Source organism: Gigantopelta aegis, chromosome 3 (genome assembly GCF_016097555.1).
Source record: "Gigantopelta aegis isolate Gae_Host chromosome 3, Gae_host_genome, whole genome shotgun sequence".
Lineage (NCBI taxonomy): Eukaryota > Metazoa > Mollusca > Gastropoda > Neomphalida > Peltospiridae > Gigantopelta > Gigantopelta aegis.
In genome coordinates this window covers 58,483,988-58,619,678 of record NC_054701.1, presented here as the reverse complement: position 1 = coordinate 58,619,678, position 135,691 = coordinate 58,483,988, and the positions used below count along the sequence as shown (strand labels likewise).

General features: G+C 36.2%; 3 protein-coding genes across 5 annotated transcripts; 2 read left to right on the top strand and 1 right to left on the bottom strand.

The window, feature by feature from the left end:
• Window positions 1-14,162: 14,162 nt before the first annotated feature.
• LOC121368321 lies at window positions 14,163-71,608 on the bottom strand. 3 transcript variants are annotated; one of them, XR_005957503.1, is made up of 22 exons: window positions 71,409-71,608; window positions 63,538-63,676; window positions 62,344-62,410; window positions 60,740-60,815; window positions 54,932-55,027; window positions 52,038-52,113; window positions 49,084-49,267; window positions 47,077-47,143; window positions 44,181-44,247; window positions 41,528-41,608; window positions 36,700-36,807; window positions 35,933-36,035; window positions 32,040-32,093; window positions 29,677-29,744; window positions 26,552-26,736; window positions 25,591-25,647; window positions 24,713-24,773; window positions 23,305-23,433; window positions 20,510-20,605; window positions 19,387-19,463; window positions 18,919-18,996; window positions 14,848-14,911 (listed from the first exon to the last, which is right to left on the bottom strand). XR_005957503.1 is itself a non-coding variant. In XM_041493002.1 (21 exons), exons 1-21 carry the CDS (start codon window positions 71,466-71,468, stop codon window positions 14,808-14,810), a joined length of 1,956 nt encoding a protein of 651 aa, XP_041348936.1. In that variant the 5' UTR covers window positions 71,469-71,608; the 3' UTR covers window positions 14,163-14,807. The 3 variants fall into 3 exon arrangements, 2 of the variants coding, with proteins under 2 accessions (XP_041348936.1, XP_041348937.1); XM_041493002.1 differs by lacking the exon at window positions 19,387-19,463 and having other exon boundaries at window positions 14,163-14,911; XM_041493003.1 differs by lacking the exons at window positions 14,848-14,911; window positions 18,919-18,996 and having other exon boundaries at window positions 19,041-19,463.
• Window positions 71,609-71,803: 195 nt separating this feature from the next.
• LOC121368322 (solute carrier family 35 member E3-like) lies at window positions 71,804-87,870 on the top strand. The gene is made up of 6 exons (XM_041493004.1): window positions 71,804-72,259; window positions 73,574-73,684; window positions 81,965-82,123; window positions 83,471-83,553; window positions 85,983-86,095; window positions 87,275-87,870. The coding sequence occupies exons 1-6, from the start codon at window positions 71,873-71,875 to the stop codon at window positions 87,340-87,342; spliced, it is 921 nt and encodes a 306-aa protein (XP_041348938.1). The 5' UTR covers window positions 71,804-71,872; the 3' UTR covers window positions 87,343-87,870.
• A 17,047-nt stretch (window positions 87,871-104,917) lies between these two features.
• Window positions 104,918-121,403, top strand: LOC121368320 (ubiquitin-conjugating enzyme E2 N). The gene is made up of 5 exons (XM_041493001.1): window positions 104,918-105,048; window positions 110,185-110,286; window positions 114,187-114,331; window positions 115,989-116,129; window positions 118,899-121,403. Exons 1-5 carry the CDS (start codon window positions 105,019-105,021, stop codon window positions 118,931-118,933), a joined length of 453 nt encoding a protein of 150 aa, XP_041348935.1. The 5' UTR covers window positions 104,918-105,018; the 3' UTR covers window positions 118,934-121,403.
• The last annotated feature ends 14,288 nt before the right edge of the window (window positions 121,404-135,691 follow it).

Here is a 135,691-nt window from a genome sequence, read left to right as displayed (position 1 = left end):
TGAATGTATTTCAAATTCAAGCAGCGATACTTACATAGGATTTTATTACTTTCATCAACTTTTTTCCGGAACAGGGTCAACACCGTAACAGATGGTGTGTCATAGAAAATTCTTAAATAATTTTTGAATAATCAAAGACATTGAACTAAAATTCTACAAAACATTTTCTGTGAGTTATAAAATGCAGCTGATATGTAATATGTAAAAGTGAAGTTTTGTTGAGGTTTTATACAGTTATTATTCACATAGTGTCTCGTGTGTGTTGACTGCTGTTGTTTTAGGGAATATTTTGTGTTATATTGTCTCCTTGAAATTTTTAATGGCCTAAGCTCTGTGAATTCATGAGATTTCTGAAGTGCATATTGTCACTAATATGAATTTTCTGAATACTGCGCTTCAGTGGGATAGTAATTATTTATATAAAAAAGGATTTCTCGGTGTTGACAAACAGTCACGGTGTTGACATTTCTAATTACGATAAATAAATATTAAAATGGTTTATATATGATGACGATTTATTGATTCATATTTCTGAATGGCTATCAACCAGTGAACTAGCATGACAATATTTGAGCTGTATCTTCTGGTAGCACAAAAAAAGAGCTTCCAGTTCCTTTAAAAATCAGAAGTTGGATATAAGTACACGTTCATCTAATTAAAACGGCAAAGACATCGAAATACGAAATGAATGAATGTTTGTTTAACGATACCGTTGCACATTTTAAAATTGGCTCATATGTACTTAAAGCTACTTCAAATCAAACATGGTTATTTAGCTATTATTTTATCAACTCCTCAGTGGCTGCCATGGTACGGTGTTGACATACTTTGTTTTCTTTTAATAAAAGTCGAAATGAGTAGCCCATCAAAGAACAAAATATCATGAACATATTTCTTTTGTTTTAACAAGGAATACTGAGAACGCTTCCAGTTGCCACGAATGCAGAATGTTGGATGCACACAATTAAATGGCCAAAAACAATAGGAGTGCAAAGGAATATTGGTTTAGCAACACCTCAGTACATTTAAAAGATATTTCATATATTGAACCTGTGGTTATTTAGACACTGGATCAAAATCGTTACGTCATAATGTTACGGTGTTGACAAAAGTTAACAAAAACACACATTGTCATCTCATTATTGTTGATTAGCTATGTTGAATTGCCAAGCTATCTTCGAAGCATCCATTTATGATGATCTCTGAATTAATAATTCATAAATCAATATATTAATTATGCCCGTTACGGTGTTGACAGCGAATAAACATACGCAGTGGTTCATCCTCTTTTTTTGCCTGATGATTTGACAAAAACTGAAACTGATGGCACTTTAAAGATTGTGGTTTCCTCTACTTGGAAGGAATCGTGAAACATGTTTTTGGTTTATCAGTGTACACCATAGGCTGTGTTTGCTGACCGGCGTTACGGTATTGACGAGTCATTTGCAAAATGAGTAACAGAGAAGAATAATCTTGTGAAATAAACCATAAATGTAATTTCAGCCTTGCGAATACACGTTTTTCATCTTCAAGTCTTAATTAATTGACCGATTGCTATAAAATATTGAATTAAATCAGTTTTGGGGTATTTTGAGTTAGGATCATGGCCTTGATTTATAACATGGCAATTGCTGGTTCATCACCCTATTAAATCAAACATATGTTTATACATTCAGGTGTCTTTGTGCTATAAAAATTTCTCTGTGAGTTTTTAATAATATTTAATGATCTAAGTGATGTTTAACTCAATTTTCTTACTTGTATACATTTTAAGCGTAGGTAATGTAATATACATATATACATACATACATATGTTCATAGAGATTTTAAATGATAATATCTGTATGCACAACAATTACATAACTATAAAGGGACTATTATTTTAAACGTATTCTCTGAACTTGAATCAGATTTAATTTACATTTTATTATAATAATGGTTTGCTGTAATAAGATTTTAAAAGTAAGTTGTCATTATGCATTAAGATTAGTTTTAATTGTATTTGATACCGTAGTATTTCACTATGCATACACACACACACACACACACACACACACAAACACACAATCACACACACACACACACACACACGCGCGCGCGCGCGCGCGCACGCAATCACTATATATAAGGAAATGTTTTATTTAACGACGCACTCAACACATTTTATTTACGGTTATATGGCATCAGACATATGGTTAAGGACCACACAAATATTGAGAGGGGAAACCCGCTGTCGCCACTTCATGAGCTACTCTTTTCGATTAGCAGCAAGGGACCTTTTATATGCACCATCCCACAGACAGAATAGTACATACCACGGCATTTTTAACACCAGTTGTAGAGCACTGGCTGGAACGAGAAATAGCGCAATGAGTCCACCGACGGGGATCGATCCTAGACCGACCGCGCATCAAGCGAACGCTTTACCACTGCAATCACTATATATAGTGACAAGATATAACTAGATAAAATTCTATATTTTCATTCATTGACCAAAAATATGGCTTTATAGGATAAATTACTTTGTCATTAGTATGATCAGCAAATGAATGGTGTATTGTTAAATGATACTTATTATTTTATTTCCAGTTGATGGTTTTGATTTTGTTTTAAACGTTTTGAAAACAATTTATGTTTTAAAAATAAGAAATAATTTCTTGTTATTTAAGAACTATTTTGTTTTGGTGTATCGACATTGTAGACAAAAAGGCATTCAACACGTGTGAGCCTACTTCTCTGAACGGTGACGTCGTTTAACAAAATGGTTAGTTTCATTATTTGTTTTAATTATATAAGATTTCAGAATAAATAAAATAACCGGTTACTGTCTTAAGATATCGAAGTATAATACACAATTTCAGCATAGCAACACATGGATTTTTAATCGAAGTATAGTTCGCGATAGAAACACATGGACACCTGCTCATTTCGATTGGCGAATGTCGGTCATAAGCGTGGCCACGCTGCATTCACCATTTTAACTTTCGCAGGATAATATATATTTATCATATAATATCTTACATTTTCAGTGCAATCAAAGTATATGATATTTTTCAGATCACATACTTAAGAATTTGATAACTTTGCAAATTAGATGCAAATTAATCGAAGTCATGGCACTAGGTTTATTGGCATTTAAGCAACGTACTAGGGTGACACATAATTGACGTATGCATTCATAGTCATCAATAGCAATTTTACACTGAAAGCTGTCCAGCGTTTAGAAAACAAAAAACGTTTATGAACTAGTTTATTTTGAGTTTCCATTCAAAAAGACACCGCGCCACATATTTTTACGTCATTTAAATATCTAGTAATGGCGGACTGGAATTAAAGTTACGTGTACAGTTTACAGAAACACGTTGTATTAAGCTTGAAATTATATGATAAAGAGATTATTACAGTCGTGTGTTTCGGTATCGTCAGTATCATATATTAGGAATAAAAATAATGTATTTTGCTCACCAGAGACTCGCAAAATACAATTTTTATTCCTAATATATGATACTGACGATACCGAAACACACGAGGGTAATAATCTCTTTATCATATAATTTCAAGCTTAATACGTGTTTTTGTAAACTGTACACGCAACTTTAATTCCAGTATAATTATATATATATATATATATATATATATATATATGTGATAATGTGTGTGTTTATGCATGCATGCATGTACGTACGTATGTGTGTATGAAATAGAAGAGACAAAAGTGAGAGAGAGAGAGAGAGAGAGAGAGAGAGAGAGAGAGAGAGAGAGAGAGAGAGAGAGAGAGAATGGGGCGGCTATGTACGTGTGCCTGAGCACTATTGTGTCTGAGACCTAACCATTGCCAAAGTTATGCCTCTCCTCTAGAGATGACCTTTCGTTTAAAGATGAAAGACGCCGCTGGCATCAAACCGACATTGGCTTTATGCATGCGGAATAACTTTTCACGAACTCCACGAAATGGCATTGGTTCACGTCAGTCTACGAACTGGAACCTCCAAGGCAGAATAGGCAACAAGATCGAATTTCAATCTGACAGAGCTTGTCTTACACTTTCAGACAAGACAATGAATGAATATATATATATATATATATATATATATATATATATATATATATATATATATAATTTGTGGATAGAGTTCAAACAACAACTGCATAACTAAACTTAATAATATTACTACCTAGTTGTTGGGGTGTATCATGGAGCTGGATAAAATCTTAGAACACCACTGCCAGCCAAGTTGCAACTAATGATTGCTAAAACAAAAAAGAGTTCTGGTTTTGAATATAGCGTTGACAATTGCCTATATTTATAGCGATATAGATTAATGCGTGGTAATGGTTATTAATTTGTTTAGCTGTCACAGTAAAGTTTGTTTTATTTAACGACACCACTAGAGCACATTGATTTTTAATCTTATCATCGGCTATTGGACGTCAAACATATGGTCATTCTGACACTGTTTTTAGAGGAAACCCGCTGTCGCCACATAGGCTACTCTTCTTTACGACAGGCAGCAAGGGATCTTTTATTTGCGCTTCCCACAGGCAGGATAGCACAAACCATGGCCTTTGTTGAACCAGTTATGGATCACTGGTCGGTGCAAGTGGTTTACACCTACCCATTGAGCCTTGCGGAGCACTCACTCAGGGTTTGGAGTCGGTATCTGGATTAAAAATCCCATGCCTCGACTGGGATCCGAACCCAGTACCTACCAGCCTGTAGACCGATGGCCTGCCACGACGCCACCGAGGCCGGTAGCTGTCACAGTGTGCTTTGCCAATGCCAAAACAATATAATGCTAAATATACAATGTATTCCATTTTTAATTGAAATTTACTTGAAATGAATATTATATTTAATATGTTTTTATTATACTGAAATAAATGACATATTTTCTGTTATTTGGATTTATTTTGTTGTGGGTTTATTTTTGTTGTTTTGGGCTGGGGTTTTGGGTTTTGTTTCGTTTTTATTGTTTGTTTTTATAGAAAGGAGTAGCTTTTTATTAAAATATTTATTTAGAAAGTAAAACTTCTTACAATAATAGTTATAGTTGTATTGTATATCGAGAATAGTCTTGTAGCTAAACTTTGTTGAAACAATCCACTTAAACACAAAACTAATTTCATTTTAAAAAAAAGTTGGAAATCCCTTGACATGCGATCAAACGACTGTATCCCGTTTTACAAAGCGATCTTAGCGACGTCATTCACTAAGGTGATCTTAGCGCCAAGATCGCTTCATAAAACGGAACCATGGTCTTTTACCGGCATATACATTAAAAAAGAAAGAAAAAAATTGTTTATTCTTACCCAATAGATATATAAGCCAGATATTTGTTGAAAAAACCACTTTAACCAGTAGCTGCATTTTGAAAGTCAAAGTAGAAGTAAATCCCAATCCAAGTCCGATTCTGAGCAAAGCAGAAAACAACCGAGTGATTCAAACTATGATACACTGTTTATGTCATGGCATAAACCCACTTCGAGTAAACGCTTCGTACCCGGCAACTACGGAGTGTAAAGAAAGTATGTCATTGATCACAAAGAGGAAATGTATTTTCAGCTTACAGGAACAAAACTACACGTCTATCCCATTATAATCGGCACACGGTCAGGTTCACAGGGACTAAGCGATTTCAACCCGTCATTTAGTCAGTGTGTTTGATTTACAGGTTTTCACTTCATTTCACGGCTTCATTGAAAATACACTTGTTTACAGGGCCGTGCCTAGCCCAAACTAATAAGGGATAATAAAAAAAGAAAGATTTAAAAGCCGTGCAATATCGAAGCCAAGTCACTGTTTTCAAACGAACAAGTTTAACGTTTAAAGCAAATCTGAAAAACAATTTTATTTATTTATTCCAATTATGTACCTTTATAGCTATCACATACCTGTATATCCTACCGTAATATCGAAGCCAAATCGCTGTTTTGAAACGAACAAGTTTTAACGTTTAAAGCAAATCTGAAAAACAATTTTATTTATTTATTCCAATTATGTACCTTTATAGCTATCACATACCTGTATATCCTACCGTAATATCGAAGCAAAATCGCTGTTTTGAAACGAACAAGTTTTAACGTTTAAAGCAAATCTGAAAAACAATTTTATTTATTTATTCCAATTATGTACCTTTATAGCTATCACATACCTGTATATCCTACTGTAATATCGAAGCAAAATCGCTGTTTTGAAACGAACAAGTTTTAACGTTTAAAGCAAATCTGAAAAACAATTTTATTTATTTATTCCAATTATGTACCTTTATAGCTATCACATACCTGTATATCCTACTGTAATATCGAAGCCAAATCGCTGTTTTGAAACGAATACGTTTTAACGTTTAAAGCAAATTTGAAAAACAATTTTATTTATTTATTCCAATTATGTACCTTTATAGCTATCACATTACCTGTATATCCTACTGTAATATCGAAGCCAAATCGCTGTTTTGAAACGAACAAGTTTTAACGTTTAAAGCAAATTTGAAAAACAATTTTATTTATTTATTCCAATTATGTACCTTTATAGCTATCACATTACCTGTATATCCTACTGTAATATCGAAGCCAAATCGCTGTTTTGAAACGAACAAGTTTTAACGTTTAAAGCAAATTTGAAAAACAATTTTATTTATTTATTCCAATTATGTACCTTTATAGCTATCACATTACCTGTATATCCTACTGTAATATCGAAGCCAAATCGCTGTTTTGAAACGAACAAGTTTCAACGTTTAAAGCAAATCTGAAAAACAATTTTATTTATTTATTCCAATTATGTACCTTTATAGCTATCACATTACCTGTATATCCTACTGTAATATCGAAGCCAAATCGCTGTTTTGAAACGAACAAGTTTTAACGTTTAAAGCAAATCTGAAAAACAATTTTATTTATTTATTCCAATTGTATATCTTTATAGCTATCACATTACCTGTATATCCTACTGTAATATCGAAGCCAAATCGCTGTTTTGAAACGAACAAGTTTTAACGTTTAAAGCAAATCTGAAAAACTATTTTATTTATTTATTCCAATTGTATATCTTTATAGGTATCATATTTACCTTATATCCCCCAAAATGAACTACATTTATAAAGTAAAAAGAAACAGAAAATGTTGAAATATTGGGCTGCTGTCATTTTCCTAGCGAGTCGACAACCAGTTTTGGTTGTCAGTTCTCGATACAGAGCTTTAAAGATAAACAAAGGAAACTTTCAAAACAAAAGGACACTATTGTTTATTTATTTATAGTTTGGGTGTTGGGGGTGGGAGTAGGGTGGGAGTAGGGTGGGAGTAGTGCACCTGGTGATGTTTTCACCGTGGTGAAGATGTGACCATCATGGATTCATAAGACTTCTAATTTAAACTATTTCATATCACATAGTAGGTTTTAGGTTTTTCTTTTCTTTTTCTTTATTTTTGTGTAAAATTACTAAAATGTATTGTTATTATAATACATGTATTATTCATATTATTATTATTTTGTTTTTGTTTAAACATTTTCACCGACCATCTGCAAAGTAATTTTGGTTTCTTGTTACATTTCTGTTGGTATCGTAAATTATCGTGCGTCGGACTCGTCCGTGAGTGATATATTTAAAGCTGTATGTTTTAGGTTTTACAGTATAACATGGGTTAAAGATTTTTTTAATGACAAAGACAGGCTATAAGAACCTAACATTATTTGCCATTCGTTCCAACGTTACGTGATTGCAGTCTTTTCATTTAACACTATAACAAGCAGCCAGAGCACAAGCGGGAATGTTTGATTACGAGAGAGAAAAGAGAGTTTTTTCTTTCTCTGATGATAACGAAGAACTTAGTCGAGTATCCGAAAAGAAACACATGTAACAAAACTAAATAAATATTTTGGATGAAAATAACATCTGTCTTACAGACATTTGAACCATATAACTTTTTTTATGTAACGCTTCAACCGAGTTATCCATTTTAAGACGGACAAATCAAATGTATCTTTTGATCATAATGTCCATTACCGACTCAATATTAAATATTATTCCTTGCAAACACCACCAAGGCAGGCTAAAATTATACACTTATTTTTATTATTATACATTTAGATAGTTGGTTTACTAAATATTAAATGAATCTAAATGTTTTTGGGTTGTTATTCTCATGGGTGAACAAGGCATATGTCCGACTTCATACCACTGGCCGACTTACAAGCGCAAGTGTCCGAGTCACAGTAGAATTTTAAAGTTGTCATATTCAGCACCATATTTCTGCTTATAAAGGGCTTATTAAAAACAAAACACACCTAACGAAATCTGAAAAATACCAGCTCTTGCATAGTAATCGTTTAATGGACCGCAGTATACAGGTGGGGCAGGACGTAGTCCAGTGGTACAGGGCTCGCTCGATGCGCGGTCGGTGTGGGATCGATCCCCGTCGGTGGACCCAATGCGCTATTTCTCGTTCCAGCCAGTGCACCACGACCGGTATATCAAAGACCGTGGTATGTGCTACCCTGTCTGTGGGATGGTGCATATAAAATATCCCTTGCTGCTTATCAAAAAAAAGCGTAGCCCATGAAGTGGCGACAACGGGTTTCCTCTCTCAATGTCTGTGTAGTCTTTAACCATGTAACCGTAAATAAAATGTGTTGAGTGCGTCGTTAAATAAAACATTTCCTTTCTTCCTTCAGTATAAAGGTACCAAATGGACATTAGCTGTGATCTAAACACTCAGGCTTACCCACTCACGACCAGCTTAACCTAATTACTCACATCAAACTCACCTGCAGTCCCCACCCCCATCGAAATTCGCGCTAGTTTAACCGGGTTAAATGGGTGTTTATTCATCGCCGTGTTACGAGGACTCGGAGCGACTAAACACACTGCATAAAGGCTGTTCACTACTGGTAGTGTGTGCCGTTTGATATGGTTATTTACGACAACTCTGGGCGACAGTATATGAATAAATGTTCCCATCACTGCCCCTTCACCTTCAAATACCAACATACGTAGAAAAGAAGTTTTACATCTTTGATCCATTATTACTGTGTTTTATAGCGGGCTAACATAACAGTACACTCATCGAAGTGTAAAATTGCACCCGCTATACAAAGGTCTTTGATTTATCTAATAATTTAATAGTCTGCACATCTACTATGTCAAGTGCGTATTATATAGACCAGGCAATTCATATGCGGGTATTGCTATTTAAACTTAACAAACACGTAAGAGACATTTGGATGTATAGAAATTGGTCGAAGCCTATTTAACCAAAAATACATTCGATTTCAAAACGGGTAGAATCAAACAACAAAAATTAAGTATTGATTACAGCAGTGGCACGCAAGGTAAGGAGGGGAGGGGAGGGGGTGGGGGCTGTCCAAACCTATATACAACAATTTACATTTAGGCCATTAGGGATTCAAAATTATCTTTCCCATAGTCCTATAAATTGATATAAATTGAAAAAAATAAATCTATACAGTCCCCTTCCCCCAATAATAAAAATGGATAAATATGTACAGAGTTAGAAGTTTTCCACTGAAAATGGGAGGTTTTGAATATGTATTTCTGGGGCGTAGCCAGAGAGGAAAAAAACGCCGAGGTAAACCTAGACCTGTGAAATAAATATGTCATGGGAAAAATAAAATAAATCTGGGGAAATTCCTCGTCTGCCGCATGCTGGCTATGTCATTGTAGGCCCTATTTAGTTTAGCTATATATGGTGAATATCGATCATTAATTTTATCACACTAAAAAGTAAGTTCATATTACGTTGTAATTCTGTTTATTGACATTGACAGTGACAGTGACAGTGACAGTGACAGTGACAGTGTCACACACACACACACACACACACACACACACACACACACACACAAATATAACAGATACTAGTAAATAAAAAGAAATTATATTTTATTATGCAATGCAACAGGTTTACAAATGACGTCATGGTCAGCTGTAAGCAATAAATAATTGTACACAATCACCAACTGCTTTAGAACATGCAAGCATATGTAAAATAACCTCACCCCCCCCCCCCCCCCCCCCATGTAGGCTATAGCTTTGCTAATGGATGTCTGATGTTTCAGTATTAATAATAATTTAAAACCGGTTACTGATGCAAAATGTAAAATATAACTACAGCATTATCAAACTGTCAATGTTGTGTTATGTTCTAATAAAGAGTTGTTAACAAATCTCAATGTAAAAAGTAAAAAGAACACCGACTGGCAAATGTTACTTGTGTACTATAGTCGGTTTGCGTCAAAAGGTAACCAATTAATTGGTATAGATCTTTATATATCTTGGTATAAAACTTATATTAAACATATTGTTGAGTTTTAAACCCATACCAACTCAAATAACGTTTTTCTAATTAAACATTTCTATGTAAATAAAAAAGTTTCTTAACAAATTAGCATCAAATTAAATTTCATTTTAATACAAGGGTGAAGCCATAATGTTAGAACAGACAGGTAACGTTCTTTACATTGGCCGTTCCATCAGTTGTTTTAATTCCTGTATCCAAAAAATAAAAAATAAATAAACCTATGCAATTTAATGACAAATTGTAAATATATATTTTTAATTACACTGAAGTTTGTTTTAAAATGTTTGTTCTTTTTTTATTAGAGCCAGTATGAGTTTAAAACTTAATATGTTTTTATATGAATTTTAACTTTATTTATTATAATTATCAATTCCGTTTTGACACAAAATGACTATATCAAGAATAGATTATCTCAGTAGCTGGTCTGGATGAATTAACCAGCTTTCCATAACAATTTTATTTATTTATTTTGTTTATTTTATTTTTTTTGTTTTTAAATTTTTTTTGTTGCCTGTAGAAATTTAGTAATGTCAGGGTCGGGGCACTAAAATCATTACTTAATTTTGTTTACAAAGTTTGTAATACCCATTTACAACACTTTACACCCATTTTTATTCACGACATATATAAGTTTATGAATGAAAACGTAAATATAGTATATATATATACATACATACATGTAAAAGTAGGTATTCATTCTCTCTTCATCTCTCCAACACAAACACACACGCACACGCACACACACACGCACGCGCACGCGCACGCACACGCACACACACACTCACACACACACACACGCACGCGCACGCGCACACACACACACACACACACACGAGCATATGTAATCTGATTTTTTGTTCATAAAACAATACATACATAAAAACTACTACCGACAAATACACGTTCTCTCCCTCCCCCCCCCCCCCGTCTCTCACACACACACACGTGGGCTAATAAAACTAAATAAAAATATTTAATAAAATTAATAAATAAATAACATAATAAAAATAAAATAAATTAAAATTATTTGAAACCCCCCCCCCCCCCCCCCCCCAAAAAAAAACAAAAAAAAAACAAACCCCAAAACAAAAGACCAAGAGGAGATTTAAGAGTAAGAAATGAGAAAGAAAATATTTTCTTACTAGAACCATTAATTATATGCTTTGGAAAAGGCTTGCTTCATAAATTATATATATATATATATATATATATATATATATACACACATATATATATATATATACATGTATGTATGTATATATGTATATGTATATGTATATATATGTATATATATGTCTATGTATGTATGTATGTATGTATGTATGTATGTATGTATGTATGTGTATATATATATATATATATATATATATATATATATATATATATATATATGTATGTAATTATATAAATATTTTTCAATCTGCAATTTGTCTTTTAATACATTTTGAAGAGCTAGGTTTTTGGATTTTCATTCTATATAATGAAGTATTTTACATTAATAATTAGCCAATTAACCTTCTTTTTTATCTGCAATTCCAAACAACACTGTAGTTTTGTCTAATGAAATATTGATACCCATGGCCTGTATCCACTTTTCCACAGTTTCTGGCTGAATATTACAACAATTACAAATGTCTGAATTAATACATTTGAATTGGTAGCAAAATGTTTTCAAAAGATGTATTTCATTATGTAAAATGGAATCAAGTACATAATGGGGTAAAGAAAACTTCGATCTATTAGGAGTACAATTTTCTGCAGGGGGTGGGGGGTGGGTGGGGCAGTTGTCCCCCGGATAATCTCTTTTTTTTTTTTACTCAAGAAAATAGCATACACATCTCAGGGTTTAATTTGTATAGTGTTTCATTTGTTTATAAAAAAGTAGTGCCCTCCCCCTAAGATTTTGATCAGGGTACGGCCTTGGTGTTATAATTTAGATGAAGAATTCAAATTATATACATGCTGAATGCTAATGCATCTCCTTTTCTTATTTATCAGGTAGTCCATTTCACTTCATGTTATATATGTTAAACGATTTACAATGATGAAACACAAACACAAAAACCCCACAAAAAACTAACAAGCAAAAACAGCACACCACATAAATTGTTATTTAACTGTTTACGTTTGAGGACTGACATTACAAACCAACAGTAAAATTTAATAAAGAATATAAAATATAAAAGTTGTAAAGAATTTTTCAAAGCAATAAATGGTTGATAATGATCTTAGCAATGAATATATTATATGTCATGACTGTTAGTGTACTTTGCAATAAAGAAGTTCTCCATAACAAAAAATGCCTGCAACCACTCCTGCCATTCAAGTGACTAGTAATTTAGGAGATTATCATATGGAGTTTTTAGATTTGCAAGTGTTATATATATTGTCTATTTGATCCAGCAAATGTAATTTTTCATCGAAGGTGTTAGACTAATAGACAATACCACCTGCAAATCTGAAAACTCTATATGGTTATGTCCATTGTAAACTGAATCGTTTTTCTATGGAACTAACTGTATATTTGGTATTTCTTGAAAAAAATAATACCTGTCTACAATCTAACTGTAGACCCTTGAACCATCAACTTGGCCTGTTCCAATTGCTAATGACGTCACTTTCTAATGACGTCATTAGCTTTCCGGGTGTATTTTCATTTGATCCCGGAAAAGAATGTAATTAACCAATCACAATACAGAACACACTGGCCATCAGTTTACAATTGTCTTTAAATGAAATTACAGTGGAGTACCTCTGTGAAAGATATAAATCATGATTAACCCACCATGTTCAGCTTCTGAGAAGCACAGTTAAACACAAGAACAAGGACATAAATCATAAATGTAATTTTAATTTAAAGCAACTTTAATCCCAGCAAAATTCAGTTTATACTGGTCAACAAAACACAACAAATTAAAGATCCACTAAGCATGCAAATTCCAAAAAAAAAAAAATTATGAATATGTTACGGGAATAAACACATTTAACTTTTGATTTCACAACCAACAATGCTTTCTTATCTGTAGGCTAGTCTTTTAAGTTTTCCATGGATTAATGCCTTTCAAATCATACAAAGATTGAGGTAATAATGATCCTGGCAATATATCATCATACAAAGCATGGCCTCAATTACACCATTTGTCATTTCTTTGCACACATCCAATGGCTGGGTATCCTCTCACATACTGATACTGGGCATTAAATTACAAAACTCTTTTCAATACTAATTGGATGGTTGATTATTTGTCGATTCAAACCTGTAAACATTATATTAGGACAGTTAATCCCCACCCCTTCCTCTCCTACCAATTTTGATGACATCAATATTCTGAAGACTAGTTCAGCAATCACATTTGAAAATACCACAGGAAAAACAACTGAAGTCACAATTTGGAGAAATGGTTTTTTTTCACTGTTCTATCGACAGCACAGTTTCATTGTATATTTGTAAAGCGGGTTAAATTGTTATGCTGTTCTACAGGGATAAAATTCATTCTGCTAGTGTTCATTATTGAAAAAACATATTCACTTTTAAAGGCATATTGTCACAGACCACTGACCTATTTAATGGTCTAACAAAGTATTACTTGAACAAAAATAATTTGATTAGTCCCTAAATGTACTTTATTCAACCGTCTTCATAACCACCATACTCCATTTATTAATGACATTTTGTAAAAATAATTGAATTATGGCAATGGTCCATAATTCAAAAACTAAAATTGCCGAGAGGGTTGACATGGATTTCACTCCATCATGGTTCAGTTAAGGTGATGCAATAGCTAGATTTGGTTTCCAACACTTAATGTAATTTTTAGTTATTATCCATTATTAGAGAAATAAGGTCCTTAAATCCGTGACAGTATGCCTTTAAGGAATAATGATCAATGTCATCAAAAAATAATTTTAATATGTTCCCATAATATTATTTAAAAAAAATTAAAACCAACAAAAACATTATTTGATGTATAACGTCAATAATATCCAACAGCAATAAACTATACAGTATCCTTTATGTGCAATGAATGTGGACACATTTGGTCAGGAGTCAACCTTTAAAAATCAATATTTTTCAAAACTAAAATTGACTTATAGTCTGTCCCATCATTCTATAAAAAAAAAAATTCTTAAAAATAATTTCTGTTTGGTTTGACTAAGAAGATGGTAAAAGTGCTTTGGAAATAAAAATAATAATAAAAAATACAATTTTTGTGTGCAGTTTACAAATCAATTGGCTCAGAAATAAATAACTTGTAGTAAATTCCATAGTATGAAAAAGGCGTTCCATGTGGGACGGACTATAGATAATGTTTCCCATGGACTCCTCATTTATCATTCAGTGAAGAAATGAATCATTATTGATCGTGGACCATCTTTAGGTGGGGTGCGGGGCAGAGTTCAAGAGTCAACACAACACTCAACAGCAAATGGAACAGATTGTTTCAAAGCGTTGCTGACAAGTACACACGAGGAGAAACCCTCAGATCAGGTCACTTGTGAGGCTTTGTGTCGAGGGAGGACTTCATGTCACTCAGCATGCCCTGGATCTCGTCAAACGCTGCGTCCAAGTCAGCACTTCCTATTTTTGCAGGACCTAAAATTAAACACAAAACATCATCACTTCGGTACATAAGAAAATCATTTCTTACAATAAAAGATATTGCAAACGTTCACCTGCACTCAGATACCAAGGAACATTCAATTACGGTAATTAATGAAAATCTGTACGGTATTCTACTTGTAACATTTATAACATGGGAAGTGGATAAAAGCTGACCGCCATCATTTTACACATGAACCAGAACAGCAATGAAAGAAAGAAATGTTTTATTTAACGATGCACTCAACACATTTTATTTATGGTTATATGGCGTCAGACATATGGTTAAGGACCACACAGATTTTGAGAGGAAACCCGCTGTTGCCACTACATGGGCTACTCTTTCCGATTAGCAGCAAGGGATCTTTTATTTGCGCTTCCCACAGGAAGGATAGCACAAACCATGGCCTTTGTTGAACCAGTTATGGATCAATGGTCAGTGCAAGTGGTTTACACCTACCCATTGGGTGACCGGTCAAAACCCCCTCCGGTCAAAACCCCCTCGGTCAAAACCCCCTCAGTCAAAACCCCCTCCAGTCAAAACCCCCTTATTTAGGAAATAATTATAAGAAATGACAAAATAATTAATACCCAAAATATTTATTCACACTTGCATATTATAACATTTGATTGCATTGCAGAGCATTCCCATCGCACTGTAGACTTAGACTTGTTCTTTTTGGTATACATATATCCTTCATGCAGAAGCTTTTGACCACCCTTGTGATTTTGTATCACTTAATACATTTATTCAGCCATACAAACGGTACATACATAAATACTGAAACACACATACACAAAATATAAACAGGTAGTCGCTGTAATATAAATAATGTCATAAATTCATTTGATAAATCTGTTTGTACAATCTAGCTTTAATGCCACAAATTAATCTGGAAAAGGTGTAATAATGCCACAAATAGCTTTACAAAACTAATCTGTCTTTTGTAAAGTTGTCTTAATGTCATAAATGCATTGAAAAACTTTATAACTTCATTTCTTGTCAACTGTTACTTGCATTTTTCTATCATTCTTTAAGTCTGAGTAACTTTCCAGAAGTTGTCTGAATGTTCTCCACCAGATCTGCTCCTATCACATCGTGTATATGGTACATGACTCCCAACTTGGCCATCTTCGGCCAGCGTCTTTGTTCCAGATTCTTCTGTAGCACCTCTCTGTATTTACTCTTTTTAATCATCATCAGCATTGCCTTACGTCCCCGCACAAAGTTTTTAATGAAGATTCCCGCGTTAGGGATGGCGAGCCACCAACTGCCCACATCTCGAACTGTCAGCACCGATGCTCTCACCAACTGTGTAACTTCCTCATCCTTAAAGCGATAGTCCTTCATCAAAGTTTCCCTGTCAAGACATACATCACGACAATTTTTGACTACTCTTGATAAAAACTTTTCTATAATGTGTTTATGGACGCCTACGTCTCTCATTACACTGTCCACGTGCACCTCGTAGTCGCGGGAAAACACAATACTCAGTTCATTGGGCTCAGCTCCCAGCTTTATCACCTTGATCTCACCACTCTCTTTCAGATCATTAATTTGTTTGTCGACAATTGTTCTGTTTTTCACAATGCTATAAAGCTGGTGCTTCAGCACAATGGGAGGAATTCGGTCATCAAACTTCTCCATAGGAAACAGTTTCTTCATGTACAGCAGAGCAGCCAGGGTGTCATTGGGCATACTGTTCATGTCCACAGACGACAGATCCCCATCTTGTGTGTCAGCTTCATCCTGAGCTGGACGTACACACTTCTTCTTGGGCTTGAAAATCTCGGGGAGCGGACCTCGTTTACGACTCATTTTTTTTAAGACAAAATTATTTTGTCCACAAAATTACTTCTAGGCCTAGACAGCACACCATAGTAGACTAATCCTCTGAAAATGTATCACTTCCATGGTTGTTCACAGAATGAATGATTAATAGACCAGACTCTAACCATTTTCTTGTAGCATCCCATGTGACATTTGCTGCATGTACTCGACTTTCATGTTCAAAAATAACTGCTCAATCATTAATCCCATCAATAGCTAAGATCCCTTCAATAGCTAAGATCACATAAGTAACAGAGATTGCTAATTACTATCAAATTCTTTCATTATATTATTTAAAGGATTTCTCAAGGCTTCCCAATTACATTAATCCCTGCAGCAGCTAGCCAAGATCAAGCTGTTGTTGTTGTTGTTGTTGCTAATTACTATCATGTTCTTTCCTTATATTGCAAATTACTATCAAGTTCTTTCATTATACTATTATATTATATAAGTAGTTTTCCTAGGCTTCCCAATTACATCTATCTCTAAGATCAAACATTTTGTAAAAACTACAATTCTAAGTCTATGAGTAGCTTCACTGAAAGCCTAAAGTCTATGTAGTGTAACATACACTAAATAACAACATAAATAAATATATTTCAGATAATTATTCAAAAGAGATTAAAACAATTATTCATCTATGTAAATATTATACCAACTTTACCACTATAAATACCAAACAATAATAATAAGAGGGGGTTTTGACCGTCTGACTATTTATTGCAGGGGTTTTTGACTGGAGGGGGTTTTGACCGAGGGTTTTTTGACCGAGGGGGTTTTGACCGAAGGGGGTTTTCACCTGGATTGAGCCTTGTGGAGCACTCACTCAGGGTTTGGAGTCGGTATCTGGATTAAAAATCCCATGCCTTGACTGGGATCCGAACCCAGTACCTACCAGCCTGTAGACCGATGGCCTAACCACGACGCCACCGAGGCCGAGAAAAGCAAAGAGAAAGAAGCTGAAGTCACAGTCACATGATAGGAAGCTACATAAGCATACAAGACGGGGCAGGGTGAGGGTTATGGGCAACTGCCCCATATTGCTGGAGCAAAACCTCAAATTTGGAAAAAATTATACAGATATTCGAGAAAAATGTGCTAACCTGAGACCTTTTTACCATCATTTTACTCTCAAAATTAGTTGTAATCCATGTGAAAATGTGTAGTGATATATTTGCAACCCTATATAGCTGTTTGGTAGTAATGCTAATATGAATAAATGTTTTTATGCAGATTTGGGCATTTTCATTTAATTTGGGCAAAAGCCAGCCTGCCACCCTACACAATTGGGAGCCCATATGCCTATGGGAAGCTGGTGTCACTGTCACATGACAGGAAGCTGAAGTCACTGTCACATGACAGGAAGCTGATGTCACTGTCACATGACAGGAAGCTGAATTCACTGTTACATGACAGTATGCTGATGCCACTGTCACATGACAGTATGCTGATGCCACTGTCACATGACAGGAAGCTGATGCCACTGTCACATGACAGGAAGCTGATGCCACTGTCACATGACAGGAAGCTGATGCCACTGTCACATGACAGGAAGCTGATGCCACTGTCACATGACAGGAAGCTGATGTCACTGTCACATGACAGGAAGCTGAATTCACTGTCACATGACAGGAAGCTGATGTCACTGTCACATGACAGGAAGCTGATGTCACTGTCACATGACAGGAAGCTGAAACCACCGACCTACTGGCAGATCAGCCATCTGAGTTGTGTGTGGAAAGACCTATTTCAGGAAGGAAGGAAGGAAGGATGGAAGGAATGTTTTAATTTAATGATACACTCAACAGTTTATTTATGGTTATATGGCGTCAGACATATGGTTAAGGACCACACCGATAATGGGAGAGGAATCCTCCACACAATGAGATCTATTTTAGGAGGAGGATGGCTGTGTACGAGTGCGAGGTCAGGCTATGTTATAAAACAAACACAAGTGCACTACCAGCTTGTGTTGTACTATTATGTAATAGCATAATGACTGTATGATAACATTTTTATAAAGTGGCATTCTACAGTAACAAACTTTCACTGATTATGTGAATGTCTACAATGTACATCAGGAGGAAAAGCCCACCAACCAACAAAATAATTCCCTTGTGTAATTAATGATTTCGGAATATCTGATAAACAACTGTCAATGATTACTTACGAATTTCTATCATCTGAGGAGATTCAATACTGATTTTTGGCTGCGATGTGTTTCTCAGTCGAATACAAAACTGGCCAACTAGAAAAATAAAAAGATTATTTAAATTTAAATAGTTACTAAAATGTCAAAGCAGGTAAAAAAAAATAGGTTAGTGAATTTAAAAAAGAAGCTATATGTTGACAAGAGTTTAAGAATATAATAAAAATGCATAATATGGAAAACACAAAACTTGCATTGGAAGACAACTAGTAAAGGCAAAATGTGAAGAAAAACAAAAAGCCACATCAATTATATACAACTTGATGTGCCCTAAACTCTGTGCAGAATCAATGGCTATCACGGGCGTAGGAAGGTGCCAAAAAGTGGGGTGCACACACACACACACAGATATATATATATATATAGATATATATAAATAAATACATGTATAAATATACAAAAAACATCGCTGCTCCCCCACTTGCTTACCAAGTCAGTGGCTATTAATAACAACTGTCACACAGGTTTCGTGTTTGAAAGATCAAGTCAGGGCTTGAAATACCAGCCTGCAAAAAGCGAAAAGTGAAAAGCAGTCCATTTTTAGACCTAGCAGATGAAATAAAAATTCCCTGGCTAAAACCACCCAAAAATCGCAGGTCATTTTCCAAAGAGATAGACATATATAGGATTATCTAATTTGCTATTTATTTAGCTCAATGATTCTGTTATATTTTAATTCCATAATGCTCAATAATACATCTCAGAGGTCCTAATTTTTCTCAAACCCTCCCCTCAACCCCATCTAGCTTACTTCCAGCAACCCAATAGTAAAGCCTGATGCGTGGTCAGTATAGGATCAGTCTGGGCAATTTTTCGTTCCAGCCAATGCACCAGAGCAGGCTATTTAAAAAAAATTAACAGCTGGTCTTATTTTACTTGCTATTTCAAGCCCTGTACACTGGTCAGCTCCGCATAAGACTAAAATATTCTAGAAAACACTTTCTCACAGGAAAGAAGGAAATGTTTTATTTAAATATGCACTCATCACATTATTTATGGTTATATGGCCTCGGACATATGGTTAAGGACCACACCGATATTGAGAGAGGAAACCTGCTGTCACCACTTCATGGGCTACTCTTTTCGATTAGCAGCAAGGGATCTTTTATATGCACCATCCCACAAACAGGATAACACATACCACAGCCTTTGATATACCAGTCGTGGTGCACTGGCTGGAGCGAGAAATAGCCCAATGGGCTCACCGACGGGGATCGATCCCAGACCGACCGCACATCAAACGAATGCTTTACCACTGGGCTACGTCCATTTCTCACAGAGAGGACAATACAGAATAATTTGTTTAAATAAATACAATGGCTGCAATGGGCAATAACTGACTGTGCCATTAAGAGGGATTGATCCTTCAACCCATCGCATGACAGGCAGGTGCTTCACCACTGAGCTACTCATGTCAGCAGGAATGATTATTCTCCTTTTCATGCTTTTTTTTAGAGTAAATCAAGAAATTAAAAATACTAAGAATATAATTTTTTTTTACCTAGTATGTCATATATTTTAACCAAACTAAAGAAGTTTATCTAACGATTACCTGTTTTTATTCGAATATCGGAAAATATGGCCACCGATCCTTCCTCTTCAAACAGTGGAGCTAGTCTGACTATTGGGGTGCCACTAAATTCAGCTCCTGTAGATCAGAATGAATACAGTCCAAACAGTGACAACCATTCAATGAAATCTCTTGATCATTTTCACTCATTTATCATTTCAAAGTGAACATAACATAGTTATTCAACTTAGTTTGTTTACATGCCAGTTATCTCCCCTTGATTTTAGGACCGAATGTGATGATAAAATAGTACTGGCCTTGGTGGTGTCATGGTTAAGCCATAGGACATAAGCCCGGTACCGGTTCACACCCAGAGCGAGTTTTAATGGCTCAATGGGAAGGTGTAAGACCAATACACCCTCTTCTCTCTCACTAATCACTAACAACTAACTCACTGTCCTGGGCACACACTTCAGCTATCTGGGCTGTGGGCCCAGGACAGTGAGTTAGTTGTTAGTGATTAGTGAGAGAGAAGAGGGTGTATTGGTCTTACACCTTCCCATTGAGCCATTAAAACTCGCTCTGGGTGTGAACCGGTACCGGGCTTATGTCCTATGGATATAAGCACGAAAATAAGTTGAAGAAAGAAGAAAGATGATAAGATGCCCCTGTAAAGAATAATTTATTTCATTGATAGGTAAATCATTTGTTAAATAGGCTTTGATTTAAATATTTTATGTTCTTAAGGATTAGATCTGTGATAAATATATACTACTCAAAAGAATTTAAGGGTCAAAAATTTATAACCAAATAAGTTTCAGAGTGTATTAGATTGATGATGTAAACTACACCAAAAATTTAATTTATTGTTCCATATTTACAAAACCCCACAAATAAACGTCACTGTATACAAGAAAGTCACATGACATGCTGTCAAAGTTGAAGGTTGTCAAACATGGATTTTACACATTAGAACATTCGTTTAATAGTGTGTGAATCCAACCCTGGCGCGAATACACTCGACACATCGTTGCCTCATGCTGTTGATCAGACGTCTGAAGAACTCTTGGGGAATGGACTTCCACTCTGCCATAAGAAGTTGACCCAAATCATGAAGGTTGGCCGGAGGGGCATGGTTATCCCGAACTCTCCTGCCTAATTCATCCCAGGCGTACTCTATTGGGGCCAAGTCAGGCGAATATGCTGGCCAATCCATCCTGGCGATACCTTGTTGTCTGAGAAAGTCCGTTACCACCCTGGCGCGGTGGGTCTGGCATTGTCATCCTGCAGAACTGCCCCGCCGCCAATCTGCTGAAGGCCTGGGAGAACCAACGGCCGGATAATCTCATTCAGATAGCTGATTCCATTCAGATTGCCATCCACCACATAGAGGGGTGTCCTGTGGTGGATAAAGATGCCGCCCCACACCATGACGCTGCCACCACCGAACCGGTGACGTTGTCTAACGTTAACGTCAGCTCCCCAGGACGTCTGTAGACACGAACCCGACCGTCGTTGAACTGGAGACTAAACCTGGACTTATCAGTGAACATCACTCGACCCCACTGAACACGTTGCCACCGCAGATGAAGTGTGCACCAGTGACGTCTGGCCGTTCTGTGACGTGGTAGGAGTGGTGGTCAAACAGCCTGGCGACGGCAGCGTAGATTATTGGCTCTCAGACGATTGCGTATGGTTTGATCAGACACTCGAGTTCCAGTCGCAGTCCGCAGATTATCACGTAATCAGCGTGCAGTGGTTGTGCGTTGACATAGAGCCATATTGGTGATGTAGCGGTCCTCTCTATTTGTAGTGCTTCGGGGTCTTCCCGAACGTGGACGATTTCGAACAGAATTCGTTGCTTGGTACCGTTGCCACAGTCGGCCAACTACACTCTGACTGACACCAAGTCTCAGAGCAACATTTCTTTGCGTATTGCCATCCTGAAGCCAAGCAATAGCCCTTCCTCGATCTTCGATAGTCAGTTGACGTCGTACCATTGTCGAATTTGGAGTGTGCACCGTACACGAACGCAAGCTCCAATTATACGGAAATTCAGCATTGGGAACATGGAATACACATGCAAAGCGTGCAAATGAAGCGCTTTGTGAAAAAGCAAGTTATGGGCACTTAGCAGACCTTTCGCTTTCGCCCTAATTTATGTGCAAATGTAAGCATGTTTTCGCCATTAGAACTAGTCGACAGTGTCAATGACAGTGGATTTTAATTCATTTATGGGTTGCTTAGACCCACTTTCGTCAAAATGGAACAATACCATGCATGACATTATGGTCTAGCTAATATAATTGACATTCAGAAAATAATGTCGAAAATATCGTCTGACCCTTAAATTCTTTTGAGTAGTATATAATACGTCTAGACAGTTATTTTCATCCATTTAAATTATTCATGTTAAATTATTTATCCCATTGCTGACTGGGTCATTAAGATTATCTTGTGATAATTTTTGTCACTGTACAATAATGACAATGGCAACAGCTACTACTGCTGCTGCTGCTGCTACTGCTACTACTACTGCTGCTGCTGCTACTTACTACTACTACTACTACATGTACAACAACATCTACCACTACTATGATATAACAACTACATCTACTAGTGCTACAAGTATTATTACAACTATTGCTACTGTGATCAACACAATTATGACATTTGATAAAAAAAAACCCAGCAGCTATTATTACTGCTACAACTACTATTACAACTATAGCAACTACATATGCTATTTCTACAACTAATACAACTACACTTCCTACTATAACTACTGCTACTACAAGTACTGCTGCTACTATGATTAATACAACTACTACGACAACCTTCAATAAAAAGCTCGACATCATCACACGCTCCTGCATTAGACTGTACACTGAAGTCTGGGAGAAGGTCACCAGCAAATGACCGTGACACAGGTTCTCTTAGCCACTCCAGAGATGTTAGTGGGAATTCTTAAAATACGAAGAAAAAAAAAAATAATAATAAAAAAGCCATCAAAGAAAAGTTCAATAAAAATAAACAAAATGTGACAACAATAAATGATGCATTCATTTGACAATATCAAGAGATACAGTCTACTTATGGCTTTCAGTTTAAAATATACTGATGTGTCCTTAAATATTCCTTTCACTGATGTGTCCTTAAATATTCCTTTCACTGATGTGTCCTTAAATATTCCTTTCACTGATGTGTCCTTAAATATTCCTTTCACTGATGTGTCCTTAAATATTCCTTTCATATTTCCTTTAAATAAACTATGCCCCATACAGAACAGGACAGCCTACCATGCAGTCCCAGAATAATGGTTGGAATGGGAAATCAAGCTAACACATCCACTATTGGGGACGGATCATGTGACCTCCAACAGAAACTCTACCACAGCTAAAATATGGGCTACAGATATTCAAAGCTGTCTTAGCACTACGATATCGTAAAACCGTACTAGGCTATGACATCACGACACTAACTGTCATAGACTATGATATTGTTTGTTTGTTTTGTTTAACAACACCACTAGAGCACATTGATTTATTAATCATCGGCTAATGGATGTCAAACATTTGGTAATTTTGACAATCTTAGAGAAAACCTGCTACAATGTTTTCATTAGTAAGCAAGGAATGTTTTATCTGCACCATTTCACAGACAGGATAGCACATACCACGGCCTTGATATACTAGTTGTGGTGCACTGGCTGTAACGAGAACTATCCCAATGGGGATCGATCCCAGACTGAATGCGCATCAAACGAATACTTTACCACTGGGCTAAGTCTCGCCCCTCATAGAGTACGATACCGCTGTGATAAGATAGCTTTGAAACTACGGGCCCAGGTTAATAGTTCAGCTTTTCATCATAGAGTACGATACCGCTGTGCTAAGATAGCTTTGAAACTACGGGCCCAGGTTAATAGTTCAGCTTTTCATCAATTTTATCAAAATACTCCACATTTTTATCAAACATTTTTCATATATCAGTGACAGAAATAAGCAGAATTTTTAACTAGTCCACTGGACAAAAAAATCTAGAAATCTACTTGTCCGCCAATATGTTCACTTGTCCAAATAAATGGTTCATTTTATTCAAGTATCAGGATGATTTTTGTGATTGCTAAAAATAAAATTGCACTTGTCAACTGGACAATCACCAAGGCACATTTTTCGCTTGCCCAAATAGATTTTCACTTGTCGAGACAAACGAACAAGTGCTTATTTCGAACACTGTACATACCTTCCCGTCGCATTTGTAGAATTCTCTGAGATAAAATAGCTGAATCCACTGGATCAAAAATCTGAAATTGAAAAGAAAAGAAAAGGGAAAGAATAGTTATTTATTTGAATTAAAATAATAAAACTGCTGATTTTTATTTTGTGAGAACAATCATTATCTTTAATTAAATTTGCAACAAAAAGAAGAAATACATTAAAATACTGTAAAGCAATAATAATTATGTTAACGAAAAGGCATAAATTAAAAATATGCTGATTTATACTCCACATACATGTAAATATATGAGCCTGGATATTTTGACAATCACAAGTAAGGCAGCATGAGAAACTGACATATCAGTCTTGTTGAAATCTGAGAACAAGGAAGGAAATGTTTTATTTAACGACGCACTCAACACATTATATTTACGGTTATATGGCATCAGACTATGGTTAAGGACCCCACAGATATTGAGGGAGGAAACCCGCTGTCGCCACTCTTTTCGATTAACAACAAGGGATCTTTTATATGCACCACCTCACAGATCGATCCAAAACTAACCGTGCATCGAGCGAGCGTTTTTACTACTGGGCTACATCTCGACCTAAATCAGAACAACTTCTCGAAGTTTACACAGCGGTGTGGACCGGCCTTGGTGGTGTCGTGATTAAGCCATCGGACATAAGGCTGGTAAGTACTGTTTCGCTGTCTGGTATCGACTCAAAAGCAAGTTTTAACAACTCAGTGGGTAGGTGTAAGACCACTACACCATCTTCTCTCTCACTAACCACTAATAAGTAAGACACTGTCCTGGACAGACAGCCCAGATAGCTGAGGTGTGTGCACATATACCTGTAAGCACAAACATAAGTTGAAATAAAATGGTGGTATGGACCTACCATGTCTCCAATATCTTCATCTTTTAGATTTAGCAGAGACTGTATGGTATTAAAGCCCTGCAAACATAACATATAAAATACAAACATAACATATAAAAATACAAACATAACATATAAAAATACAAACATAACATATAAAATACAAACATAACATATAAAAATACAAACATAACATATAAAAATACAAACATAACATATAAAATACAAAAATACAAACATAAAATATAAAAATACAAACATAACATATAAAAATACAAACATAATATATAAAAATACAAACATAAAATATTTTTTTAAAACCCCATAAAATACAAAAATACAAATATAAAATATAAAAATGTTATATAAAAAAGGGAAAATCATGCAGTTTCTTTTTAAGACAGTCTTTTGACACTGAAGGTGAAAAAGATGTAAGGTTCGCATACCATCTATTCAGAAATATTTAATATGTCATGGATTCGTTAGTGTATCATGGCTTTATTGGTGTCAAAGTTTTGTTAGTGTGATGTTTAGAGGCACTAGATAGAGATTCATGGAATCAACCACTATTTTGTCCAATGTCCATTCGACTCTGCATTGCCTTGACTGCAGGTAACAAATTCGCATATGAACATTATTTTTATGTATTAAAAACATTTTAAGTGAAAATATGTGAGAAAAAGTTACAAATTTGTTCCCCCTCAAACTTGTTTTCATCTAAAAATTAATCCAGTAGTCAGACGGTTAACCGATTCACAATGGAGATTTGTAATGACTGGATCCTAGTAACATTACTGCGTGGGCTTAACACAGGTATTTCAACAATTTGGGGATCCAATATAATTGGTCTCTAACCAAATTAGGTGGATTCTTAATACGGGTCAGTAATTAATACTGGAAATGAATCAGGAGAGAAAAGGTGGCCATGTAACATAGGTGCAGCCTCTTAGGTAGGTTCGACTGTATGTATTTGAATTTGTACCTTTTTAGCCAACATCCGTGAGTACTGAGACAGTCCACACTTCTCCAACAGTGTGAACAGTGCACACTGCGCTCCGTGCAGCTGTATCCCCTGGAAACAGATACAGCTGCCGCCATGGTTGTCCTGGATGTAAAGACGCAAAAACTGGGCTTGCATTTCAAAACCACAGAACGTCTGGGGAACACCTGCAAAACAAGATAAAATGATATCTTTGACAAAGAAAGAAAGAAATGTTTTATTTAACGATGCACTCAACACATTGTATTTACGGTTATATGGCGTCAGACATATGGTTAAGGACCACACAAATATTGAGAGAGGAAACCCGCTGTCGTCACTTCACGGACTACTCTTTTCGATTAGCAGCAAGGGATCTTTTATATGCTTCATCCCACAGACAGGGTAGTACATACCATGGCCTTTGATATACCAGTCGTGGTGCACTGGCTGGAACGAGAAATAGCCCAATGGGCCCACCGACGGGGATCGATCCCACACCGACCTCGCATCGATCGAGCGCTGTACCATTGGGCTATGTCTCGCCCCCTTTGACAAAGATGATGGTGCTGGTGATATAGTTAATAGGTATGCTCAGGGATGTCATTAATAGGTGGCAGGTGGTGATATAGTTAATAGGCATGCTCAGGGATGTCATTAATAGGTGGCAGGTGGTGATATAGTTAATAGGCATGCTCAGGGATGTCATTAATAGGTGGCAGGTGGTGATATAGTTAATAGGCATGCTCAGGGATGTCATTAATAGGTGGCAGGTGGTGATATAGTTAATAGGCATGCTCAGGGATGTCATTAATAGGTGGCAGGTGGTGATATAGTTAATAGGCATGCTCAGGGATGTCATTAATAGGTGGCAGGTGGTGATATAGTTAATAGGCATGCTCAGGGATGTCATTAATAGGTGGCAGGTGGTGATATAGTTAATAGGCATGCTCAGGGATGTCATTAATAGGTGGCAGGTGGTGATATAGTTAATAGGCATGCTCAGGGATGTCATTAATAGGTGGCAGGTGGTGATATAGTTAATAGGCATGCTCAGGGATGTCATTAATAGGTGGCAGGTGGTGATATAGTTAATAGGCATGCTCAGGGATGTCATTAATAGGTGGCAGGTGGTGATATAGTTAATAGGCATGCTCAGGGATGTCATTAATAGGTGGCAGGTGGTGATATAGTTAATAGGCATGCTCAGGGATGTCATTAATAGGTGGCAGGTGGTGATATAGTTAATAGGTATGCTCAGGGATGTCATTAATAGGTGGCAGGTGGTGATTTTTTGCCGCCTATCAAATCAATTGTTACCGGGTATCGAACTTCCAATAAACGGTGCTTCCTGACCTTTTGTTGAGGGCAGGCAACCATTTGTCGCAAAACCATGTTTAAAAAATCCTCTCCTGTACATCCAGAAATGCTATTTATAATTGAATAGTCTTCTTATATATATATATATATATATATATATATATATATATATATATATATATATATATATATATATATCTATATATATATCTATATATATATATGTAAAAGTCAGCAGATGCTTTGATCATTTATTGAAGTTGTGTATTTTATTAATGTTGTCAGTGTTCTTGCTGCTCCATTTAAGTGGCAAAGGCTGCTCTTGCTTATTGCCGCTCTGCTTTCGTAATTTGCCGCCCCCTTTATTTATCTGTGCCCCTCTTTATTTTTCCGCATCTTACGATATTTTACGGCACCCAGCTCCGCTATTTCAAAATGCAAATTTTTTGTACACACTGAAAACAATTGACGAGTCTGCACATTGGACATCAAAGAAAACAAGTTGTGGTGTAGGCTCTCCACGAGTACTCAGGCACCGGCTGAGTCTAGCAAGACTCGAGTCTGTTCACAAGACTCGAGTACCCGTGCAAGGAAGAGCACTCTCATTTAATTCCGTTTTTATATCATTTTCCCACATGCTTGCCGCCGATTACATTACAGGGCTATGAGACGTGAAGGGAAACAAAAGTGGAATGTGTGGAATACAATACAATGATATGATTTGGAATCCATGTTCAGCGCCAGAATTAAGATGCATAATACTATTTAACTTTATTCCTTAGTCTCATTATCATCTAGTGTAAATATCGGGTACTCAGGTCCGGGTCGAGTTTGACCCTCGAGTACTCAAGTCCAATATTTTGGACTCGTGGAGGTCTTACTGTGGTGTGTACGAAAAAGCAACTGACAAAAACCTTATGACAGTTACCATTAGGTAATTTAACATTTGTAATTTGTATGTTTAATAGACACAATACAGTTTATATTTTATTTGAGCAATGAAAACATTTTGTTAAATATAGTTTCGGCAATCTCCGATTGAACAAATATGTATATGGTACCAAATGTATTACGTGACCAGAACAGTCTTTCTGTCTTTTGTGTCCACAGCTGACTTTCGTCAGATATTTTGACCTCAATTACAGATCTAATTGGTTGTAACTGATGATTTTTACTTACTGTCATTTGTTTATTCAGAAATTCCTAATAAAATATTAGAAACTTTTTATCTTGTTAGGGATATCACCGGTTACACTACTAATGGAAGTGGTAATGTTCACATTAAAAGAATTTATTTTGGGTTCTAAATAATATATACACCGACTTTACAAAAATGAAACTACTTTTATCGGCTAGCGATATCAATGTGATCAATTCATTTTGAAAAAGATAGAAATTTAAAAAAATGAAAAATGTCATCCCACATGAGGGGATCACTTAAAAAATATTGAAATCTTTATTGAAATAATATTAAAACTTTGATTGGTTCACTAAAGTGAATGCTGGTGAATGTTAGACTGACAATATCTCTGCTTCAATAAAATAAAAGATGCTTCAGGCTGTACATCGTACCACCTTTTTTGTACCAGATACCTAGTGACAAAATAAGGGGTAGGTCTTCCACAAACTTTAAAAAAAAATATTTGGCTTTTCTGTTGGTTTTTTCGTGGGTTTGTTTTTCCTTGTTTTTCTTCAAGGGGAGAGGGGTTGAGCAGCTGTCCCCTTTTAATTTGCACCCAGTGAGAACAATAGAAAAAGTGTTTGCAGGATAAAATGGGTTCATGTAATAGTGAAATACGAAACCAAACCTGGATCTTGTGGATCTGAGCTGCCTTCTTGGTCACAGGTGATTGTCGTGAATGTGCTCCAGGGGCCCCTGTTCAAAACAAATTAAATTAATCAAAACAAGTCAAAGAAAATCAATTTCGAGTAAGTACCATTCAATATACCATAACAAGAATAACAAGCTAGAACCATGTCAAACCATTTCAAACGTAACTAGAAAGAGATGAGGCAATGATTTGAAGGTTTGAGATTTTTTATTCTAACTTTCATCAAAGAGGACTATAAAGTAGCCTTTATGTCCTGTAATAACAAGAAGTTTAAATGTTCTGCAATTTCATAACAGCTAGATACACAGTTTTCTGCTCCCCACATTGGAGTTTGTCTGCAATGTTGCTATTTGGAAATATCATTTTTTTCCCTGTTATTTCATTTGATTTGTAAAAGTTGTGTGTAACAATTGTTTGGATTGTCCATAAAATTTCTGATTTCAAAACATAATTTTTTCGTACATAATCTTGAACGCTTTTACTAGTTGATGGGATAGAAGAGCCAACAGGAAGTATTGTATGGGGAGGTGTTGGTATGGTAAAGTTAACAAAAGACTGTTGCACAACATTTGGGTGATAATTAGTTTTATGTTTTTTCACTTCTTTCATGCAACTTTAATGTACCCTCGCCCATCTTTCCACGATCTATAAGTTTCTTACAACATTTACAATACACACTGTGTTTGTGTTCCGACTTTATTACCCACATGTAATATGTCTGCCATCTGTTGTTAAACACACATTCACCCATTTTGATGAGTCGACAAGTGTTAGGAAATTCAAAACGGTCAAAGACTAAAACTTTGCTGTCCACCATTTGCAATGACCTTCGAACTCAACAAAATAATGGGAGTGTTTGAGTGGGCCGTAGGAATTGACAGAGAACTGTCCTACACATTTCCATAAACATAAATACGTAGAATCCACATAGACATAAATGTCTGATTCAGTTCAGATAATTTTAGAATATTCTATTTTATTTAGTTTGCACTGAGATTAAGACTCTTGATTAGTATTTTAGAAACATGTTTCATTTTTAGAATGACCAATCAAGCGCTCCACTAAAGTTATGAATGAATCCTTCTATGAACAATATCGAACATTGATGATGTTTTACGAATGAATTGTTGATATCATTTCGGCATTGTTTACACACCAACGTTCAAGCGAGCACAGAGATCAACAAATGAAAGTAGATACTGATGTATTTTTGGCAATTTATTTAATGTTTCCGAAAGAAGAAAAATGTCTATCAATTTCAGGCTTATATGGCCCAATTTAGGGTATTTTGTGACCTTGCCCGTAAAATATAGGGCTTTTTAGGGCTAGATCATCAAAATAGGGACTTTTTAGGGCAACCCTTCAAATTTAGGGCCTTTTCAAGCATGTTCGAACCTTGATTTAGACTGAATACAATGAAGATTGTCAAATGCTAAATGAGAAATCCCATAATCACATATTAAATGTTTAGCACGTGTATCATGCTGAGAATTTACTGGCCGAATTATTCAGGTGAGGTCTAAAAGAATCCTGTTATTTTCTGTTATTAGTTTTTATAAATATTCCCTGCCATTTAAAAAAAAATCATTAAAAAATATATAATTGTAGTAATTAATTTGGCAGTCATAATAAAAATTCAATAAACGGATTAAGAGGGAGAATGCATTCAAATGCGTGAAATCATGAAAAAGAGGATTTGTGAGATTACTGCTAAACGAATACATATCTCCTGCTGCACCTACTAAGTTTCCGTATATCCTAAGTTTAAGGGCAATAACTCTATCAAAAAGGGGCAAATCCTAATTCAAGTCGAACTTGATCTGTATAACCAGCCTTGGTGGCATCGTGATTAAGCCATTGGACATAAGGCTGGTAGGTACAGGGTTCGCAGCCCAGTACCTGCTCCCACCCAGAGGGAGTTTGAATGACTCAATGCCTAGGTGTAAGGCCACTACACTTTCTTCTCTCTCCCTAACCACTAACAATTAACAACTAACCCACTGTCCTGGACAGACAGCCTAGATAGCTGAGGTGTGTGTCCAGGATAGCATGCTTGAACCTTAAGTGGATATAAGCACGAAAATAAGTTGAAATGAAATGAAAATGCATGATCTGTATAATTCTACAAAATTTCAACTCAATATCTTGAGGCACTACGAAAAAAAATGTGCTGAAAACTAGATGTGGGACTGATGGATGAACAGATGAACAAACAGATGGCATCAAAATCTATCAGCCTTGTAAATTGTTTTTCATGACACCACACCTCGTCATACATCCTCCACTGTGTAACATATTACACACAATAAAATGGAATAAAACCAGGTTTGTCTCATTACTTTACATTATCTGCCCACTGGAGTTCGACAGTTTTCACCATCTGTGGACTGTTCCTGTAGAAAGAAAACACAATATTGTTAAAATGTTTCAAAACAGAAAAATGAACAATGTCAAAATAAAGGTTTGTTTTTTTAATTCAAACAACTATGATGTTAAAATGAATAATATGTCATAACCAATAAATTGCTTTATATATATTTAATTATATTAGTCCTGCAGTGAAATGCTGTTTTGGGGGTCAACCTTGCACTTGCGTTCCTATAAAGTTTTTTTTGCAGTTTTTATATCTTTGAAGGGTGCTGAACAAGAATCCAAGTGATAACATCCTGTCAGGTTTGGGCAATTTGCATAATATGCAAATGAAGTCGGCCATTACCGAAATTCAGTTTTTTGGCTATATCTATGGCTATATATGGGATAGGATGGAAATAATGGTGTCTAAACCTAGGTTTTCATGGTCAAGGAATATAATAATACCAGTTACAAGTGTCCGAGATGGTGGCCATCTTGGATTCCAAGATGGCCACCACAGTGTTTGGCTATATTTATGGGACTATGGCTATATGGGATAGGACGGAAATAATGATTCTAAACCTAGGATTTAAGGGTCTAGCAGTAATGGGTAAGGATAATGAATGCCTGAAATAAGTAGATTAAATGGGTCTTATGATGATCTTTGTGTGAGCTGAACGTGAGGCCGACTGGCCACTACATCTATATGCAGTCAAAGAAATGATGCCGTATTTCTTTGCTGCGGGACATCACCACTATGCCCGTTACAGCCTTTATTACCTGAGGTCGATGGAACGTCTCCCCGGTGACATCTTGCATCATTTCCTGAAAGGGGACCATGTGATGAGGCATAAACCCGGTCTCTGGAACGGTATCTGGTCAGACATGTTTATAGAGAGCACCTTTATGAGATACGGCCACGGTGCTAGAGGCATCATAGGGATCACTCTCAAGCCGTCTGCACTCAAACTTGGGCTCTGAGTATGCATACATGAACCAAGATTGTCAAAGGTGTTGCAGACATATCTAGAGGATACAAGGAGGTTGATGTCACGAGTCATAAAGAAGAGAAACCATCTAGGATCCATGGAGACAACCAAGACAGGTCAAAGATTCGAAAGAAGCTGCAATTATGCATACAGCCACTGGATAATGACGACCATCCAAAAGGCCTGGTGAACATCCAAACCGGACAGATACAACCAGAGTCTGTAAATGTAGAGCACGTTGTTGACATAGGCAAGGCACAGATGATCGCTTTTGAAAGTAGTCTGCCATCTGGCTTCAATGTCCCTCTATCCAACAAGGTTGTCACGATGGCCATCACAAAGAAATCCATCAAGGTTGGGGGCAAAGATGTATACGATGTCAATCTGATATACTCACGTGTTGGGGCTTCAACAAACACGAGACATTGACTTACCAACAGTTCTCAAACATGAACTTGCCCCCATGCCGACCTCCATGTTCACGGAAAATGGCACCATGCGCATAGCGTCAGCAAAGTCTACACTGAAGAAAAAGCTCCAAGTGTTAGTTTCCTCACGTGTTGTTCAGAAGGTAGAAGCTGTTATAATTGACGGTTGCGCTATCCTCTGGTGTGTCCACTGGCCATGTAAGGGTACAGTCAAAGACTTTGTGGACAATGTGTGCAGCTTCATCATCCGTCGAATGTCGCAGGGGGATGTCTATCTTGTATTTGATCGATACTTCGAGTTCAGCATCAAAGGCACAACACGGACAAAACGGTGTGGTTAGCAAGCCAGTAGACACCATCGCCTAACCCTCCAAAGTCCTCTCCCACCACAAAAGGTCGTCCTAACTATAGCGGACAACAAAGTTCAACTCATCAAGTTGATATGCACAGAACTGCTCAACAGAGGGGAAAAGATGAAGAACAAGCTCGTCCTAACTGGCCAAGACCCTGTACCAATGGAAGTCAGCTGCGATGTCCTGAGACAGAGGGAAGATCTAGAACTTTCATGAAGACGCAGATGTAATCATCAAATGTCGAAGCTGGCAGAAGAAAGTGCAACGGCGATGATACAGACGTCTTTGTACTGCTCCTACATTTTTACCACAAACTTGATCTCACGTGCGGCCTAACAGTGGAATCTACTCATTCTGAAAGAGCCTTGGTTGACATAGCAGCATCTGCCAAAGAGCATGCTAAAATAGCTCCACAGCTTCCAGCGATGCACTGCCTTTCTGGGTGCGATACTGTTGCGCAACTGTTTGGTGTTGGCAAATCAACTGCCATCAAGATGCTTCAGGCCAGTCAAACACTAGGATGCTTGGGTGAGTTTGATGCTCCAATGTCAACTATTATAGACGAAGCTACCAAATTTATCGCGAAGTGTTATGGGTGCACGACTACTGCAGACATGTCCGACACTAGGGTACAAGTATGGTCCCGGAAAATGGGGTGAAAGAACATGACAGCAGTGCCAAAACTAAAGACACTGCTGCCAACAAGCCAAGCATTTGTAGAAAATGTTTGACGTGCTCATTTCCAGACGGCAATTTGGAAGGCGGCCCTTCAATCAAAGCCTCCCATCATGAATCCAGAAGAATACGGATGGGCGCGAGAGGAAACTTCCAAGTCTCTTCTTCCTGTTCCAATACCCACAGACGTTGGACTTGCTCCACCACAAATTCTGGAGTTAATAAGGTGTGGTTGTACTTCAGGCACCCCATGTAGAACAGCGCAGTGTGGTTATTGTACCGCTCATTTACCATGCACTTTCTTCTGTGCATGTCATAGAGATTCAAATATTAATTGCCATAATGAACATACAAAACAGGTAGAACATGACATTGACAATGACGAGACCGACGAGGAGACTGCTGATGACGCCGACGATGACTGACCTCTGTTACGTACTTCGTGCTTCTAGTCCTTATAATGGTACCAGCTATTATCCAAAATGTTGGTTAGAAATAGAATCCACTCCTATCTTCATAGATTTCATGTTGATACAAACTGTCCTATCCCATATAGCCATAGTCCCATAAATATAGCCAAACACTGTGGTGGCCATCTTGGAATCCAAGATGGCCACCATCTCAGACACTTGTAACTGGTATTATTATATTCCTTGACCATGAAAACCTAGGTTTAGACACCATTATTTCCATCCTATCCCATATACATGTATAGCCATAGATATAGCCAAAAAACTGAATTTCAGTGATGGCCGACTTCATTTGCATATTATGCAAATTGCCCAAACCTGACAGGATGTTATTACTTGGATTCTTGTTCAGCACCCTTGAAAGATATAAAAACCACAAAAAAACTTTATAGGAATGCAAGTGCAAGGTTATCTGGAATTCTGCAGGACTATATACAACTGAACTTAAAAACAAACAAACAAAACTTTTTTTTAAATGGCAAATACACATCAAAGAAATAGTCACTTTCAAAATATTTTCTTTAATATTTTTTTATTTTTTCTCTTCTTTACATTTTGAAAGTTGTTTCCCTAATGTACTGTGAAGGAAAGTTACATTACAGTTAACTACAGACGAGTTTCTCAAGACATCATGTTGAGTCCCACAGCCTAGTTTAGTCTCACAGCCTAGTTTAGTCCCTCAGCCTAGTTTGATCCCACATTCATGCACATACTTCTCGTTCCAGCCAGTGCACCAAGACTGGTATATCAAAAGTCATGGTATGTACTACCCTGTCTGTGGGATGGTGCATATATAAGATCCCTTGCTGCTAATCGAAAAGAGTAGCCCATGAAGTGGTGACATCAGGTTTCCTCTCTCAATCTGTGTGGTCCTTAACCATATGTCTGATGCCATATAACCGTAAATAAAATGCGTTGAGTGTGTCGTTAAATAAAACATGTCTTTCTTTCTTTCATGCACATACCATCCAAAAACAGTGATTCCAGAAATGATATATTCTTCTTGAAGGTTAAGGACAGTCCACGCATGATGTAGAACAGGAATCACCCAGTACGTATGCGGATTATCTTAAAAGAAAACAAATCCTTTGAAATAATTATAGCACATCCATAACTGAATATCCAAAACATACATATATACGTATGAGGATCATCTTTAAAACAAAACATCTCCATGTAATCAGATATCCAAAAGATATTTTAATTTTTTTTTTTTTTTTTAAACAAATCATTTCCAAAATCTAAGGAACAAATGAAATTAATTGAAGAATGGATGAATGATTGAATGAATTAACAAACAAATATCAGGCAGCCCTGCATAAATATACATGTAACTATTGGATACGGTGTCACTGATTAAAAATATAATGTGTCAAATAATTAATCGCTGATAAATTAGTAATTTGGAATAATTTCATGATTTACATTATAGGATATCCTACACTATTATAATTATAGTAATTTAAGAAAAAAGCACCTTTAACGTTTGTGGTGTGTGTGTGTGTGTGTGTGTGTGTGTGTTTGTCTGTGTGTGTGTGCGTGCGCATGTGTGTGTGTGTGCATGCATGCATGTGTGCATGTGTTTGTGCGTGTGTGCGTATGTGTACATGTGTACGTGTGTCTGTGTGTGAAGCGCATCTAGAATGTGGGAGGGTATGCAATATAAGTCTATTGTTAAATGAAAAAGATTCACTACAAAATGTATGCACTTAATAGACTCAGTACAACTTACTGTCCAGTATACGGAGGTTTGTGTTTTTCTCAGTGCATGTACTGCAATATGTTGGAGTGTTTTCTGTCCAGCGACTTTTATTGGGTATTAGTGGAAACTCTGGCACACCTGAAAAATATTAACAACATAACCATGAATATTTACGGTATGTCATTTAAGTACAAATCAGTCAGTCATAAATGTAAGCCGTGCATCCACTCCTGCATGTGGCATGTTTTCATATATTTAAAAAAACCCACATGAACATATTTTTTAATAACATATAATACCTGTATCATGTATGTGATATTTTTAAATGCTGAAAGAAAGTCTAAGATCAAATTATTTATAATAAGTACTATTCAAATTTAAAACTTTACACAACAGAAAACTAATTTTGCCAGCTGCCAGTTTTTATTTTCATCACAATTTGTATTGTACCCATGAATTCTATACATGCATAGTCACATCAATGTTATCTTCTGCCTGTTAACCATGCATGGTCATGTCAGATGTTACCTATACACTTACGGAAATGACTTATAATTTTTTATTTATAAATGAAGTATAAGTCGTTAATACTTTTAAAGTAAAAGTGACTTATAAGTAAAAGATAAGGATTTTGTAAGTACATGTACATGTATGGTGTTGTAGTATTGATGGTGTATACAACTATACATGTAACTAATAAATAAAATAATCTAATAAATTAATTTATAGTATAAATAAGCAAACTATTGAAATAGGGGAACTACCTCTGGTGTGAGGTCATGTAAAGTTCAAAAGAAATATATATCCTAAGAAATAGTCTTGCTATATGCAGCGTCTACATACATGTATATGCTATTGTATATATGTTTATATTATCCATCTGATATGCACATGCATGTGTAATGAAATAATGGTGGACTAAAGGTAGGTGACTAAAGGTAGGTGGCTAAAGGAAAGGGTCCTCAACCATAACACTTATGGAGACAAAATGACCTTACCTCGGACTGGGATATTACTTTTCTTATCCATAGCACTGTGAATTGAAACAAAAGGACCAAGGCTTGGCACATAACTTTAACTGAACTCTAATAATGAGTTGAGTAGACGCGGGAGGTGCAGCATGTTGCCTGGGGCTGTGCGCTGATACACCCACCCTACTGCAGGCCTCATCAATCACACTGATTCCTCTCACTGGCCGACACATGCATGGACGTTAACATACCAGTATAGATAGGTGGCAGAATGGGTCAATGAATCAATTACACAGCAAACTGTGTGAATCGAGGAATCTATAAGTTTGCAGATGATTTTTTTTTTTTTCATACCCAGATGAACATAAAATAAATAAATGACAATACTTATAATTAAATGTGAAACATACTTGCTAATAATAACATTAAAACTTCATACTTTATTTTGAATTACTTTTGGTCCATAAAGAATAACACTCAATGAGACAACTTGCCAATATAAATGACATCATCAGATATGATGTTCCCTAACAACGTAATTTTTTCGTTCATCGAGAATTAAACAAACTCCGGTTGCTACGTCTGGACCAGTGGGATGATGTTATGTGGTAATGAATGTAACAGAAATTTAATTATTAATAAATGAACAAATCACTAATACTAGTATCTCTTCAGTGTTAATTAATTGTAATAAGTATTAATTCTCTCTGTCTGTCTGTCTGTCTGTCTGTCTGTTCGTCCGTCTGCCTCTCTTATCTCTGTATTCTATTTATCCATCCATCCATCTCTGTCTATCTAGTTTCTCTCTCTGTTATCTATCTATTTACATGTATCTATCTATCTATCTATTATCTATCTATCTATATATCTATCTTACTTTTTTCCTCTCTCCCATACCTATACCCTCATACTGTGCTCCCTTCAAATATCACATTATTCATGTGTCGTGACAAAATCTGCCTCTCTTATCTGTTATCCATCCATCCATCCATCCATCCATCCATCCATCCATCCATCCATCCATCCTTCCATCCATCCATCCATCCTTCCATCCATCCTTCCATCCATCCATCCTTCCATCCATCTATCTCTGTCTATCTCTCTCTCTCTCTCTCGCTCTCGCTCTCGCTCTTCTCTCCCACACCTATCCCCTCATACTGTGTTCCCTTCAAATACATGTATCACATTCATCATGTGTCGTGACAAAATCTGATTAATTTTTCTGCATGCATTAACAAGAGGTTATAAATGATGACTGTAAGAATGATTATGTTTAGTTTGCCTAAGTGTTGAAATGACCTGAGCCTCAATACACCTAAGTGTTTCTGTCGGTGTAATGTATCGACACCATCAATCAGCTTCTCACAAACCCTCAGGCCAAATCAGTTTCAACAAACCACAAAATACCATCAATAGGCTTAGCTCGTGCATATAATTATATTGTTTTAACTTCCTTGTTTCTCTCTAATTAAAAATAAATCAAGCACCTGCTTGCTGAAATTTGTACATGTGTATGTTACATGTAGGAAATAAAATATGGCCAGGTGTTATTTCTTTTATAAATCAGACCAAAAGAAATAATTATTTATATGTCCTGTTGAAAATATGGACTGATGGTAGGGTTGGGAATGGTATGTGAAAAATTAGATTCTCTATGATATATTTTAGAACTTTATGGAATTAAAATATAATAGAATCATATTAAGTAAAATAGCAGATGAAATAATCATATGTACATCTGTTTCATAACAATGATCTGCAGTTGTTGTTGTTTTTTTGGGTTTTGGGGGGTTTTTTAAATTTCTATTTCACCTGCTTGGTTTAAAAATGGATTTCTTTTCCCAATTAAGCCACCATTTTAAAATAGCTAACAGTGTTAAAAATAGATAGAGGTTCATGACACTCATAGTATAAACAGACTCAGCTAGTGATCTTAATTCTGTTGTTAAAATAATATGGTCATGTGAATTCATGCATCAATGATATGGAGCATGCGTGGGGTTTTAATTGGTGTTGGGTTCAAATCCCTATGCTAATTCCGTCAGCCACACTTAATTATAGCAGGGATGGGAGGTTTGCACCATCAGCAGATTATGAAAAAAAACACCCTTTTAATTTAGAAAATTCCTTTTTTGTTGACCCCGAGAGAGAAGTGTGTCCATAATGTATGCCCCGATTCTTTGTGCAGTGGCACCACTGGTATTTTCAGCTAGGTTCAATCCTGAATCCAGAGTGACTGCATGCAACACTCAGTGAGGTAGAGGTGTCACAATACACCGATGCATCATGATACTACTGCTGGCGATACAACACGTCTAGGTTCAGCCTGAATACAGAGTGACTGCATGCAACACTCAGTGAGGTAGAGGTGTCACAATACACTGATGCATCATGATACTACTGCTGGCGATACAACACATCTAGGATCAGCCCTGAATCCAGAGTGACTGCATGCAACACTCAGTGAGGTAGAGGTGTCACAATACACCGATGCATCATGATACTACTGCTGGCGATACAACACGTCTAGGTTCAGCCTGAATCCAGAGTGATTGCATGCAACACTCAGTGAGGTAGAGGTGTCACAATACACCGATGCATCATGATACTACTGCTGGCGATACAACACGTCTAGGATCAGCCCTGAATCCAGAGTGACTGCATGCAACACTCAGTGAGGTAGAGGTGTCACAATACACCGGAGGAATTAAGGAAAGGTTTTATTTAATGACACACTCAACACATTTTATTTATGATTATATGGCATCAGACATGTGGCTAAGGACCACATAGATATTGAGAGAGCAAACCCACTGTCGCCATTTTATGGGCTACTCTTTTTGATTAGCAGCAAGAGATCTTTTATATGCACCATCCCACAGACAGGGCAGTACATACCACAGCTTTTGATATACCAGTCGTGATGCACTGGCTGGAACGAAAAATAGCCAAATGGACCCACCGACAGGGATCGATCCCAGACCGACATGATACACCGATGCATCACGATACTACTGCTGGCGATACAACACACGATACCTTTGCTTGTGTATCGATTCATATCTTAATTTCTTATCGATCTACCAACACCAATATGTACTGAGATGTACTTATTGACAAGTTAAATCTGTCGAGGAAAGACAGGGCAGTGGACAGAGAACATGTTCTACTTATGTCAATGCGTCTGTGATGTGGTATTTCTATATTAAAACTGTGTTTAATCAGTACTTCACTTTTGTCATATTTATTTTCTTATTTTTAAATCACTTCACTGAAGCTTCAACACCATGAATGAGGCTTGGGTGTAGCCAGAGAGAAAAAAACACTGAGGCAAACCCAGACCTGTAAAATAAATATCTGTGTCATGGGAAAGATAAAATAAATCTGGGGGAATTCCAGATGAGGCAAGCGCCTCGTCTGCCTCGTGCTGGCTATGCCATTGTGAGGTATCGTGATATGAATCATATCGTGGCTTATGTATCGTGATATGTATCGTATTGTGAGGTGCATGTACATGTCTCATGACACCCCAGCCTACAGTGAGGTGTATGCATATTTATTGGCAAATAACTACAACTGAACCAAACCCTCCCTTCTTAAGTATTTCAACAAGCATTAAAAGAGAAATACAGTAGCCGATCCAGGGGTCTGGACACCCCCCCCCCCTTTTGAAAACCGATCATAACCTTTAAGGAGAAACGTTATTATGTTAACTGTTCTAAATGCTTAATATGGACCCACCCCCACCTTTCTAAAATCCTGCATCCGCGCTTGAGGTATATTAGTGAAAATATACATACATGTGTATGGCTTTAGAGAGGCATATTTAATTTACATGCAAATGCCCCAGTTAAAAACAAAATAAATGTATCACAGAATAAGTTTACCTTTGCAACAAACTTGTTTATCCAAAGTAAGCCCCTTATTTGTCACAAATCGAGGAATTCGTGGAGCGACGTTTTTATAAGCTGAAAAAGAACATGTCTGATTTTAACACTAATAACATTCTTAGTGTGTGGACAGTATACCAGTAATGCTAGCACTGAAAACTTTAAACTGTGAAGAATATTAAACAAACATAAAAATAAACATTATACATAAAACTTTTTTTAACAAAGTGATGATTATAAAAAATGTTACAAACTTATTAATAATGTCCAATAATACACCAAAAATATTCAAACAAAAATTATATAATAAACTGACATGTAGATATGAGTGTTAAGTACATATGTACATTATAAGTGAATGTGATTGTTAATTACAATGCAACTCCTTGTGATTGTTAATTACAATGCAACTCCTTGTGATTGTTAATTACAATGCAACTCCTTGTGATTGTTAAATATGTTGTGACTGACTGTAGCTGTTAAATAAACTGCAACTGATTTTGACTGTTAAATACATTTATCATTAATTCATTTCAACTTATTTTCGTGCCTATATCCAATTAAGATTCAAGCACATTGTACTGGGCACACATCTCAGCTATCTAGGCTGTCTGTTCAGGACAGTGGGTTAGTTGTTAGTTGGTTAGTGGTTAATCTGAAAGAAGAGGGTGTAGTGGCCTTACACCTACCCATTGAGCCCTTAATTAAGAACTCCCTCTGGGTTGGAACTGGTACCAGGCTGCGAACCCTGTACCTACCAGCCTGTAGTCTGATGGCTTAACCACTGAGCCACCGAGGCTGGTTTAAATACATTGCAACTGACTGTGATTGTTAAATACATTGAAATTGATTGTGACTGATAAATACATTGCAACTGATTGTGACTGATAAATGCATTGCAACTTATCGTGATTGTTAAATACATATTGCAACTGATTGTGTTTGTTAAATACATTGCAACTGATTGTGACTGATACATACATTGCAACTGATTGTGATTGTTAAAGACATTGCAACTGACTGTGACTGTTAAATACATTGCAACTGATTGTGACTGTTAAATACATTGCAACTGATTGTGTTTGTTAAATACATTGTAACTGATTGTGACTGATACATACATTGCAACTGATTGTGATTGTTAAATACATTGCAACTGACTGTGACTGTTAAATACATTGCAACTGATTGTGATTGTTAAATACATTGCAACTGATTGTGATTGTTAAATACATTGCAACTGATTGTGATTGTTAAATACATTGCAACTGATTGTGACTGATACATACATTGCAACTGATTGTGATTGTTAAATACATTGCAACTGACTGTGACTGTTAAATACATTGCAATTTATCGTGATTGTTAAATACATTGCAACTTATTGTGATTGTTAAATACATTGCAACTGATTGTCACCAGTAAATGCAACTGTGAAATACATTAATGCAAATAACTGTCACTGTTATCTGTATTGTGACAAATATGAAACACATTTTAATTGATATGAATTGCTTAAACACGATACTGAACATAGTGAAGTGATCTAAATGTATTTGCAGTACATTTTTAACTGTTATACTTTGATAAATTCACAACATGACAAACAATTTGTACAATATTACGAAATATAGCATATTTAGTTCAAAATACACTTAAGTTAACCCAGTTGTTTGTATCCTTTCTATGATCTTTTTCACATAACAACATATCCCATTTCCACAATGATGTCACTTCTGCATTTTATCAAGGATAAAATTCACTTTTTTCTTTTAGTAACAACACATGGCAGAATAAACTTTGTAATTACATTCTGTTACTATTTAAAAAGTACACACTACAAGACTGGATACGGTAACATACTTGTGTCTAAAACTGCGAGTCAATTCAGCATTGACAAAATTATACTATTTTATAGTGTCTTAACATACACATTGTTATTTCCACATTACAAATATTATAGAGTCATGTAACTGATGCCAAGGATGCAACCATTGGGAGGGAATCAGAAAAACTGCAGCAAATTGAATATGGACATACAGTAAGTAAACCAAAATATCAATTAACAAGAAGAATCTTCCCCACAGCACAAACATGGGAATAACTATTATTATCAGAATATTAACTAACATATTCTTAAATTCTTCTAAATGTACCTTTTATTCATTTTTAGAAACTGTCTCTGTGTAAAATGAATGTCATATAAAAATCTGATTTTTCATAAACTATCTGTATGTACAATGAATTGTCAGATTAATTTTTTTTTTTTTTAAACTGTCTGTATGTACAATGAAAGTCATATAAACAAATCTGATGTTTTTCTTTTAAAAACTGTCTGTACCACAGAGTCACAGACTGTATATGTACAATGAATGTCATGTAAAAATTCAGATTAAAAACAAAATTGTATGTGTGTACAGTGTCATGTAAACATTTGTTATTTTAAAGCTGTCTGTATGTACAATGAAATTAAAGTCATATAAAAATCTTATTTTAAAAAATCTGTATGTACAATATAAAATATCAGTTTTTAAAAGCTGTCTATATGTACAATGAATGTCATGAAAACTCAGATTTTTAAAAAGCTGTCTGTATGTACAATGAATGTCATATAAAAAATCAGATTTCTTAAACCTGAAACACGTCATACCTTCAAACAGTTTGAAAAACTCAACACTCACAGCCGCCAGTTGATCCTTTGCCAGTGACTCAGGTGTCTGTGATCAAACAAAGCATGCAACAACAGTGAACACCACAAAACATGCAAATAAACACATGGCCAGCAAACGACAGTGCACGTACTATCAATTAAAAACCAAACGTATATTAATTAGATGGTTTATTACCACGTACATTAAAATGATAACACAAACAGGCAGCAGGACAAATGAAACATTCTCACATTTGAGGAGTACTAAATAACTCAAACACTAAAATACTGAACAACAACAAACAATATTAAACAGTGTTTGCATATCAAAAGTAAGTGAATGAATGAAAAAATTAAATCAATTGCTAAAAATCTAAATCCGTGAAAGCTGACTATTTCCAAACATCCATCTCTCTATCACGATCATGGGCTGACAGAACAGTATAAATGGAAGCAAAAACATTCATTGAATATACAGTGGAACCCCTCTAAACTGGACACCCTTGGAACCAAAACAAATGCCCGCTTTTAAGAGGGATCCAGTTTAGATAGGTTAAGTTTAGCCCAAGTACTCTGACTGTAAAGAGAGCTAGACGGACATTTGGACATAAATATGCTCTCATTAGAGCGTGTTTATGTCCAAATGTCCGTCTAGCTCTCTTACAGTCAGAGTACTCGGGCTAGGTTAAGTTCTGTTCTGGTTTTTGGAAAAGGGACTAGGAAAAATGTACGGTTTTGAGGGAATTTCGGTTTATTGAGGGTCCGGTTATGAGAGATTTCACTGTACATGTATACAAATAAAAAAGATTTAACAGTAAACAGCATCTTATTTTTAGAATGTTCAGAAAGTTAACAAAATATTAACTGACTATTAAAGTGACAGACCCTAGATTTTTAAAGAAATAGTAACCTACAATAAATATTTATGAGATTAATATCAATAACACTAAAAAAATTATCTTCAGAATGGACAAAATATTTTCCATTATTCAAAAATAATCTAAGAAATGTTTGGCTTATAATTAACAAAAACTAAAACAATAATTCAAAACTCATAAGAAATATGAGAAAAATGTAAAGATTTAATAAACATTTTAAAAATTAAGCCATGATCCGATTAAATAAAATTCTAAATATATAGAATCCTTTAAAAAATGTAAAATAACCACCAATATAATATGCCTAAAAACTTCCACAATTAGTTAACACATTCACTATGACAAAAACTCAAAACCTTTTTTTTTTTTTTTTCCACTAATAATGAAAATACAAAACACCATTAACATCATGCAAATAAATTAAAAAGATTTGTTTCTGATATTTCTAAAACACCAATAACACCATGCACTTCCAGATAAATCACTCTTTGGCTCCTACGGGTACTTACAGAATTCACATTTCTTCAACAGTACTGTGGTGTAAAATACTGGTGTATAATGAGATAATAAGTATTTATAATGAGATATGTATTTATCAAAATCTAACAAAGCAACAGAATAATGTGTGAAACTACTCTAACACCTAAATATACAATGTGCATGTACCAAAGAAAGACATGTTTTATTTAACGACGCACTCAACACATTTTATTTTGGGTTATATGGCGCAAGACATATGGTTAAGGACCACACAGATATTGAGAGAGGAAACCTGCCGTCGCCACTTCATGGGCTACTCTTTCCGATTAACAGCAAGGGATATTTTATATGCACCATCCCACAGACAGGGTAGTACATACCATGTCCTTCGACATACCAGTCGTGGTGCACTGGCTGGAACGAGAAATAGTCCAATGGGCCCACCGACGGGGATCGATCCCACACTGACTGTGCATTGAGAGAACGCTGTACCACTGGGCTACGTCCTGCCCCTTGCATGTACCAACGCTAACAAAATATACAGTTTGTTTTGTTTAACGACACCACTAGAGCACACTGATTTATTAATCATTAATCATATATCAAACATATGGTTATTTTGACACAGTCATAAGAGAGGAAACCCGCAACATTTTTCCATTAGTAGCCAGGGATCTTTTATAGTATCTTTTATATGCACTATCCCACAGACAGGGATAGCACACATACCACACCCTGGCTGGAACGGGAAATAACCCAATGGGCTAACAAAACATTATTCCACCCTTGCTAAGTGGCATGGATCCCTGCCTCGGTTTAGAACATTAAATTCCATGTCTGAGTAAAAATTAATTACTCTGAGATTATCACAAGAGTGACACTCACATTAGTTAGATGTCCAAGTGAACTGGAATAGTTTCACAAGCAGTATTGTGGGAATCGGGGTATGGGGTGGAGCAGAAGTGAGACAAAACAGAGTAGAGAGAGATAAAGAGAGAAAGGATGGTGGACATCAATAGGTAGAGAAACTCTAAGGTCTGAAATGTGCTGGTATACAGAGTGCCAGATGTCTCTCTGTCTACTCTCACTTCCAAGGATCCGGTCATTGTGTCAGTTTTCCCAGAAATCCAGATTGCACATCAAATACCAGTTTGTACAATCCACAGAAAAAAAGTCTCAACTGAACAGGTGTATTGTGTCTTTATCAAGTAGGTCTACATGGTCACAGTAAGATCAATGTAAACTGTATTTACACCAAGTTGGTGTTACGGGTGACGTATGGGATATTGAGATAAATATCACAACTTTATAAAGTATAGTAAATGGCCATACCATAACTGCAATAAAACTAACAAAAACAAGCCTTTAACAGTGTATAAATAACAAGACTCGCAGGCGTAGGAAGGTGCCAAAAACTGGGGAGGAGGGCACACACACATATATATAAATACATGCCCCACCCCCCGACTTCCTACGCCAGTGCTTGAAGTGTGTGCGACAGTGTACAACAGTGTTTAATGATGTATGACAACATGTACCTCATTCTTGTTGTTTTTCATGTCCGAAGATGCACCAAATGCCAGCAGGACTTCAGCAACTTTATACCTGAAACACACAACTACATGATTATAGTCTGTCCCATCCTCCTAAAAATATGTTGGTTTTTTTGTAAATAATTTCAGTTTCATTTGACGTAAGAAGAAAAGAAAAAGCTTTTAGGAATAACAAACAAAAATACAATTTTTGTGTCCAAGTTAGGAAACAACTGGCTCAGAAATAAATAACTTGTAGTAAATTCCATAGCATGAAAAAAGCGTTCCCTGTGTGACAGACTATAGAAGGTCTCTTTCCAAACCGGGACATGATGTAGCATAGTGGTAAAGCATTCACTTGATGCATCGTCGGTTTGGGTTCGATCCCCATTCAGCTATTTCTCGTTTCAGCCAGTGCACCACAACTGGTATATCAAAGGCTGTGGTATGTACTATCTTGCCTTTGGGAGTTAGCGTATAAAAGATCCCTCGCTGCATTAGAAAAAATGTAGCGAGTTTCCTTTGATTACTATGTGTCAGAATTACCAAATGTTTGACATCCAATAGCCGATGATTAATAAATCAATGTGCTCTAGTGGTGTCGTTAAACAAAACAAACTTTTTAACTTTTCAAACATAGTATTGTGTAGTTTAATTTTACTGAGTAACTAAATTTGTCAAAAGAAATTTTCTGAAAGAAATGTAAAAGAATATTTGTTTAATTACACTTCAGCACATTTAAAACTACGCTGTCTGACCTATCTCATGGTCCATTCCTTGATGTGGTGAGGTAGCTTGCATGTCTCAATGACTCGGAGAGCTATACCAGCTGAAGCATCAGCTCCTGGTAGGGTCACCCAAGCTGGACTGGTCAAAGGGTAGACTAGACTAATATGGACCGAACACACAGAGGATGTGAGTCAAGAAAGACAACTCTCCTAGGAGAAGGAAAACTCCAAACTCAAACCATGTCCACTGAAGTCAGAGTACAGAAGCTATGCATCAGCATTAGCGTGGAAACCGACAGGAAATGTCTGTACATGCACCAAGCTCTATGATCATGATCATCATGATGTCTAACAAATGGTTAGGCCTATTGTTTGGTCAATAGAAAGAAAGTTAAAAGTGAAAAGTTTATTTTGATTAATAACACCACATAAAGCACATTCATATTTAATATCTGGCTCTTGGATGTCTAACATTGGATATCTCTGACATGAGGTCTTAAAAGGAAATCTGCTAAATTTTCCCATTATCATCAAGGGATCTTTTATATACAGTTTCCCACAGACCAACTGAGCTAGATCCTGCCTCGTCAAGGGAAAGAGGAAACCTGCTGCTGCCACCACATAGGCTACTCCTACAGATAAAACAGCAAAACATCTTTTATATTCACTTTCCCAAAGGCAGGATAGTACATACCATGGTGTTTGATGTACCAGTTGTGGTGCACTGGCTGGGGTAGGAAAAACCTGAGTCTGTCAAGCCGGGCTTCTAGAATTTTCATAAAATCCACTAGCCATGGGATCAGTGATTTAAAAAATTTACTAGCCACAATTAAAAATTCACTAGCCCTACTTTACTTAAAGTTAATACAATTTTACTAAATACTAGTAATAATCAAATATGTTAACAAAAGAGGGAGATAAGAGTTTAAAACACTAACATTGAGGGTTTGGGTGTGGGCAGGATATTTGTATTTACAAAACAGACTTAACTGCAACATTTAACCCAAAATATCCACCAGCCGTCAGGCATGGCTATAGTAGTTATTTACTAGCCCAACATTGAATATCACTAGCCATGGGAGAGGGGCTACCATAATCTAGAAGCTCTGTTGTCACGGGTGATCAACCCTGTTACCAAACACAACTCAGGGAAGTACTCGATCTGCAGTTGAGCAACATCCCATCCCAAAACGTTTTTCACAATACAATAATTATTACGTTAATCCTACAACACATACTTACCAACTGATACAATTAACAGCTACTAAACTGACCGAACATTTACCTATTAAAGCGAACTGCTTCGTGGAGTGGTGCAGTTTGTTTTTCAGCATAAACACAGTTCGGATCAATCCCATAATCCAGGAGGAGTTCAGCAACTTCGTGGTTTCCTCGTATAGCTGCCTCCGTCAAGGAATGCGTGTTTGAGCGCAGAGACGGATTGTAATCCAACAATACTGACAAAGCCTCTGTTAGGAAGAAAAAGTTAAAGTTAAAGTCTGTTCTGTTTAACGACACCACTAGCGAACACTGATTTATTAATCATCGGCTATTGGATGTCAAATATTTGGTTATTTTAACATATTTATTGTCTTAGAGAAGAAACCTAAAAAAAAATCCTTTAGTAGCAAGGATATTTTATATGCACCATCCCACACAGGATAACACATACCACGGCCTTTGATATACCAGTCATGGTACACTGGTTGGAACAAGAAATAGCCCAATAGGCCCAGTAATGGGGATCGATCCTAAACTGACTGCGCATCAGGAGGATGCTTTACCACTAGGCTACGACCCAGCCCCTATTACGAATGAAAACAAAACAAAGTAATTTTCATGTTTAGAAGTCATACAAAATATGTGAACATAGCAATCAGGAAGACAATAAGTTGATATTTTTAACTGTACCAATACAAAACATTTATTATTGACCTACATGAAAATCTAATGATCAAGGTCAGCATATCAAACATTACAACAAAATACCATGAACGACATTATCCTTTTAAAAACGGTGGTAAAAAATCACAGAGAATTAACAATGCCACCTCTTTATGTTTTAATGTACTGTAGGCAAAATCAACTCAAATTTATAATAAAAATAATTATAATTCCATCTTAAAATTTCCAAGTTCTGCAACATATTCAATATATATACATGTATATATATATATATATATATATATATATATATATATATATCGTTAAAAAGTATATGTTTATCTCTACATGACAGGCTTGTTTCGTGAGAGAGTTGAATTGCTCTCACTCATCAGATGTAGATTTAATTACACCGTCAACGGAAAGCTGATGACGTAATGGACTCTGTGACGTCGAGGTTATGTCACTATGCAGGTCTATAGGTGATGTGTGGTGTGGTATGCGCACAGAAGGTATTTGCGTCTGTGTCGACATGCTGATATGAGTTCATTCTAGTTTAGTGTGCTGGTTTCAGGTTTATACATTATGAACAGTTTTTTCTTCAGGCAGAGGTTATATCTTTTGCTCGCTGGAGAGTATGATTTTGCTTTGGATAAAATTTTCCACTTAATGGTGTATGGGGTGAATCTATCCTTCAGTGTCCAAATGTACTGACTTAGCGCTGTTGCGTTCTTCTGTGTTGCGTTTTGAAAACTGCTCGTGTGCGCGGTATATCTCGTCTTAAATGTGTTCTCGGTCAAACCAATGTATGTTTTTTGCTTGTTGTCATTGAGTGTATTAACGGTAGCTTGATATATTACTCCTTTCTGCAAGCATATACTGTATATATATATATATATATATTTATCATATAATATCTTACATTTTCAGTGCAATCAAAGTATGTGATATTTTTCAGATCACATACTTTAAGAATTTGATAACTTTGCAAATTAGATGTAAATTAGTCTAGGTCTCGGCACTAGGTTTATTGACATTTAAGCAAACATACTTGGGTGACACTCCATGATTGACGTATGCATTCATAGTCATCAAATTAAAACATTTCAATGGCAATTTGGCATTGAAAGCTGTCCAGTGTTCAGAAAACCAAAAACGTTAGGCATAACTTTATTTTGATGTAAGGACATCCAAAATGACATCATTCGAGTTTGACGTCATTTCCATTCAAAAATACACCGCGCCACATATTCTTACGTCATTTGAGTATCTAGTAATGGCGGACTGGAATTAAAGTTACGTGTACAGTTTACAAAAATATGTTGTATTAAGCTTGAGCTTATATGATAAAGAGATTATTACCCTTGTGTATTTCGGTATCGTCAATATCATATATTAGGAATAAAAATAATGTATTATGCTCGCCAGAGGCTCGCATAATACAATTTTTATTCCTAATATATGATATTGACGATACCGAAAAACACTCTGGTAATAACAGATATATATATATATATATATATATATATATATATATATATATATATATATATATATATATACACATACATACATACATACATACATACACACACACACACACACACACACATATATTTTATATATATATATATATATATATATATATATATATATATATATTTATATATATATACACATGTATATATACATAATTATATGTTTGATCAGAAATACAAATTTGTACAGACATTGTACATGTATTTTAAAGGGACATACCCTAGTTTTTAAACACTAAGGCATATTTTTGACTATTGTTTAGATTATCCATTTCTGTACATTCAAAGTGTTTTTGGTCATCCTGGTGTTTTTAATATCACAAAATGCATTTCTCATATTTTTAAAAATGCACGTGCGTCTCAGAAGTAACAGCTATGGAGTCGAGTTTTAGTCTATTCAAAGAGGGTATTTCACCATGTCAAAGTCAGACTAATGTTTCACTCAGTTGTAATTTTATCCAAATGTGTTATAGGTTTGTAGATTACCGGTAACTCAACTTAACGAGGTAGTGTTAATTTTCACGGGTTGAAACTAAGGTGTGTCCCTTTAATAGGTTAAATAATACAAGTACCACGTATTAAGTGATACTACAGGTACAGTTTTAAAACACTTTCGTTCTGCAATGCACATGTTTATTAATAACCCAGTAACTAAGTTGTTTTATGTAATTTACTTAAATTAATAGAATATTATGAGTGACATTATTTTGAAAAGCTTTTATTTCATACAGCCCTTAACATTAAATTATAACAATTCAAATTTTATTGACTGCAGAAACTGTAAAATACAATACCGTGTACACATGGAGTGACTTACTTTTTCTGTTGTATATGGCCAACATATCCATGGGACTCTGCCCTGCTCGATTAACACACTCTGTGTCAGCCCCAGCCTACAATGTAACGTACACAGCTTCAACTTGACCTTAAGTAGTATTAACATATTAAATAACATGCAATTTAATAACACAAACCTCATGACCTTAAAGTCTTCAAGAATCAACCATTTTTACTGTACCTTGAAAAATATACATACATGTATGCCTACATGTACTCAAAACACTTTTGAGGCATTAATTTTCACCATTTTCATGGCATTTTGTTGTTTCATTAAAGGGATGCTCGAGCAAGGCTTTTTGGACTGGTATACATATTCAATGATATATAATGCATGTGATTACTTAATATCAACAAGTATAATCTTATAGTTAATTAATAAAACGGTTAAATGTGACGGCGATTATATATAACGTGCGCAACCATTTTGTACCATCCCAGTGAATACGCCCTCAGGCGGTTACGTAATACTTAACATCAGGAATGAGTGTTAGAACTAGAGAAACAAATGCGGGATGATAAAATAGGTATGCATTGCAATGTTCTGTAACAATATCCATGCTAGTAAGCCAGCAATAAGCAGGGCATAAATCTGAATTTTTCAGACAACAAATATGTCGTTAATGTGGTTTTAGTGTTTACACGAACAATTTTCTTCAGTAGTTAGATACAAATTAAAAGGTTAATGGGCAACAATAATCAAACGACAATCTAAGATGAGTGATTTTCGTTGCTTTTCTCCATCAAATGTCCTATTATAAATACAAAAATATACTTTTTGTGTGCTAACACTAACTTGAAAGCTGCCAGGCAAAAATAAAAATTAGGTTTGTTTGTCTTAACCCAATCGACCCACAAAAATCGACCGGTGTCAAAATAATTTCTGACCTCTTTTGGGGGAAGAATGTTGGTTTTAAAAAAAATATTTAACCAATTTCAGCATTCTGAGAGTACTGCTAAAGCAATACATGTCCTTCCAGACCATACAAGTTTTTGTATCTCCTAAATTCAAGGGCTATAATGCTGTGAAAAATAGGTAAACCATCATACAAGTTAAACTTGATAAAGCTATATACAAAATTCCATTGCAAAAAGAAAAAGTCAGAAAAACTCATTTTTATATCTCCCAAGTTCAAGGGCCATAACTCTGTCAAAAATGGGTAAATCGCCATAAACGTCAAACTTTATCTGTAACGGTACATGATAAAACTATAAACAAAATGTCAGCTCACTATCTCAAGGCATTGTGAAAAAACACATCTGGAAACTATATGTGGGACAGACAGACAGACAGACAGACCTGTTTCTATTAATACAAAATGTAATGAAAAGTACACACAAGTTTCAGTGGAAACATAATTTTATGGTGTTAAAATGTTACATCAATCACAAAAAAATACCATGAAATGCCCCACAGACAGATCGAGTTTCATAAGAAAACATATTATTAACTTTTGTCAAGATGTTTCATAATTAAGTCATATTATATTGTTATTGAAATCAAGAAGTTTCATAAGAAGACTTATAAATAAAGAAGTTTCGTAAGATGACTTATATTGTTAACTTACATCAAGAAGTTTTATAAGATGACTTACATTGTTAACTTACATCAAGAAGTTTTATAAGATGACTTACATTGTTAACTTACATCAAGAAGTTTTATAAGATGACTTATATTGTTAACTTACATCAAGAAGTTTTATATGATGACTTACATTGTTAACTTACATCAAGATGTTTCATAAAAGACTTGTATTGTTAACTAAAATCAATCAGTTTCATAAGAAGACTTGTATTGTTAACTAATATCAAGAAGTTTCATAAGAAGACTTATATTGTTAAATTACATCAAGACGTTTCATAAGAAGACTTGTATTGTTAACTTACATCAAAAACTTTTATAAGAAGACATATGATTAACTTACATCAACAAGTTTCATAAGAAGACTTGTATTGTTAACTTACATCAACAAGTTTTATAAGACTTGTATTGTTAACTTACATCAAGAAGTTTCATAAGAAGACTTGTATTGTTAACTTACATCAAGAAGTTTCATAAGAAGACATATGATTAACTTACATCAAGAAGTTTCATAAGAAGACTTGTATTGTTAACTTACATCAAGAAGTTTCATAAGAAGACTTTTATTGTTAACTTACATCAAGAAGTTTCATAAGAAGACTTGTATCGTTAACTTACATCAAGAAGTTTCATAAGAAGACATATGATTAACTTACATCAAGAAATTTCATAAGAAGACTTGTATTGTTAACTTACATCAAGAAGTTTCATAAGAAGACTTGTATTGTTAACTTACATCAAGAAATTTCATAAGAAGACTTGTATTGTTAACTTACATCAAGAAGTTTCATAAGAAGACTTTTATTGTTAACTTACATCAAGAAGTTTCATAAGAAGACTTGTATCGTTAACTTACATCAAGAAGTTTCATAAGAAGACATATGATTAACTTACATCAAGAAATTTCATAAGAAGACTTGTATTGTTAACTTACATCAAGAAGTTTCATAAGAAGACTTGTATTGTTAACTTACATCAAGAAATTTCATAAGAAGACTTGTATTGTTAACTTACATCAAGAAGTTTCATAAGAAGACTTTTATTGTTAACTTACATCAAGAAGTTTCATAAGAAGACTTGTATCGTTAACTTACATCAAGAAGTTTCATAAGAAGACATATGATTAACTTACATCAAGAAATTTCATAAGAAGACTTGTATTGTTAACTTACATCAAGAAGTTTCATAAGAAGACTTGTATTGTTAACTTACATCAAGAAATTTCATAAGAAGACTTGTATTGTTAACTTACATCAAGAAGTTTTATAAGAAGACTTATATTGTTAACTTACATCAACAAGTTTCATAAGAAGACTTATATTGTTGTCAATGTCACTTCGACAAGCAATATGAAGAGCTGTGTCGCCATCATTATTCATAAGGTTAATCTACAAAATGAATGAATATATATATTGAATGAATGAATGAATGAATGAATGAATGAATGAATGAATGAATGAATGAATGAACAAATGTCCCCAAGGACAACTCCATCCAAATAAGATCATTGTAATGTTTGTATAAGACAATAGCTACCCTGTAAATGCAGTTATCGAATAATACACAGAACAGTTATTTGTTATCTTACTAGGCATATTTTACAACATGATTTAAAAGTGTCTTGTTACAGAATGACTATTTAATTGACATGTTGTTCCTACATTCACATATCTGGCTTTTAAGATATATATTTACAGGCCCATAAAAATGCACTCTATTTAGGGAAGTTGATTGAAACACATTTTATTTTTAATGGATTGGGCAAACATTTTCCAACTCATCAGCTAGGCCTTCTCCATGAAACTTTTCCTACATGTGTGTAGTTCAATGTAATATATGATTCTAGAATACCAGCACTTAACTTGTATTGATAATAATCTACATGTGTATAGTTCAATGTAATATATGATTCTAGAATACCAGCACTTGACTTGTATTGATAATAATCTACATGTGTATAGTTCAATGTAATATATGATTCTAGAATACCAGCACTTGACTTGTATTGATAATAATCTACATGGGTATAGTTCAATGTAATATATGATTGTGGAATACCAGCACTTGACTTGTATTGATAATAATCTACATGTGTATAGTTCAATGTAATATATGATTGTGGAATACCAGCACTTGACTTGTATTGATAATAATCTACAGGTGTAATATATAGTTCAATGTAATATATGATTCTAGAATACGAGCACTTGACTTGTATTGATAATAATCTACATGTGTATAGTTCAATGTAATATATGATTGTGGAATACGAGCACTTGACTTGTATTGATAATAATCTACATGTGTATAGTTCAATGTAATATATGATTGTGGAATACCAGCACTTGACTTGTATTGATAATAATCTACATGTGTATAGTTCAATGTAATATATGATTGTGGAATACCAGCACTTGACTTGTATTGATAATAATCCACAGGTGTATAGTTCAATGTAATATATGATTGTGGAATACCAGCACTTGACTTGTATTGATAATAATCTACAGGTGTAATATATAGTTCAATGTAATATATGATTGTTGAATACCAGCACTTGACTTGTATTGATAATAATCTACAGGTGTAATATATAGTTCAATGTAATATATGATTGTGGAATACCAGTACTTGACTTGTATTGATAATAATCTATAAAACAATGTGATGTGTATATATAGTTCATTGTAATATATGATTGTGGAATACCAGTACTTGACTTGTATTGATAATAATCTACATGTATAGTTCAATGTAATATATGATTGTGGAATACCAGTACTCGACTTGTATTGATAATAATCTACATGTGTATAGTTCAATGTAATATATGATTGTGGAATACCAGTATTTGACTTGTATTGAAAAATCTACATGTATAGTTCAATGTAATATATGATTGTGGAATACCAGTACTCGACTTGTATTGATAATAATCTACATGTATAGTTCAATGTAATATATGATTGTGGAATACCAGTACTTGACTTGTATTGATATTAATCTACATGTGTATAGTTCAATGTAATATATGATTGTGGAATACCAGTACTCTACTTGTATTGATATTAATCTACATGTGTATAGTTCAATGTAATATATGATTGTGGAATACCAGTACTCTACTTGTATTGATATTAATCTACATGTGTATAGTTCAATGTAATATATGATTGTGGAATACCAGTACTCTACTTGTATTGATAATAATCTACATGTGTATAGTTCAATGTAATATATGATTGTGGAATACCAGTACTTGACTTGTATTTGATAATAATTATACATGTGTATATATAGTTCAATGTAATATATGATTGTGGAATACCAGCACTTGACTTGTATTGATAATAATCTACATGTGTATAGTTCAATGTAATATATGATTGTGGAATACCAGTACTTGACTTGTATTGATAATAATCTACATGTGTATAGTTCAATGTAATATATGATTGTGGAATACCAGTACTCGACTTGTATTGATAATAATCTACATGTGTATAGTTCAATGTAATATATGATTGTGGAATACCAGTACTTGACTTGTATTGAAAAATCTACATGTATAGTTCAATGTAATATATGATTGTGGAATACCAGTACTCGACTTGTATTGATATTAATCTACATGTATAGTTCAATGTAATATATGATTGTGGAATACCAGTACTCTACTTGTATTGATAATAATCTACATGTGTATAGTTCAATGTAATATATGATTGTGGAATACCAGTACTTGACTTGTATTGAAAAATCTACATGTATAGTTCAATGTAATATATGATTGTGGAATACCAGTACTTGACCTGTATTGATAATAATCTACATGTATAGTTCAATGTAATATATGATTGTGGAATACCAGTACTCTACTTGTATTGATATTAATCTACATGTGTATAGTTCAATGTAATATATGATTGTGGAATACCAGTACTTGACTTTTATTGGTAATATCTACATGTGTATAGTTCAATGTAATATATGATTGGGGAATACCAGCACTTGACTTGTATTGGTAATAATCTACATGTGTATAGTTCAATGTAATATATGATTGTGGAATACCAGTACTTGACTTGTATTGATAATAATCTACATGTATAGTTCAATGTAATATATGATTGTGGAATACCAGTACTTGACTTGTATTGGTAATAATCTACATGTGTATAGTTCAATGTAATATATGATTGTGGAATACCAGCACTTGACTTGTATTGGTAATAATCTACATGTATATAGTTCAATGTAATATATGATTGGGGAATACCAGTACTTGACTTGTATTGGTAATAATCTACATGTGTATAGTTCAATGTAATATATGATTGTGGAATACCAGTACTCGACTTGTATTGGTAATAATCTACATGTGTATAGTTCAATGTAATATATGATTGTGGAATACCAGCACTCGACTTGTATTGATAATAATCTACATGTGTATAGTTCAATGTAATATATGATTGTGGAATACCAGCACTTGACTTGTATTGGTAATAATCTACATGTGTATAGTTCAATGTAATATATGATTGTGGAATACCAGCACTTGACTTGTATTGGTAATAATCTACATGTATATAGTTCAATGTAATATATGATTGGGGAATACCAGTACTTGACTTGTATTGGTAATAATCTACATGTGTATAGTTCAATGTAATATATGATTGTGGAATACCAGCACTTGACTTGTATTGATAATAATCTACATGTGTATATATAGTTCAATCAGCAGTTGCAAAACGAAGTACTAGTAGGCGTTGGAACTGCCAGAGCAGGAGTTGGAGGTTTATCGAGAGCTACAGACACTCAGTAATGGGGGGAGGGGAAGGGGGGGGGGGGGGGGGGCTCTATGGGCCGGACTCTGTTACCACAGAAGTGTGCAATGTAGTCCACTTGTAATGCATATAGTTGGTGAAATTGTTGGCCCAAGAATAAAACAAGTATGACTCGGTGGTTTTCCGTTTTTAAAAAAAAGCTATTTTCAGTTTCATGTTTTTGTAAATTCCGTTTCATTTCCGTTTCAGACTACAATATGTAATTAACATTTGAACTAACACAAGTTGTAACAAATTAAAGAGTCCGAAAATTTACTGGCGTCGACATGCGTCGCTATTTGTCATTAAATCAAAGTAAGCCTACATATTAGTAGCAAAAAATCACATCAGGAGCAAAGGCTACAATTGTAATAACTACATAAAGCATGATTGTCCAACAATTAAGTGCACTGCTTTATTCAATGGGGCTTAGGGTTCACAAAACGTAAACATTTATTTTATCATCTCTTTGACAGTCTAACGTCATCTGCAAATTGAAGTATGCTCATGACACAGCGGAAATAAAGTAGCATTGCAACGTTCAGCCAGCCGTTTTTTGCTAAACGTTAGCAAACATATTTTGACTGGTGGTTCCAGAAATGGTCATTCGGTTTAAGGTGTAGCGTAAAAATCTGTCTTCCGAGAGAAGCGTTAGCGACAAACCGTTGGCTAAACTTACTCATGGGGAAAAAAAACCTGTCCCATCTGCGCAGGCGCAACAGACTAAGTAGTAAACCAGCCCCAAGTTCAGCCAGAAAACGTTTCGCTAACGTTCGCGAAGTATTTGATTGGTTCCCAGTGTGACCATTTGGTTTACTGTGAAATGCATAATCCAGTCTAGCATTTGCCAATTGTACTGCGCACGGGTCAATCGTCAGTTTACAGAGTGTGGCAATAGTAAAATTGTTTTTTGGGGTTTTTTTAACTTCGCGGAAAATCGTAATTCCGTTTCCAAATGTAAATTCTGTTTCACAATGGGAATTCCGGGAATTCCGTCCGTTTTCCACGATCGCAGAAAATCACTGGGTCTACCAGTGAATGTGCTCATGAATCAAAACAAAATATATTTTAAAAACAAAGGCAATGAGCATTAATGGACGCTGTATTCGTGGGAAACTCAAAGTTTTCCTGAAGAAATTAACCCATAGAAGCCGAACTATACATTCAGACAAGAACCAAGAAAATATGAACTGGAGTCTGAGCAACTGTAGCGAAAACAAACGTTGGAAAAGAGGGTAGTAAACGTCGCATGCGACGCCTTGTTTTGCAACCACTGGTTCATTGTAATATATGATTGTGGAATACCAGTACTTGACTTGTATTGATACTAATCTACATGTGTATATATAGTTCAATATAATATATGATTGTGGAATACCAGTACTTGACCTGTATTGATAATAATCTACATGTATAGTTCAATGTAATATATGATTGTGGAATACCAGTACTCGACCTGTATTGATAATAATCTACATGTGTATAGTTCAATGTAATATATGATTGTGGAATACCAGTACTCGACTTGTATTGATAATAATCTACATGTGTATAGTTCAATGTAATATATGATTGTGGAATACCAGTACTCGACCTGTATTGATAATAATCTACATGTGTATAGTTCAATGTAATATATGATTGTGGAATACCAGTACTCGACTTGTATTGATAATAATCTACATGTGTATAGTTCAATGTAATATATGATTGTGGAATACCAGTACTCGACTTGTATTGATAATAATCTACATGTGTATAGTTCAATGTAATACATGATTGTGGAATACCAGTACTTGACTTGTATTGATAATAATCTACATGTGTATAGTTCAATGTAATATATGATTGTGGAATACCAGTACTTGACCTGATAATAATCTACATGTGTATAGTTCAATGTAATATATGATTGTGGAATACCAGTACTTGACCTGTATTGATAATAATCTACATGTGTATAGTTCAATGTAATATATGATTGTGGAATACCAGTACTTGACCTGTATTGATAATAATCTACATGTGTATAGTTCAATGTAATATATGATTGTGGAATACCAGTACTTGACTTGTATTGATACTAATCTACATGTGTATATATAGTTCAATGTAATATATGATTGTGGAATACCAGTACTTGACCTGTATTGATAATAATCTACATGTGTATAGTTCAATGTAATATATGATTGTGGAATACCAGTACTTGACTTGTATTGATAGTAACCTACATGTGTGATGTTACAAAATACAATGAAATATTACCTGTGCACTATTCTCAATGTAGAGGTCCACCATTTCAGTATTCAGAGAGAATACGGCCATGTGCAAAGCAGTATTTCTGAAATAAAGTGGGCAATTTAAGTGTCTTTATTTGTACAGTCACGTCAGTGTGCATATGTTGCTCGTTTGTAATTTGATATTTTAATTATGTTAATAATAATAAAGTTAAATATTTCATGTAACCACATGACAACATGTAATACATGTATATACCAGTAAAATTACTTGAGCTAATTAAATAAGGTAACGACAACTGAAAAACTACTGAGCACGTGTTTTCTCTGGGTTTCAAAATAAAGATGAATAAAAATGCATTGTATTACTAATATTAAATACACAATGTCATATAATGATTAGCTTGTCAAGAGCCTTAAGAACACAAGTCTTGAAAAATCTGGTTCAGCTGTTAATTCTGTAATGCGGCGGGGGGAGAGGGAGGTGTATAAATTCCTTGCGATGGGACCAACAATTGCTATGAAAAAAAAAAAAACCACAGAAATATTTACATAATGTTATCTAAATATGATAAATAAAATGTGGACCTTTGGTAAAGACGTTTTTTTTTTTTTTTTTTTTTTTTAGGGGGGGGGGGGGGGGGGGGGGGGGGTGCTTTCGGGCCTGTATCGAGATTCAATATTAAAACATTTCCTTCCTTCCTTACAGCTGAGCACTTAGCTTACATTTTTTGCACATAATGAAATTTATGCCTTGTATATAGAAAAATAATAGTTAAGTTTCCTCAGGACAAAAGCTTTTGTAATATTGTTTAACAATGTAGACTGTACACATGGTGTTCAACAATATTTAACAATGTGTAAATTTAGGGTCTTTTTTCTTTTCTTTTTTTTAAAGTGGAATAATGTGTAAGGTTTTCTGCAATAATCTTGCTTCTTCCTTTTTCTTTTTTCAATTCTTATTTTTAAAAAATAAACTATTAAAATGTTAACTTGGGTTACAGTAAAGCAAACATTTTCAAGGATGGCCATAATTAAAAGTGTTGTTTGTTTATATAATTATGTACTTATTTTCGTGTTTATATTATATCCAACTAAGGTTCAAACATGCTACCCTGGACATACCTCAACTATCTAGGCTGTCTGTCTCTGCATGTCCAGAACAATGGGTTAGTCATTAGTTGTTAGTGAGACAGATGTCAGTGTATATGGCCTTACATTTACCCACTGAGTCGATTAACTCTTGGTGGGAGCAGTTGGGTGTGTGTGTGGGGTGTTTGGAGTAGAACCCCCCCACCCTGATTCAAGCAATTTTTTTTTTTTTTTCCAATACATTTTCATGGGGAGCATGTCTCGATCTCCTATGAAATTTGCTCGCCAGTCTAGACCCCCCCCACTCCCTCCGCTAAAATTCCTGCACACATGCCTGGGGAGCTGTTGTTTACAGGATGTGAACCCAGTACCTACCAGACTTTAGTCTGAAAGTGTAACCACTACACCACTGAAGCTAGTCTAACTAAGAGTAAAAAGATACTGCCAGGTGACTGATTACCCTTTGGAAGGAAGGAAATGTTTTATTTAACGACACACTCAACACATTTTATTTTTACAGTTATATGGCGTCAGATTTACCCTTTGGAGTCTGTGGCATTAACATCAGCTGAATGGAAGATTAAAGCTTCGGCACAGGCGACATTTCCTGAAACGAAACAAATTAAATCAATAAATGTATCTCATGTATTAAATGGTTGATACATGTACAAAACATGCCAGCAGTCCTCTGTCAATTCAAATGATCATAACCTAAAAAGGGGTTATGCAAAACAAATTGGCATAACAGCTTAAACAGGGGCTGATTATGCTTTAGGTAAGGGGGGTTTCTGAAACAATATGTAAATGTTTATAATTTGAAATCATAAATTTTACATGGACATCAGTTTAGATCTACGTGGTGGGGTTGGGTTTTTTTAGCTAGGGGTAAGGGGGGGGGGGGGGTCTGTGCAACTGGGAAACCCCTATAATCTGCCCCTGCATAACTGTTTTTGTATTACTGAAATACAACACACTGCTAGGACTGGGGGATAGGAGAATTTGGCTCAGTTGGTCGATCTTTGTAACCCATGCAGTGATAAATCACCCACCTGACACACAGTCAGTCTAGGATCGATCCCAATCAGTTAGCCCATTGGGCTATTTCTCATTCCAACCAGTGCACAATACAACTGGTTTATCAAAGGCCATGGTATGTCAGCAGCAGATCAGGAGGGGGGGGGTCCAGGGGTCTGGACTCCCCCTTTTTGAAAACCGACCATAACCTTTAAAGGGAAATATGATTATATTAACTGTTCTGTGTAAAAGGAGAGATCAGTCATCACATTTGGACCCACCCACCCTTTCAGAAATCCTGCATCCACACCTGTATGTGCTATGCCGTCTGTGGAATGGAGCATATAAAATATCACTTACTACTAATGGAACAAATGTTACAATTTTCCTAAGTCTATGTAAAAATTACCAAATTATCTATAATCTATAGTCCTTCCCACTGGGAATGTCTTTTTTCATGTTGTGGAATTTACTACTAGCTATTTATTTTTGAGCTGATTTTTTTCTAAATTGCACACAAAAATAGTGGGTTTTTGTTACGGTATTTCTAAAACACTTTTACTTTTCTTCTTATATCAAACCAAACTGAAATTATATACCAGAAATATTTTTGTAGGAGGATGGGACGGACTATATAATTACATGTATAGTTGTTAAACAAAACAAACTTTAGCTTTTTCTGTACAGGATGGATCTATACCTTGTTGTTTAAAACCTTACCATTTAATGCTGCAATAATAAGGGGAGTGTACTCTGACCCTTTCTCGTGGCAGTTGATGTCCAGATGATTCAACTGTAGCCGGATTCTCTTTCCTGGATCAGGTGTGTTGATAACAATATTGGGATCTGTCAAAAGTTTCTGAAATCAAAAATTAAAATTAGAATTGTAATACTATTAATATTTCTGATGTAATTTTTTACTGTTAATTTACAAATAGTTAGGGAATATATAACCGGCCTCACTGGTGCAGTGGTTAAGCCATCGGACTACAGGCTGGTAGGTACAGGGTTCAGGGTTCGCAGCCCAGTACTGGATTCAACCCAGAGCAAGTTCTTAAAGGCTCAATGAGTAGGTGTAAGGCCACTACACCCTCTTCTCTCTCAATAACCACTAACCAACTAAAAACTAACCCACTGTCCTGGACAGACAGCCCAGATAGCTGAGGTGTGTGTGCCCAGGACAGTGTGCTTGAACCTTAATTGGATATAAGCACGAAAATAAGTTGAAATGAAATGAAAAGGAACATGTAACAGTAAAGCTGCAAGCACAGCTCTCTTAGTTATAGAAATAATTAGTAATGTTAAAGAACTTGATCATTAAAGAAAGCTGAACACAATATAGGAAACGTGCTAACACAAATCATTCCTCCATATATAGATTTCCTACAGTGACTGCAATAAAAACAGTATTTTGCTCCATTGCAACAACATTTCAGTGTAATGTGACACAATAATAATAATACTGTCAAAAATATATAAGCTTATAAATTTTTTTTACATACACGTGCTGTTAAAATAATGCCACATACAGGTAAACATTTTACAAAGTTTTAACATGTTTGCACATTAAAGCTACTTTTGTTCTGAATCAGTCATTAAACTAAATCATGAAGCACGGTCAGTCTGGGATCAATTCCCGCCAGTGTGCCTATTGGGCTATTTTTCGCTCCAGCCAGTGCATCATGACTGGTACATATCAAAGCTTGTGGCATGTGCTATCCTGTCTATGGGATGATGCATATATATGATCATTTGTTACTAATGAAAAAAATGTAGTGGGTTTCCTCTCTAAGACCAAATGTCATATACCAAATGTTTGACATCCAATAGCCGATGATTAATAAATCAATGTGCTCTAGTGATGTCGTTAAACAAAACAAACAAACATGAACAAAATCAAGAACAGACATTCAGCTTACCATGGTTATTACATGATGTAAAGAAAGTTGAGAACAGTATTCCACAAAATCTTTTGAACAAAAACATGACCATTTGAATTTTAATCAATGGCAAAGACCCAGGAATTATCGCTCTTTATGAGGGTGCTCGCATACTTTACATCCTACTATCTCACTGTAACCCAGGTTTTTCAGTAACTAGTGTTTTGAAGCCACTAATCAAATAACATTACTTTGTCTGCTACTGTATGAACAGGGAAGGTGGTCATATTTTTTCAGAAGATGGGGCATTGAACAAATTAAGAATGGTTATATAGACTTCATAACGGATCGATTCGGTGACAAAACAAAAACAAAACGTGAATCACTGGAGAACGAATGAATGAATGAATGAATGTTTAACGACACCCCAGCACGAAAAATACATCTGCTATTGGGTGTCAAATTATGGTAATGCAAACAATTAAAGTGATGATCAACATCAATACAAAAATTCAAAATTTAAATAAAAACACAGTTTAAAAAAACTGTGCAAAAACACAATATCACAGATAGATACTGACTTTTACTCAAAATTTCAATTTTGCACTGTATTGGCCATTCTCAAAGAGAATGTTACACCCCTGCACCACGGTGAGGTTACAGCACATGCAGGGGCACTGGAGAACGAGACATTTGTATGTCATTGCCAAACACCTATCCATTTTCGGTGTGTGGATTTTTTCTTTATCATTTTTATTTAAATAAAATTTAGTTGCAATATTATATTTTCTTCTTTTTTTATGTATACATGTTATATGGACATTTGTTTATGTATATTCATAATTGTTGACCGCTTTTTGGTGAGGGGGAGGGTGCTGCATGGTGTGTTTGCAAGTACTTCGTCCTATTCCCCATTAATCATGTTTGTCGTTGATTTATTTTTATTTTATTTTTTTTAATCAGTATTTGAAAGTGGGGATGGGGGTACTGTCAGTTCAAAAGTCAGGTGTATATTATTGCTTGCTTTTTTATATTAAGTGTATAGGCCTATATATAATTGTTTATTTTACATTTTACATATTTAATATTTATTTGTGTTAACTTTAATTAAAACAAATTGGGGTGAGAGTGTGGGTTTTTTGGGGTGGGTTTTTTTCATTAAAATAATTAATTAAAAATAAATATTATGTTGAAACATTTGGTAGAATTTACACTATGCTGCAAACAAATAATTTGTGGTTTTAAAAATATTCGAGAGCGATAGTTTCGTTTGCACACCACTCGTGTAAGTATACATGTAGTTTGCATAACCCATTTTTTGTTCATGCATTGAATCTATCACATCATTTACATTATAGGTTAAGTACAAACAAAATAGGTTACTGAATTTATTTTTGCATAACACATGGATACATGGGCTGTTTATTTTATTTTATTTTTCTTCTACTAAACCTTTTTTGTTACCAAACCCTGCAGCATTTCGTAGACTTATATTATTTATTTTTACATTTAGCCATTCTATGCTTCAGTCACCATACATGCTCATGATTAGGCTGGGAATAATAGGATATACCTATCGGTGTGTTACGAAAATACAATTTGGAATGTTGGTGATCGGTTCCTGTTGTACACACATGTATATACATGTACATACATGTACATCATCAGTAGTAGTAGAACATTTATGTTGTTTACCTCTTTTACACAGTACTACACAAAACAATTTTGGCTAAAACATTTTCATTATGGCAAATAAAAATCCCACTTGGCAATTTGTTTGGCAACAGGTATTTTTAATCTTCGATAAGCCCTGAGTTCATCAAGTATTATGACTGTGACAGACCAAGCGAGATCAAACCACCTCTGTGGATCCATTCACCTGATTGGGTTGTTTCTCATTCCAACCAGTGCATAACAACCGGACAAAGGCTGTGGTATGTGCCTTCCTGTCTGTGGGAAAGTGCATATAAAAGATCCCTTGCTGCATTAGGAAAAATGTAGCGGGTTTCCTCTGATGACTACGAGTCAGAATTCCCAAATGTTTGACATCCAATAACCGATGATTAATTAATCAGTGTGCTCTAGTGGTGTCATGGAACAAAACACACTTTTTTTCAGCCTAAGCGAAGATGAGCTGTAAATAAATAATGTTAACAAAGAAATAAAACTAAACTGATAAGTAATGATAATAATAAAAACATTTTAAATTTCAGTTTCAGTTTAAAGACAGTTCAAAATTATATTCATAAAAAGTTTTATGAAATATGTGGGCAACCAAGAGGTGATGTTGGGCAACCAAACTTCAGCTACTGGTTGCCCACCGGGCAACAATCACAATTTCACATTTGTGCACCCCTGTAATTTATGTTGTTTAAATTTTTCACACAAACAAGTATTAGTACAAAGATAACAGTAAATCAGTGATATATGAATGAATAACAAAGTATATGACATTGTGTAGCATGTTTATGAAACAATTATAACAGGAAGTATATAAACATTGCAAAAGTGTCATCACATAATAGATATAGGTTACCAGGTTCATACTATATGGTAACCTAGCTGAAGTTCTGTAAAACAATTACAATGCCAGATATATGACCTATAACATCTTGGCAATGGAAGGAAGGAAGGAAATGGTTTATTTAACGATGTACTCAGCACATTTTCTTTATGTTTATATGGCATTGGACATATGGTTTAATGAGGACCACACAGATATTGAGGGAGGAAACCTGCTGTCACTACTTCATGAGCTACTCTTTTCGATTAGCAGCAAGGGATCTTTTATATGCACCATCCCATAGACTGGATAGCACATACCACGGCCTTTGATGTACAGGGTGCACTGGCTGTAGCAAGAAATAGCCCAATGGGCCCACTGATGGGGATCGATCCCACACCGACCACCCATCAAGCGAGCGCTTTACCATTGGGCTACGTCCCGTGCTCTTGGCGATGGGTGTTAAAATAGCACACGGCTTAAATTCAATGTTTGATGGGTTGTTTAATTTTTTAACAGATAGGGGTTTTTTTTAGGGAAAATTTGGGATTTGTAAAAATTAAGTAAATTTTCTATTGTATGATATGGCACCAACAAAAACAGTACACCCACACAGTGTTCGAGATTAACGGTATCCCGATATCCCGGGGATACCAGAATTTAATTTTGGATACCAGACTTCAAGAACCCAGTATCCCACTGGGATGCCATATAATACTAAATTCTCAGGTGGGATACTGGCCAAGAAATTTAATCTCGAACACTGCCAAAAAATATTATCATCAATGTCCCTAACTGTTATGCTTCAAAGTATGTTGTGTTTGTTTTCTCGTGCACTGTTCATGCAAGCAACATTGGGTGGGGGGTTTTCTTTACATTTCGGGAACATTTTCATTAATTAAAAATAAAAAGTTTGTTTTGTTTAACGACAACTCTAGAGCACATTGATTGTTAAGACAGTGAGCCTTAACTCAAGCATGCATTTATAAAGTGGAGTATACCGAAAATACTGGTCGATATTGGTATTGTGTCAATTCCGAATACCATTAATGTTCAAAATAAGCACTTAATTGTCCATTTGTCCTGACAAGTAAAAATCTGCTTGGACAAGCAAAATGTACCTCAGTGGTTGTCCAGTGGACAAGTAAAAATGTTCAATGCTTGAATAAAACAAGTAATTTATTTGGACAAGTAAAAATATTGCTGGACAAGTAGATTTCTCGATGTACTTGTCCGGTGGACAAATTAAAAATTCTGCTTATTTCTATCGCTGCCCATATATACCAATACCAAGGTAAAGTACCAGTACCAATACCGAACCTCATATGTTAATACTGCCCAACTTTATTTATTTCTTAAAATTAGCAACATCGGATTCACTTGACTTAATTAGTAGGAGCTGACTTAAAATGGAGGAAGATGAATTAACATTCGATGTTCAGAACCCCCCGAACTCCCCCAGCAAAGCGGTGAACTGACTGCTCCTGTATGACAAACTGAGTTTTTCCTTTTAAAAAATATTAATCAAAGTATTCATCCACTGTACATTGCGCCTATGTCAGAAAAATAAATTTTTTTACTTTAGTTATAACTAATACACTTTCCTGTTTACTGAATGATTACAAGGCTCAAACTTAACGACGGCACCGACAGCAATTGCTGTTGTTGAGATATACATAAATTGTTGTAGGTCAGGAGCATCACCAATGGCACAAAATTGCCGTCGGTAAAGCTCCTCAACAATGGCAAAATGCATATACCTGATGTACATTATATGCCAATCTAATGAAAATTAGCTCCACTATTACATGTGGATCTAACACCAGCCAGTTGGAGCTCATGTCCACCAATCAAACCCTTACTTGCAGAATCCTGCCAATGTTTTAAAACTAACAACACTGCGTAGTCCCCAATGTCCAGGTAACATTTCGTCTGTAAATAATAATTTAAATATTGACCAATCACACTTCGCCTTTTATAACGTTATTTGGGAGCATACAAATTCTAAAAATATCGGGCGAGTCTATTTTAGTGGCCGCAGTATAGCGAACCATACCAATACGTACGGGGTGGGTTATCAGTCTTCAATTTTACATTAAAAATTATTTATTTATTTATAAAATTTAAAAAAACCTAAATCAGTCTTCAGTTTTACATTACAAATTATTTATTTTATAAAATAAAACATGTTTTAAGGCATTCGTAATTCACACGAAACATGTCGTATACCCTCAGGATAATTCGGAATGTTTTCAAATTATTTTTAAATCATTGGCAGGATTCTGCAAGTAAGGTTTTGATTGGTGGACATGAGCTCCAACTGGCTGTCTTTAGATCCACATGTAATAGTGGAGCTAATTTTAATTAGATTGATTATATGCCAGTGTATTATAACATTTGTACATTTAAAATATGTCTACATACAACAAAACAACCTTTCAGTCATGTTTATTTGCTGCAAAAGTTAGTTTTAAAAATAAATGCCATAGGTAGGGTAAAAATTAATTGCTGTTGGAGACAAATTCTTAAGTTCGAGCCCTGTGGTTGTACACTTTTATTGACAAGAATGGATTCATGTTATATCCATGAGGTTGAATTTTTTACATTAACTGATTGAAATATATTTTATTTTACATACCATATTTGAAAAATGTAGAATATTCTTCACATATAATATCGTGTTTGTGTTTTTGACATTAGTTTGGGATGGTGATGGTATACAAAATGTGTCTCATATCATAATATACATGTAGAACTAAGGTCGACGGCAGCAGTCACTTTTCAAACTCTTGTTTTGGCTAAAAGTTTTACATAATAAATATAACATAATGTTACCGTACTTTCACTTCAAAGCCATATTTCATAACTAGTACAATTTTTTTTATTACAAAGTTTTTTCCAAACACAGTCATGTTCTTCTGTAATTCTTAAACAAAACATTTTCAATAACAATTTTACATTCTGAAAACGGAAATCTCATGTACCCATGCAGTTTGTTGTAATTGTAAAGAAATGCCAAGTGACGTCATTGGAAAACTGACATCATTCAAATTGAAAATTAGCTATATTATTACAATGTTCCATCACATTAAAATAAAATAAATACCTTGACCCCTGTCAAAATTGTTCCAAACTACATGTGACTGCATGTCGAAAGCCCAAACGCATAAGTTATAAACCCAGCGCCCTCAATAGTTTAAGAAGTAGCAGGCTACAACAGTGATGATAGCAGGGGGCAAAGTGGGGGGTCTGGGGGCCCTCCCCTAGAAACATTTGAAAAATCGAACCTCTGAGATGCATTCTCATGGCCTCTGTTAGCGCAAATCAGTCACCATCCATTAAATAGGCGGTGGCAAAAGCTGTTTCAGGCGGCAATTTGCCGCCGGAGACCGGGTACTTTTGAGGGCTCTGTAAACCTGGGCTCAGATTTTACGAAACCATCTTAGTGCTATGAAATGGTAAAACCTTTTTTAATTTCAACCTTATTTTCGTGCTTATACCCAATTAAGGTTCAATCATGCTGTCCTGGGCACACACCTCAACTATCTGGGCTGTCTGTCCAGGACAGTGGGTTAGTGGTTAGTGAGAAAGAAGAGGGTGTAGTGGTCTTACACCTACCCATTGAGTCGTAACTTGCTCTGGGTGGGAGCCGGTCCCGGGATGCAAACTCAGTACGTACCAGCCTTATAAATATCCGATGGCTTAACTATGACACCACCGAGGCCGCTATGGTAAAACCAGTGTAGGCGATGATATCACTACAACACATCATAGCTTATGATGCTTTTACAATTTTGTAGTGGTAAGACTGAAGAAGAAGGAAATGTTTTATTTAACGACACACTTAACACATTTTATTTATGGTTATATGGTATTGGACATAATGGTTAAGGACCACACAGATACTGAGGGAGGAAACCCGCTGTCGCCACTTCATGGGCTACTGTTTTTGATTAGCAGCAAGGGATCTTTTATATGCACCATCCCATAAACAGGATAGCACATACCACGGCCTTTGATGTACCAGCTGGTACCAGTACATGTAGATTTTGGTGAAAAATGCCATCAAAATATTGTTTAAGTGTTCTGTCTGACGCCCACCCCTTCAGATTATTATTATTATTATACTTTCTTCACTCTCTTCCAGTCTGTTTGGAGTGTTCCTCTCACTCTTCCACAAACAATGTTTAAATTAAAAAACAAATCACCTGCAATTTAGACTGGTCATTTTGTTTCACTGCTTTTATCAAATCACTTTCTTTCACCATTTTAAGTCTGAATACTCAGCTGCAATAACGTTGCTGAAGTCAACTTTCAAAGCCAAGTAACTTTAGCCAGTTTAGCCTAAACAAGGAACTAGGAAGTATCAACTCGGTAATCGGAACATTTCGGCAGATGTCCATTCGGTACCTCTCGGTCCATTCGGACTACATCGGTCGATTACGGATTCACCAGAACACCTTGGTCGATTTAATACGGTTTTTTGTACATTTTTCTTTGACAGAAGACCGCGTTACACATTTGAATACACTATGCATTGCACACATAATTTCTAATGACGTAGCTTGTTTACTGTCTTTACGGCGGCAATATAGTTTTATTTGTGTTGCGAACTGAATTTAAAGCGGGTCCAGAAATCAAGAGAGGAAAAATAGAAAAAGGAACGAAAACAATGGCTGCGCCCAGTAATTCAGTTGTGACGTTTTGTTTGTTGATAAATATTTGTAGTTCTATTGTTATTGTTCTCCTAAACAAATGGCTTTATTCAAATTATGGATTTCCAAATATGTCTTTAACATGCATTCATTTTGTAATAACCACCTTTGGGCTACTTTTGTGCAAAATGGGAAATCTTTTCCAACCTAAAAGTTTGCCGTTTTTTCAAATGCTTCCTCTGGCATTGACATTTTGTGGTTTCGTTGTGTTCACCAACTTATCACTTGAAACTAATACTGTTGGAACATATCAGTTAATAAAAACAATGACTACGCCTTGTATTATTGTCATACAAACAAACATTTACTCCAAGAGCTTCTCATGGAAAGTAAAAGCAACACTGGTAAGACTCAAGAGTAGTCTGATATGTCACTTATGTGATATGAATGACCCATGATCATGGGTTATAGTGAAAATGGGCAAAATATCCGCTCGGTAACCCCCATCATTCATTCCATATATAAATCCGATCATAAAATCTCTTTACATTAATGGGGGGGGTGGGGGATAGTTTTCCGTGAAAATGGACATGCTAAAATGGAACCAAATTAGACAAAACGGAGCCTAGCCAGGGGCAGCACAGTGTAAAAAATAGTGGTATGGCTCATGGTTGCCAGACTCGCCTTTCAAATTACTTGTAAGGACATTTTCACCTGTGGATATAGCAAATATAACCCCCACACACACACATACACAAAAGTAGTATGGCCATGCCGTACCTCTTTGAAAAGTGGTACGGCCATGGCTGTACCATCTGCGATGCCCCTGCTACCGTTGGCTAAAATGGTACCAAAATATAGACACCAAAATCATCTAACTATTATGTTTCTATCAACAGTTTTATGCATTTCTTTTTCGGCACTCATCTGATGACCTATGCACTGGCCAGTTAAAAAAATAACAATTTTCTGGCTTATGCTATAAATTACAGAATTCCACCAAATACATTCTTGAAGCTAGGAGTATTCCATGCTCAAATCAACTGTCAAAGTCTTTAACTTCAGAAATATTTACATGTCTCTATGCCGGGATGTAGATACAAGTGTTACTTTTCTGACTGTGTCAAATTTGCATTTAGCTTTTCTAAAATTAAATTTTTTTTTTTAATAAATATTAATATTGTTATATTCTAGTGCTACTAAAATAGAGATTTCAAGACTTGGTACAACTTTAATTAGCAATACAAAAAATTGGGTCTTCAGTTTAAATGCATGTAGTACTCATCAGCGTTTCTGCCAAAAAGAAATGTTTGGGTGTGGCGCTATGGAATTAAATGCAACCACAGTCAGCAGGAGGTATGGGGGGGGCCTCCCCCAGAAACAAAATGGGTTAAGTTTAGGGTTAGGATTAAGAAAATCATACAGTAATTATAAAAATTATAAATTTTGTCAAAAGGTTAACTTTAAAAACAAAATCTGCAAAAACATTTGGGTATGGTGCCAAGCTGGTTTTACCCTCTGGCAGAAACCCTGCTCATAGTAGAGTGGAAAACATGTTTTCATATTCATGAACCTGCAGAGATACATGTACTGTATCCTGTAGTTTTATGTATACGTACTTTTCTTTATTACCAAGAATATCTTGTTACAAATTTATAGGGTAGAATGTTTAGTGTGTACAATTTCATTTTGAAATAAAATTGTCCTATTTCTTTTAGATTCCTATCACAATTGGAGTTTTCCTAAATTCTTATTATGATGTCAAATTCAACTTCACTGGCATTGCATTTGCAGCGATTGGAGTGCTTGTAACTTCAGTTTATCAGGTGGTAAGTAAAACAGATTTATCATATATGTGATACATGTATGTACAGTGTATCTATACTTTTGACAGTTCTATTCTAGAATTTATAGCCTAGACCACAGAAACAATAGGGTAAAAGTAAAAGGTACACAAACATATTTGTATGGATATGATAAAGTGACCATTGGTTAGTGCGTATCCAGAGTTAGAATTATCACATCCTATGCATAATCATACAATTTTGATTTAAAAACAACGAATTTTGCAATTGTGACACCATGCGGCCGCCATACAATTTCTTGTTTGTTTTACCGGAAGCTGACCTGATTCCAATGAAGATTCAAGAGCGCGCTTGTTTGATTTGGAGCTATTTTCGTCAAAATACTGGTAAGTGTTCTTTATGTCATTATGGTTTGTATGATTTACCTGTTTTCATGTCTACGGGATTTTACACCCACTGCAGACGATTTTAAATTTTTTTTATTTTATTATTATTTTTGACGATCGAGGACATGGCATTCGGGCACTGTCGTTTCAGCTTCATACACAATAAATATCATATATTTTATCGTAGTTTCACTTTAGATCTATCTTTGATACATGGTAAAAAATATATTTTACAATATTTTCTTCAAACAGTCGAATGCATTCATAACCATCAAACAAAACAATTCCAGCATTGTGAAAATGGAAGTGTCATGCGGCTTAGACTATTATTATTTGTTGGGATATGCAAAGTAATGTCATACAAATAGTGACGTCATTCGGATGCAAACAGCTATGGGATGCAGCTTTTTAGATTATTTTCACCCTTGTAATTAATCGGCAGCTCCAACCCTATTGTACAGACATCAATCCTATCTGAATATTTATCTTTTTCACAAATGCAGAGATAATATTTTATTGCAAATATTTTTGAAATTTACCATCCGTCAAATTTAACTTGATAATAGAGCAACTGAATATGCATAATAATTAATAAACTGGTTTGTGAGGGGGAAATGCAGGGCTCACCCTGGATCAAAAATACTTGTAGCCAAAATATTAGCCAAATGGAATTTTTATTAGCCATACTGAAAATGATTTAGCCAAATTTCTTTTCCGCAGTACTGTATTGAGTATTTATATATGAATATGAAAATGTATCTTTTTTCAGCTAATTGTGTACAAACTGGAATAAATAGGAATAACAAAACCACAATGGGGGTAGAGGCAGGTAATACATTACTTCGATTTTTCAGCGGGGGTGGGGTTGGGATGGGGTTACGCAATATTTTCAGAGTTTGAAGCCAGTACCCCATACACCCAACCCTATTTCTAAGGCCTATGACATTAAATTAACAAACATACAGAAATATGGGGGTGGGTTGGATGTTTATGGAATATGGTTTTTTTTTTCTTTCTTCGTTTTTTCCCAAATAAAAATTTGAGAGCTTTTATTTTTTTATATATATAGAGCTCATTATTTCTTTAAATAGCAATCTTTACGTTAGTTTCAATTTATTTATTTTTTCTTTGCTTTTTTTTAAGTGACCCGTCAATTCCCCACCCCAAACAATTTCATAATTTGTGCCATGTTGTTACGGTTGATTTCAGCGTCGTGTTAAATGCTTGTTGTGATTTCTGCTTACAAAATTTAAATACTGCATGTTCATTTCCGGCGATCGCGATCTGCATGGGTACGAAATTAACAAAGACAAAGGAATAAACAAAAACTGCAGTTAGGTATTCATTGATGCGAATAACTATTGTTTTTCTACAAATTTACATCAAGATTTACTTTTGCGTTATCGTATTGTTTAATGTTCGCAACGATGTCTCTTGACACGCGGGTGTCGGCTGACTCTGAAAAGCGTGACGTATATTCCACTGAGAGCTGTCCTCAGTTCAGCCAACGAACGGTCTGGCTGAACTCGGCCCTTGAGATGGCCTACATGTCTTTCGGCCCTGAACTGGCATGTGTATTCAAATTGACACGCATTGACGGTCTGTTTTTATTACTTTGGTTCAAAGATTTTACAAAGTAAAAATAACAAGCTACAGATCTTCCAGACATTGCTGTCATACATGCTGAATGCATGCCGTTAAAAGTAATAACCGTGATTATTAAAATACGCAAACATCATAAGGCCGTTTCTCGTTACCGGTCGCGAGATCGCTATTACGCTAATTGAATATTTGGTAGTATTATTATGTTTAAGGTGTCGGATAGATTATGTAACCGTTTGTTCACATCAGAAGACAGAAAATGGCTTAGCCAAAATTTTAGCCACTTGCAAATTTTATTAGCCATTTTTTGTAAAAATTAGCCAATGGCTAATTTGGCTACCGACAGCGCGAGCCCTGAAATGTATGGCTGACCAAATGGGTCAAAGTATTATTGTTATTATTTGCATTTTTATTAATAAGTTATTTTTGTTTTGTCGATAATTCAACGTTGTAAATTCATTTTGTTACTCAGTGTGTGATTGTTCCCTTTGAAGAACTAATTTCTTAAAAGAACATGGGCTGTTAAATAATTACGTAATGTTAAGGGTAGGTACGGGATGTTGTAAAGAATTGACTAACGTTATGAAAAAAACACAAAACTGGACCAATGTACTAATTATTTTATTTATAAAGTCAGTGCAGAGTATTTGTTCTTTTCTCTGGCATTTAAAGGCATATTGTCACAGACTATTGACTATTAAATGATCTAACAAAGTATTTCCCGTAACGATATAAATTTGATTTGTCCCTAAATGTACATTTATTCAACTATCTGCGTAACCACTATACTCCACTTATTAATGATATTTTGTAAAAATAACTGAATTATGGCAATGGTCCATAATTTAAAAAGTAAAATTGCTGAGAGGGTTGACATGGATTTCACTCCATCATGGTTCAGTTAGGATGATGTGATAGCCAGATTTGGTTTTCAAAAATTAGATGTGATTTTCATTTATTATCCATTTTTAGTGAAATAAGGTCCTTACATCCGTGACAGTATGCCTTTAATAATAATAATAACACACACACACACACCACTTTATAGGAGTTGGTCGTAATGTTACAAAATGTTATAATGGGGCGTCGTTGAAGGCCCACGTACACAAATTCATGTTAAATTCAACCTGCATACATGTTAACCGTACATTTTGGTTTTTAGGGACATAATTCTGAAAGACCATGGAGCTGTGTGCACTGTGCGAAAAGACCATCAACGTGGATGGGAAGACTGTCATACCAACTACTAGTGGAAGAGACTCTAAAACACTGACCAGGAAACTGACTGTCAAGTAGAGCTGGAAGCAGTTCCCAAACTTGAGTTCCCTCATATTTGAAAATGATATTGTTGTGTGTAGCGAGTGAATTCGAGGGCAGGGAAGATCTTGAAGTGATCTCAGACTCTTCCTTGCACAACAAACTATTGAAGGGTGAACTGTCACATGGCTCTGTGAAAAACAATGACCATCTCACCAGGATCAGCAGAAAGCTGCATGAAACGAAACTGATATTGACTGGAAGAACTAGTGAACTATGGATGCAGTATATGTCTATGGCTGATATAATAAAATGTTTTCTGGATGCTGGTTCCTTCACCGGTCAGCTGTACATAAGATACTCCCATATCTTGCTGTAGCTGGACACAACTTATATACAAACTCTGCTATCTGTTCCTGCAACAGATAACCAAACTTGACAAAACTGACCAGGTTGTCGATAAACGCTTCACGGATGGATACCATGTCGTGAGATAAGCAACATATACTAGGATGGCATTTCACCAGATTTTACTATTGAGCAGACCCTGATGCGCAGTGTAAAACAGCAGATGGCCTCATTCAAGGGACAAAAACAACGGAATCGCAACATGCAAAGTGAGTGCATCCCATGCCAGCATGTGCTGATATTAGCAATGTCATGCAGGAAGTCACTGGAACTCAGCGACGTACGAGCGAACAGCACAGAGAGTTGGATCCACACAAACGGCAAAGGACACAGAGGATATGATTGTGATTACATCCTACCTTTGGGAACGAAATCAATTTGCTGACGGTCCCACCCTTAGAAACATTGCTATTGGTGTTATCTCGAAAATTCATTTGTCAACGTTAACACGACAAAGACATTTTTTTTTATGTCGGTCTTAAAATTCTCAAAGCCAAACAGCAGCAGAGATTACCCTGAAGAAGAAGGAAGTCCAGATGCAGGAGAAAAACATGTCTGTAACGTGGATGGTAGGCCACAATCAGTCGACCTGCAACTTCTTTTGCAATGTGTCATAACAGCAGCCAATACCATCTCTGATGACATAAAATAAGGCAGCACTGGCAAATGAGCTTTGGAAACTTGTTCTTGTCAATGGTAACGCTCTTAGTCCGTTAGTACAAAATGACGTACAGTTAGTAATTGATGAAAGCTCCTTACTTCATTGACTGAATACTATCCTGAAGCTGTTGTTGTGATTGGCAGATTGCCAAGACCCACAACAAAATAAATGACCCACATAAGGCGTGCTAAGGTATGGAAAGCGAATGCTGTTCATTTTGTGCCTGATATGATGCTCAGATCTACAAAAGAGCATTTGTTTGTTTTTTACCAAAGAGAACAAGCAGCGTTCCATTTGTGCCCTTCGCAGTTCTTTGGAAAATACATGAACAATCATTTATGCAAAAGCTGATGCTGACTTACAGATTGTCACTGCAACAACAGAGTGTGCAAAAAGCAATGTTACTGCAATGGTTGGAGAAGACACTGATCTGCTCATTGTGTTAGTACATCACACTCTAACTGGCTCACATGACGTCTTAGTTTATTTGGACAAACAAACTTGTCGGTTCATTTGTGAGATTTTTCTTAACAGTTCGGGAACATTTTCATTAACAATAAAGTTTAGACAAATAAGTATCTAAATATAACACTTTACAACCTCCTAAAACCAATAATTTTACTAAGTAATTTTTGTATATTCATTAAAAGTACCAATATCAGGTCCACATGGCTTGTAGAAATTGACTTAAAATGGAGGAAGCTGAATTAACATTAGGTGTCACATGACCTCACACGTGCCAGCTCAACAAGGCCAAATCATTTATTTTTAACAACTTCCATGCCTATTTCTAGAATGTTTTTTCAATTATTATATTTGATTTCCAAAACGTATTCTGCATTTTGTGACCCTACTGTAGTGAATAATAGACCTAATACATTCAGAACAATTGCAAATAATTCTGAGTGTATAAATTGTTTTAATTAATAATGTTCACTTCATTAGAAAATTTATATTTTACAAACTATCAACTGGTATGGACGCATTGCCTGTCTGTATTAACATCAATTGCTGTCAGCGATCATGGGGGGAAAAGAGGTAAACTGACTACTCTTGAGAAATTGAAATTTTCCTTTTAAAAATATTAATCAAAGTGTTCGTTCACTGTGCATAGTTGAAAAACTTATTTTACCATGTAGTGGCTTTAAAAAATTGAAAATGACGAACCGCGCAGGCGTGACAAAGTTATTTTTCCAAACGCACGTGCTAGAACAGTTAGAAACAAAAATGGTTTCCTGTTGACTGGACGGTGTTATACTCATGTTTACTAGAATGGATTCGTTTTACATCCATGTTGATTTATTTTTTCTTTAACTGATTGGAATATGTTTTATTTCATGTAATCAATTGAAAAATATATAATATTTTTTCTGCAAGTATCGTATTACTGTTTTTGTCATTGGCCGAACGCAGTTTGGGACGTCGATGGTAGTTGTTTACATAATGATGTCATCAAATCAATATTAAATAACTATGCAGAGCCACACACATTTCTAACTTTTGCAATATGTAGAGATGGTCTTTGTGATAGTGCTACATCACAAAAAACTTGTGTACCAATTTGATTTAGGTCATAGTTAATTTTGCCACAGGGCTACCACACTATTAATGAGAATTGATTTCTTTCTTTAGATAAGTAGCTGCATGCCATAACAGTATGTTTAATCTGCATGTAATGATCTATCCGTCCATACTTGGGTAGACACATCCATCGATCCATCCATCCATCAATGCATCCATCCATCCATCAATCCATCCATCCATCCATCCATCCATCCATCAATACATTCATCCATCCATCAATCCATCAATGCATCCATCCATCCTTTCATCCATCAATACATCCATCCATCCATCAATGCATCCATACATCCATCAATCCATCAATGCATCCATCCATGCATCCATCCATCCATCCCATCATCCACCCATCAATGCACATACACATTTACATACAGGTACATGAATAACAAATTAATATTTTGGTGGCCGAATATTGCATGATAATTGTGAAACTGGTTTTCTTACATTTGGATGGATTGAAGCAATTGGAATTAAAACATGAACTGATTTAAATTACGTAAATATCAGTAAACAAAACCCAGGAGTTATGTATGAACCTGTACAACACAAGTTAAACACAAACCGATTTAACCTGAGACTGTTTTCTGTTATAGTTTGTTGGTGAGAAGCAACACAAGTTAAACACAAACCGATTTAAACTGAGAATGATTTTCATGTGGTAGTTGGTTGGTTAAAAGCAACATGAGTTAAACACAAACTTATTTAAACTGAGACTGTTTTTTTTCGTGTTGTAGTTGGTTGGTGAGAAGCAACACAAGTTAAACACAAACTGATTTAAACTGAGACTGTTTTTCATGTTGTACATGTAGTTGGCTGGTGAAGAGCAAACCAATTTAACCTGAGAATGTTTTTCTGTACAGTTGTAGTTGGTTGGTGAGAAGCAACAGAAGTTAAACACAAACCGACTTAACCTGAGAATGATTTTCATGTTGTAGTGGGTTGGTTAAAAGCAACACGAGTTAAACACAAACCGATGTAAACTGAGACTGTTTTTCATGTTGTAGTTTGTTGGTGAAAAGCAACACACGTTAAACACAAACCAGTTTAAACTGAAACTGTTTTTCATGTTGTAGTTTGTTGGTGAAAAGCAACACAAGTTAAACACAAACCAATGTAAACTGAGACTGTTTTTCATGTTGTAGTTGGTTGGAGAGAAGCAACACAAGTTAAACACAAACCAATGTAAACTGAGACTGTTTTTCATGTTGTAGTTGGTTGGAGAGAAGCAACACAAGTTAAACACAAACCAGTTTAAACTGAGACTGTTTTTCATGTTGTAGTTTGTTGGTGAAAAGCAACACAAGTTAAACACAAACCAGTTTAAACTGAGACTGTTTTTCATGTTGTAGTTTGTTGGTGAAAAGCAACACAAGTTAAACACAAACCAGTTTAAACTGAGACTGTTTTTCATGTTGTAGTTTGTTGGTGAAAAGCAACACAAGTTAAACACAAACCAGTTTAAACTGAGACTGTTTTTCATGTTGTAGTTGGTTGGAGAGAAGCAACACAAGTTAAACACAAACTGATGTAAACTGAGACTGTTTTTCATGTTGTAGTTGGTTGGAGAGAAGCAACACAAGTTAAACACAAACCGATATAAACTGAGACTGTTTTTCATGTTGTAGTTGGTTGGAGAGAAGCAACACAAGTTGAACACAAACCGATGTAAACTGAGACTGTTTTTCATGTTGTAGTTGGTTGGAGAGAAGCAACACAAGTTCAACACAAACCGATGTAAACTGAGACTGTTTTTCATGTTGTAGTTGGTTGGAGAGAAGCAACACAAGTTAAACACAAACCGATGTAAACTGAGACTGTTTTTCATGTTGTAGTTGGTTGGAGAGAAGCAACACAAGTTAAACACAAACCGATGTAAACTGAGACTGTTTTTCATGTTGTAGTTGGTTGGAGAGAAGCAACACAAGTCAGTGCTAACTCTGCCACTAGCCAAATTCGCCAATTGCGAATTTCAGGAACAAATGACGAATTATATTTTGATTTGGCGAAAATATTTCATGTAATACATCATGAAGTTAAATAAAAAATAAAAATATACTGTGTCCACAGGGACGCATGTGTATGCAATATGGTGCGTCCTATTCTTGATCGCTGCGTCAGGGACCCGGGACTCTGGGTCTGTGAGAACCCTGACATGTAATTGGTATTTTGTTGAAAAATAACAGTGGATTTTGTATATTTAAAGATAATTTAGCGAATTGTTTTGCTCACCCAGAGTTACATGTAGCCCTGTCAAGTTAAACATAAACCAATTTAAACTGAGATTGTTTTTCATGTTGTAGTTGGTTGGAGAGAAGCAATCTGATTTAACCTAAGACTGTTTTTCCTGTTGTAGTTGGTTGGAGAGAAGCAATCTGATTTAACCTGAGACTGTTTTTCCTGTTGTAGTTGGTTGGAGAAAAGCAACATGAGTTTCAGGTGAACTCGATGCAGCTACTGTACTACCAGGCACCGCTGTCCGCCCTGCTCCTGATCTGCGTGATTCCGTTCTTTGAACCAGTCAACCAGTACCACGGCCTGCTGTTCAGCTGGCCACTCGAAGCTCTGGTAAACAACTCTTAAATGTTTACTTGTTGTTTGTTTATACATATTTTTGTACTTTTATCTGTTGAGGACAGTAGTTAGTGATAGAGAAGTCGGTACAGTGGCTTTACATCTACCCTCGGAGTCATTAAACTAGCTCTGGGTAGGAGTTGGTACAAGGATGCGAACCCAGTACCTACCAGCCCTATGTCGAATGGCTTAACAATCACACAACTGAGACCAGTTTTCAGTTAGTGTATGTTAACTTTTCAGTTCTTAGAAGCAATGTGGGAGTCAGTTAATCAAAATGCAGTGACTATCTCTTTTCAAAGTACTATTCTGGGTTCACCCTATCCAGTGCCAAGTTAGCCAAATGCTAATTTTTATACAAAGTGGCTACAGCATTTAGTCTTTGGCTAATAAAATTATCTTTAAATTAACCACTTTTTAATAATATGACATTCTTCACATATCTGAAAATTGACTGAAACAAAATTCATTCCAGTGCGAGCCCTGCTGTTGGAGGTGTTCCATTACTGGTAACTACATGTGCATGTAGTGTTTTTGTAGCTGCATTATAAAATGGGCTCCTCACATGTAATTGAAGTGTGACCTAAAATACAACTTTTCTGCTTTTATATAATTTGTTCTATTTTGATCCCTTAAAAAAATAATGTTATTTGTTATTCAGATTTTTAAAATGCAGAAATAACATGGAAAATGGATTATGTTGAGGATGGGGGGGGGGGGGGGGGGGGAATCCTGGTTTATGTGGGTTTCAAACTACATGTATGTGTAATTTAGTTGTGTTTCTAATTAATTAATGTATTGCTTTTCATTTGTGGGGATCTACTGATGTGTAAGAGATACAAATGTCATTATGGTCCACAGTTTTATACGGTTTATCACACTTACATAATTGTACATTGATGAGGGGCAGGTTTGAGCTCAGTCGGTATAGTGATTGCTTGTTGTGAATGACTCGTAGGATCAAACCTCCTCGCTGGACCCATTGGGTTATTGGGTTTTCCTCATCCCAACCATTGTCCCATAACTGGTAAAAAAAATGGCCGTTGCATGTGCTGTCCTCACTGGGAGATTGGATATAAAAGACCCCATGCTGCCAATGAAAAAATGAAGCAGCTTTCCTCTAAAACTATATGTCTAAATTACCAAATGTTTAATTGACAACCAGTAGCCAATGTAATAAATTGTTATATTATAATTAGTAAATCATACTATAAAAGTCATCGATATATAATATTATTATTAATGTTTATTTTTTTTATGTGAAATGACATATATCTGTAGTGTAGTATACATACATTGTACATGTGTGTACAGTGACTTAACGTCTGACTTCTTTTTCAGCTTTTGGTTTTCCTGTCAGGAGTTGTAGCTTTTTCTGTGAATCTTTCAATCTACTGGATCATAGGAAACACATCACCAGTAACGTATCCTTTCTTCAACAGTTTAGCTTTTGTGAACATATTCACTATAGTTTTGAAAACAAATAATTGAAAAATGTTTTTAAAGTTTCTCTGAGCAGACCACACACTGTTGAGAAACAGCTGATATGTTATTGTTTACGTGTTTTTCAACATCACTGAGAATATGATGTAATTCAGTCTACTAATATACAGTTACACCCTTCAAAATTGGACCCCCTGTAAACTGGAATTCACTCAAAACAGTCCTTCTTTTAAACGTGTACATAATATAGCATCTCTAATCCAGATATGCCATATTACTGGACCTTGTCCTTGGTCCTGCAGGTGTTCGATTTAGATGAGTTACGTATATTGCATGTACAAGTACTGTATATGCACTGGACTGTAGCGGAAAAATCTCTTTGCATGAAGGCTGAAGCATTAGCCCTCTTTGCCCCCTCCCCCCCCCCCCCCATCATCTACAGATACATTTGTAACACACTCGTTGAATGGTAACAAGGTGGGGTAAAGGTTCAGGATTTATTCCCAGGAGGAACCAGAAGGAAGTACAGGTTAAAATAATAAAAAGACATCTTCACTGTTTGCGACCAATCTCTCAAAGGTATGATCAAACAATTGTGTGTGTACGTCATGTACTGTGATAATGGGTGATCGACTGGTGATGAACAGACTGAAAAACCCTTCCCTCTTGTTGTATTGTGGTGGTGTGCCAGTGTTTGTGAATGTTGCACGGATATGTTACATGAAACATCACATGATAAAATAAAACACTATAATTGGCTATCATGCCAGTAAAAAGTTAGAACGTTGTCTCCACCAAATACGATATTCCAAAAAGAATGTCTTAACTTAGAAAACATAGATAAAATATAAAAATAGATACAGAAAATATTAAAATACACTAATTACACAACTATTTACTCCTCATTACATATTGTCCAAATCCTGTATATCTTGTAATTTAATTTGTTATAAAACTAGTGGTTGCGGAGTATAAAACCTTTTGTTTTTCATTTCAACTTAGTTGCGTGCTTATATCCAATTAAGGTTCAAGCACACTGTCCTGGAAACACAAGTTAGCTATTTGGTCTGACTGCCCAGGACAGTAGGTTAGTGGTTAGTAGAGAGAAGACGTGTAGTGGTCTTACACCTATCCACTGAGTCATTAAAACTCGCTCTGGGTGGGAGCCAGTACTGGGCTGCGAACCCTGTACCTACCAGCTTTATGTCCAGTGGCTTAACAACCACAACTCCACTGAGGCCTGTGTATGAAACTAAAGCTGTTTAAGCTGCAATATGACCTCTCCATTCTATAACACTTGTTGCTTGGGCAATAAACAAAGACAACTACATAGAAGAAGTTTGTTTTATTTAACGACGCCACTAGAGCACATTGATTTTTAATCTTATCATCGGCTATTGGACGTCAAACATATGGTCATTCTGACACTGTTTTTAGAGGAAACCCGCTGTCGCCACATAGGCTACTCTTTTTTACGACAGGCAGCAAGGGATCTTTTATTTGCGCTTCCCACAGGCAGGATAGCACAAACCGTGGCCTTTGTTGAACCAGTTATGGATCACTGGTCGGTGCAAGTGGTTTACACCTACCCATTGAGCCTTGCGGAGCACTCACTCAGGGTTTGGAGTCGGTATCTGGATTAAAAATCCCATGCCTCGACTGGGATCCGAACCCAGTACCTACCAGCCTGTAGACCGATGGCCTGCCACGACGCCACCGAGGCCGGTCTACAACTACATAGAGAATAACAGGTTCTAGATGTACATAGGATGTCGGCTTTATCGTGTGAAGGTAAGAATTGGGAAATCTGCAAGGCTTGCCAAGTGGAATTCACCATTCTTTCTGGACGTGATAACTTCATGAAGCTAATATCCTATGACATTAACATGGTGTTTTTTTTATCCTGCAACTCCAGAAAAAAAAGAGAATAAATATATGTATCTATTCCAAGTTGTTTTAATACGGCTGACTGTAAAAATGTGTTTCTGAACGGAGATTACAGCCAACTCCGATTGTATTATTTAAAACATACTCAAGACTACAGGAACATCATCATGCAGTGTAACAAATATTTAAAGTCCTTTGATATACAAGTTACTGAGCATAGGCAGTCATGGAAAATAATGTAAAGTGTTCCACGAAAGAGATAATTTCTTTGACATATTGCATGGAAGGCAGAAGCTCTACTAAAGAACTACCTTCATCCCATTGTTTGAAATACATCTTTCAGATCTACTTAAAATGCTGTGGTCATAATGCATTGCATGCCTATTGCATTGTATTTTGTATTGGAGAAATTAAAGATTGCCACTATATAGAAACAAGATATAATTGGTATTTTGTAGTAATTTATTATGTGGATACAATTTGCTAATTAGTGTTTGAAATGATTATACTTAACAATACACAGATACAACATGGTTGGACACCTTAAATTCTGCCTCACTTTAACGGGAGGTTATGTTTTGTTCAATGAACAGCTCCAACTACTTCAAGTATCAGGCATAATCACAACATTAGCAGGTAAGTAAATCAGCTTTAACACTTTTTCTTTTCCACATTACCTGTCCTCAAACACCCCCCTCCCCACACGGCTAGTAGTTTGGTCCAAACATCCCAAAAGCCAATGGGATGGCCTAAATTCTTCTGCTGTATGCTCCCTCTAGTTTCAGTCACGTGACTGTAACTTCCTTCTTTTTTCCTTCGCTGATCGGTTAGGATGTCTTTTACTTTGGCTTTTTTATGAGGACAGGTAATGTATCTATAAAAGAGAAAACGCCTTAAGTTTTCTCCATATCACTTGTAAATGTTCAAGATATTAAAATTTCTCCAAACTTTTTTTTCCCCCCAATTGATGGTGACCTGGGCCCTATTCCATGAAGCAATCTTAGTGCTATGATAACTCTAAGTGCATGAAGTAGTTATGCACTTAAGGTGCTCTTAGCACTAAGACTGCATCATGGTCATCATGTACATGTATGAGCAGTTAGTTGTACGTCTTTAAACTGTTATTAAATTGTTAGTTGTATGTGTTTTCAATAGTAACATACATACATACAAGTACATGTATGATGTTCTCACAAATGTACTTTAACAGGTTGGGGGTAAATCTTTTAGTGCTGGGGCGGGACGTAGCCCAGTTATAAAGCATTCGCTTGATGCGTGGTCGGTCTAGGATCGATCCCCATCGGTGGACCCATTGGGCTATTTCTCATTCCAGCCAGTGCTCCACAATTGGTGTAACAAAGCCGTGATATGTATTATCCTGTCTCTGGGATGGTGCATATAAAAGATTGCTGCTAATCAAAAAGAGTAGCCCATAAAGTGGCAACAGCGGGTTTCCTCTCTCAATATCTGTGTGGTCCATAACCATATGTCCGACACCATATAACCGTAAATAAAATGTGCTGAGTGCATCGTTAAATAAAACATTTCCTTTCTTTCCTTTCAGTGCTAACTTACAACATTCTTTTACTGAGTGTCTGTAAGCATATTAGTGTTATAAATTAGATAATACAATAACATTTTAGTAAACTTAATAAAGTGACTTGTTAAGAAATCTATTCTGGATTTATTTACATGTATGCACACTTTTTCATATGATTTTTAAAATAAAGTTGTAGAGGATATCCAATATAAAGCCAGCATTAAAGCAGATCTCCACTTACTTTGTTTTCATTATACACATGGTTGTATTTGCAGGTGTCATGGCGTATACGTACTTCAAGCTACAGGAGAGAAAATTGCCAACCTTGCCAGTCTCCAAGTGAAGATGTGTCTCATTACTTTAAATTCTTTATTTTAAACCACACACAACTTTTGCTTCTTTCTATATTTATTCACTATTACAGGTGTATTTTATAATGTAATTTATTTAAGGCTCTTTTTAAATGCTCTTGGTTCTCTTACAATATTTTCGGGTATTCCTGCCTCAACTCTTCTCTAAGACAATATGTCAGAATCCTTAACTTTTGATGGGTCATATTATGGTATATAAACTTTTCCTTTGTGAAGAATATCTTTCTTATTAATTCATATGGGAGCATCAAACCTTGCATGCAAGTACAACTTGGGAAGGTGGTCTGTCAGGTACCATAACTAGGTCACAGTGACCTACTTTACAAGCATTACTGCATATTAAAGGAAATCCTTATCCGAGCCATATTTTCCTTATTGATTCGGTGGTGTCATGGTTAAGCCATCAGATGTACGGCTGGTAGGTACAGGGTTCACAGCCCAGTACCGGCTCCCACCCAGAGCAAGTTTTAATGACTCGATTGGTGTAAGACCGCTACACCCTCTTCTTTCTCACTAACCACAAATAACTAACCCACTGTCCTGGACAGACAGCCCAGATAGCTGAGGTGTGTGCGAAGGACAGCGTGCTTGAACCTTAATTGGATATAAGCTTGAAAATAAGTTGAAATGAAAAAAAAATATATATATATATATATATATATATATATATACACACATACTAGCCGTCATTAATAACGCAATTTCCTTTTGTCAAAATAATATACGTTCCGGTTGGACTTAGTTGACGCTATTCGTCAATGTACATGGTACAGTGGTACACATTATTTCAGCAGCATGTAAAGGTCGACTTCCGGCCTGTTCCCAACATAAGGGGAACAACGCTAAAAACGCATTATCCGGTAAATCGCGCACACACAACCACTTGGCGAAATAACACTTTGCACATGCATTTCCTGATACCCGGGCACACTCAGAACACGCGGGTGGCAATGAGTATCTCACTCCTACACGATGCCTCGGTTGAACAACGCTGATCGGAATCAAGCCATTGGCTTGTTGAATGCCGGAAACTCGCAATTGTGGGTAGCACAACGGTTCCACGTGCACCCGTCAACCATTAATCGGCTCCTCAACCGATATCAGACGACAGGGACCGTCAATGACCGCCGTCGTTCGGGCACACCACGCGTAACGACCAATAGACAGGACCGGAACATACAGTTGCGGCACCTGCGCAATCAGTTTTTGACAGCCGCAACCACTGCCAGGACTGAAGTGGGAACCAGGGGACGACTCATCAGCGCCCGAACTGTCCGGAGACGTCTTGCCGCAGCACGACTGCATTGCCACCGACCCTACCGTGGCCTTATCCTCCTGCACAGACATCGTCAAGCAAGACTCTTATGGGCCAGGAATGGTGGGCATTTGCGACCCAGGAGATGGCGAGATGTCATCTTCTCGGATGAATCGAGATTTAACGTGAGTGTCACGGACAGACGTCATTGCATTTACCGCCGTCGTGGAGAACGTGTCGCGCAGGCCTGAGTTCTGGAGAGGGACCGCTACGGGGGCGGCGGAGTCATGGTTTGGGGCGCCATCAGTGCTGACTTCCGGTCCGAACTCGTGGTGGTACAGGGAAACCTTAATGCGCAACACTACGTCGACAACATCCTGCGGCCGGTCCTCCTCCCATTGATGAGATGGCATGGCGGAAACAGGCTCGTCTTCCAGCAAGACAACGCTTGGCCGCACACTGCCAGGCGTACACAGGCGTTTCTTCGTGCCCACCATGTCACTGTGTTGGACTGGCCAGCAGTTTCCCCGGACATGAACCCAATAGAGCACATGTGGGACGAGCTGGGACGTCGTGTTCAAAACCAACCGAATCCACCACAGAACTTCGCTGAGCTGCAGCAGGCATTGCAGCATCACTGGGCAGCCATCCCACGACGTGTGGTGAGGCGCCTGTGCATGTCCATGCCTAGGAGGCTGCAGGCGTGCATCGCAGCACATGGAGGTCACACGAAATACTGACCCCCATGATGTTGACATCGCCAGAGACGTTATGCGCGATTCACTGTTGGCGGCTGACAATGCCAGTCAGATGGGCCAGTGGTTGGTCTCACTGGTGGTATCAGTTTCATTTTTGTGGGATCTCGCATAATAAAATAAACCATGATCATTTCCGAGATTGCGTTTTTATTGCCGCCTAGTATATATAGGACCATAAAACCTTGTATGCATGTATAACTTGGGATGGGTGTGTGTTGCCATAACTAGGTTACCACAACCTACTTTTTGATTTGACTAGACTACCTCATAAAAATAGCTAATTTCTGACCTTGTTCAGGCAGGGAGCACTTTAAGTGCAATATATATTCTATTCTTTTGTTGGTATATCAAATACTGTGGTGTGTACTGTCTTGTTTGTCATATAAAACATTCCTTGCTGTGAAATAGGATTAACATATGATGACAACATATTTCCTCACATTCTTTAGGCTGTCAGTTACATTATCACATTACATACCATAAAATCTTGGAAATTAATGGATATATTTTTTTAGATAGATAACAGAGTAAGAGAACTTCTGTTTAAAATTTGTCAACGTGCATCAAATGCAGTTTCTAATTTTAAACATTTCAAACCCATAGCCACCTAGTACTAGCCACTTATGGTCTGCTTTGTTTTTATTACATACCCTCTGTCTCAAATTATTTTCTGTTAGAATGCTTGATTATGTTTGACACATGCATTGTAATCAGGGGTGGGGAAAAATAAAATTGTCAATCGGTCCCACTTGATGTCGTCACTACCGGGGGGGGGGGGGGGGGGAGAGAAAGGAATTTAAAAAAAAAGAACATTTAAAAAACGATATTTGCCAAATAGTTTTTTTTTTAAATCATAGGTGATATTTGTATAGTTTTATCTTGAATCATGAACGCGAAACGATAAACATGAAAACATGAATTTAAAAAAAAAAATTAATCACATATGATCAGTGAAAACCCCCACAAATTGTATATATTTTACATAATAGAGTAAATAATATAAAAAAGGAATAAAAGTTATGCATTTTAATTCCCATATATGTATAAAAAGTACGAGTATTTAGTACTGTGTCCTGAAAATTAATAAAAGATGGCAGCGTTGAAGCGTTTGACAGCCTGAGCTAGCACATGTTTAGACAACGAGATTAATAACGTCATCACTGATTGGATGAAATTTGACCTCTACTAGCTCGAGATAACAGTACATGTAGCTGTTCTGCTTACTCCCACTTGTTAAAAAAACAGGTGGAAACCTTTTGTTAATTTTAAAATCCTTTATAATTATTGGATACACTACACTGAACAGTCAACATTAAATACAATTATAGATTATTTCATTATATTTTATGCTATTTTAAGCAGTTTGTATTGCACAAAAGCCTCTTGATTCAGACTAGGACACTCGACCCGACATAGCTCCGTACATAGGTGTTGACAGGTGTTGATTGTGACCAGTTGCAAATTCTGGGTCCTTTGTTTTAATTGGAGTGTAATACCTTGATGGCTCTCTAAACCAAGAATGGTGCTATCGTTAATGTCTGTGTAATCTCTTGACCGGCTCAGCGACTTTGACAAATGTCTAGCCTAGTGGCAGTCGATTAACACTACTGTAGGTCCGACTTCAGTGACTGGCGATATACTTGGGCAGACTTTAAAATCACAAACGTCTGAAACACCAGCCATATTGACCACTATTTATTTATTATTTTAAATCATGCACGAGATACCGATGTCTGGGCTGGCCGGTCCACTTGACCGATAGGAATTTGTTCCAAAAATAGAAATGGACAGGTGCTACGGACCGACAAGAATGACAAAAGTGGGACCGGCAAACGCGCGTTTTTAAAAAATAATTTCAGTCTCAGAGATCGAGAATCGGTCCCAGACCGGGAAAAAATGGCTTTTCCCCACCCCTGATTGTAATAGCTGTCTTATTAGGTCATGTAGACTCGCATTCCTTTTTACTTTTGACACCCAATAGCCGATGTATTTTTCGTGCTGGGGTGTCATTAAACATTCATTCATTCATTCATTCATTCATTCATTTTTACTTTTAATGAGGTTTTCATCATTAATTAAAAAGGAAACCTATTTTTATGAAAATTAATATTTAAAATTTAAAAGTCCTTTATGAAGATGCTAGTACTAACATAGTGGATAATCTGAGGCTGGTAGGTACTGGGTTCATATCCCACCTAAGGCGATGCATGATTTTTCATGCGAGTATAGACTCTGACTCCGAGTGAGTGCACCGCTAGGTTCAATGGGAAGTTTTAAGATCACATACACCTAGTTTCACCCACTTCATTATGCTCCTGTCTCCCGAGTGTTACCCAACATGTCCAATTATTCCTATTAGTAAAATTGTACTTAAAGTAGGGGTAGAGAATTTTTAATCATGGCTGGTCACTTTTTTAAATCACTGATCCCATGGCTAGTGGATGTTTATAACAAATCTAGAAGCTCTGAAATGAAAATTATTTCACAAGGGACATAAATTTGATGGTAATTACTGTGACAGAGTTTGTTATTCTGTTTATTACCTCGGCTATTTTCACTCCTTTTTTTTTTTCAATATCCGTACATTATTATTAAAAAAGATGTACAAACCACTTTACACACTGTTCTCAGTATTGCTATTACTTTGTATCCTATTCATATTCAGATTGTTTTAAAAAACTAGAGTGTAACAGGGAAAACAGAGGCATAAATGCAAACTCTTTAACCTACATGTATGTGACATTTGTTTACCAAATTGTGAAGATATCATATTTAGTACCAACAAAGGTCATTGGTTTGTAAGCAGTGCTAAGCACTAAATCATCCACTAACTTGTACATTATACCATGCATGCCTGCTGGGGGTAAGATGAATTGTACAGATCTAATATATACATGTAGTGATGGAAAAAAATAAGGGAACACATAAAGAATAGCAGCAAATATTCACTGCAACCCAAATACTCGTCCACAGTCTGAGGAAGTTAACCGTGTTACTGGCCGACAATCCACCGCGGCTTCAGTTCAGTCCCACATTCATCTCTGCATTTTATACAGCCATAACTACAGTGAAACCTTGCAAAACCGGACCCTCTGTAAACCGGAATTTCCTCAAAACCGGACGTTTTTTTCGCATCCCCCTTTTAAATAACTGTATAGAAGAGAACCTCTCAAAACCGGATATCTCTTAAAAACCGGACATTTGACTTGGTCCCGAGGGTGTCTGGTTTAGAGGACTTTCAATGTACTCTAGTACTGAACTAAGTGTACTCTAGTACTGAACTAAGTTTACTCTAGTACTGAACTAAGTTTACTCTAGTACTGAACTAAGTTTGGTCTCAAAGACACTGTGTGTGTGTGTTCCCTTATTTCTTTACAGATCTTCATTTTGGGTGCATAATTGTGTGTTTAATCATGTGGGAAGTTTATTTAAAATACAATTATTATATTATATATTTTGTGACATATTATTCATATACATTATTTATGTATTTGCATTTGTTTGACAGAGGAACGCAGCTGTTGTTTTGTACTGATACAGTTTGAGACTGTGTGTCAGAAGGGGGCAAGACTTAGCCCAGTGGTAAAATGCTCGCTTGATGTGCGGTCGGTTTGGGATATCCCCGTCAGTGGGCCCATTGTGTTATTTCTCACTCCAGCCAGTGCACCACGACTGGTACATCAAAGGCTGTGGTATGTGCTATCCTGTCTATGGGATGGTGCATTTAAAAGATCCCTTGCTGCTAATCGAAAAGAGTAGCCCATGAAGTGGCGACAGCGGGTTTCCTCTTAATATCTGTGTGGTCCTTAACTTTATGCCTGATGCCATATAACTGTAAATAGAATGTGTTGAGTGCGTCGTTAAATAAAACATTTCTTTCCTTCCTTGTTTGACAGAGGACTGCAGCCATTGTTTTGTACCGATATAGTTTGAGACTGTCAGAATTACAAAATGTTTGCCATCCAATAGCGATGAAATGTTTCTAGGTTGTTCAGTAACAAGTTTTATCTTGTTATTAGGACTCATTCTCTCAAGAAATGGAACTAGATCTAGACACAAACCCTACCCTGCTCCACTGTGCCTGTGCATAGTAGTTTTGTTTGGCATCTTACAAAAACAGTTTACTCTTCTTCATACATCAAACCAAACTGAAATTATTTTAAAAAACCGTTTTATTGGAGGATGGGATAGACTATAGTTCAGGGGTGAGAATTGGTGAACTGTAAAAAGAGAAAATCTAGAGGGGTCCTGGAAATTCTTGAAATCCTAGGTTAAAATCTGTGCCATCTGACACATTTTGGAGGAAAGGACGATTAAAATGCGAGGAAACCCAATGTTCCGTGAGAGGAAAAAAGCTGATCCAAGGAGAATTCCCACCCCTGATACATGTAGTTTCATTTGTTGAGTTAGTGAGTCATAATACTAAGATAAAACCTGTTACTGGTTTAAGTACATGTACCAGAATTCCTGTTTGTGACTGCATCAATCTTTTATGTTACGCAGATTTGCATTTAATATTTTTGGCTTTATATATATATATAGGTCCATTTCTGAAGAACATGCTAGATTAATCAGATTTGCATATAAACTCGCCATGCATTCAGAACACCAGTGACGTGAACTACTTTTTAAAAGGTCACAATGTGAGAAATCAAAGTGTAATATAAGTATAAGCTTACTTTTCATATATACAGGAGTTCACAGTTTTATGAAACATTCAATAACTATACAGTATGATGTAGCTTTGGGTGCAGTTTATAAAGTCTGTTGATGTGGGGGTTTTTCTCTCGTTCCTAGAGCAAGTTAGACATACATGTAGCTTTGTTGTATATCCCAGGAAGCTGGAAAACTTCATATCTTGATCAGGTCACCGCTAGCTACTTATCACTAGAGTCAATGACTTTTCACACCCTTGTTTTGGCTTCGTACACAATAAATATAACATCCTATAGTAATTTTTTGATATGATATATTTGACAAAAGGTACATTTTATTGCTTTCATCTTTTAAAACTTAAACTTAATATTTTGTCCAGAATTGTGAAAATTAAAAACATACCGACCTGTAAACAGCGTTGTCTGCTCGTTATAGAATTTTAACAGGGGTCACGGTTAGTAAACCAGTTTTTATTTTATTGTGGCGAAGCATTGTAATAATACAGTTAATTTTGAACTCGAATGACGTCAGTATTCCAATGATACATGATGGTTCCGTTTTAAGAATGCTTGAAAAATTCCAATACAAAATTTGTTTCAACATTACTAATGCACGTGAATGTGTTTGAAGAAAATCTTTTCAGTAATTTTGTTTTACTATTTATGAATTATGGATTTAAAATATGAAATAACCAATAGATGTTATATTTATTGTGTATGAAGCCAAAACAAGGGTGCAAAGAGTGACTGTCATCGACTTTGGTTACATTAAATCACTTGAACAGTACCCGGTAATTAAATTTCAAGAAAAGTGTTATTGTCATCTCATGTACACTCATAACAGTATTTAAATTGCAATAAGGTATTTGTCATTGTTGTTACATATAAGTAATACTTTTTGTACTGTGTATAATGACATCACAGTAGAACATAAACACTTAATACTTTCAAAATGAAATTCATATTATTACTGAATGTTATCCTTTGATCAAATGCACAAAATGACGCCATTGAATAGAATGTAATGTCATTATGTGCAATGGGTCATAAAAATTACTTCAGAAATTGATTTAATTTCTTTTTGACATATAAGAATTGTCTGTCTTTTAAAAAAAAAAAAATTATAATGAATAACAGTCATAAATTTGCTTTGCTATGCTACATGCTTCTATACAATTTTTAACTGTTATACATCAATAAATTCATAAAAGATGACAAACAATTATTACATGTATATATAAAGTGTGTTTCATTGATGTTAATTTTCTTCATATTTATCGATACTTAACATCCATCTTTTCTCACAATATATGGTTCATACTGTGCACATGACATGTTCTACTTTGTATTGATAACAAACAAAAAATCCATGTATTCTGAAAAAATTGCTGAATTGTGATATTTTGATTTAGATTTTTACTGTAAAACTACTGGGCATATATATTTAGGTCTTGTATATTCATTGTTCTGTGAACAAGGTGGGTGTTTTGAGGTGAATGGGCTGTGTGTGTGTGTTTTGGTCTTGTATATTCATTGTTCTGTGAACAAGGTGGGTGTTTTGAGGTGAATGGGCTGTGTGTGTGTGTTTTGGGTGGGCTTTTTTATTTTGGGATCATTTTGTTTAACTATTAAATGTTATATAAAGCTTGCATTGGTATTAGTTATTAACAAACATGAGTTATATAATTATATGTAACTCACTATTGTCTTCCTATATTCAGGCTGTCCGGTGATCCTACTTTTCCTACTTTGTCCTACTTTTGGTCTTTGACCTATTTTTCCTGGTCAGGATTTAGCTCAGTCAGTCGAGTGCTCGCTTGAGGTGCTTGCATTACAGGATCGAAGCACCTCGGTGGATCCATTCAGCTGGGATTTTCTCGTCCCAACCAGCGCACCGGAAATGGACAAAGGCCGTTGTATGTGTGTTCCTGTCTGTGGGAAAGTGCATATAAAAGATCCCTTGTTGCATAAGAAAAAAATGTAGCAGGTTTCCTCTGATGACTACGAGTCAGAATTACCAAATGTTTGAAATCCAATAGCCGATGATTAATAAATCAGTGTGCTCTAGTGGTAGTATTAAACAAAACAAACTTTTATTTTTCCTCCTTTTTCTTTCAAATAAATGTACCTAGTTTTTCCTACTTTTTTGTTTCAAAATTCGCAAATTTTTGTTAAGTCTGCATATTGCTTGTGTTATTATAAAAGTGAACAGTTATTGGATTTTTAAAAAACATTTTTATTTAAAATAATTTACACCCTAAATGTCAATGTGAGATGAAGTTTACTTTCTGGCACCCAAATGTTACATTTGCCATGTCTCAGTAGTGTGCTCCTTCAATACTCCGATGAAGTTGTCAGCTGAGTACTGGAGTTTTGAGTAATTGTCTTTATCTCACATTAGTTTTAATGTATTTTTGCCTCTCACATCACTGTTAAAAAAATTTGTAATTTTTGTGCTGTTTTTGACAGTCTTTAAACCATCAATTATGAATTTCAGCCTCAAAATATCACTCCTTATAAGCTGTTGCTGTCAAATTTCATAATATTTATTATTTTCCACCTCATTTGATATTAAAAAGACCCAGATGAAATGTGGTGTTGTAAACATTTGAACCCATGGAGAGGCTCTATAGTGAACAAAATCGTTTTAGCACTGCAGTCAGTCAGGATGTTATTATGAGTGTTGCAATGCTAATTAGCTGTCGTACAACGATAGCACTGCTTCCAGCTATTTCCATTAGTTTACGTATTGTACATTAATATGTGTTCTGTTTTAGCTAAATTTGACAAGCTAGGTGTATCAACATTACTGTACATATAAATATGTATATTTATAAATACAGTTTACAACAATTTCAAATAACTGTATAATGTGACTTTAACATAAGATTCATATTATTGTAGATAGAAAAAAAAATATGTGTACAAACTGAGCACCTCATAAAAATTGTTAATATGTTTCCATATTAATACCACTTTTTGGATTTAAGACATTCAGACATTCGTTTACCCAATATGAGCATGAACAATGTTGATATGTACTCTTTCAGTCATACTTTTGTCCTACTTTTGTCCTTTTGTCCTACTTTTTCTATATTTTCATTCCTATGTTTGTCCTACTTTTTCGTAAGGGTATGCTGGACAGCCTGTACATAATACAACCATTATACAATTTTTATATAATAAAGTCACATAAAAGGATCCAGATTGTATGTTACATGTATGCTAAAATTATATGTTTTAAAAGTACCACAGTTATCTTGGTCAGGTGGCCTCAATAACTGAATGAATGTCATGTCTTGTCTTGTACAAAATAATATAACATTGCATTCCGCTGTTAAGTTGTTTCTATGTGCACATAGATGTATGTTTATCTTTAGAGGTAGACTACATCAGCCTATCTGTATGTTGTTCTTAGGTTTCAGTACTAAATGGAACTTGTTGAGAAATATTGGAAAACATGTTGGTTATGTAATATTTTATTAAATATATCTCCATTTGGACCAAAACGTGTATGGTGTGATTATTTATCTGTTAGTTTAGTTACTATACACTGCTTTATATTTGCTTTATAATAGTGTAAACGTGTGTAAATATAAAAGTGTACACCCCCCCTCACTTTTTGGCACCTTCCTACGTCACTGCTATAATATTGTGGTGGTTATTTTGAATAGTTCAACTCATCCAAGGATGTCCATGAGACATGAATATATTCAGTATACTATGTTGGCTTTCAAGACATAAATGTTTACATGTCATCACAAGATTCACAGACCACACAAACCTTCTGGTACATATAAGCAGTTTCAGGTCTAATAATACATTAATTTGACATTTTACAAGATAGCCACCATCTAATAATATACTTTTCTCCAATTTCAGAAATGTTTAACACTGTAGTATAGAGTGGAGTTTTGTTTGTCCGACGTCCATGCATGGGACTGATGTCCTTACAACCATGTTGTGTTGAATACATGTGTTCCTCCAGCCTCGTGAACAATGGGATAAACTTTCAGGATAATCATCTGAATACTGAAGGACTAGTCAGTCTTGTTTTGATACTTTTACGATCATCATCTGAATACTGTAGGACTAGTCAGTCTTGTTTTGATACTTCCTTGATCATCATCTGAATCCTGTAGGACTAGTCAGTCTTGTTTTGATACTTTTACGATCATCATCTGAATACTGTAGGACTAGTCAGTCTTGTTTTGATACTTTCAGTTTAATCATCTGAATACTGTAGGACTAGTCGGTCTTGTTTTGATACTTTCACGATCATCATCTGAATACTGTAGGACTAGTCAGCCTTGTTTTGATACTTCCAGGATCATCATCTGAATACTGTAGGACTAGTCGGTCTTGTTTTGATACTTCCAGGATCATCATCTGAATACTGTAGGACTAGTCGGTCTTGTTTTGATACTTCCAGGATCATCATCTGAATACTGTAGGACTAGTCGGTCTTGTTTTGATACTTCCAGGATCATCATCTGAATACTGTAGGACTAGTCGGTCTTGTTTTGATACTTCCAGGATCATCATCTGAATACTGTAGGACTAGTCGGTCTTGTTTTGATACTTCCAGGATCATCATCTGAATACTGTAGGACTAGTCGGTCTTGTTTTGATACTTCCATGATCATCATCTGAATACTGTAGGACTAGTCGGTCTTGTTTTGATACTTCCATGATCATCATCTGAATACTGTAGGACTAGTCAGCCTTGTTTTAATACTTTCAGAATCATCATCTGAATACTGTAGGACTAATCAGCCTTGTTTTGATATTTTCACGATCACCGTCTGAATACTCTAGGACTAGTCAGCCTTGTTTTGATATTTTCAAGATCATCATCTGAATACTGTAGGACTAGTCAGCCTTCTTTTGATACTTTCACGATCATCATTCATGAATACTGTAGGACTAGTCAGTCTTGTTTTGATATTTTCAAGATTTAAAGCTTCATATATTCAAAAACTGTACTGTCCCTTCTATATATTCATCTACTATTTCTGCATCTGTGTAATGTAGTAACAGAACTGAGTAAGCATAATATCAAAATATGCCTTCTCTGATTACTGGTAAGGAATGCGTTTTTTAACACCACCTCATTAATCTACAGATGTTGGCTGTCCGACATGTGGTTATTGAGACACTAGGTAACATCAGGAAGGAAGGAAATGTTTTATTTAAAAACGCACTCAACACATTTTTCATTTACGGTTATATGGCGTCAGACATATGGCTAAGGACCACACACATATTGAGAGAGGAAACCCGCTGTCGCCACTTCATGGGCTACTCTTTTTATATGCATCATCTCACAGACAGGGTAGTACATACCACAGCCTTTGATATACCAGTCGTGGTGCACTAGCTGGAACGAGAAATAGCCCAATGGGTTCACTGACGGGATCGATCCCAGACTGACCGCGCACTGAGTGAGTGCTTTACCACTGGACTACGTCCCGCCCAGGTAACGTCAGGGTAAACTTGTTGCGACCACACATAGGCTACTCCTGCCAAACCGTAGGCGTATGGGCTCCCATTTTTGTACTGGGCAGGTTTGCTTTTGCCCGGATTAAACGAAAATGCCCAAATCTGGATAACAACATTTATTTTCATTAGCATTACTACCAAACGGCTATATAAGGATGCAAACGAATTCGTACATATTTTGACATGACTGCAACTAATTTTGAGGGTAAAATGATGGAAATACAGTCAGTTTAGCACATTTTGCACGAATATCTCTTATCATTTTGTCCGAATTTAAGGTTTTATTCCAGCACGGGGGGGGGGGGGGGTCCCCCGCTCCCTCCCCTCCCCTCCCCTCCCCCTTCCCCTCCCCCTTCCCCCCGTCTCGTACGCTGATGTGCCAAACAGAAAACAGGGATTTTAGACGAGAGCACATAGCAAGGCCTCTGATACACTAGGAAAATCCAACGGTGATCAATACCGTGTTCCACTGTTCCTCGAGGCGGCACCCCACTAAATAACTACGTAATAACGTTCAACACCTCAATCATTACAGATACAGTATTTTGGAAATAACCTACAGTATTATGCAATTATAATATGACATTTTGTAACAGGAAAATTAAGACAAATGTTTCTGAATGAATATAAAATATAATATATGTCACACTACAGGTGTGTGTCTGTGTCAATTTTTGACTGCCAAAATGTGATGCTGCATGTTGCACCTATTGTTGATACAACAACAGTTTTAATGGACGTATGCCATACTGGTTTAATTATTTACACAATGCCATGTAGTACAAGTAATACACGTGTGCATAACTGTCAACTGTTGTTAGTACAAATAATACACTGCATAACTGTCAACTGTGAGTTCAACACACACACACACACACACACATATATATATATATATATATATATATATATATATATATATATATATATATATATATATATATACTCTTCACGAAAAGAAACTTGACACGTTCGATTCGCAAAAGCGCAATCTTCAAAGAAGCACGTGCATCATGAAGTTCTGTAACTTTGCATGCTGAACCCTCCGTTGGTAGGGCATAGACCTAAAAGGCCACATCAGCAGTGATTCAAAGAGAACGCATAACGACACTGTAGGTAACACAATAATGCCGAGAATGACGTCAGCTCAATGCAATAATGCCACTGGCAGATTGCAAGCAGGGCCAACTCAACAAGGCACTTTGGCGTCTCTAGACAGACCATTTGGGCACGGTACAACACCACTCAAAGTGTTAATGACAGGCCAAGGTCAGGTCGTCCCAGAGTAACCACCGCCGCTCAAGATCGATACATCGGGTGTGTCATCTTCGAAATCGATCCACAACAGCAACAACCACAGCGACGCAAATCCGTGGACTACGCAGAATTTCTGACCAAACAGTTTGTAATCGGCAGAGGGAGGCACGGATTTTCCCAAGAAGACCAGTGCGACGTAACGTGTGCGCCGGGGGAATCCACCACCCCAGACACTTCCGCAACTTCTTACGGCACTACAGCATGAGTGGCAGAACATTCCAGAACGTGTTGTGCAACGTTTGATTGCTTCCATGCGTCGCCGTTGTCAAGCTGTCATCAGAGTCGTGGTGGTCATAACCGATACTGTCATTTTGCCCACCCCTATGTCACACATATGCCTGTGTACATGTTTCAGATGGATTCCCAGAGATACTGTTTCGGACATGTACAGAGCAATCCCCTTTCCCATGGCGTCTTGATCTTTGGTTGCTTGTATCATGTCTACCAGGGTTTTTATTTTTATGTTATTAAACTTTGAAAATCAATGTCACGTTTCTTTTTCTTTTTTTAAGAGTATACATATACATGTACACTATATCGGTATTACATGCACTGATATATATATATATATATATATATATATATATATATATATATATATATATATATATATATATATATATATGTGTGTGTGTGTGTGTATGTGTGTGTGTCAGAGATGGGGTAATCGTAATCAGTAATCGTAATCGATTGTAATCGATTACATGTTTTCATGTAATCGCAATCGTAATCGATTACATTGTTTGAGAATGTCATGTAATCGTAATCGATTACGTTGCTAATGTAATCGTAATCATCGATTACTTTCATGATTACTCGTAATTATTTGCTAAACTTAGATGTGTTTAGCATCAACTCCAGTAACAGTGCCTATACTTAGAAGCAGTACTGGTCAGTCAGTAGAACTGATCTCCCATTGTCTACTACTCTCATAGTAGAACTATGGAGCGTGAACGCGCCGGAAATAATTTAGTGGCTAATTGGGGCCGCTTAGCGCTATGCAAATCAAGGGCAGATAAGTATGTTTCTAATAGAGGCTATTGACGACCGCCTGTTTTCAGTTTCAGTTAACACGTGCGTTTGCGGATTTAAAATTGTAGAGATTATCTTAAACAAAAAACAACAAAAAAACTTGCGTTATATGAAGATCGTTCGATTACGGGTAGGATACTAGCCGGTTTCGTTAAAACCAGCAGGGCCGGATTTAGACCTTGGGGGGGGGGGGGGGGGGGGGTGCGGTGCACTTCAGGTTCGGGGGCCCCTCAACATAGAAATTAAATTAAATTAAATTACAAATAAAAAAATGAACTAATTTTATAAATCCTTAGTCTGGGGGATACTCTGACAGGTGGGCCCGGGGCAATTGCCCCCTTTGCCCCCTTATAAATTCGGCACTGAAAGCCAGTTTGATCTTGACAACGTATTATCGACAATTGTACCTTCTTAGTTCATAATTAATATTTTATAAAGTGTTAGTAGTTTCAAAGTGTAGTTTGTATAAAATATTGATCATGTCTATTTTTATAGAATATACTGAAGTAAACATTGCACGTTTTCTCCGTAATTTCACGACTATTAAAATCAACAATTCAAATACAATATTGTTTCGTATGGAAAGTGGGGAAAGTTACTGTTTGTTTTGTTTAACAACACCACTAGAGCACATTAATTTATTAATCATCGGATGTTGGATGTCAAATATTTTGTAATTTCGACATATAGTCTTAAAAAGAAAACAGGCGCGTATGTAGGGGCAGGATATTGGGAGTCAAAACCCCTCCCTGCCCAAGCAAATTATATAAAAAAAAAAGTGCAATATATTTTCCGGGAAAGCATACAATCTAGATACCTCCCCCTCCCCCCCCCCCCCCCCCCCGCTAAAATTCTTGCACACGCGCCTGAAAAACCCGCTACATTAACAAGGGATCTTTTATATGGACCATTCCCACACAAGATAGCACACACCATGGCCTTTTATATACCATTCCTGGCGCACTGACTGGAACGAGCCCACCGACGGGACCGGCCTCGGTGGCGTCGTGGCAGGCCATCGGTCTACAGATTGGTAGGTACTGGGTTCGGATCCCAGTCAAGGCATGGGATTTTTAATCCAGATACCGACTCCAAACCCTGAGTGAGTGCTCCGCAAGGCTCAATGGGTAGGTGTAAACCACTTGCACCGACCAGTGATCCATAACTGGTTCAACAAAGGCCATGGTTTGTGCTATCCTGCCTGTGGGAAGCGCAAATAAAAGATCCCTTGCTGCTAATCGGAAGAGTAGCCCATGTAGTGGCGACAGCGGGTTTCCTCTCAAAATATGTGTGGTCCTTAACCATATGTCTGACGCCATATAACCGTAAATAAAATGTGTTCAGTGCGTCGTTAAATAAAACACTTCTCTTTTTTTTCCCCACCGACGGGCAATCAATCCTAGACAGACCGCACATCAAGCGAGAGGTTTACGACTGAGCTAACTGGAAAGTGGAGAAGGTTGGATTCCAGTAATAAGAGGGGCAGCTGATGCTTAGATTTAAACACATGAGTAATAGCAGTTACGAATCTATGTAGTTAGGTGAAATAGATAAATAAGACTTATCATAACCTTGTGGAAAAACACAATTAACTACTAGATTAAAACAAATATATAATGCCCGAGCCTTTTGCGAGCACGCCAAAATAGGCGCCTACATAGGATTGTTCAGAATCCAACTCGCCCCAGCGGATGGTCAACTCGCCCCAAACTGTTTAGTCACACTTTATACCGTCCATAACTGTGACACCGGTCTCAGTGGTGTCGTGGTTAAGCCATCGGCTATAAGACTGGTAGGTACAGGGTTCGCAGCCCGTTACCGGCTCCCACCCAGAGCGAGTTTTAACTACTCGATGGGTAGGTGTAAGAACACTACACCCTCTTCTCACTAACCACTAAACAACTAACCCACTGTCCTGGACAGACAGCCTAGATAGCTGAGGTGTGTGTGTGTGTGCCTAGGACAGCGTGCTTGAACCTTAATTGGATATAAGCACGAAAATAAGTTGAAATGAAATGAAATAACTGTGATGAGGGTACCATTAAAAATGGACGTCTACTGTCATTTTATTGTATTTCTTAAGTGAAATTCCAATAATTGGCATGGTCCTAAATATTGGAGGTGATTTCAAAGAGATTGTCAGGTTGTCTTGAATTTAACTCATCAGTGCTGAGTATATTTCATTTTAATTTATTTTCGTGATTATATTTAATTAAGGTTCAAGCACGCTGTCCAGATTTTTACCTTTATTTATACAGAGTAGAACAAAATAAAATGCGTCTGAACATTGTAACAAAATAATTATTTTAGGATATCATATTTCTTTGATTTTCAAATTAGGTTTTTGGCAATTATTAATGTAACACACACACACACACACACACACACACACACACACACACACACACACTATCGCACCTCAGCTATCTGGACGGTCTATCCAGGTTGGTCGGTTAATGGTTAGTCAGAGATATGTCGGTATAGTGATCTTACACTTACCCACTGAGTTATTAAACTCGCTCTGGGTGGGAGCCGGTAAAGGAATACGAACCCAGTACCTATCAGTCTTGAGGCCGGTACCATTACCGGTACACTGATGCTTTATATGTTTGGGTAAGGATGACTGAGGGTGATAGAGAAGTAACTCACAACGCATCTGAGACTATATACCTTGAAGCATACACTTCTTGAATGTTGTACATACACAATATTATTTTGGTACATTCGCTGCACAGTTTAAATATTTAAGTAGAGTGAAATAAGTGGATTTTGGTATAATTTAATATGGACCAACAAGCGTTGCTGACATGTCTAATTGGCATGATTGTAGCCTATATTGTATGTCAAAACCGTTGTTGTTGGTGGGTTTTAATTTATAACCAATAAACTATTTTATTCATTGTTTCATCAGATGTTACATCGTTACTATCATTTTAGTATAATTAATATATGTATGAAAATAAATACTCCGAATTTAACCGAAATTAATAACACAGACGCAGGTCGTGGGTAAAGCAGCTGTGATTAGCCCATTTACTTCTCTGTCTTCTAAAAACGAAGGAAGTAGTCCACTGCGTTCCGCCATTGTACCATAAATTCGGTTTTCCCTTGATCTGAAATAAAAAGGGAATGGCCGGGCTTCCAAGACGAATTTTAAAAGTATGGGTAACTTAGGACACTTTAGCTCTATTTAAATAGAAATGTATAAGATATCGACACGATTTGCTTTGTAGAAGTGTTGATCTATGTTTTATTTATAAATTGTAGACCGCATTAAAAAACCAACACGATTATTTGGCTGAGTTTTTATTAGTAATTGCTTTAATATTGTAAAACAGATAGTCTGCGTTTTTTCGTCACCATCACATATAGTATGTAATGACAACAAGCCACACAAAACTAGTATTACTATCATAGTTTTTGCAGGCAAAAGTAGTTAGTTGTAAAATATATGGTGGAGTATTATAAAATCGAGAGTATCCTAAATTCGAGACTGCGTTTAAAATATTTAAATATTAAAGCTCAAGCTTGGTTTAGTTACATCCATGAATGTTCATCTTAATCATTGGTTAATAAAATTGAAATTCAATAACAAAAAATTCATTGAATTGTTCTAAGAAGTTTAATTAATATATTTTTTTAAACATGCATTTAAAATGGTCAGCTATGTTCATGGATGCAGCTATCAGCAACACTGAATATGTTTATGGTATGCGAGACATTTAATTGTACAGAATTCCCAGGGTATAAAATTAAAATGTTTCAGACAACCGATATGTTATTTGTGTGATTTTAGTGTTTACACGAACAATTTTCTTCATTAGTTCAGATATGAATAAACATGTGGGCCACGTTAATCAAACGAGAATCGAATATGAACAATTTTCGTAGCTTTTCTCCATCAAATTTTCTATGGTATATATAAAAGAAAAAATATATGCTAGGACCAACTTGAAACTGCCATTTTAATTTCAGCACACTACCCCATCGGTTCTTTTACAGGGGAGTACTTGTTGGTGCCAAACAATAGTCCAGGGTATGCACTTGGGATTTTTGTCGGACAGGCCAATCGGGCCACTCACAGCAACACATTGATTTACCCGTACAACTTTTGAATGGTCCGCTGTTTTTGACATCGTTAGCAGTGACGATTGGGTGTTTGGGATAGCAGTGTTCTCGCTGGATGAAAATTAAAGGAGGGTGGCCGCGCAGCATCACACCCTTAAACCCCCCCCCCCCCCCCCCCCCCCCCCCCCGAAAAGCAAAGCAAAAAAAAGAGGAAAGCTTGGTTACCATATATCGTTGTGTTTGTCGACTTTGTGGAAAGGCATACTTCTTATTTTGCCTCTCGGTATTTGGTACAAAAAAGTTGATATGAAATACGAGCTGACTCATCTTTTAATAATTTAATTGAACAGAAGATGTCGGTCTAACATTCACGGGCAATTCCGGTTTTGCTGAACCAATCAAAGTTTTAATAATAATAATATTATTTTAATAAAGATTTCAAGATATATGAAAAACAATAAAGATGTTTGTAATGTGATCCCCTAATATGAGATAAAATAAATTCTGTTCATTTTATTTCCATCTTTATCGAATGAATCGCCAGCTGATAAAAAGTAATTTCATTTTTGTACAGGCGGTGTATATATTAGTTGGCACCCAAGATAAAATTACTTTAATGATAAACACTACCACTTCCGTTGTTTTTATGAGCAGTGATATCCCCTCCCCCAAATGAAAAGTTTATAATATTTTATAAAGATTTGCTGAATAAACAGAATGACAGAAAGTAAAAATCATCAGTTACAACCAATTAAATCTGCAATTAAGGACAAAATATCAGACGATAATTAGTGGAAACAAAAGACACAATGACCGTTCTGATTTAGTGCCAAATAAGTGTTTTTTCAGTCCATAATCCATATGCCGAATCCATAAAAAATAAAATGTTTTTATTGCTCAAATAAAATATAACTTTTATTATGTGTATCAAACATACAAATGGATACAGATATGGGATAAAATAGAGGCTGTTAAAAATACTGTAAAATTACATTGCGGTAACTGTCGTAAGCTACTGAAATTTTTCGTCAATTGCTACTATTTCCGAAAAAAAAATATGGACTCATGGGAAAAAATCCTTAATGCTACCCCTGGTCCTATATGGGTTTGGTTGCACAGATATAATATTGGAAACCAGATGAAAACAATAAATAAAAAATAACTATCCAATCTCTTACAAACATTAGTTGTTTGCATTTTTATACATATGCAGAACTTTTCGGTCGCCAGGCTGGCGACGTGATACGGTTTTGACTTGCCCGACGCTATTTTGACTCGCTATGGGCGATTGGGCGACCGTAAAGTGCGTACCCTGATCGTCTGAATGAAATGATAATAGACAGGGATTTCCCAGAACTTGATGGTTGCGCCGACTTTGTATCACCGTAGTGCTGACTTTGTATCAACTGTGATGCTGATTTCAAACGAATACATTGTATCTTTATCAAACTGGCAATATTATTTTCTACCAAAAACGGCGATAAAATTTGCCAACACGTCTTCTTAAGTTTTTTGACGAGTGATTACAGCTTTTGCACGAACAATCCATCATTTATGTTGATATTGGTTTTGTATTTTACCTACAGACAAACGACAAAATCGTTCGTGTCAAATTTTATATGCACTGATTCCAGTTCTATTTTTGTCTCGCCTTTTTGAAGTGGTGATGTATAGGGACGTCAGGTTTTTTGTGTGTAGTGTTGGTACTGGTTAACAACATGTAAGTTTAATATCATGACTGGACGCGAGAATAATCAAACTAAAGCTCTGAGGTATCAGATTTAGGAAAAAAGTAGCGTTTTGGACACATTAGTTTGCGACCATTTAGTTGTCGACGATTGCCAAAGCAGTTTCCTCTAATCTTCCCCTACATATCAATATCAGTAAGGGGAGGGCTGGAGGTGACTAATACACACTGTATATATAGGTATTGTGATGTACGCAACATGATGGTAGTGTCAACGGTGTCAACTTTGTGTTAAAGTTTTGTGTTTACTCAGTTTCTCACAAACTATTCAGTCCTAGGTCAATGAAGCAAGGTTTATAGTTTCACCTACATGTATGGATGTTCACCACAGTGCACCGAAAGTTTCTTTTATGGCAAGCGAGACATTTAATTGCATGGAAATTTTTTTTGTTTCTTAGTTTTCATTTACATGTAAGTGTCATGCTTTGTTATTATAAATGGCATTCATTTATATGCTTTGTTGTTTTATCTGGTATACCAGGCCCTAATCTAGAATTGAAAAAGTAGGAAAAGTGACTTCTCTCTTCCCAGAAGAAAAGGGAAAAGTTTAATAAAAATAGATGAAGTGAACATTTATTGGTACATTTTGTAATGTTTCGTCATGGTCTGCGTTCAGTCGGAAAAATTCTGAATAATACACTTGGTTATAATTGTATGTTTCATTAAAATGTGATATTATATATATTTTTTCTTTTCATTACTGAAATAAATGGTGCAATGTGTGTCGATGTACAGTCTGGGGCCAAAGTAAAATCACAAACTGACAAGGTGCCAAATGAACTATGACACGAAATAAGTCGGGGTCTTCATGTCCATTGTGTGATTTTGTTTTTGAAATTGGATTATGTCCAAAATATTACGGTGACTTCAACTTCTCACTACTGCTAATAGCTCTGCGACTTGGCAAACTTTTAGTGAAGAAAACTTTGATTTCACCGGCTAGATGATGGGCCTGGTATTTCCTAGATACTTATCTTTAAACCATTTAGTTATGTACAATTATGACCAGATATTTATGTTTATTTAAACTAGTTGTAATTAAAACAAAAAAGCCAGTAGAATATACATGTATATGGCAATTTATTCTTGATTGAGAACCCACTTCTTATATGCCCTCAACCGTTTTCTAAAGTAAACAGTTTATTAGCAAGACAGTTAAATATTATGTACATTTAGACTGGTCATCAATAGGTATACAGTAGATACCTCAAGTGCAGGCAGGACGTAGCCCCATGGTAAAGCACTTGCTTGATATGCGGTTGGTCTGGGATCGATCCCTGTCGGTGGGCCCATTGGGCTATTTCTCATTCCAACCAGTGCACTACAACTTGGCAAGAACAATTTTGTCATTTGTCGGTTATGCAAAACCAATATCAATATAAATGACGGATCGTTCGTGCAAAGCTGTAATCGTTCGTCAGAAAATCTTAAAAAAAATTATCACTATTTTTGGAAGAAAATAAGCTTTGTGACACACCGCCGACATATTTACAGTTTATGGAAGTTTGCTGAAATTTTCAAAGTCCTGATGTCACAATATTAATCATCCATTAATTATTGGATGTCCAAACATATGATATAGTGATTTCCCTTGAAAGTTGGCAAGGCATGGTAGACCAAACACTTTTGGGGCATTTTCACCATTTTCGGGGCACTTGTATTTCATTAAAAATAGACAAAAATTAATTGAAATAATGTAATTTATGTGTTTGCTTGAATAAATGAATGGCAAAAGATATAAAAGGCATATTTTATTAATTAATAATATCTTTTTTGGTGTTTTATAAAGACAATTTTAGAATTAATTAGTGAAAAAGGCTTGTTTAATCTCAGGGCAGCATGGTGCTGATTAAGGCAAGATGGTGCTAGACTATTGAGGCATGGTGCCACACCATGCTAAAACAAGCTAGGGAAAACACTATGATAATTTTGACTTAGTCTTAAAGAGGAAACCTGCTAAGTTTGTCCATTACTAATGGCATTAGTTGCAATTGATCTTTTACATGCACCATCCCATTTAAGTTTCCTTAACCTAATTATGTCTAAGTAAATCAAGTCCTAAACTTTATGCTAAATTTAGTACTAAATATCGTTAAGTACATTGTATATATAACTCGGCTGTTGCCCACTAGACATCCAGTCAACTGATTGGGTTTTTCTCGTTCCAACCAGTGCACAGCAACTGGTCAAAGGCTGTGGTATGTGCATATAAAAGATCCCTTGTTGCATTAGGAAAACTGTAGTGGGTTTTCTCTGATGACTACATGTACGAGTGAGTATTATTAAATGTTTGACATCCAATAGCCGATGGTTAATTTATGAATGTGTTATAGTGGTGGTGTTAAACAAAACAAACATTAAAACTTTGTCCACTAGACCGCCACGTTTCTAATTTCAAGAAATAACTATTTTGTTGCTGATTATCAGTATTTTTATAATAAACATACTGTGAAAATGAGAGAGTGTTTTTTTTTAAACAGGAGACTCAGAGACTGATTGCAGAGCCTGTTCCTGGTATCAGTGCTATTCCTGATGAGAACAATGCGAGATATTTCCATGTCGTCGTGGCAGGACCAGCAGAGGTAAGTTAGATGATTTTATGGCATGGTCAGAATACTGACCTTTTAATATTGTAGTGTTTTACTTTGATTTACTTTAGAAAGTATTTTTTATTAAAATATGACAATTATTTCACACAGGTATGAAATGGGCTTTAATTTGCATGTAGGGTATACAGAAGAAAAGCATTACATGTACAACCTTTCTTTATGCAAATGTTAAGTTGATAAAAAAAAAAGTGCATTAGCATCATTATATTCCAGTCAAACTATGAAATTCATTTAGCTGTATCAACACAGTATTTTTTATATTCATGTACATGTCTTTTAATATTTGAATCATGAGTGTCAATCTAGTACTAAGATATATTATCCCTTATATATATATATACACGTAAAACCCCTCCAAACCAGTATTCCCTAAAAAGTGGACGGTTTCCACGGTCCCATGATTTATGCAACTTTTAACACTAAAGTCTACACCCTCAGAACTGAAAGCCCAGATAGTCACACCAATAGCAGAGATTACTAAAAGGAAGTAACTAATAATTAATGTGTTGTGTTCAAATGAGTAACAGTGATTATTTTCTGGCGTATCTGAATGAATCTGGTTGGGAACCAAACAATGCTTGACTGGTCACTGCAAACAGTGACAGATATAGTCTTACGCCAACATAAAACAATCCACTGACAAGGTGTGCAGTGAGCTATGACATTAAAGATGTCTGTGTCTTAACGTCTATGGTGTGATTTTGTTTTTGAAGTTGGATTAGATCCAAAATATTATGGCGACTCTCAGCTTCTCGCTACTGCTAGTAACTTGAGCTGTCTTTTGGCAAACAATACATACTAGATTAGGGCCTGGTATGTTCACTATTGTTTGTTTGTTTGTTGTGTTTTGTCACGGCATTTAAGGACTAGCTGTAGGTGAGCAGAACATTAGGCCAAATTATTTGTTAAAATTCAAAAATGGCAAAAACCTACTTATTTTGAAACAAAATACCAGTTATTACTTCAAATTATTTTGCCAAATTAAACTAAAAGTTTGCCAGTTTTTAAAATTCGCAATTGGTGAATTTGGTGAGTGCCAGAGTTAGCCCTGCATTAAAAAAAAAAAATCAAATACACAGGGCAAAATTAAATTTACGCGAACCGCAAATTGGTTACGTCATGACCTGTAAACGTTCAGAAACTAAAACTTGCAAACTTCATGATTACAGGAAGTTTATTCATCCAGACATACTACTTCGAGTACTAGTATTCCGACAAATGTTTTAGGCTGAATTTTAGATACTTGATGCGCAGCAAACCAGTGAACTACATTATATTGCAAAATTTGTAACATGCGACCAGTCTAAACTTTTATTTAAAGTTTAAAAGAAATGTGCTCAGACCGCTAGGGACGGCTAAATTATCTCCTGCTATTTTATCTCTTAAAGGTATATATGTAGATATAATATTGGATTGGCTATAGTTTTGCATATATTAAAAACAGTTTTAACGTAAACAGGAATCCAAAAGTGTCACAAAAATTGAAAAATACTCTAACATCGCAAAATGAGCTTTAAAAAAACAAAAACATTTGGAACGTCACTGTAGTATAGACGTACCATCGATAAAGTGAAAGTAGCATAGCCAACGCAAACGGCAAAAAGGAATCCCTCCAAATGATTATGCATATATTTGTGCCCATTACGCACATTACACATGTGCCTAATGCAAAAACAAAATCCGGGAATAGGTCGAGGCTGTCTGTAATTGTTCTATAAACTATCCTCTTAAAAATGACTCGAAAAAAGATTACAAAAAAGAAAAAAAAATCCTCCGAAAAGGCTCAGATCTACAGGCGTCCTGATTTTCAACTTTTTCACAGGGGGAGGCCCCCCGAATATCTCCGCTCGGGCACGCCTTTGGCGTGCGTAATGCTAAGAAAATTTCTGGCTATGCCCCTATATTTTGTTTCAGTACTGGGGCTGATATTCAGTTCTTTTATAATATTGTTAACTTTAGCAAGCATTAAAGGTAGGGTCAACTCAAACAAGAGTCTTATGTGTTGGAAAGATGCATACCCGGACCACCAACACATACTGACACTTTAACAAATGAAAAACGCGTAATTTTAGAATTAATAATTTTTTTTATTATTCCTGGTAACTGGGGGCAGCCATTTTGTTTAGTTTTTGAGACGTCCGGTGGTATAGCTTGGGGCGAAGTGACGTCAGCTCTGTCCATCTGCTCTGTACACAGTGAAAACAAACGCTCTAATTTACTACAAGGCGCTTCGCTTTCATCAACCTGACTTGTAAAACAACATGAATGACTTGATTGTATAATAAACTATTTAATTAAATATATTTCAATTTGCATCAATAGAACGAAATCAAGTTATAGTATTTATCTTTTTTGAAAAATCCAAAAAACCAAAAAAAAGCATATTATTAGGCCTATTGGTAGGGTACGTTCGAGCAAAAAATGACCACTCAAGATACTCAAGTGATACTTTTGTCTTTAAGACGACGTAATTGGTCAGTTTTGTGATTTTAGATGGAAAAGTCTGCTTAAGCAATGGTTTACAGAATTACTTACAGTAATAACGCAGGGCGGCTGGTAATGTCCATTACAAATAGAGGGGTATCCGTGCGGTTATAACACAATACCCTGTGATCTTAAAAGAGACATGTCTTTTTAGTGCTCTAGACACAGTGTCTGGGGACCGTCTAAATATACACCTGCCAATCAGGAACCACAGGTACTAGCCACGGAAAGAAAAGACCAATTAACTAAGAAAACACTCCGATTATTATTTCAGTACATGGGTTAATTTATGTACAAAACAATAGTTATTTCAACACTTTGACAATGGTGGTTTATTTTGTATTGAAAAATAATATATAATTGTTACTGGCTTACTGGGATGGCTATTATTACAGAAGTTGCTGAGAACATTGCGATGCATCCGCAAAAAATCAGGTATGTTTTGTTTCTTCAGTTCGAAGACTAATTCCAGACGTGACACGTTAGGTATTACGTAACCACCAGCTCGCCAGAGGGCATATTCATTAGGATGGTACAAAATGGCTGCGCCCATTATATATAATAGCCGTAATATTTAACCGTTTTATTAATTAACTATAAGATTATACTTGTTGATATTAAGCAATAATGTGCATTATATATCGTTGAATATGCATACCAGGCCAAATGCCTTAATTGTCCACTCCTTTAAAGCCATTTTTTTTTTTGGTCAAATGTTTTCACTTTATGTTTCAGCTAAAAACTATGTATTTAAAATATAATTTCAACATAAATTTGAGGTAACCGATCAGGTAACCCACGGGTTTCGCAAATATAATTCACGTAACCGAACAATTGGTTACCTAGGTAAAAACCACGTGAACCGACTTCCGGTTCCCTCAGATTTCGAAATATTGTCCCCTGAATACAGGTTTTAAAAAAATATATATATTTGGTGTTGCTTGGTGAAAAGATGTTAGTAGTACTTCAATTCCAAAATTGCAAATTTTTAACTTGTCAGATTTGATTCTTGTTGCTAGGAAAAAGATTACCACACAGACATTTGCAACAAATCAAACATCTGTAAACCGGATATCCCTCAAAGCCGAACTTTTCACTTGGTTGCATGGGTGTCTGGTCTAGAGGATTTTCATTGTAGTAAAAAGTAGAACACACTTGTGTTTAATTTATAATAACATGTGACAATTGACAATGCCATGAAGTTTATAATTTTCCACGGCACTTTGTAGCCTTGAACTATATTCAGCTTTTTTTCAACGGCATATTTTTTTGCTGTGGATATTTTTTTAATGGCAAGGGTTTGTGACACATATATATGCACCTAGTATTGGAAATATGATAAGAGACTTGTTAGTCGGGGCTTTTAATGATGTTTTTTTTTTATTTCAGTCACCATATGAAGGTGGAACATTTAAGATGGAATTATTTCTGCCAGAAGAGTATCCAATGTCTGCTCCCAAAGTCCGGTTTATGACAAAAATTTATCACCCAAATATAGACAAAGTGGGACGTATATGTCTAGATATCTTAAAAGGTAGGTAAAGAAACAGCTATTTGTACTACAGTGAAATAAATATTTTCTAATATTTTGTAAGACGATTTGGCAGGAAAATAAATTGTTTGTACCAGCCAGCAAATAATAAGACAATTTTTTCCATTATTGTTTATTTGGTTAATTTGCAAACCTGTAACACATGGATAAAGTTACAGTGGAGTGAAATTAGTCTCTGATGTTAAAATGGGGAAATACGGGCTAAAAATAGACTACAGCTCGTCTCCATGACTGTTACTTCTTGGAGGTACCATATATCTTCGCCTGTAAGTCGATCTCGGCTATAAGTCGAGTCCCTAATTTCAAGCCCTGAAAACATATTTTTTATTGACCCGTTTAGAAGTCGACCAATGAAAAACAACTTATAAATATTGAAGTATTTCTTATTTTCAGCACATGAGAACTGAAAGTATCATCAGTTAATCACATGTTTTGCCGCCATATTAATATATGTAAGGAGGATAACTCTGGAAAGTACACTGGTTTTTGTACCAAATGGTGTGTGTCCCTTTTGCTCTAGTCAACTGCAAAGACTAGTCTAAGCTATTTTATGTGAAAGCTCATTAATATTCATGAAACTAGTCGTCGACAAAAATCAAACGATTAATGCCAGTAACCAGATTTCAAAATAAACTCAGGCAACAGGTAGTTAGTATTGTTACATTTTTGCTATTAGTGATGGCTGCTATTTTAACTAAGTGGACTGCTGTCTTGGCATGTGCGTGAGATCGCACACCTTTTCACATAACTAAAACCAGTCTAATGCCAAAAAAAAATAGATTATAAAAAATAAATTTATCAAATTAACATATTTCAGTATAAATACAGGGCATAATTCCACAATAAAACTTGTAAAATAATCCCCAAAACGGTAATATATTTGGGTGAAATTTTGTTACCCTCTTATAAGTCTAACCCCCCCCCCCCCCCCCCAAGTTATAAAATAATTTTTTGATGAAAAAAATTCGACTTATAGGCGAAGATATACGGTACGTGCTTTTTTTAGAATTATGAAATTGAATTTTGTGGCAGTCAAAATAACAAGATGACCAGAAACATTTAGGGTGTACAGAAATGGATATTCTGAACAATAAAATCTTAAGTAATGTCTGATTTGTAATAGTAAAAACTATACCTTAGAGTATAAAAACCTAGGGTCTGTCACTTTACAAATGCATCAGCAAACAGCATTTATACATAAAGTCAGTGTATTATGCTTCTCAGTGCCAAACAGCCAGCAAAAAGGACATTTGTTAACTGATGGAATTGGCTGTTAAGACTTTCTACTAAAGGGAATTATTTCTGATGAGAATTAAGTGTGACTGAATTGTCATTATGCAATTTTCTAGACATTTTACTTTACACTATTCACCCTATAGTAGTGGTGATAGATTTATTAAGGACACACATTTTGTGAATTAAATTTGTTTTATCTAGAGCACATTGATTTACCTTGGATGTAAATATTTAATAATTCTGATATGTTGTCATTTGTGAATGAATAGTGGAATACATTTGCCAAATTCAGCCAGGTTGGTGAATAAACAGCTTAAACTGTATGTGTACATACAGGTCTATACAAACTGTAATTCACATTATTTGACTTGTTTATCAGTTTCAATATGCTTGTCCTTTTTAGATAAGTGGAGTCCGGCATTACAAATTAGAACAGTTCTACTCTCCATACAGGCCCTGCTGAGTGCCCCGAACCCAGACGACCCACTCGACAACACTGTAGCAGACACCTGGAAGTCAGACGAACAAGGAGCTTTGAATACAGGTACCTGCTAGAATGCAACACCACTCTTGAGTGACGAACAAATGTAGAATGCCGAATAAGTATAGGGTCTGGAAAATTTCCACAAATTAAATGAAGAGTAAGGGGCAGAATAAAATTAGGGTCCAGGGGCCTGTTTCATAAAACATCGTAAGTTTACGTCTGCAACTGTGGCAGTTAAACTGGTTTGTGGTTGAATCATAGATTTACATTTATGTGCAAAACTAGGCTTATGATGTTTTGTGAAATTCAGCCCAGGAAAATTCACTGCAATGAATGTGACTAGTGTAAGAAAAGAGAAGGGTCTGGAATGTGTGCCAATACATACATGATGCCTGTGGTTTTGATTGAAAGTATCGAGTATTGGTAAGAGATAATATTACTTGTATTAGGGATTTATCCAGCCATTATGTGAGTCTGAACTTAAACCCCTTCTCAATACCTCTCCAAAAAGTTTGTTTTGTTTAACGAATCTACTGGAGCACATTGATTTATTAATTTTCGGCTATTGGATGTCAAACATATTTTCATTTTGACACAGTCATAGAAATGAAACCCGCTACATTTTTTTCCATTAGTAGCAAGGGATATTTTATATGCACCATCCCACAGACAGGATAGCACATACCACAGCCTTTGATATACCAGTTGTGGTGCACTGGCTGGAGCGAGAAATAACCCAATAGGCCCACCGATGGAGATCAATCCTAGACCGAGCACGCATCAAGCGAGTGTTATACCACTCTGCTATGTCCCGCCCTTTCTCAAAACCAAGGACAACAGTAACATTATTTCAACATTTGGTGACAGGCTCATTTTCATTTATCACAGACTCAAATTAATTGACATAGATCATTTTGACAGGCATCACCAAAAAAAATGTCCATGCCTGCATACTGTTACAGATCAAGTTTGACTTTAATGGCAAATGACCTATTTTTGATTTGGGATATACAGGGTTCGTACGTGCCTGGAAAACACTTGAAAACCCTTAAAAATAAACTAATCTATTCCAGTGCTTGAATACCCTTGAAAATCATCTTGCGGTCTGGAAAACCCTTGAAAATTATAATTTGATGTCAAATAAAATATAAACGCCTGAAACGGAGGCGTTATTTACTTTATTTAACATGTAATTAAATTATTTGTTTCATTTTCGCGGCACAATCAAATGCCAATCGTCTGTAAACCCAAAAAGATGGGTGGCACTTGTGTGTTTAACTCGGTAAGGTCCTGGAATTTTGGTAAAGTTGACCTGGAAAGTGCTTGAAAAACCCTTGAATTTTGACTTACTTTAAGTGTATGAACCCTGCATATAGGACAGATTTTATTTCCCAAACTTTGTTTTTGTTTTGAATGCTTTAAAATATTGAACTGAAATTTTATGTATAGCTTTACCATGTACTGTCATAGGTCAAGTTTGAGTTTTATGACAATTCACCCATTATCCACAGAGTTATGACCCTTGAACTTAAGATTTAAGAGATTCAAAACATTTTTGGGCTCAGTAGTGGAAATGTAGTGCTTTTGCAGTGCTCTGAGAATGCTTGTTTACACAGACATTTAAAACAAAGTAAAGTTAATAGAGTTCTTATTGGTTTAAAACTTAATACTGTCTTTTTATAAGTCTGTTTTTGATATGGTGGGGTCCAAGGGTCCCTCTGTTAAATTTTCTTTTTTCAGAAAATATCTTCCTTATCAGTTCATATGGGGTCATCAAACCTTGCATGTTGTAGTGTGTTGTGCATCATATCTAGATTAATGTGACCTGATTTGCATTGATCACTGCAGGGCAATCCTTGTCTGGGCCATATCTTCCTTATTAGTCCTCAACTGGAGGGGCTATAGTTTTGTCTCCGTTGTTCTTCTGTCAGTCTGTCTGGCTGGATGTTTTATTCACAATGACTTGAGATATGGAACTGAAATTTTGTACATAACTTCATTGTGTAGAGTTAAATATTGTTTGAGTTTTCAGGTAAATTACCTAATTTTGAAATCAATTTCGGCTTTCATGGGAATTTATTCAAGGGCAATAACTCTGTCAGAAATGGAAGTTTATCTATTTTCAATAGTTATGGCCCTTGAAATTAGGAGAACATTTCCCGGGCCTGGTAGATGACATGTATTGCTTCAGTAGTAATCTCAAAATGCTTGTTAATTTATATAGCATCATGCAGATCATAACTTAGTGACCACCCCCTAATTTTGATGGATTACCGTCTACTAAAGGAAAACCTTGTTCTTCCTTATCAATTCATATATGATCGTCAAACTTTGTAGACAAATAAAACATGGGATGGTAGTATATTGTGCACCATAATTAGATCACCATGAGTTAAACATAGAGAATGGAAGTTTTCTCTCCCCCCCCCCCCCCCCCCCCCCCCCCCCCCCCCCCCCCCCATATAAACAAGAAGCAATGGAAACGTCCAATAGGAAAGACTTGAATGTGTTTGCAATTTGTAAATAATTTTTCACTCTGGTGTTTTGTGAAAATTAACCAAGAGAAACATTAATAATTCTAATAAATGTTGTGGTTGATAATCATATGCTTGGTCATTGAATTTTAGTAAGCATAGAGCTCCAAAATATCAGATGTAATAAGTGTTGGGTGCTGAATGAGTGTAGATGGTGACATTGTTTTGTATGTTATGGGTTACATTCATTAGGCTCTCAAGAGTATTTTATCTTGCCCTTGATGCAGTTTCTTTTAAATTCATCTAAAGCTCATATCAGCTCATATCATATCATATCATGTCTTTGTTCTTTCAGCTAAGGCATGGACAAAGCTATATGCCATGAATTAAATAGCGCTGAACTGGAAACCTGATTCTGTTGTACATGTGGCTCAGGTGCCAGAACATGTACAGTGACAATGTGTATTTTTTCTAATGCACTGACCTTCATAGAGACAGAGACTTACTCTGCACTGGTTCCACTACACTACAAAAAAACCCAGCCTCTTGATGATAAACATGTCAACTTTTACATTTCGTCTGATGTTCTGTGTTGAGAAGTTGTCCTGGGACTTGGATGTACACTATTTTGATGTGAGGACAGTCATGTACAGTCAGTCACTTTATTGTCACTCATGATTCATAACAGAATGTTATGCTTGTTGCATGTCATATTTGTTGGCCATTTACCGTGATGTATATACTGATGTTGACTCATCTATTATAAGTGTGTGTGTTGGGAATACAATTTTTTTTTTTTTTTTTTGTAAAATAAATACACATTGTAATATGTTGGTAAATGTTTTTCCTGGCAAGTTGTTTCTGTTTTCTTTTGTTTCACTAAAATTGTATTCAATTAAAAATCTATACTAAAGGACTGTCTGTTACAGTTTGATTTCAAAATAAACAGTATGTAGTTTGTTAAAAAAACAATTCTTGTGACTGAAACTTTTTCTTGATACGATCGATGTATGTACTGTGAAAAATGGTAGTTCTACAGTACTAATTCATTCTAACAAAGTTTTATATCTATGTGTGTTATTTTTCTCCCACCTATAATTATGGCTGCTTCATAAATAAGTATGATTGTTACGTAGATTGTAAAACGGAGGCACTACATATATATAAAAAACAAAATAAATAAATATATTTGTGTAAAAATGGCTGCGGAAAACTATGACAGTACACTGTCTACATCATGAGTACACTTGCATAAACCTACAAACCAATAGTTTGTGAAGAGGAGAAATGGTCGTCCCTAGCAGATTAATGATTTCCAAATTTTCATTTCATACTTGAGAAAGCAGTACTTTAAAATTATGTGATTTTATTGAAAGTTTGGCCCAATTATTTTCTGTTTTATTAAATAAACTCACAATGAAAAACCCCTAAAAACCTAACAATGCACGACAGAGGACGTTTATAGTCAGTATGTTCAATTTTGGTGTGAACATTTTTATGATTAAATACAAATAGATTCTCACATTGTGAAATTTTTTATGATGAACAACTTTAAACCATGTAGATATATTACTTAATAAAAGACAAATTATATGTACTCTGAACATCAATACAGATCAGTCAGGTATATTTCTAATTGTTAAAAAAGAAGAAGTAAATATGGTTAATGCAATCCTTTTTTTCTCCATGTTTTAAGTTCATTTGTTCTGGCATCTCATAAATAAAAACTGGTTATAACTACAAATAATCCATTAAGTAATTAATCCTTAACAATAATCAAAGGTCAAGATTACCGGAACATCAGTCTTTCTATTGACTTCATAAAAAGAGAGGTCAGTATTTGTTGCTGTTTAATCAAGGTCACAACATTCCTACAAAAATCCAGCTTTCTGTAAACTAAAGAAAAACCAGGCGTTCATGAATCATGACTTAGACTCTCAAAGGTCAGTGTCATAGCCAGTTTACCTTACTTTACCTTATATTGTAAAATAAATGTTTTTTTCTTCTTTTAAATGTAGGCTTACCAATCTAGTGGAAAGAAAATTATGTTGCTGTGAAATAGTTGAAGCTATTTTATGAGAGATTTTGAACATTGTAAATGTACTAGTCCTAACTGAGTGTAATATTTCAGAATTGTATTGCATTACAGCTTTTATTTTAAACAACCAACAAGAAAACAACAACATTTATCATAGTTTAACACATGAATCTTTGCCGCGACATGCAGTTAATAATGCTTGTAAGTTCTTGGATATTGGCTAATTTTTTGCGTTGTAGGATCTAAAATGGGTTTCCCTATTCAAGTCTGTCCTCTGTGACTTCCAGTACTATATGAAACATGGTTCGTGCTGTCCATTGGCCATTAGGAAATTACATATAAAAAGAAATGTTTGCAAGTACATTTTTAATACAACTACATATTACATTATCATAAAATAATCCAGTCCTGACCTGCGTGTGTGTGTTACAGATGTATGCTGGTCTACGCTGGTTATTATTGTAGGACATGGTGTAAATTTTCACAGTTGTTGGTCATGTGTTCATATTTTAGCAAGCCTCAAATTTAGTCCTTTGTCTTCTTTGTTTTAATTTTGTCAGATTACAAAGGTAATACAACATCTTGAAAACTCTTTGTTCAGTGGGTTTTAAATTAAGTTCAGGTTTATGTAGCCATACAATTCAATTTAGCATATTTATTTGTGAATGCATATCTTTTACTGACATTAGGTTAAATAGCAAACAGTTTGTACATGTATATATGTACTCTACCGCAGAATCGATAATTTATTTATGTATTTACTCTGCTCTGGTGTGTACCAGCTCAGATACTTTGTGAAATAAAGACGTTCTATTCTGAAAAGCATTATTGTGTTCAATATTTGATCTATAATAATTATTGTTTCTTAACAAGACCGTTGGTGAGAACACCATCATGTGTTATTTTTGATAACACATGGGTTTGTTTACACACGTACGTGTGTTAACAGTTTCAAGACATACGACTGACTGCTGGTAGGTGATTACCAGGGCTCCGTTCCACGAAGCGATTTTAGCGCTGAGATCACCATAAGTGCATTAGGTAGTTATGCATTTGAGGTGATCTTATGGCTAAGATCGCTTTGTGGAACGGGGCCCTGGTCACCCGTTCCATGCATCCAATGAAAAACAACATGGTGGAAATAGATTTCACTGTGACATATAGTTAACCTGACAATCGTATGTCCGTGACACATAAGTTAGCTACAAGTACAATGGCTGTAAATAATTTTTAGTCGAAAAAGATGTTAAAATTTGCTTAAAACCTGGTTTTTTGAGGATATGTAAGAAATAGAATAATACATTTGTGTCCGTTAGATACCATTTATCTCACAACTCCTTTAAAAACTCACTTTCGCTTGTTAGTTACATTTTAAAACAACTAGTTGTGAGATATATGGCATCTAACGGCTACTATTGATTCCAATGAGCTTTGTCCGGTGTTAGTTTTGATTTAGTAAACTGGTCTAGGAGTCTCCTTCAATTTTGTTGTAGTGCAGGAAGGACGTGTTGTCCAGTAAAGTATCTCCTCTGGTGTATTATTGGAATTTTATATCACAAGAGACAACATACTGTGTTCTCTGGTATATTATTGGAGTTTTTATATTATGAGACAACATACCGTGTTCTCTGGTGTATTATTGGAGTTTTTATATCAAAGAGACAACATACCGTGTTCACTGGTGTATTATTGGAGTTTTTATATTACGAAACTGCATACCGTGTTCTCTGGTGTATTATTGGAGGTTTTTTTACATTAAAAGAGACAACATACTGTGTTCTCTGGTGTATTGTTGGAGTTTTTATATTAGAGACATACTGTCTTCTCTGGTGTATTATTGGAGTTTTTATATTAAGAGACAACATACTGTGTTCTCTGGTGTATTATTGGAGTTTTTATATTACGAGACAACATACCGTGTTCTCTGGTGTATTATTGGAGTTTTTATATTACGAGACAACATACGGTGTTCTCTGGTGTATTATTGGAGTTTTATATCAAAAAAGCGAATATACCGTGTTCTCTGGTGTATTATTGGAGTTTTTATATCAAAAGACAACATACCGTGTTCTCTGGTGTATTATTGGAGTTTTTATATTAAGAGACAACATACCGTGTTCTCTGGTGTATTATTGGAGTTTTTATATTAAGAGACAACATACTGTGTTCTCTGGTGTATTATTGGAGTTTTTATATTACGAGACAACATACCGTGTTCTCTGGTGTATTATTGGAGTTTTTATATTACGAGACAACATACGGTGTTCTCTGGTGTATTATTGGAGTTTTATATCAAAAAAGCGAATATACCGTGTTCTCTGGTGTATTATTGGAGTTTTTATATCAAAAGACAACATACCGTGTTCTCTGGTGTATTATTGGAGTTTTTATATTAAGAGACAACATACCGTGTTCTCTGGTGTATTATTGGAGTTTTTATATTAAGAGACAACATACCATGTTCACTGGTGTATTATTGGAGTTTTTTTTATATCAAAAGAGATAACATACTGCGTTCTCTGGTGTATTATTGGAGTTTTTATATTAAGAGACAACATACTGTGTTCTCTGGTATATTATTGGAGTTTTTATACTAAGAGACAACTTGTATTTTTGGTTTTTCTACTGACGTTTTTAAGACTACTACTAATAGACAATACCTTGTTTGTAGTTTGTGTTTTTTTCCCCTCATTATTTTGAAAACCAGTTTGTGTTGCGTAGCATACCATTGCCATTGGGCTTTCTAAACCGATTGAGGACAAGGTCATGCATTTCTGGTCCATTAGTGGAGTTCTAAATTGAACAAAGAACGCCTTGTTCGGTTATTATCAGAGTTTCAACTGAATACAGGTTTGTATATGTCATAGACCTACATGCACTCAACTTCCGCGACGACGTCTTTGATTGATGGCCGCTGTAACCACGAAGGCCGTCGTTGTTGGTAATGTCGACTCGCTGTCACTACAGGTGGGAACTGTTGACAGCCGAGACAAGTTACCGTAAATCCTTCAAATAAAAGCCCAGCCTTCCTTTAAAAGAAATAATAAATTTGTGATGCTCTGAGACCCGGTCTCTAGTCATATCAGCTCCTGCGCGTGCTGTAACCTCACCGTGGTGCGGGGTGTAACATTCTCTTTGAGAATGGCTAATACAGAACAAAATTGAAATTTTGAGTAAAAGTCAGTATCTATCTGTGATATTTGTATTTTTGCACAATTCTTTACACTGTTTTTTTTATTTTAAATCTTGAATTTTTATATTGATGTTGATCATCACTTTGTTTGTTTGCATTACCATAGTTTGACATCCAATAGCCGATGTATTTATCGTGCTGGGGTGTCGTTAAATATTCATTCATTCATTCTATTCATATCAGGGGTGGTATGTAGCCAGGTAGTAAAGTGCCCGCCTGATGCGCAGTCGGTCTAGGATCGATCCCCACCAGTGGGCCCATTGTGCTATTTCTCGCTCCAGCCAGTGCACCACGACTGGTATATCAAAGGCCGTTGTATGTGCTATCCTGTGTGAGATGGTACATATAAACGATCCCTTGCTACTAATGGAAAACAATGTAGCGGGTTTCCTCTCTATGATTGTATCAAAATGACCATATGTTTGACATCCAATAGCCGATGATCAATAAACCAATGTGCTCTAGTGATGTCGTTAAACAAACAAATTATTCATATCAAGGCAGGCTTCTATATTTTTTGCATGCAAAAATTTATAACAGCCTTATTGTAAAGTCAATTTTTAATGTAGACTTCGAAACTTTTTTTGTACATGTGGAAACTGCTTACCGTATCTCTTTTCCTGTTCTCGCCACGTGGTTGTAAGCTTTTGACGTTATGCAACGGAAATGACGAGTATAACGTGGTCATTGACCTGACAAAGCTACAATCAGGTCAGGTCAGAATTTAACGTGCACATTCAGAGCAAGCTGCTGTAGCGCACGCCTGTCCTGGGCGCAGATGTCGGTCTCAGCCGGCTCCTCCGTCCAGGACAGGAAAGGGTGGGGTGGGTGAAGAAGGGACCGCCTGCACTGGCAGGTGCAAGAGAGCACTGGCAGTTCGACCGTGATCAGTAACAGGCGGAAAGCTACAACAGCAGAAGTCGGCCTTTATAGAAGTCCGGTAACCGGCCTCGGTGGCGTCGTGGCAGGCCATCGGTCTACAGGCTGGTAGGTACTGGGTTCGGATCCCAGTCGAGGCATGGGATTTTTAATCGAGATACCGACTCCAAACCCTGAGTGAGTGCTCCGCAAGGCTCAATGGGTAGGTGTAAACCACTTGCACCGACCAGTGATCCATAACTGGTTCAACAAAGGCCATGGTTTGTGCTATCCTGCCTGTGGGAAGCGCAAATAAAAGATCCCTTGCTGCCTGTCGTAAAAAGAGTAGCCTATGTGGCGACAGCGGGTTTCCTCTAAAAACAGTGTCAGAATGACCATATGTTTGACGTCCAATAGCCGATGATAAGATAAAAAATCAATGTGCTCTAGCGGCGTCGTTAAATAAAACAAACTTTACTTTTATAGAAGTCCGGATTCTATTAAAGCCATGGCCTGTGTTCACGGATTTACGGTATATCAATTCACGTGCCCACTACAAGTAGATGTCTGCAATCGACGAGTATTTACATTTCTGTTATATAGTACATGTATATCGTTTGATTTAACATACAGAATACTACGTGAGTGGCCGTTAGATAACGATTATCTTGCAGCAAGTTGTTTCAAAACGTATCACGATTTGTAAGGTAAATAGAATCTTAACGGACACGAGTAGTATGATACAGGGGTGTAATTTAATCAGCTTTTTTTTCTAATACCAGTGTGTGTATGTCTTTCTGTCTGCGCGCGCGTGTGGGTGTCTCTCTCTCTCTCGCTCTCTCTCTCTCTCTCTCTCTCTCTCTCTCTCTCTCTCTCTCAAAGTAGACTCTCTGCTCTCTCTATATTTAAATGTTGTGTAAAATTATTTTCACACAAGTACGAAATTTTTTCCCTGAAATCTCATTGACTTACTATTGAAAGCTTATGCGCTCAAAGAGAAAATGCCTGAGCACGTAAAATGTACGGTTGTTTTGTTCTTACTCTATACATAGTTATACCAGAAACAAAAATGATATGCTCGAAGCAGTGTGGCGGGGGGGGGGGGGGGGGGGGGGGAGGGGGCGGGGGAAGGGAAGCCTGAGCACGAGCAAATGTACGTTGTTTTGTTCTACCCCCCCCCCCTACCCCACCCCCACACACACACGGATAGAGAGAGAGAGAGAGAGAGAGAGAGAAAGAGAGAGAGACTGCCTCCTCCACTAGAGACTGTGCCCCCAACTCCATAGATCTTTCCTACTGGCCAGCACACTGTTTTCTTCTTCATGAAGATCGCTTTTAACTTTAAACACTAATTTTAAAAAAAAGAAAAGAAAAAGAAAGAAAACAATTGATATGTTAATATATAGCTTAACATTAATAAATGGTTAAAACCAAAATATCGTTAGGGTATTCGCCATCTCCAAATATAGTCACTGCACCACGACTGGTACATCGATGGCCGTGGTATGTGCTATCTTGCCTATGGGATGGTACATATAAAAGATCCATTTTGCTAATCGAAAAGAGTAGCCCATGAGGTGGCGAAAGCGGGTTTCCTCCCTCAATATTATATCTGTGGTCCTTAACTATATATCTGACACCATATAACCGTAAATAAAATGTGTTGAGTGCGTCGTTAAATAAACCATTTCCTTCCTTCCTTCATCCTGCTATACCATATGGGCCTCATTCACAAAGCTCATTTAGGCTCTGCTAGACAACAAAGCATCCTCTTTGCAAGTCTTTTAGCATTGCACTGCGAGATCGCAAAGTTGTGATAGTTGAGTGAATTAGGCCCTGATCCTGTTGAAATCTGTATTCTCTCAATGCTGTTTGGCGCGATTTGGTTAAGGCAAAAACTCCATATAGACTGAGTTATCGTGGTTTATACGTATGTTGTCTGTTGTGAAATGGGTGACATTGTATATGTTTTGTATTAGGATTTTTATGTTTGTTATGTTCTTATGTGTTGTATATTTTAGTCGTGTTTTATGCTAATGACAGGTGTATGAGATGAGAAGGGGAGTCTGGGAGTCTGGGCTGCTCAAACCCCGCATTACAAGAGAATCAATAATTTTCTATGATCGATCCCCGTCGGTGAGCCCATTGGGCTATTTCTCTTTCCAGCCAGTGCACTACGACTGGTATATCAAAGGCCGTGGTATGTGTTATCCTGTCTGTGGGAAGGTGCATATAAAAGATCCCTTGCTGCTAATCGAAAGGAGTATCCCATGAAGTGGCGACAGCGGGTTTCCTCTCTCAATATCTGTGTGGTCCTTAACTATATGTCTGACGCCATATAACCGTAAATAAAATGCGTTGAGTGCGTCGTTAAATAAAACATTTCTTTCTTTCTTTCTTTAATTTTATATATACAATACCAATACCTCTTCATAGTCCTCCGGTAATCTGAAATGGTTTTAGGATATTCTCAAACTTTTAGTTATGTTTATTTTCATAGTAACAACACCGCATCCAGTAAATTAAACAGTGACATTACTACTCCTACTACTGCTACTGTTGCTTCTACTCCTACTCCTTCTACCACCACCACCACCACCGCTGCCGCCGTCGTCACCACCACCACCACCGCTGCCGCCGTCGTCACCACCACTACTACTACTACTACTACCACTACTACTACCACCACTACTACTACCACTACTACTACTAATACTACTACTAACACTACTACTACTACTACCACTACACTACTACTACTACCATTGCTACTAACACTACTACTACTACCACTACTACTACCACTACTACTACTACTACTAACACTACTACTACTACTACTACTACTACTACTACAGAAACGCATACGACGGGGGGGGGGGGGGGGGAGGTGTTCGGGATGTTCGAATCCCCCTTCAGACAAGATGCCCTTTTGAAATTAAAAAACCCCCAATTGTTTAGCACAACTGTATAATTTAGATCCACAAGAAAGCGCCTGAGATATAAATAGTTATTTACTAAATTAGTAAAAATAAGCATTTTCTTTATCATGTGTGAACTGCATGAAAACGGAAAGTATTAGAAGTTGATCGGTTTCCACCAGCAGGGGCGGATCCAGGATTTTTAAAAGGGTGGGGTTCCAAAATAGGGCAACTTTGAGTTTGCCTTCGACAAACAAATCGACCTCCTGAAGGGAGCGAGGTGCTTAGGGGGATCTGGGACATACCCCCTCATGAACATTTTGAAATATAGATGCCTAGAGGCAATTTTGCTACTGTTCTGTTTGGAATAGATAGTTTGTGTGATGATTTGTGAATTTTACCAATTATATAATAATATTATAATTTAATTTGAAGTTGAATGCAATAAATTAGAAAACTCACTTTAATTGGTTGTGACACTGCCACTGGTGAGATTGGGGACGGTGTGGTCATATTTGCAGTTATAAACAAAGAGAAAAAAGTTTTGCAACCCTAACCTGATCAACAGTGGCAAAACCCTGACACTGACAAAAAGAGCTGGGGAACAATACATTTTTTTTTAAAACAAATACTTGAAATACACATTTCTTTCAAGGGCAGGGCAGAGGGTGGGGGCAAATGTTCCCTAGTGCAGGTGTAAATCCTCAAATTCGGGCAAAAACGATAAAAACATTTGAGAAAAATGTGCTAACCTGTATTTCCATCATTCTACCAGCAAAATTTGCTTTAATCCATGTACAAATGCGTAGTGATTAGTTTGCATCCCTATATAGGTGTTTGGTAGTAATGCTAATATGAATAAATGTTGTTATCCAGATTCGAGGATTTTCGTTTAATTCGGGCAAAACCCAGCCCCCCCCCCCCCACCCCCCACCCCATACACACCCCGCCTTAAAAAAATGGGAACCCGTACGCCCATGACGACACCAAGACCACTTTTTGTCAAATTTTCAAACCTGTAGGCCGATCTCGAGTAAAAAAACCCAGAGCATTTCATCGGGCCCCTGGCTATGCAGAGACGGGATCCGGGACGAACATGCTCGAAACCTTGATATATGAGCATGACAAAATTATCCGCTCCGCTCATTATACGACTGTGATATATGTTTATTGTTTTGAAACCGGTCAGAGGCGGATGCATGACGTTTCTAGGAAAAGGGTGCAACGCGTACGTTTAAAAAGGCACTTCTTGTATTCAGGGAGGGGATATGATGTTTAAAAAGGAATTACATAATGCACTAACAGGTTCTATCTCCACGGTAAAACATAATTTAAAGTTACAGTGTCTGGTTACCATATAATAATATCATGCACAAATACGAAATACAAGTTCAATTGCACATTTAAAAAATTCGTGTGTGTTCGCTATGAACGGAGAACGTCAAAAGTATACGCTCGATTCGTCGCCTGTGCGGCCATTGCTCGGCAAACCACAAACGACAGCCTGTTGTCAATTTCAGTTAACAGGTGCGTTTGCGGATTTGAAATTGTAGGGTTCGTCTCAAAAAATGAAATGACAATTCTTGCGCTGTACAAAGAACGTTCGGTTAAGGATACGTACTATTCTTTCGTTAAAACCGGTTTTGATCTTGACAACGTACTATCGACAATTCTACCTTCCTATTTAAGAATTAATATTTTATAAAGTGTTAGTAGAACTTTCAAAGTTTAGTTTGTATAACACATTGATCATGTATATATACTACTCAAAAGAATTTAAGGGTCAAAAATTTATAATCAAATAAGTTTCAGAGTGTATTAGATTGATGATGTAAACTACACCAAATTTTTTTATTTATTGTTCCATATTTACAAAAACCCACAAATAAACGTCACTGTATACAAGAAAGTCACATGACATGCTGTCAAAGTTGAAGGTTGTCAAACATGGATTTTACACATTAGAACATTCGTTTAATAGTGTGTGAATCCACCGCTGGCGCGAATACACTCGACACATCGTTGCCTCATGCTGTTGATCAGACGTCTGAAGAACTCTTGGGGAATGGCCTGCCACTCTGCCATAAGAAGTTGACCCAGATCATGAAGGTTGGCCGGGGTGGGGGGCATGGTTATCCCGAACTCTCCTGCCTAATTCGTCCCAGGCGTTCTCTATTGGGGCCAAGTCAGGCGAATATGCTGGCCAATCCATCCTGGCGATACCTTGTTGTCTGAGAAAGTCCGTTACCACCCTGGCGCGGTGGGGTCTGGCATTGTCATACTGCAGAACTGCCCAGCCGCCAATCTGCTGAAGGCCTGGGAGAACCAACGACCGGATAATCTCATTCAGATAGCGGATTCCATTCAGATTGCCATCCACCACATAGAGGGGGGTCCTGTGGTGGATAGAGATGCCGCCCCAAACCATGACGCTGCCACCACCGAACCGGTGACGTTGTCTAACGTTAACGTCAGCGAAGCGCTCCCCAGGACGTCTGTAGACACGAACCCGACCGTCGTTGAACTGGAGACTAAACCTGGACTCATCAGTGAACATCACTCGACCCCACTAAACACATTGCCACCGCAGATGAAGCGTGCACCAGTGATGTCTGGCCGTTCTGTGACGTGGTAGGAGTGGTGGTCGAACAGCCTGGCGACGGCAGCGTAGATTATTGGCTCTCAGACGATTGCGTATGGTTTGATCAGACACTCGAGTTCCAGTCGCAGTCCGCAGATTGTCACGTAATCGGCGTGCAGTGGTTGTGCGTTGACGTAGAGCCATATTGGTTATGTAGCGGTCCTCTCTATTTGTAGTGCTTCGGGGTCTTCCCGAACATGGACGATTTCGAACAGAATTCGTTGCTTGGTACCATTGCCACAGTCGGCCAACGACACTCTGACTGACACCAAGTCTCAGAGCAACATTTCTTTGCGTATTGCCATCCTGAAGCCAAGCAATAGCCCTTCCTCGATCTTCGCTAGTCAGTTGACGTCGTACCATTGTCGAATTTGGAGTGTGCACCGTACACGAACGCAAGCTCCAATTATACGGAAATGCAGCATTGGGAACATGGAATACACGTGCAAAGCGTGCAAATGAACGCTTTGTGAAAAAGCAAGTTATGGGCACTTAGCAGACCTTTCTCTTTCGCCCTAATTTACGTGCAAATGTAAGCATATTTTCGCCATTAGAACTAGTCGACAGTGTCAATGACAGTGGATTTTAATTCATTTATGGGTTGCTTAGACCCACTTTCGTCAAAATGGAACAATACCATGCGTGACATTATGGTCTAGCTAATATAATTGATATTCAGAAAATAATGTCGAAAATATCGTCTGACCCTTAAATTCTTTTGAGTAGTACAATATATATATATATATATATATATATATATTTTTAATAAAATATGCTAAAGTAGAAAATGATCGTTTTCACTTTTTAATTTTACGTGTGGTAAAATCGACAAATTCAAATAAATATTTTTTCATTTTGGAAAGGGTAAAGTTAGTTTGTTTTGTTTAACGACATCAGTGTTAGAGCATATTGATTTGATAATCATCTGCTTTTGGATGTCAAACGTTTGGTAATTTTGATATAATCTAAGAGAGGAAACGGGCGCATGTGCAGGTGGGAGGGTATTGGGGGTCGAAAGTCTTCCCTGACCAAGATAAAAAAAAAAAAAAATTGAAATATATTTTCTGGGGGAACATGGCCCAATATAAACTTCGCTCAACACAGTCTATAACCCCCAACCCCGCTGAAATCCCTGCACACGCGCCTTGGAAACCCGCTACATTTTTAAAATATTATTATTATTTTTTTTTTCTAGCAAGGGATCATTTATATGTACCATCCCTCAGGCAGAATATCACATACCATGACCTTTTATATACCAGTCATAGCGCACTGGCTGGAACAATCCCGCCGATGGGGATCGATCCTAGACACCACATTTTTACACAATGTAGGTCTAAGTAATGAATAGAAATAACATATAGTCTTGATAAATGTTACGTATATCGAACATACCGCCCTCTTCCTCTACCCCTAGAACGTTACGTAATTATTAACATCCCCTTACATGTAACGCGTATGCCAACCGCTGGTCACTGTCAAAATTTCAAGGCAAATCCCCCACCAACCACTGGAAAGGATTGTACCATACCTCAGTGGATATAAATATATTTTGGAGGTATGAGACGACCCCTCAATTAAGACAGTTAAATATGTTCAAAATCACGCGAGAAGCTCAGCGCCTGCGCAAATCGCGTAAATTCCCAGTTCTACTGGCGTCCCGCTAATTGAAGAAAAACAAGCTGGCCATTGGGTTTGCAGTTGACCTAGATAATGTAGATAAGCGAGCATTGCGAAACTATAGCGATATGGTGGGCCTTTTATGTACCAAACAGAACTGGATCATCTATTCTAAATGCTTAAATAATACAAATATTCCAGACACTGCAGCTTTAAAAAATGCATTGTATTCATCTGCTAACCATTATAGGCGGAATTTACGAAGCCTGTTTTTTGTTTGTGTTTTTTAACGCAGGACGTTAAGCATTGAAAATCTATCTAGTCACAAGCGTACGTCAAAAACAATCTTTATAAATTTGGCCCTACATTTTCGAGCCACTTCGAAGTACGAGGGGAGAGGACGCATCTCCATACCCCATCCTTGGAACCGCGCCTGAGTAGTTTGAAAACTATGCTATTAAACTCCGTCATATAAATCACAGTTTCGTATAATTTTAATTTAAAAAAAAAAAAATTAAACTAGGGTGTAAGTAACCAAATTAAAATCCATAAACAACAGTTCTAACATGACGCGAAAGATGAGACATAGTAACATACATCCTTTCAATCTACATATAGGCCTACATAAGCGTATGAGACAGGGGGCTGGAACAAATCCTCAAATTCGGGCAAAAACGATAGAGATATTCTGGCAAAATGTGCTAACCTGAGACCTTTTTACCATGTATTTCCATCATTTTACCCTCAAAATTAGTTGTAATACATGGGGGAAATGCGTAGCGATTCGATTGTAACCCTATATAGCTGTTTGGTAAAATGCTTATCTAATGTCGGCTGCCTTTGCTCGTTTCTGATTCTAATTTTATAGCATAGATAGATAGGTCATTCTCCATTAAGTGCACTTTTTGAAGCCACAATATTTTTTTTTTCGCAGTAGTATCATTTCAAAAAATATTTTGATATAGACATTATAAGTATATTTTTAATATAAATTTGTGAAAATAAATGCTTAAATGTTTAATCTTAATTAAAAAAAGATATCTCAACTACTTGCATGTCGGAACATTTTGTCAGTGGTGTTACGGACGATAGAACAAGTATGCAAATATGACAAATGCATCAAATTTATAAAGAAACTTACATATACTGAAGTTCATATGTCACAAACATATGCCCAAAGGTTTTCATCCAATATGAAAGCTGAATATGTGCAATAAAATGACTCAAAAGATGATCATATATATATATTTATATTTATGACATGGCATTTTATTGTATTTTTTATGTTTTCTTTGGTATTTAAATTATTTTTAACACAATGTGGGGTTTTTTGCAATATATGTATGCATACTGCACATTTCTTTTTATTGGCCAAGCAAATTATTAAAATATTCAGTGTGGAAAATGTACTGGTTACACCATTGACTCATAGTATCACCACTGACCACAGTAACACCACTGACATACGAATCTGATTTAGTTTTAACCGGCTTAAACAGTATACCAATATAATAAATTAAATGCTATAGTTGACATGCAGTAACAAAACAGTCAAACATAACTGTTAAACATTCAAACTTTATTGAAGAAATATTCACTTAAAATGCTTTTAACACAAATTCAACACGAGTTCCAGTCTTGAAATTAGAGTAACTAGATGCATATAATTCTGTTTATTGTTTTATTGTTTGTATTTCATTCAATACCAGTTTCTCCACAATGGCATTCAAACTAAACATTCAAACTTTATTTAAAGAACTTTCACTTAAATGTTTTAAGAGAAGACAGTTAGTCTAAAGCACATTTTTTTTGTATTTCATCCAAAACTGCTTTTTCGACCATGACATGTCTTCTGTTGGCATACGTAGGTTCAGAAATGAAACAGATAACCTGTCCATCCCCATACCAGTTGATATCCTCATGAGGAGATGGCCAATAAAATCTATTCGTTCCAATTCGATGCATACATTTGATTTTAATGTCATTGTTTTCAACTGCTTGTATTAGACCTGGATAAACTTCTCCGTCATATTGTATAGCACACCACTTTCCAATATGTTCGTTCGTGACTGCTTCAGGTCTGTATATCAAGGATGCCTGTTTTCCAGTAGATGAACCGACAGCATTTCCGCCTGTTTCTTCTGTGGAGCTTTGTTGGGTCTCTATCACGTTGACAGCTCTCAATGCATAACAAGGGCAGTCTAGTTTCCCTGCTGAACATACGCAGCTCACATCCCGGACTTGTAAATTACCTGGAAATAAACATGACTTCGTGTAGCTGCATGGTGCCCTTTACATTCATAAGAGATCCGACCCCTGCCAACATATTGAACTTCTCTTCAACTTTTTGACTGAAGATGTGAAAGAGCTTTATGGCTGAATTTTGATTTTTAAGTAGATTAAACAGTGATGTTGCGTCAGGAATGTCATGTCCTTGACGTACGAGTCTGTCGGCAGTTCTTTTGACTGATCCTCCGACACCATCAGGTGCTCCTTTGCCATGGCTTGCTTCAAAGAAATGCCAGGCAATTTGTCTGAAGCCTTTCTTGAATGGTTCTGATGAGAGTAAGTAAAAGTTTGCCTTTTGTCGGTACTGTGTTGCAGGACCGTCGCTAAACACATGTAGAGTATCAACATCTGGATACTCTTTTCGGACCAAATCAAGAACAGGCTCCATGTGTGTCCAGATTGCAGCCGGGTCATGTCGCCTTGATTCCGACAGTGTACAAAACGACAACGGTGCCTCTGGAGTACTGACGTAAAGGACACCAGTATGCAGTGAAACCTGTTGATGGGATCCTCCAAAATGGACTGACTGTATCTCTGATGCATATCGGCATTCATAATTTTCGCTCCAGTCAACATGTATAAGGCATTCATTTGGTTTCAAGTTTTCTCTGACTTCCCGATATGTTTTGTATTGCCAGCGGATGTTGAACAAGTGTTTTTTGAACTTGTCAAGACTAGACTGGAACGTGTCAACAAGACCAGACTGTGTTGTTTTCACTTCAGTTTTAACTGTGATTAGAGAAAATGTTTCTCCATTTGCATGAAGCTTACGCTCTTGTGCCCACTGAAAATAAGAAACTTCATCTTGTCCTGGTTTTTTGGCCAATTCGTATGGTGTCGATTTACAGTCTAGGCACTGACCATAATAACATGACTTAGAGGCTGGTTTGCAGACAACAGAATCAGCTATATTTTCCAAGTCTCTTGATTCTACAATCTTAAGTTTATATAGTGCATTGACCATGAACTGTAAATTTTCATGTGTTTTGCATTGACAAGTTTCTCTGTCTTGTTCAGTAGGTGACCAGACCCAAAACGGCCTCATCTTGCAGAAGAATGAATATGATATCGCTATTGGTGATTCTGCCAGGAACTTGATGTGCAGGTTTTGCAAACTCTCACACAATAGTCGACGTTGTTTCTTAACTTTATGAAGAGTAACAGTATTCCTTTTACCTGTAATGATCCTGCTGACATCATCACGAAGATAAAAGTTACATATTTTCTTCTGCAGGTCAACCTTTGCTCTCGTGCTTCTGATACCATCTACATATCCTGTCTTGTGTCTTCCATTTGAAAATCCTATTGCCTGTCTTGCTAATGTCATTACTTTGTACTTTCTCAGAATCTTTCCTGAAAATATTTGTCGAAAGTTTTGCTTTGCTCGATCAGTTTTGGTATGAGAATACTTGCTTCTTAGCTGCTGCAGTAAAGCATAGTGGAATGTTAATGTTTTCCGTACTCTTGAAGGTTTGATATGCCATATGCGCATGAGGTGTTTGGTTTTTTATCTAGGTGTAAGTTGTCGATCTGTATCTGATGCCATTCTTCTCTAAGGCGATGGTACCGCGTTTTGTATTTGTTAAGA

Excerpts from the sequence above, each read along its gene's own strand:
- LOC121368321 (XM_041493002.1), bottom strand. The coding sequence starts at position 71,468 with ATGGTGAAAGAAAGTGATTTGATAAAAGCAGTGAAACAAAATGACCAG. Across the intron at positions 26,737-29,676 it reads CTCAGATCCACAAGATCCAG|GTGTTCCCCAGACGTTCTGT; the intron begins GTTTGGTTTCGT and ends CTTGTTTTGCAG. Across the intron at positions 25,648-26,551 it reads CACGGATGTTGGCTAAAAAG|GGCTTTAATACCATACAGTC; the intron begins GTACAAATTCAA and ends TTATGTTTGCAG.
- LOC121368322 (XM_041493004.1), top strand. The coding sequence starts at position 71,873 with ATGGCTGCGCCCAGTAATTCAGTTGTGACGTTTTGTTTGTTGATAAAT. Across the intron at positions 82,124-83,470 it reads GCTGGCCACTCGAAGCTCTG|CTTTTGGTTTTCCTGTCAGG; the intron begins GTAAACAACTCT and ends CTTCTTTTTCAG. Across the intron at positions 86,096-87,274 it reads CATAATCACAACATTAGCAG|GTGTCATGGCGTATACGTAC; the intron begins GTAAGTAAATCA and ends TTGTATTTGCAG.
- LOC121368320 (XM_041493001.1), top strand. The coding sequence starts at position 105,019 with ATGGCCGGGCTTCCAAGACGAATTTTAAAA. Across the intron at positions 110,287-114,186 it reads TCGTGGCAGGACCAGCAGAG|TCACCATATGAAGGTGGAAC; the intron begins GTAAGTTAGATG and ends TTTTTATTTCAG. Across the intron at positions 114,332-115,988 it reads ATGTCTAGATATCTTAAAAG|ATAAGTGGAGTCCGGCATTA; the intron begins GTAGGTAAAGAA and ends TGTCCTTTTTAG.